General features: G+C 45.3%; 3 protein-coding genes across 5 annotated transcripts; 1 reads left to right on the forward strand and 2 right to left on the reverse strand.

Annotated features, from left to right (window-relative positions):
* Positions 1-6,873: 6,873 nt before the first annotated feature.
* LOC132589118 (intermediate filament protein ON3-like) lies at positions 6,874-30,818 on the reverse strand. Of its 2 annotated transcripts, none has more exons than XM_060261764.1 (9): positions 30,350-30,818; positions 25,034-25,242; positions 21,966-22,026; positions 16,802-16,897; positions 16,380-16,544; positions 12,640-12,765; positions 11,490-11,710; positions 9,563-9,612; positions 6,874-7,109 (listed from the first exon to the last, which is right to left on the reverse strand). In XM_060261764.1, the coding sequence occupies exons 1-9, from the start codon at positions 30,635-30,637 to the stop codon at positions 7,102-7,104; spliced, it is 1,224 nt and encodes a 407-aa protein (XP_060117747.1). In that variant the 5' UTR covers positions 30,638-30,818; the 3' UTR covers positions 6,874-7,101. The 2 variants fall into 2 exon arrangements, with proteins under 2 accessions (XP_060117747.1, XP_060117746.1); XM_060261763.1 differs by having other exon boundaries at positions 6,874-7,080; positions 30,350-30,715.
* Positions 30,819-32,694: 1,876 nt separating this feature from the next.
* LOC132589120 (keratin, type I cytoskeletal 18-like) lies at positions 32,695-56,848 on the forward strand. 2 transcript variants are annotated; one of them, XM_060261765.1, is made up of 8 exons: positions 32,695-33,099; positions 45,431-45,513; positions 48,261-48,417; positions 50,176-50,340; positions 50,440-50,565; positions 52,588-52,808; positions 54,567-54,595; positions 56,673-56,848. In XM_060261765.1, the coding sequence occupies exons 1-8, from the start codon at positions 32,710-32,712 to the stop codon at positions 56,768-56,770; spliced, it is 1,269 nt and encodes a 422-aa protein (XP_060117748.1). In that variant the 5' UTR covers positions 32,695-32,709; the 3' UTR covers positions 56,771-56,848. The 2 variants fall into 2 exon arrangements, with proteins under 2 accessions (XP_060117748.1, XP_060117749.1); XM_060261766.1 differs by lacking the exon at positions 54,567-54,595.
* Positions 56,849-57,947: 1,099 nt separating this feature from the next.
* Positions 57,948-110,915, reverse strand: ARPC2 (actin related protein 2/3 complex subunit 2). Its single transcript, XM_060261213.1, has 10 exons — positions 110,652-110,915; positions 87,001-87,035; positions 81,328-81,440; positions 73,436-73,481; positions 72,670-72,856; positions 71,551-71,644; positions 66,264-66,390; positions 63,515-63,615; positions 62,347-62,447; positions 57,948-58,397 (listed from the first exon to the last, which is right to left on the reverse strand). Exons 1-10 carry the CDS (start codon positions 110,723-110,725, stop codon positions 58,373-58,375), a joined length of 903 nt encoding a protein of 300 aa, XP_060117196.1. The 5' UTR covers positions 110,726-110,915; the 3' UTR covers positions 57,948-58,372.
* Between the last annotated feature and the right edge of the window lie 32,863 nt (positions 110,916-143,778).

Consider the following 143,778-nt stretch of genomic DNA (forward strand, 5'->3'; position numbering starts at 1 on the left):
CCTACATGCCGCTGGAGCAGCCGCCCACTGGCCCCAAAGGGCTGCAGCCGCCCAACACCGAGCCTTCTCCTGCCGCTGCTCTACTGGCGGGGGGCCCCGCGCGTCCTTCCAGAGCTGCCCCGGCGACCCCGGGCCACAGCAGGCAGCCACGGGCTCGGGCAGCTGCGCGGCAGCATGGGACGCTCGGGCGAAGCGGGTCAAGGGCCGAGCGGCTGGGCGCCGCCCCCAGCGGGGCTTTCACCTCGGCGCCTACTGCTCTCCGCTCTAGAGCAGCAGCAGCAGCCCGGCGCCTCCTTGCCCACCTACCTGCCGCTGGAGCAGCCGGTCTGGAATCTCAGGTAGGAAGGGCAGGGCAGGGGAGAACGGGCGATTTTCTGCTGGATTTCAGGAACCCAGCGATTCGGGTTGCCAACTCTGGGTCCCGAGATACTTGGAGATTTGAGAGTGGAACCTGAGCACACACACTCACTGGGGGGAGAAGCTTGAAAGGGCTTATGCTCGCCTCTCTTCTACCGGAGAGTGGGAGGAGGGAAAAGAGCAGAAGGGTTGTGGTTTTGTTGTTTTTTAAACGCAAAGAAATGCTTTGCAGTTTGCAGAGTATCGAAGGGCTGGGAAGCAGCTTCAAAAGTTGGCGCCGGCGCTTTTCGTCCCGCCTCCCACACTTCCTACAAGCGGGGGGGGGGGGCAGGGGAGAAGAAAGGAGAAGCAGCCGGGAGGGGGAGGCTTAATGCCTTCCTGCCCCCCTTTTCCACTTGGGCAACAGCAACGCTGGAGAGCAAGGTGGACGCAGGGGGTGAGCTGCCGGAAGAACTGGATCTTTGAGATCTGGGGGGGGGGGGGGAGGAAAGGCTTGCAGGATCTGCGATCTGGAATCTTGGGCTCTCTCTGTGATTCCTCCGGGGATCTCTCGGACAGGAAGCGTTCAATTATTTTAATTGCTTCGGCTTTGTTTGGTGGATGCTTGCTTGGGGGGAGAAGCATGAAAGGGCTTGTGCTCGCCTCTCTTCTACCGGAGAGTGGGAGGAGGGAAAAGAGCAGGAGGGTTATGGCTTTGTTTTTGTTTTTTAAATGCAAAGAAATGCTTTGCAGTTTGCAGAGTATCGAAGGGCTGGGAAGCGGCTTCAAAAGTTGGCGCCGGCGCTTTTCGTCCCGCCTCCCACACTTCCTACAAGCGGGGGGGGGGGGGCGGGAGAGGAAAGGAGAAGCAGCCGGGAGGGGGAGGCTTAATGCCTTCCTGCCCCCCTTTTCCACTTGGGCAACAGCAACGCTGGAGAGCAAAGTGGACGCAGGGGGTGAGCCGGAAGAACTGGATCTTTGAGATCTTGGGGGGGGGGGGGAAGGCTTGCAGGATCTGCGATCTGGAATCTTGGGAAGTGTTCAATTATTTTAATTGCTTCGGCTTTGTTTGGTGGACGCCTGCGTGGGGGCCGGGGGGAGAAGCTTGAAAGGGCTTGTGCTCCCCTCTCTTCTACCGGAGACGCGAAGAAATGCTTTGCAGTTTGCAGAGTATCGATCGATCCGCCAGCAAAGCACTTCAGAACTTCCTTAGGGTGATGTAACCATGCCATTTCTTGTTGCACAATGTCACGTGACCAAGAGAAAGATCTTGGGGTCCTGGTAGAGATCTCACTGAACTGTCTGGGGCAGTGATGCTCTGTATTCTTGGTGCTTGGGGAGCACAGTGGGAGGCCTTCTAGTGTCCTGGCCCCACTGGTGGTCATCCTGATGGCACCTGGATTTTTTTGGCCATTGTGTGACACAGAGTGTTGGACTGGATGGCCCATTGGCCTGATCCAGCAGGGCTTCTTTTATTTTCTTATGTATCTCCTATTATGTTCTACTGTTTTTGTTGTTTTGAAGTGTTTTATATGGCCATTGGTTTGTGAGCTGCCCTGAATCTGCTTCGGTGCGGAGGTGGGATCCAGGTCGAATAAAATAAATAAATGACCAGTTGCTTTGGGTGGGGCAGCAAAGCAGCAACAGCAAAGGCAGCCTTAAAAAGCTGCCCTCCACCTTGATACTCAAGACCCCCTGGCCTTGCAGGTGTGTGTGGAAGAACAAAGCCCAATAGAAAATCACTTCCACCCTAACTGCTGCTTCTCCTTCAAACTGCTACCCCAGTCTGGTGTAGTGGTGAAGTGCGTGGACTCTTCTCTGGGAGAACCGGGTTTGATTCCCTACTCCTCCACTTGCACCTGCTGGAATGGCCTTGGGTCAGCCAGTGCTCTCGCAGAGTTGCCCGACCCACCTCATAGGGTGTCTGTTGTGGGGGAGGAAGGTAACGGAGATTGTAAACCACTTTGGGTCTCTAAGATTCAGAGTGGAGGGCAGGATACAAATCCAATATCATCTTCTTAGGAGAGCCAGTTTGGTGTAGTGGTTAAGTGCATGGACTCTTCTCTGGTGTAGTGGTGAAGTCTGGTGTAGTGGTGAAGTGTGTGGACTCTTCTCTGGGAGAACTGGGTTTGATTCCCCACTCCTCCACTTGCAGCTGCTGAAATAGCCTTGGGTCAGCCAGAGCTCTCACAGGAGTTGTCCTTGAAAGGGCAGCTTCTGTCAGAGCTCTCTCAGCCCCACCCCCCCTCACAGGGTGTCTATTGTGGGGGGAGAAAATATAGGAGATTGTGAGAAAAATGGGGCTATCGAGTGTTCTTGATGGGCAGCTGGTATGAAGCTGTTTTTTGTTGTTGTTGTTCAGTCGCACAGTCTATTCCCACTCTTTGCGACCCCATGGACAAAGTCACGCCAGGCCCTCCTGTCTTCCACCATCCTCCGAAGTCTGCTCAAATTCGTGTTTGTGACATCAGTAATGCTGTCCAGCCATCTCCTCTTCTGCCGCCCCCTTCTTTTGCCTTCTGCCTTTCCCATCAGTAGGGTCTTCTGGGTGGTAGCTGGATTCGACCCCCTTAGGAGGATTAATTCCTCTCTAGGTCCCTCCCTGCTCAGGACATGCAACTATTATAGCTCAGTCCCTGGGGAAAACAAATGGCTGCAGCCTCTGCCATCTGCCTGGCTGCCCAAATGAGTGGGATAGAGCAAGACTTTCAGTAGATATTTTCCTGGCATATTGTGCCCAGTATTACATGGCCATGATTTTCTCAGAATTGTTTCAGGCAGTGGAAGTACACTATAGTGAAACTGATATGGTCCCCCCCCCCCCATGGACATGATAATAGTAAGATTACACCATTTGAGCACCAGCCATAGCTAATGTTTATTTTTGCTGTGTCTTCTCTCCCAGGATATGGCCCACTGTCTCATAAAAGTAAGTTAATATCCATTTCTTTCCCATTTTTCCTGCCCACTCATCCATTTCAATGCATTTTGCATGCAAGACTGCAACCTTACACTCTGATTCGGAATGCCTGTCTACCAATCCAGCAATTCTGATCCAGGCAAGTCCTGCTGAATTAAGCTGATATGACATTCAATTTGTGTTGTTAGTTTCATGAGTCTTCTAAGAGATTGCTTTGGGATTTTTACGAAATGCAGTCACTCAAGCTGTACCTTAAAGGTAAAGACTATCAAGGAGGAGAGAAGGGCTTGCCTTATTTTACCACAGATCATACCCCTCCCAAGCACTTTTGGCTTCCCCAAGGAAAACTTATAGGTACCCATGAAAATCTGAAACTTGATAGTGGTTGTCAACAAGAAAGCTGAGCAAGGGGAAAGAGTTAAGAAGATCCTTCCCCTCTGCCAGTTTCTTCCTACAAACTGCAGTTCTGTAAAATTTGTGTTCTGTAAAAGACAAATAAGTGTCTATGAAATGAATCACAGGGCTACACACAATGCACAGTTCCTCCTTAGGCCCCACTGAAACCAATGGAACAAATCACAGAACATTTAAATCCCATTCAGTAGGCCTTAGGGCCAAACTAGACCCATGACCACTGTCACCATTTTAGAGAAGAGTTTGGTAGTTTAAAATGCCATGAGGGCAAGATCCTAGTTGAGCCACAGCACAGAGGAACTCCTCACCTGTGCCTTTTCAAGTCTGGAAATAGCTGTCGAGGACTGTTTCAGCACTTGGAAAGGTGTGTTGGGGGGGAGGGGGGCAAGATTGCAGCGGCCCACCGAAGCAGCCTGTCACTAATAACAGGTCGAGATGCAGGACAGGAACCCGGAAGTGACCGACAGGCTGCTTCAGCAGGCCGCTGCGCCGGCCCCCTGGGTCCCACAATGATGGGACCGAAGCCACAGGGACGGGCTCGAAACACTCTATAACCGCAGTCTAGCTCGCCTCCCCCGAGCCCTGCCGCCATAAGCCTCAAGGGGGCTCATTTTGCGGCATCTCCCGGCGGGAGGGTGGCACCCGCACGGGACACATATCAAATGAAAGAGGGGGCGCAGGGCTATCAGAAACAGCCGGCGGAGGGAGTCGGGAGACCACCCCACTGGGGGATCCACACCCCGAAAGTGATGAAGGTGGCGCAGATAGAGCCAACAGAGCAAACAGGACAAAATAAATAGGCTGCATTATGCAGCACAGTCTCACTGGAATCTGACTGGCTTCTCAGCGTGGAACCCGTTCTCTCTAGTCTTCTCACTTTGAAAAAAGTAAAAAAAAGAGTTTTATTTAACTTTATTTCCCCCTTTCCCTCTCTATAAATAATCTTGGTGTTTCCGGCGGTGATATTTGGGGGATTTTTGGGGACATCACAGGAAGTGCTGTGAAGTCACTTCCTGTTTCCGGCAGTGGCATTTGGGGGAAATGATGTCATTTTGGGGAAATGATGTCACAGGAAGTGATGTCACTTCCTGCTTCCGGCAGGTGGCACGGGGGAAATGATGTCACAGGAAGTGATGTCACTTCCTGTTTCCGGCAGGTGGCGCGGGGGAATGATGTCACAGGAAGTGACGTCACTTCCTGTTTCCGGCGGTGGCATGACATCACCGGAAGTGACGTCACCGGAAGTGACATCACTTCCTGTTTCCGGCGGCGCGCGCGCTTCGCGCGCGCACACCCCTACCTTCCCCCATCCAAAGGTGTCCCTGGCTGGCCTTCAGACATTATGGCCACCCTAACGCCAGCAGCAGCCACACCAGGCAAGAGAAGCTCAGACCATTGTTCTCTCCCACCCCAGATGACTCAAGCAAGTGAACAAAGTCCCACATTACAGGGACAGCAAAACTACCAGGGTTAGTAGATCCAGTTTTTTTTAGAAAAAAAAAATACTGGGCCCAGTTTCAAAAGATGTATGGGACCTTAAAACAGAAAGTACAAAGTGCTGAGAGTCATGATTCCTGAGACAATTGCTTTGGGAAGAGAATGGGATTGAGAGAGTCAGGGCTGAGAAACAGGACTCAGGTACTCTAAGAATTGGATGTTCCCCGCCTGAGGTTTTAAACTGTAGTTGAAGAGGGACCCCTGAATAATTAATGAATACCCCTATAATAATAAAAAATGAAAATATGTTTTTTTGCCTTCAGAAGAGAATGTCTGATGCAATGTTTGAAGCAACTGTCCATTAGAGGCCAGATAGTCTCAGTGGGTGTGAATTCAAGGTTGTAAAAAGTAGATAAAAGAGGCCCCTCTGAGCAGCTTCTTGTTAAAACTGATAATGCAGAGGGACAAGGAATGGAAAAATACTGGAAGGAAAGCAAGGAGGTGGGGCATGTTAAGGCTGGAGGCTTGGCTGCTTGTTTGGGGGTTGAATAAAAACGGCTTGTATGAAAATAACTTTAACTTAGTCATTTTGAAGGCTTATGCCTTGCTAAGTTCTGCTTTGGTGCCAGAGTAAAATTGTTTAACACCAGAAGTGTGCGGCCCCATTATTTTCCTGCTACATAGTCCTTAACAGAAAGTTCAATTGGATTAGGACAAATGATGGGAAGCACACCTCAGTCCCACCCTTAATCCTTTTTTTAAAGTTGAGTTTTACAAGTTTAGAGATCAGGGCCTCTAGGTTGTAGCCTTGCTCAAGTTCCTTCTGTTCCCTTTTCTTCCCCCATTTCCAATGCAGTGCTGTATGACCAAAATAACATTTCAAAGTCGGGCTAGTTCCTTCCCAGCAAGGTACTGCACTGGGAGAGGGAGCAGCTAGCAATGCCAGATGTCTGGACAAGATAGGAATTCAGCCTTGTCCAGGGTCCAAGAACATTTTAAACCAGTCTGCAAAATGTCCAAGGCCAAAATAGTATATAATGCAGATTCTCAATTTCCATCTCCTATCCTCTTCACTCTCCCTACGTTTAAGAATGTGTGTGTTTGGCAGAATTCTGTTTATATGCATTATCTAGGAGGTCAAAACCTCTGGTGTCATTGTAAATTAAGAATAATCCTATGACGCAAATTCTGAAAGGAAAACAGCATCTAGAAAAACAGGGACTAAGCACATGGAGTTTCTGTGACACCTTAAGGAGGAAACTGGGGAAGATTTCCTCAGCCGCCCTGAGCCCTGCCCTTGGCGGGGAGGGCGGGATATAAATAAAAATTATTATTATTATTATACATACATTTCCTTACATTCTGCTATGAATGTTACAGGGATGTCTTTCCCACACTTGCTTAGCAGCAGTAGTGTCTAGGTCTGGAGACAGGAGACCACTGCTTGGGCAGTAAAGGAAATGTGTGAGCAAGATCATGAATGGCTTTGCCCTGACCTGGATAGCTCAGGGAAACCCAACCTTGTCAATTTGGAAGCTAAGCAGGATTGACTCTGGCAAGTACTTGGATGGGAGCCCACCTTGGAATACCAGGAGTTGGGAGACAGGGGCAAACTTTATTCAGCCACCTCCCTGAATATTCTCCAGGCCCCCAGTAAGGGTCAGTCACCAGAGGTTGCTGTGACTTCCAGGTGCACACACTCGCACACACACACATACACATATAAATACAAAAATACCAAGGAAAGAAGAAAAATGAAAAATGAATTAGAAGCTTTATAATAATTATTTATTTTGAACACTCCAGTCAACTGCCCCTTTGCTGGCTCTGCTACTTCTCCGAGAAGTGACTGGCCTCTGAAAGGATCTTCCCATTCTTGGTCTCAATAGTTTTGATCAGCAAGGGTCTCTTCAGTGAAGTGTTGTTGGTATTCCCAGTGACCTTGCTGTAGGAAGGTTGTGTCAGGAGCCCAGCTGCATAAGTAATGGATGAGTTTAGAAATCTGGGTCAAGAGATCAGAAAAGGGTGGCTTTAAGGAAGAGACTCTTGATTGATTACCCCAAGTGATTTGAGAAAAACCCACAGGATTTGAAGCTAGGATTCCATAAAAGCAAGGAGACAGAAAGCCTGTCAGTTGTACTGTACAATTTATGTAAATTTCCTTAGAGATAGAAAAAGCAGCCCATATACAGAAACTCAACATTTTCTGTTTGATAGGAAGATGTTTTTAATAAACATAGAGTAAGTCATGAGACAAGGATACTAGTAGGAAGAGTTTGATATGTTCAAATAGTCTCATATGTGTATTTCTCTTCTTTCATCTCTATTGGACTCAGAGCTTTTTTGGTAGAAAAAGTCCAGCAGGGACTTATTTGCATATTAGGCCACACCCCCTGACACCAAGCCAGCTGATTGGACTGTACTAGGAAGTGACCACTAGCACAATGAGAGAGAAACAGAGAGAGGGAGGTGAAGGAGAAAAGATGGATTCATATGAATCCCTGCCACTAACACTTTTCTTTTTGCAGTCACAGAGAATCATGCTGAATGCATCATGTGAATGAGTTCAATATACTTCTGTCTATCCTGTAAGTAAACCCTATAGAGTAATTTCTTGTACAAATGAAGGGAAGGCAAAGAGCACTAGCAAGAGGGGCCCTGACCTTCACCTGAAGCTCTTTCTCCTGAAAATACAGACCTCAGTGGCATGCAGACATATGTGCCTACCTGGACACATGTACAGAAGCAAGACTAGAACCAAATGTTCATAGTTCAGCTCTACAAATTTTGAACAAAACATCTATGTTAGGGATAGGTACAAACCAGCTCATAAACGAAAGTTGATTACTAATTTTGGCTGGTTCATGGTTCGTGAACTGAAGTTCTTTGACAGGCCAACTGGCACAAACATTCCATGAACTTTCGAGCAGTTTGTAGAAGTTTGTAGCAGTTCATGAATGGATACATTTCCAGACAGACTGTCTCTGCTCAAAATGTTTACGAAACTTCAAGCAATTGGGGGGGGGGGGAGAGGAGAGAGCAGAATTCTCCAGCCCTGAAAACACTCTTGGCAGTTTCAAACTACTCTTGTCAGTTTCAAGAGGATCCCCCCCTTGCCTACATTCCTTTATGTTTCCTTCCCATTTTCTTGCACAGAACTTGCAAAATATCCCCTTGCTTGGATATATTGTAATTCTGTGCTTCGAGATTAGTCCTTTTAAGCTTGCATTGCCACAGTGACATTGGGTTCTGCTGGGCATTTTGTTCACTGAAATGGTTGTGCTGGGCTTGTAAACCATCCCCACTGGCTTGCACCATGATTCTGTACTTCACACAAGTCCTGTTGAGCTGGCATTGCTACAACGGCACTGGATTTTGCTGGGCACTTTTTCATTGCACTCATGCTTGCCAAAATGCCACCCACCTTCAGTTTCTACTGCAGATTCTCTGGGACTTTGATTCTGTTCTGCTGGGCTTCTACTGCCCCCCCCCCTTTGCTGTTTTTGCCCTTCCATTGAAAACAATGGAAGATGGGGCACTTTCTTTGGGGGGCTGCACCTGGACCCCATAAATCCAATCCTCTTCAAAGCTGGGAGGGTGAGTAGAGGAGAGTCAGCCAGAGATACCCTGTGAGTTTGGTATCTCTAGCATGCTAGCTATTCTACTGCATCACAAACTTCATGAACTGACCCAATTTGTTTAGCTCCTAAAAGTTTGTGATGGTCCATGGTTTGCAAATCAGGCACAATATGAACCAAGAACTGAACCGTATTTTCCCAGTTCATGCCCATCCCTAATCCACACTTGCATGTCGAAGTCTTTGACATTTTTACATAACAGTTATCTGATGATTAACCGAGCTTCCTAAGCAGAACTACTTAGAATCCTATTCAATTCTACTCAATGACACTTACTTTCAGGAGCTGCACTGAAAATGTACCTTGCCTTTTAAATAGTGACCATTCTTGGGTATTGAGATGGGGATATGAATAATTCTGATTTTTAAAAAATCTATTTTCTAAAAAAAATCAGTATTTGCATGTATTAGACTTGTTGGCATCTCTTGATAGTTGATATCCTTTACTATATTTGGAGCTGGCCAAAATCAAAACCAAAATTAAATGTTATTAAATATCAAATACCATGGTCAGCCATTCAGCAGATATTTCAGAATACAGATACACTGGCCATCAGAATTAGTGAAGGGAAATTCTGGAAAGAATTTGTTTCCATTCCATTCAGAAGGCATGCTCAGACGCAAGGCTAAGGAGACCCAGGAAACTGAGAAAGGACTCGAAGACAACTTGTCTGGGAAGAGAGATACTGCTACCGTGTCAGGAATCTCCATAGGAAGACAGACAGCAGAAGAGGATGGTTGATGGGAGTTATGGAAACACTCGTGTTACCATTTTGCTTCAGGCCTGGCCAATCAGAGTATTCAGTGTACTCACTCACCTAGCTTGTCAATAGCACTGAGTTGAAGACTCGGAGTCTGGCTAACCATCCTAAGAGAGAAGAGAAGCAGGTTACAGATATCAGGCAAGGGAAGGGAAATAAAGTCTGTACACCATTATTTTGTCATTGCAAGCATCTACCCAGTTCCCCACATCATTGCCCCAAATTTTGCTACTCTGCTCCCTTCTAAGGCCTCTTTCCCCCCCCCACCACCCACATATCATGTTCTGGTGTTTCCTCACCACTGTATGATGGCCACGTTCCAAAGATTTTCTCTTCGGTATTTTGATACAAGCTAATATCCAAAAAGTAATTTTTCTATCACACACACACACACATCACTGTCATGGTAACACCTGTGTCCTACTCACAGCTCTTAAAGGGTCAGCTGAATGTGTTGTTGTTTTTGAACCATCATACTCTTCCAGTGCTAACAAGCAGCAACTAGAACTTTTTAGAGCAGCAGACACCATAGTGTAATCTGAAAAGTGGTTTTGCTAAATCTCCCATTAAGGATCCAGTGTCCTTGTGAGCTTTTCGCACTCCGATTGTCTACAATATTTTTAACCTCTGAACAAAGATCAGTCCAGTTCCTTGGTCCATTTTTGCCTATCTTGTAATTATCTATTCTGTTCTTATACATTCATCCTCACGAATGATACCATGCAATCTGTCAACCAGTGGGAACTGAGGGGGGCAGGGACATGGGGGGGGCACTGTTGGTAGGATGATATTATGTCACTTGCAGGGCAAACCTGGAAGTGATGCCACGGCTCTCTAGGAATCTCAAGAAATATTATAAAGGTTACCACAGAGTTTCCAGCAATTCATAGGGAGGCATGATGTCATGGTGAGCAACAGGAGCTGAGTGCGGAAGATCTCCCAGCAGGTACCTAGTAACCCTAGTGCAATCCTATGCAGAACGAATCCAGTTTAAACCTACTGGAATAAATGGGTTTGGGCTGGAGTCACACTGTGTAAGACTGCACTGATGGCATAGGTAGATCACAGAGCTGCTGCTGCTCCCTTCAAGTTTCCCAATTTTTCCAAGATCAAATGGGCACAAAGTTGCCAAGCTGTGTTGGTGGGAGCTTCAGGGCCATTTTTATTTATTTTTATTTGATTTGATTTATATCCCGCCCTACCCCACCGAGGCGGGCTCAGGGCGGCTCACAATACAGAAATTCTAACATAGAATTCAAATTTTAAATATAATAACAATTTACATAGTTAAGAAATTAAAACATTAAAAAACATTAAAAACAGTGCATCCGTCCAACAACATGCAATCTATACACTTCCTTCAGTTTTTTGGTACTTTGGTGGTTTGGTGCCGGTCAGTTATAGGCCAACTGGAAGAGGACTGTCTTACAGGCCCTGCGGAATTGTCCAATATCCCGCAGGGCCCTGACCTCTTCCGGTGACTGGTTCCACCAGCAAGGGGCTGTTATTGAGAAGGCCCTATCCCTGGTTGACTTCAACCGGGCCTCTTTGGCCCGGGGATTACGAGCAGATTTTGGGAGCCAGATCGCAGTACTCTCTGGGGAACATATGGGAAGAGACGGTCCCTAAGGTAGGCAGGTCCTAGACCATATAGGGCTTTAAAGGTAATAACCAGCACCTTGTACTGGACTCGGTATATTATTGGCAGCCAGTGCAGTCCTCGAAGGCCCGGCTGAATGTGCTCCCGTCTAGGGAGCCCTAATAGCAGCCGGGCAGCGGCGTTCTGCACTAGCTGCAACTTCCGGGTTCGGCACAGGGGCAGCCCCATGTAGAGGGCCAAGGACGTGGGAGGGCACAATGCCCTTTATGCCGCTATGTAACCATTTCTAGTGATTCCTAGAGCTACCTAAGAGGGCACCTAATTTTTAAACACGCAACACCCGCAAACAAGGAGTTCAACCAAGGTTTGGATGTGTATTCTCACCGGTTCTCCTCTCCTTCCAGCAATTTTCTGTAGGTGGCAATTTCAATATCAAGGGCCAGCTTGATGTTCATCAGCTCTTGGTATTCTCTCGCTTTGCAGGCCATGTCTTGCTTGGCACGTTTCAGTGCCTCCTCCAGGTCTTGGATAGTGCCCTTAGCACTCTGCAGAGCTTGCTCCCCTTGCTCTTCAGCCTGTGTCACAGCATTCTCCAGACTAGTTCGCTGGGTAAAAGGAGACAGTTGCTGTGAGCTGGAACCTTCATCTCCATTGTGATGGTGGGAAGCAGGCCCATAGCTGGGACGGGGGCCCGCCCCAATTTCCCATCAAGGCACCCTAATTCAACATCCCATTGAGGACCCTGCCAGCCCCACCTCTCTTCTCCTTTCTTCTCAGCTGAGTAGGAGGGGAGAGCAAAAGATGGCAGAGTCTCTGTGCTTCACAGGAAGATGTAGCCTGCTGGCCCCACCTCTCTCTCTCCTCCTGCTCAGCCAAGCAAGACAGGAGAGCAAGAGGCATGGGCCTCTCAGGAGCATAAGCCAGGATTTTTTAGGTTGGTTGGTTACTTCAAGTGCCCCTTGACCTAAAAAATCCTGGCTATGCCCCTGTTGGAAGCCATATGCAAAACTCACAGTGCTAATAGAAGGCAACTGGGCACACATGCAGACTTAAAACACAACAGGGAAATCCTGCCTGCTAATGCTGGGACACAAGTTCTTTTATCTCCTCCAATTCAGACTACTGCCCAAACCACTTTCAAGAGACGTCAGTGCTCTGATGAAAGATCTATGCTAAAAGCCAAAGGTCTTTTTCTGGCCTACAGGTTTCATCCAATGGTGTACTTTTTTTTTGCAGAGGATGTTAACAAAGGAGACAATTTTAAAATTGCAACTTTATTAACATCTGTCGTCCAAAGATAAATTACCCCTTTATTTGCGTCTTGCAACTGCTATGCATCTTTATTCAAAATGAGGACATCTGAAGCCTGATAAGTCAATAATGTTTTCTTAAACTATGGCCAAAGATATATTGGAAGAACACATTCGATATGATAATGGATTTGGAGGGGGGGGCAATCTGGCTTTGTAATGATCTCCCATGCATTGTACTCGCCTCAATATTTTGGCTCATTTTGTGTCCAGACGTAGCTCACCTGGTTCTTCAAGGCTTCAATTTCCCCATTAACACGTTGGGCATAGCGAGTTAGTTCAGCAATCTCCCCCTTGATGCCTTTCAGCTCATCATAGTGCTTCTGAGACCGACGAGCCATGTCATCAATCTGAGAAGTGAGGAGAAGATTCAGGAGGGTTCAGTCAACTGTAACAGTAGGTCAGCATACATAAAGATGAAAGGTACAGACACCATCTTAAAGGATTCCAGAGCTTTTCCACTGTCATGCTGACAAATGTAGGAATGTTGGGGAGGAACGGTGGCTCAGTGGTAGAGCATCTGCTTGGGAAGCAGAAGGTCCCAGGTTCAATCCCTGGCATCTCCAAAAAAGGGTCCAGGCAAATAGGTGTGAAAAAGCCTCAGCTTGAGACCCTGGAGAGCCGCTGCCAATCTGAGAAGACAATACTGACTTTGATGGACCAAGGGTCTGATTCGGTATAAGGCAGCTTCATATGTTCATGTTCAATCACCAATTGGAGTCTCAGGGGCCAAATCTAAGTAGCATACCCTAGCCAGACTATCCAGGGTGGCATCTGTCTGTCCATCAACAGATACAGCTGGGTGTCGTCAGCATACTAGTGACAACCCATCCTGAACCCTTAGATTAACTGGATGAAGGAATACATGTAGATGTTAGATAACATTGGGAAGAAGATTGCCCCTTGAGGGACACCACATGCCATCAGGTAATGTGGTGAAACCCTCTCCCCAAAGGCCACCCTTTGTCCCCAACTGTGGAGAAAGGAAGGTAGTCACGGTAAGGCAGTTCCCTGTATCCCCACATTGGCAAGGCAGTGGCAGTGGGTCAGAAGATCGTAACTGACAGTGTTGAATACTGCTGTGAGGTCAAGTAACAACAGCAGTGCCAACCTGCCTTCATCCAGATGTCTCTGGAAGTTGTCCCTGAGGGACACCAGTGCAGTCTCTGTCCCATGGGCAGGGCACAAGGCAGTGGAGGGCGGGATATAAATCCAATATCTTCTTCTTCTTCTTAAAATACCTTCCTTGTCCTCCATGGCAGCTTTTAATTTTTTTTAAAGTCAGGCTATACTGCCACAGATCTACATCACATCTGTTTTGGCATTCAGCAGTAGAAAAATATCAGGTCTCCTTTTTCTTGTCTATCCAGATTGCAAATGTCCAGTTTAGTTGGAACCAAAGTACAACTTCTTATTTCAGTTTTGTTCCACCTGATACTAAAATATTGTGCATGTTGGCTTGAATCCAATGGAACATTTCCATTGACAAAACTATTTATGTCCATGGACAGTGACTTCCCTGCCTTCTCTTCCTACTGCAGGCCCATAGCCACGGAGAGGAGGCAGGGGGGGGCACGGCTCCTCCACCCAACCCTCTCACCCACCTGTGTGGCCCCTCTTTTCCCCACCGCTCTCCCTGTGGCCCCGTTTTCGTCACTGCCGCCGCTCTCCCTGGGCTCTTCCCACCCTGTTCCTGTCTCCTCTGGTCTCCCCACAGCACCATTTTCACCACAGCAGCTCTCCCCGGGCTCTCCCCTGCCTCCCTGGTCTCCCCGCAGCCCCGTTTTCACTGCAGCACCTCTCCCCGGGCTCTCCCCTGCCTCCCCCAGTCTCCACGCAGCTCCGCTTTCGCTGTTGCTCCCCCAGTCTCCCCGCAGACCCGTTTTCCCCGGCGCCACTCTCCCCGGGCTCTTCCCTGCCTCCCCCGCTCTCCCTGCAGCCCCATTTTTGCTGCTGCTCTCCCTGGGCTCTTCCCACCCCCAAAAGCGTGTGAGAGAGAGGGACCCGGGGGCCTGGCGGCTGGCATCCCCAAATACCCCTCAGTACTGTTCCTGAGGGTTCCCTGTCCCACAAGAGCAGCAGTGAGCAGAAGTGTGCTATTGCCTGCAGTGGGAAAGGGGAGAAAGTTGTGTTCCGCAGGTGAAACCCCTTCTATTCACAGTAACGCTCAAATCCAAACGTGCTCGGTTTCCTTTTTCCTGTTTAGCCAGAGTCAGAGTGATCAGTTAAACTGCTTATTTTACTTTATCTTCAATGTTAGAATTCTTCACATGCATGCACAGATCAATATATCTAATTCCACACATGGCCAGATCTGTAGATATTTAATAATAATAATAATAATAATAATAATAATAATAATAATAATAATAATAATTTTATTCTTATATCCCGCCCTCCCCCGCCAAAGCGGGCTCAGAGCGGCTTACATGACATGAAATCTTGAGCCTGAATCTATAACCAAACATGAGTGTTCTTGAGTCTGAAGCCATGAACAGAAAAAAGCCTCAGGTTTGCAAAAAAAAATCTGAAATCTTGAAAGGATGTGTAGGGTGTGTGCGTGGGCTTTAACCCCTTCAAGTAATAGAAGCAGTGCCTTTAGCTTTAAGAAATGAATGCCCTCAGTGGCCATTGCTAGGCGACCACAAGAGTATCACTTGTGTCCAAACCTTTGTTTCTATTAATTAAAGGCAGGGGAAGGGGCTAGGGTCTTTTCCAGGATGGTTTTTGTCTTTAACGGAATTGGGGCTGGGCCTGCCAGCAACTACTGGGATACTTGCTACTATAAGGCTTGCTACTGTTCAATAGGAGCCACCCCGCAAAACCCAGTGTGGTGTAGCAGTTAGAAAAGGGGTGGCTAAACTTGCTTAATATAAGAGCCACATAGAATAAGCGTCAGATGTCTGAGAGCCGCAAGTTGGAGGGAGGGAGGGAAGGAAGATAAATGGGGGAGAGAGAGGTGGAAAGAAAGCAACTTTAAATGCATTCTCCAAGCTGCTGGCTGGCTTGGCTTGGAGAAGTGTTTTAAAGTAAGAAATGCCTTCTCCAAGCCAGCTGATGGGGTGGTGGTGGCCTCAAGAGTCACACAATATGTGTGAAACAGCCCCAGGTGGCTCCCGAGCCATAGTTTGGCCATCGCTGAGTTAGAATTTCAGACATGGATCTTGGAGACCCAGGTTCAAAATGCCACTGTACCCTGAGACTCACTAGGTGATCCCTGGGCAGTCACACACAGATTCAATCTGACTTACTCACAGGGTTGTTGGCAGGAAAAAATGGAGGATAGGGCAATTATGTAAGCTGCTTTAGGTCCCCATTGTGGAAAAAGACAGAGAATAAACCAAATAAATAAATACATCTGAAGGTAAGGAACAGATAAAAGGCTGGCTGGCAGGTGGGTGGGTGGGTGGGTGGGTGAGGAAAAGAAAAGAACACGGGGAAGGTTGAGGATATGGAATCTGCCAGGAGGAGAGAAAGAGGAAATAGTGTGTGGAAGGGGAGAAAGGAGGTGCCCTCTGCAAGTCCTTGTGGATTCGTCATCATGCAATTGGACCTGGTCATTGGTTCCATACAATTGGGCTGTAGTTTTCCAGGGTAGAGGCTGATGAAGGAGGGAAAGAGGAAAATTGGGGTATAGGAAGACAGGGGTATAGATACATTTTGGCTGGCTGTTGAGTGGGAAAGAAAGAAGGGAACAGGAAAAGACCATGATGGCTTTCTACGAAGGGAAAGAGGAAATAGTGGGGGAGGGGAAAATAAGATGTCCCCTTGCAGATCCCTCATTTGGTATTATATAATACATACTTACTCATACACATTTAGAATGTTCAGTCCGAGGGAGGGAGAGAGTACAAAATAGAGTATCAGAGTCTGTTTACATGTCCTCTGTATATGCATGCACTTGACCACATATCCAGTGCGACAGCACAGTATGAAAGGTAGGTGAGGTAAATGTGTCACTCACCTTGTTTTTGTACCATTGCTCAGCCTCATCCCGGCTTTTGGCAGCCATGACCTGGTATTGTGCCTTCACCTCATCAATTACATGCTTCATCTCCAACTCCCGGTTGTTATCCATCTCCACAGTTACCATTGTGTTTTGTATCTGAGACTGTAACCCCTGGATTTCCTGGAAGGAAGGGAATAGTTATTTTATACTTTGAATCTGGGATTAAAGCCTAGCTGTAATGGCAAAGCTGATAAAAGAGCAGAACTCAGGTTATTCCAAATGACTCAGCTTGTTCTCCCCTCAATGGTCTTCGTGAGTTGGACCACCTACTCAGTGATGGAAGGAAGGACAAAAATCCCTCTCTATTCCTCCTTCCTCACTGACTTTCACCATCAATAGTAAACCCACTGAACACAGTTCCCCAATTTGGCACTCACCTCATTAAACAGCTGCTTAAGGTACTTAATTTCATTGGAGATGCTCTCAAGCTTGGACTCTATGTCCACTTTCTGCAAGTAGATATCATCCAGGTCCTGATAATGCAAGAGAGAATTAGTCAGCAAACCTTAAGCTGTAGCCAGAACCAGATTTCTGTCAGTGACAGCCAAGTATCTTGGATTTTAGACTATTTATGTAATTTAATTAATGTATGAATAGTTATATATTGTTATTGTTTTGATTTTATTGTTGTTGTATCATGGTATGTACCATGTCCTGTAAGCCACCCTGAGCCTGCCTCGGTGGGGAGGGCGGGATATAAATAAAAAAATATTATTATTATTATTATTAAATGTTAAAATTAAACCATTGAGATTTCCAGTTCATTGATTTGATGCTTCTAGTTTCCAAAACCCAAATGACAGGTGTACCTGGCCTGTGATGATTCTCCAATAACCTGTGCTGCAGCCTCGGGGGAGTGGTATTGTGGGGTCACTATAGTAACTACAATCCACACAAAGGGAGAACATGCAAACTATGCCACACAGCTTTTTTTTTTTTTAAGGTGGGGGTTTTCATCCAGTTTTGTTTGTGTGCTTCCCTAACAGTACTATTCTATCCACAACGATATGGGGAAATGCAGTCGTGAGGTCCTGGAGGAAAAATTTAGGCTGCTAGGCAGGAGACAAGGCCAGGACCTCCAAGGTAGCCTTCTCAGAAGTGCTACCTGTTCCACGTTCAGGGCTGGAGAGACAGGCACAAATTAGAAGTCTCAATGTATGGATGAGACGATGGTGTAGGGAGTTAGGGTTTAAGTTTGTTAGGCACTGGGATGCTTTCTGGGACAAGTGGGAGCTGTACAAAAGAGACGGTCTCCACTTGTCCCCAGATGGAACCAAGCTGCTGGTGCTTAAAATCAAAAAGGTGGCAGAGCAGTTTTTAAACTAAATCTTGGGGGAAAGCCGACAGGAGATTAAATGTCTCCGGTTCGGGAGGACTCATCTCAAAGAGATGAAGGGTTAGCTGTTACTTTTCTACCAGGTAATGGATCAGAATTGTCCACTGAGATGGTGACAAACAGTATGGAGTGTCTGCCAAAGTCTCGAGGCAGGAGGAAGGTTATGGGCCTAACTTGCCTGGGAAATTATAGATGTTTGTACACAAATGCTAGAAGTGTTCGAAGTAAAATTGGTGAGTTGGAATGTTTAGTGTTGGGGGAAAACATAGACATTGTAGGAATTTCAGAAACTTGGTGGAATGAGGAGAATCAGTGGGACACGTGATTCCTGGATATAAGTTATATCGGAAGGATAGGGAGGGAAGGGTTGGAGGTGGGGTGGCTCTGTATTTCAGAGAAGGTATACAGTCCAGTAAGACTGAGGTCAACAAATTAGATTCCCTTCTAGAAATGCTTGGGTTGAAATAGAGAGCCCAAAAGGAAATTTAACTATGGGAGTTTGTTATCACCCACCAAATCAAAAGATAGAGGATGATTATAATATGATGGAAGGATTAAAGATAGCGGCTAAACGTAAAAACAGTGTCGTAGTAGGTGATTTTAACTACCTGCAAATTGATTGGGTCTATGTGTTCAGGCTGAGAGAAAGAGATTGAGTTTCTAGATGCTCTCAATGACTGTGCTATGGAGCAGAAAATCACAGAACCTACCAGGGGTGGGGCAATCCTGGATTTTGGTCCTAAGTAATGCCCAAGACTTGGTGATAGATGTAAAAGTGATTGCACTGCTTGGGAGCAGTGACCATAATGTTATTGATATCACCATTTGTATAAATAGGGAGCTGCCCCCAAAAGACCAGCACAACCACGTTTAACTTTAAAAGGGGTAAATTCTCTGAGATAAGGAGGCATGTGAAGAGGAAACTGAAAGGAGAGGTAAATACAGTCAAACCCTTGGGGAAGCTTGGAGGCTATTTAAAACTACAATCCTAGAAGCTCAGATAAAATATATACCACAAGTTAGGAAAAGCACAAAGAGGTATAAGAAAATACCTGCATAGTTAACAAACAAAGTAACAGAAGCTGTAAAAGGTAAGAAGGACTCCTTTAAGTGGTGGAAAGCTAGTCCAAGTGAGATTAATAAAAGGGAACACAGACTGTGGCAAATCCAATGCAAGACTGTGATCAGGTAGGCAAAAAGGGACGATGAGGAGCATATTACAAAAAACATAAAGACCAACAATAAAAATTTCTTCAAATATATTAGAAGCAGGAAACCAACCAGGGAGGCAGTGGGGCCCTTTAATGACCAAGGGGTAAAAGGATTACTGAAGAAGGATAGGGAAATGGCTGAGAAGCTGAATGCATTTTTTGCCTCAGTCTTCACTGTGGAAGATGAGAAGTGTTTGCCTGCTCCAGAACCACTAATTTTGGAAGGGGTGTTGAAAGACCCAAGTTAAATTGAGATGACAAGAGAGAAGGTCCTACAACTGATTGACGAATTAAAAACTAATAAGTCACCAGTTCCGGATGGCATACTTCCAAGAGTTCTGAAAGAACTCAAAGTTGAACTCGTGGATCTCCTGACAAAAATATGTAATCTTTCATTAAAATCTGCCTCCATTCCTGAGGACTGGACAGTAGCAAATGTCACCCTCATCTTTAAAAAGGGTTCCAGAGGAGATCCAGGAAATTACAGGCTAGTCAGTCTGACTTCAATATCGGGAAAGTTGGTAGAAAGCATTATCAAGGACAGAATGAGTAGGCACATTGATGAACACAAGGAAGACTCAGCATGGGTTCTGTAAGGGAAGATCTTGCCTCACTAACCTGTTACAGTTCTTTGAGGGGGTGAACAAACGTGTGGACAAAGGGGACCCAATAGATGTTGTTTACCTTGACCTCCAGAAAGCTTTTGATAACGTTCCTCATCGAAGGCTCCTTAGTAAGCTCGAGAGTCATGGAGGAAAAGGGCAGGTCCTCTTGTGGATCAAAAACTGGCTAATTAATAGGAATCAGAGAGTAAGTATAAATAGGCAGTCTTCACAGTGGAGGACGGTAAGCAGTGGGGTGCCGCAGGGCTCAGTACTGGGTCCCATGCTCTTTAACTAGCTCATTAATGATCTGGAGTTGGGAGTAAGCAGTGAAGTGGCCAAGTTTGCAGATGACACTAAATTGTTCAGGGTGGTGAGAACCAGAGAGGATTGTGAGGAACACCAAAGGGATCTGTTGAGGCTGGGTGAGTGGGCGTCAATGTGGCAGATGAGGTTCAATGTGGCCAAGTGCAAAGTAATGCACATTGGGACCAAGAATCCCAGCTACAAATACAAGTTGATGGGGTGTGAACTGGCAGAGACTGACCAAGAGAGAGATCTTGGGGTCGCGGTAGATAACTCACTGAAAATGTCAAGACAGTGTGCAATTGCAATAAAAAAGGCCAACGCCATGCTGGGAATTATTAGGAAGGGAATTGAAAACAAATCAGACAGTATTATAATGCCCCTGTATAAATCGATGGTGTGGTCTCATTTGGAATACTGTGTGCAATTCTGGTCACCACACCTCAAAAAGGATATTATAGCATTGGAAAAAGTGCAGAAAAGGACAACTAGAATGATTAAAGGTTTGGAACACTTTCCCTATGAAGAAAGGTTGAAACGCTTGGAGAAACGTCGACTGCGGGGAGACATGATAGAGGTTTACAAGATTATGCATGGGATGGAGAAAGTAGAGAAAGAAGTACTTTTCTCTCTTTCTCACCATACAAGAACTCGTGGGCATTCAATGAAATTGCTGAGCAGTCGGGTTAAAACTGATAAAAAGAAGTCCTTCTTCACCCAAAGGGTGATTAACATGTGGAATTCACTGCCACAGGCAGTGGTGGCGGCTACAAGCATACCCAGCTTTAAGATGGGATTGGATAAAAATATGGAGCAGAGGTCCATCAGTGGCTATTAGCCACAGTGTGTGTGTGTGTATGTATGTATATGTATTTATGTGTGTGTGTGTGTATATATATATATATATATATATATATATATACACATATATACACATATATACATATATACACACACACATATTGGCCACTGTGTCACACAGAGTGTTGGACTGCAGGGGCCATTGGCCTGATCCAACATGGCTTTTCTTATGTTCTTATGTGACACACAGTGTTGGACTGGATGGGCTATTGGCCTGATCCAACATGGCTTCTCTTATGTTCTTATGTTCAATTACTCACTGGGTTCAGACTGGATTAACTCTGTTTAGGATTACACTCTAAAAATTCCAATTAATACGCCATATGCCCCTCCCAGAGTGCACAGATCATCTCTGTGCCACAAACAAGCAATGTAATACATTTATAATAATAAACCTCTTCAGTCCTGCAAAAGCATGCCCATCTGTATTCCCTCTGGGGAGTGGGAGCAGAAAAGCAAAACTGATGCAAACACCACTCACCTTAACTAAACTAACCCCGACCTTAGCCCAGGCTGTATGTATTATGCATCTTTTCTTTTCAGAGAAGGGGCCATACATAGACTTGAGACAAGAACATTGAGCAGCCTGCAGCAGATCTCCCCTCTGTTTCAAAGAGGAGTAGGAAATAATTCAGGGGACTTCTGCCTGACCATCAGATGTGGACAGGCATAGAAGCAGGCCCGTAGCCAGAAAATTTTAGGTGGGGGGGCCCAGGGAATAAAGTTTTAGGTGGAGGGGACCAAGGGCCCAAAATGACATCACACACTTAAAAAACAAATTAAAAAGGAGCATGGTGGTGGCAACAAGAGCAGCGGGGAGAGCAGGGGCTGTGAGAGCAGCAATGGCAAGGAGAGCGGGGGCAGCAAGAACAGGGCAGCAAGAGTATGGGGAGAACAGGGATGGGCAGTGTGTGGCAGCGGTGGCGAGAGTGGCAGGGAAAGGAGGAGCCATACAGGTGGAAGGGCAGTTTTGGTGCAGCAGCCTGGGCCCCCTGTAGCTACAGGCCTGCGTAGAAGAGGGAGAAAGTACGTGTGAGTATCTGAGGATGGTAACGCAAGGGAAGGCTGGGAAGCCGTTTCAGCCTTGACAACAGTTAACATGCTCTTTGAACAAAGTGCTTTGTGGGTTTTGCAGCAGTAATAGCATTGGTTTGGTAACTGAAGAACTCTGCCCTACCAAATATTTTAGGAGTCAGCTGCTGCTCTGTTCTCTTTAGGGACCCACCTTCTTGGTCACCACGAATTCATTTTCCAGTTGGTTCCGCCGGTTGATCTCATCTTCATACCTATAGGTCAGAGCGGAGATACTGACTATGATGTGCAAGTGGGAAAATCACACAAATATCCTAATTAGCAAATTGGGTAATTAAGGCTAAAGTCACTGTACTATTTTATCAGTGCCTTCCTCTCCAATTTCTCCTTCCAGCCCCCATAAATGTCCTTTAAACATTTGCCTGTCACATCTCAACTTGTGATTTCTACGCAGCCAAGTAATGCTGGTCAGAGGAGGCCGTTCCAGACTGTGCTACTTTCCTGTCTTTGAGATAGGCGTAGCAACTACCACATCTTGATGACAGTCACAGATATGGCTATATCATAGGGTTGCCACGTCCAATTCAAGAAATATCTGGGGACTTTGGGGGTGGAGCCAGGAGACATTGGGGGTGGAGCCATAAACAAAGTTGTGACAAGCACAAATGAACGCCAAAGGGAGTTCTGGCCATCACATTGAAAGGAACCGCACACCTTTTAAATGCCTTCCCTTCATTAGAAATAACGAAGGATAGGGGCACCTTCATTGGGGGCTCATAGAAGTGGACCCCCTGGTCCAATCTTTTTGAAACTCGGAGAGCGTTTTGAGGAGCATCATCAGCTGCTATGCTGAAAATTTGGTGCCTCTACCTCAACAAACAGCCCCTCCAGAGCCCCAGATACCCCCATATCAATTCTCCATTATACCCTATGGGAATCTATCTCCATAGGGAATAATGAAGTGCCCAGCAGACGTTTCCTCCCCCCACCCCGTTTCTGATGACTCTGAAGCGGGGGAGGGCCTGCTCCCACCTGGGGATTGGCTTCTCTACTCACGAGTTGCTGAACTTCCAACTTCTTCAAAGTAACACAGAGCAACCAAAGGCTCAAGTTTACCTTTCCTATGCAAACAACCTCTGAAAAGATTCTGCAATCAACAGAGCTTTCACAGCCACTGGGAGCAGCCACGTTGTTCTACCTGCTCCCCCTACCCCCATTCAGCCTTAAAGGCACAGAAACACCATCCCAAGAGGAAGCCTTTCCAAATGGTCTGAAGCCTCCTGAGGGGGAAAGGCACATGTTGGCTGTGGGGGTGGAGTTTCTCCCCGCTAGCCAGCTGATTGGGAGCAGGAAGGAGCCTGGGAAAACGGGAGAACCCCCGCTGGGACCTGGGGATACTCCCAACAGATGGTCTCAAACTGATGTTTTTTGTGCTTGGTGTTTCCATTGGAGGAAAACATACCAAATAAATAAGCAAATTGCACTCATCATTGCAACATGATTCCCCACAAGTTGCTCCGCGGGTGCCTCTTACGTCGCGGCTACTTCCTATTACTGTTGCAGTAACAGGGTGCTGTTTTTTTGGAGAGACCTGGGCTTTGTGCCCACAGCGACAGGCAGCTGTTTCAAGGAATTAAAGAGAGGCAAATCTTTATTTGTACCTAGATGATGAAGAAGAAGATATTGGATTTATATCCCGCCCTCCGCTCCGAAGAGTCTCAGAGCGGCTCACAATCTCCTTTATCTCCCTCCCCAACAACAGACACCCTGTGAGGTGGGTGGGGCTGGAGAGGGCTCTCACAGCAGCTGCCCTTTCAAGGACAGAGGCTCAGAACGGCCTACAACCTCCTTTACCTTCCTCCCCCACAACAGACACCCTGTGAGGTGGGTGGGGCTGGAGAGGGCTCTCACAGCAGCTGCCCTTTCAAGGACAGAGGCTCAGAGCGGCCTACAACCTCCTTTCCCTTCCTCCCCCACAACAGACACCCTGTGAGGTGGGTGGGGCTGGAGAGGGCTCTCCCAGCAGCTGCCCTTTCAAGGACAACCTCTGCCAGAGCTATGGCTGACCCAAGGCCATTCCAGCAGGTGCAAGTGGAGGAGTGGGGAATCAAACCTGGTTCTCCCAGATAAGAGTCCGCACACTTAACCACTACACCAAACTGGCTCTTCTGGCAGGCAATCAGGGCTGTGTAGACTGGGGAGTAGAGTCAGGAGTTCAGACCCCTTAAATAGACAGTTTGGGGAGGGAGAGGTTGAGGCAGAACTAAGGCTCCCCCCCGCACAAGGTTAAGCACACAAACACCAAACTAAACTAGACAAGCGAGGAAGGATCAGATGGTCATCTCAACATAAGAAAGGCTGATAGACCTCTCAAGATCCCTTCATATCTTGGATTCCATGTAAAAGCTGTCATGCATTTTCCACAAAATAAATCGCACATACATCCCATCGAAACTTTCATACCATAAGGAAGAAAAAGGCAATCTCCCAGTCACGGGTGAAGAAGGAAATGGAAGGAATCAAGCTAGAGCACACAGGCAAAGGGAGATTAATCTCTGCCATTTGCTCATGGTCTTGCTCTGATATCTAAAGACAGCAGAGTTGGAAGAAAACTGTTGAAATCAGCTGACCGTAGGCAAGGTACAATGGAGGGGAGAGGATTTAGCTTCTTGTATGCACACTCTTTCTGTTTTTAAAAAAATAGGTTCTCCCCTCCAGTCTCTGCTGGATGATGTTAGGAGACGATGAGGAACTCACACCAGCATTGTAATGCCTGTCCATGCCTGCTCTGTAGTTCCAAAAGAATTGTCTTCCAGAGTCACTTTGTCCTATCAGCCTGAAGGTTGGCAGGCAGGATCTCATGTGTGAACGGGTCCAGTAATACATTCCTGGACAATTTCAATTCTACACAACTTGGCAGAACACAGAAAAATTACAGTTTGTTTCCCATTCAAGGACATGGCAAAAAGAATCCAAACAGATGCCACAGCTATAATAAAGAAAACGAAGACAAAAAGTTAAACTGAAATCTAACGGAGTAAAATATATGTGCTTATCCCTATTGAACCTGCGCAGGATATCTGTCCCTTGTGGCTGAACTGGAGGCTGCAAAAGTGCCTCACTTGGTAAGATGTATCTTCTCAGGAGACACACAAAATGCTTCATTCTGCCAGGAAGGAGATTTTGCCACTCCCTTTCCCCATGCTCTTGGACTCAGTCTCCTCCTGCACCCTTACAGCCCATGCACACGCAGAAGCCCACCTGCTCTTCAGTTCCTCCAGATAAGCCTGTGTGTGCTCTAGCTCATTTTGCAGCTTCATCTTGTCCTGATTCAGTGCATCGATCTGCTGCTTCAGGGGTTGGCTGTGGGCTGCCATGATGCGCCCCACGTTAGATTTGTACTGGTCTCTGCCCTTCAGGAGCTTCAGCTGTGTCTCCAGCACTTTGTTTTGCTGCTCTAGTTTACGCACCTAAGAGGATAGCAGAGAACAAACATACAAATAAAATGGGCACGAAGAAAGAGATGAATCCATGCGCCGAGAAGCTCACTGCTGAGTCTGATGAAAAGCAAACAACCACATGCAATTTTCATATAGGAATTTAAAATGCAGGAAGTGACATACACAGCTGTGAGCTCTTTTGGGGCAAGGTGAAATGAAAATGTGATGGATAAAGATTCTGCATAATTTTTCTAGGGATGGCTATAGTTGGTACTTTCTCTGTCCAGTCTTGGTGTGTATGTGTGTGTGTGTGTGTGTGTGTGTGTGTGAATTATCTCTCACTGTCTCCACTCCTTGCTGCTTCACCCTGATCTGGAGCTCATTTTCTAATGACACAAACAAACAGAGATGTGAAAGGACAAAGTGGTACCCCTTTTGGATTCTACCATCTTCAGATACTTCAAATATTATTGTATGTTGCTTCATGGGGTCTTGGGGCACCATATATCAATTCCTTTTTATTTATAAAACCACCCATGTTACATCTCCAGTTCAGAATGTCTCCATTATCATACACTTGTAGCTTTAAAAAAAAACATGGGAATGGATTTCTATATTTACCGCCTCATTAACTCTGGGAGAAATCTGGGATCAGAAGTACAAAACTATGCCTCCCTTTGCAGTTTCTCCTATCTTACCTCCCAGAAGCATCTTGCTTTGAAACAGAAAACTCTGATCAGGACACTGTACAATATGGGTAGATCTCTGTGCATCCCTTTTTTACTCAGCAAAGATTTTTGAAGGAGGAGAGAGTGTGGAGAGTTCTTCACCTTCAGTGAAGCCAAAGTCTTTTTTGCATTTGCCATTGGTCTCCGCCAGGGGGCCTCTAACCTCCTTAAAAAGGTAAAGGCAGTCCCCTGTGCAAGCACCAGTCATTTCCGACTCTGAGGTGATGTTGCTTTCACAACGTTTTCACAGCAGACTTTTTACGGGGTGGTTTGCCATTGCCTTCTCCAGTCATCTGGATGAAAGGCTGAGTCAACCTCGAGCTGGCTACCTGAACCCAGCTTTCACCGGGATCGAACACTGGATCGTGAGCGGAGCTTAGGACTGCAGTACTGCAGCTTTACCACTCTGCACCACAGGGCATAATACTGAAAAATCCGTTCTGCTCAGATTTCAACCACCTCTACTCTAGGCATTTTAAAGGGGAAAATTTTTTAGGGATATGGGGTTTTTTTGTCTGTAAAAGATAGGGGGTTAATTTTAAATAGTGTAACTGAAGTGGTGAAATCACTCCACTTAAATTTTTGGTCTGTAAAAGATAGGGGGTTAATTTTAAATAGTGTAACTGAGAAGAAGTTAAGTGGTGAAATCACTCCACTTAAATTTTTTGTCTGTAAAAGATAGGGGGTTAATTTTAAATAGTGTAAGTGGGAAGAAGTTAAGTGGTTTAAATCACTCCACTGTTACCTGTATGGCCCTGCAAGAACCTGCAATGTGTATTTTATGGACAGGCAGAGAGATGTGAAATTAGTTCCCTCTGCCTGAGCCTTTTACATGCTGCTGAAACCTGCCAGATCGGGACAGGTCCCCACTAACTTGACAGAAATAAGTCTGAGCTGCCATCTGCCATAGTCGAAGACTCCAAACACCCAGGAGTTGACACATGAAATCATGTATCACAGGATAGAACATGCACATAAATGCATAGTCCTTGATGGTGTGGCTAACGTTATTGGGTCGTCCTGTGATGGTGTCACTTAAGTAGGCTGGATGACAGATCGGGCATCACGCTTTGTTGCAGGGGCCAATTCTTTCAATTGCATTTCATTGCTACTGGGGAGTAGCTTTACTTTTACTCTGTATACCAGTATTTACCGAGTGCCAGATTAAACCCTGTGGAGGCTCCTAGGCCATTGAAATCTTGGGGGGGGGGGGGTCCCTTGCAAATTATCTCGGAGTCCAAGCGCCCACCCTACTGCCGATAGCCCTCGCTGCAGACTGCAGTCGCCTTCTCAAAAGCCCCTTTGACAAAGCTGCAGAGGAGAGGCGGGGGAGAGGCAGAGGGAGGCAAACTTGGCAACAATGCCAGGCAGGTTGGGCAAAGAGCAGCTCAGTTGCTGGCTGCACATGCAGTCTGGGAGAGCTGCAAGCAGGAGGAAAACCAGGGGGGGAAAGCTAGCCTGGGGCCCCTAAAGCATGGGGCCCATAGGCCAGTGCCTACTAGGCCTAATTGTTAATCTGGCCCTGTGTATACCCTCAAGACCTATGAAAGAAAAGAAACATCTATCTACATATAACATTAGCCAAAGTGATGTATGCAAGAGAATAAACAGATAGGAATCAGACATTTAAACTGCGACAATTTAAAAACCAGTTATTAAAAATCAGACAAAACTGTTTCCAGTACCTTTAAGTCTCTGCTGAAGTACCTTTAAGTCTCTTAGTGAGTGCTGTTTTTTTTCCCCAAGCACTCACTAAGAGACTTAAAGGTACTTCGGCAGAAAAGTTTCAAAGGGAGACTCCAGCAAGAAACTCCCGAGTTGGAATTCATATGCAGATTTGTTACTGTCAGATGTTGACCGAGTAGGGACTGGGGATGGTAACACATCACCACAGGTAATCGTTCCTCTTTTCAGATTTATGCACATTATTCAGACTCATCTCATTTTGCCAGTGGCGTCCACGTGCACTCTGAGTGGCTTCCTTTTCATTTTCACCTACGGTCTGCAACATAACACACCTCGTCCTGCGTAACTGGATCTTCTGGACTCTTTATAATCCTCCCCTCCCTTCTCTCTGTAGACCCTGTAAGCTAAATCACTCAGCCAACTTAATGTAATACAGTTTTGTTTAAAGTTCCACAGTTCTTATGTTATTTTAGTACCAGGCAACCTCCTCTGATCTCTATCTTGCATTTGGTGCTCCTTTAGTGGGCTTCTAAGTACACTAAGTAAGAAAGAAAAACCTCTGAAATCAGCCAGATTTCCTTCCAAATGTGTTTGGCACTCCGAGCGAAAGGGGCTAGTTCTGTGTTCTGTACTTCACCAGGCGCTGTTAAATCAGGATTAATCTGCAACATGGCTCCTGATACCTGAATACTTAACAGAACAAGATGGAACTCCAAGGGAAGTGGACAAACTGCATTTGTGAACATATGAAGCTGCCTTCTACTGAATCAGACCCTTGGTCCATCAAAGTCAGTATTGTCTTCTCAGACTGGCAGCGGCTCTCCAGGGTCTCAAGCTGAGGTTTTTCATGCCTACTTGCCTGGACCCTTTTTGGAGACGCCAGGGATTGAACCTGGGACCTTCTGCTTCCCAAGCAGATGCTCTGCCACTGAGCCACCATCCCTCCCCTGCTCTCCAGGGTCTCAAGCTGAGGCTTTTCACACCTATTTGCCTGGACCCTTTTTTGGAGATGCCAGGGGTTGAACCTAGGACCTTCTGCTTCCCAAGCAGATGCTCTACCACTGAGCCACCGTCCCTCCCCAATCAACGTTCCAATCAATATTCTGTTTAATGCTTGCACGAAGTAATAATTTTTCATGACTTCGGGCTCTTCCATTCTTATTTGTGTAAATTGCGATTTTTGCAAATGCTACTTTATCTTGGCTTTTGCATACCGTATTTTATTGGCATCCAATGAAATGTTTCTAAAACAACAACAAAAAAAACTGCACCTCACACAGTTTTGAGACCTGAAAGTAGTGCAAGTTTTGTTAAGACGCCTTCGCAACCGCATCACCCGCAGACACCTTGCCACAACCTCAGCTCAACACACCAATTGCAAAGCCCTAGAAGACTAGAAGAAGATATTGGATTTCTATCCCGCCCTCCACTCCGAAGAGTCTCAGAGCGGCTCACAATCTCCTTTCCCTTCCTCCCCCACAACAGACACCCTGTGAGGTGGGTGGGGCTGGAGAGGGCTCTCACAGCAGCTGCCCTTTCAAGGAAAGAGGCTCAGAGCGGCTCACAATCTCCTTTACCTTCCTTCCCCACAACAGACACCCTGTGAGGTAGATGAAGATATTGGATTTATATCTTGCCCTCCACTCCGAAGAGTCTCAGAGCGGCTCACAATCTCCTTGACCTTCCTCCCCCAAAACAGACACCCTGTGCGGTGGGTGGGGCTGGAGAGGGCTCTCACAGCAGCTGCCCTTTCAAGGACAGAGGCTCAGAGCGGCTCACAATCTCCTTTACCTTCCTTCCCCACAACAGACACCCTGTGAGGTAGATGAAGATATTGGATTTATATCCCGCCCTCCACTCCGAAGAGTCTCAGAGCGGCTCACAATCTCCTTTCCCTTCCTCCCCCACAACAGACACCCTGTGAGGTGGGTGGGGCTGGAGAGGGCTCTCACAGCAGCTGCCCTTTCAAGGAAAGAGGCTCAGAGCGGCTCACAATCTCCTTTACCTTCCTTCCCCACAACAGACACCCTGTGAGGTAGATGAAGATATTGGATTTATATCTTGCCCTCCACTCCGAAGAGTCTCAGAGCGGCTCACAATCTCCTTGACCTTCCTCCCCCAAAACAGACACCCTGTGCGGTGGGTGGGGCTGGAGAGGGCTCTCACAGCAGCTGCCCTTTCAAGGACAGAGGCTCAGAGCGGCTCACAATCTCCTTTACCTTCCTTCCCCACAACAGACACCCTGTGAGGTAGATGAAGATATTGGATTTATATCTTGCCCTCCACTCCGAAGAGTCTCAGAGCGGCTCACAATCTCCTTTCCCTTCCTCCCCCAAAACAGACACCCTGTGAGGTGGGTGGGGCTGGAGAGGGCTCTCACAGCAGCTGCCCTTTCAAGGACAGAGGCTCAGAGCGGCCTACAATCTCCTTTCCCTTCCTCCCCCACAACAGACACCCTGTGAGGTGGGTGGGGCTGGAGAGGGCTCTCCCAGCAGCTGCCCTTTCAAGGACAACCTCTGCCAGAGCTCTGGCTGACCCAAGGCCATGCCAGCAGGTGCAAGCGGAGGAGTGGGGAATCAAACCCGGTTCTCCCAGATAAGAGTCCGCACACTTAACCACTACACCAAACTGGCTCTCAAACTGGCTCTCCTTAGCCTGCTCATCGCCTCTACAACGACACACCTAAACGACGGCGCTGCCTCTGCGCCTGCAAGAAGTTGTACCTTGTCGATGAAAGAAGCGAACTGGTTGTTGAGCCCTTTGATCTGTTCCTTCTCCTCCGTTCGGATCTGGTGGACTTTGGGGTCGATCTCTAGGCTGGGCAGCGAGGAGAGAAGGAAAGAGGGCGAAGCGGAAAGGGGGGAGCCAGGAAAGACCCCGGAGGACGCCCGGAGGAAACCCGGTTGGAAGCCTCCCGGACTGGCCCGGTACAAAGAGCTCCGATTGGAAAGAGAGCCCTGCGAGCGGCTGCTGAAGCTCAGGCTCCCGGGGCGGTGGTAACCGAGGCTCATGGTGGCTTAGCCGGCAGCTCTTGATCCGCAAAGCGCAGAAGAAAGCGAAGGTGCAGGTGCGCAGCGCCCCAGCTTAATAACTGGAGAGATTCTCTTGCAGCCCCACCCCTTGCATACCTGGCCACCTTATTGGCACATACACGCCCCTCGCCTTACCTGAAGGGCGTCGGCGGGGTGAGCTGGGGGGGGGAAGAGACACTTGTCGTATCGAATAACGTACGCGGATGCAACCCTGGGTTAGCCTTGTTGGCCAAGAACTGCCCCTCGACTTAGGCGCGCTGCTGCCGCCCGAGCCTGCTCAGCGCAGCCCGCTCGCCCCCTGCCTGGGATTTGCATGGCGTGCGCCTATGGAGGGGCTTGGGCTAAGCGGCAGAGAAGTGGAGCCCGCTCCGAGTGAGTTTGGCTGACGAGTGATTGCATCTCGCGCGCAAATAAAGGAGGGTCGGGCTCGTGCAAATAAGACTGCTGTCTCGTTGGCTGGAGCCAGTTTGGTGTAGTGGGGAAGTGTGCGGACTCTCATCCGGGAGAACCGGGTTTGATTCCCCACTCCTCCGCTTGCACCTGCTGGAATGGCCTTGGGTTAGCCGTAGCTCTCATAGACCTTCTTCCGCTGTAGTGGTTAAGTGTGCGGACTCTTATCTGGGAGAACCAGGTTTGATTCCCCACTCCTCCGCTTGCACCTGCTGGAATGGCCTTGGGTCAGCCATAGCTCTCATAGACCTTCTTCCCCTGGAGTGGTGAAGTGTGCGGACTCTTATCTGGGAGAACCGGGTTTGATTCCCCACTCTTCCACTTGCACCTGCTGGAATGGCCTTGGGTCAGCCATAGCTCTCATAGACCTTCTTCCCCTGGAGTGGTTAAGTGTGCAGACTCTTATCTGGGAGAACCAGGTTTGATTCCCCACTCTTCCACTTGCACCTGCTGGAATGGCCTTGGGTTAGCCATAGCTCTCATAGACCTTCTTCCCCTGGAGTGGTTAAGTGTGCAGACTCTTATCTGGGAGAACCAGGTTTGGTTCCCCACTCTTCCACTTGCACCTGTTGGAATGGCCTTGGGTCAGCCATAGCTCTCATAGACCTTCTTCCCCTGGAGTGGTTAAGTGCGCGGACTCTTATCTGGGAGAACCGGGTTTGATTCCCCACTCCTCCACTTGCACCTGCTGGCATGGCCTTGGGTCAGCCATAGCTCTCATAGACCTTCTTCCGCTGTAGTGGTTAAGTGTGCAGACTCTTATCTGGGAGAACCAGGTTTGATTCCCCACTCCTCCACTTGCACGTGCTAGCATGGCCTTGGGTCAGCCATAGCTCTGGCAGAGGTTGTCCTTGAAAGGGCAGCTGCTGTGAGAGCCCTCTCAGCGCCACCCACCTCACAGGGTGTCTGTTGTGGGGGAGGAAGAGACCCAGTTTGGTGTAGTGGTTAAGTGTGTGGACTCTTATCTGGGAGAACCAGGTTTGATTCCCCACTCTTCCACTTGCACCTGCTGGAATGGCCTTGGGCCAGCCATAGCTCTCATAGACCTTCTTCCCCTGGAGTGGTTAAGTGTGCAGACTCTTATCTGGGAGAACCGGGTTTGATTCCCCACTCCTCCACTTGCACCTGCTGGCATGGCCTTGGGTCAGCCATAGCTCTGGCAGAGGTTGTCCTTGAAAGGGCAGCTGCTGTGAGAGCCCTCTCCAGCCCCACCCACCTCACAGGGTGTCTGTTGTGGGGGAGGAAGGTAAAGGAGATTGTAGGCCGCTCTGAGCCTCTGTCCTTGAAAGGGCAGCTGCTGTGAGAGCCCTCTGCAGCCCCACCCTCCTCCCAGGCGGTCTGTTGTGGGGGAGGAAGGGAAAGGAGATTGTGAGCCGCTCTGAGCCTCTCGGGAGTGGAGGGCGGGATATAAACCCAACATCTTCTTCATCGTCTTCTTCTCTTTCTGCGTCCATGCAAACACGGGAATTCTCGGTGGCCGCCCCGCCAATGCGCAGCCCAGACTCTCTCCCATTGGTCGGCAGTTACCTGGCCATGCAAATGAGGCCGCAGGTGTGGCTATAAGAGGGCACCGGGGCGGCTGCAGCGGGCCAAGCAGCGCCATGGCTTCGTCCTTCTCTCGGCCGCGCAGCGGCTCCCTGTCGGCGGGCTCGCTGCGCCTCCTGCCGGCCTCTTCCGCCGGCTCGGCCCGCGGCAACTCCAGCGGCTCCGACTCGTGGTTCTCCTTGTCGCGGCTCCACGCGGCGCTGCCTGCGGCTCGAGCCGGTCTCGACCCAGCGGCTCCCGTTCTGTTGGGTCCCGGGCGGCAGCAGGAAGCTCTGCAGAGCTTGAACGAGCGCCTGGCCGGCTACTTGCAGCGGGTGCGGGGCCTGGAGGCGGCCAACCGAGCCCTGGAGGAGGAGATCGCCGCGATCCGGGCGCGCAGGGCTGGGGGAGCCGGTCACAAAGACTGGGAAGCTTGCGAGAGGCCCCTGAGCGAGCTGCGGAAGCAGGTGAGGGGCTTGGCCGCTGGGGGGGGGGGGGGGGGACGGCAGAAAGGGCTCCGTCGAGCGGGACATATGAACATATGAAGCTGCCTTCTGCTGAATCAGACCCTCGGGTCCATCAAAGTCAGTATTGTCTTCTCAGACTGGCAGCGGCTCTCCAGGGTCTCAAGCTGAGGTTTTTCACACCTTTTTGCCTGGACCCTTTTTTGGAGATGCCGGGGATTGAACATGGGACCTTTTGCTTCCCAAGCAGATGCTCTACCACTGAGCCACCGTCCCTCCCCTGCTCTCCACGTTCTCAAGCTGAGGTTTTTCACACCTTTTTGCCTGGACCCTTTTTTGGAGATGCCGGGGATTGAACCTGGGACCTTCTGCTTCCCAAGCAGATGCTCTACCACTGAGCCACCGTCCCTCCCCTGCTCTCCAGGGTCTCAAGCTGAGGTTTTTTCACACCTATTTGCCTGGACCCTTTTATAGTTGGAGATGCCAGGGATTGAACCTGGGACCTTCTGCTTCCCAAGCAGATGCTCTGCCACTGAGCCACCGTCCCTACCACTGAGCCACCCGTCCCTCTAGGCCGAGTCTGAGGAGTAGAATTGCCAATCCCCAGGTGGGGGCGGGGAATCCCTCGGATTGGAGGCCCTCCCCCTGCTTCAGGGTCATCAGAAAGCGGGGGGGGGGGGGGAGAGGAGGGAAATGTCTGCTGGGAACTTTGTTATTCCCTATGGAGACTTATTACCATAGGGAATAATGGAGAATTGATCTGCGGGTATCTGGGGCTCTGAAGGGGCTGTATTTTGCCGTAGAGGCACCGAAATTGCGGCATAGCATCTAGTGCCTCTCCCCAAAATACCCCCCAAGTTTCAAGAAGATTGGACCAGGGGGTCCAATTCTATGAGCCCCAAAAGAAGCTGCCCCTATCTTTCATGATTTCCTATGGAAGGAAGGGATTGAAAAGGTGTGCCGTCCCTTTAAATGTGACAGCCAGAACTCCCTTTGGAGTTCAATGATGCTTGTCACAGCCTTGATCTTGGCTCCACCCCTAATGTCTCCTGGCTCCACCCCCAAAGTCTCCAGATATTTCTTGAATTGGACTTGGCAACCCTACTGGGGAGGGCGCCCAAACTAGTAGAAAAGGGGACAAGTGAAAGAATCCCAGATGGGAGATACTGCACGGGAGGTGGGTGGTGAGTTCAGGAAGAGGAGCTCTCAGGAGGTGCCTACAGGTAGCTCACAGTGCTGGATTCAACCCTGTGGAGGCCCCTAGGCAGTCAATTTCTTGGGGGGTCCCTCGCAAATTATCTCAGGATTGGAGTGCACTCCCGGGGGGAGCCCCTGCTGCAGCCACCTTCTCAAAAGACCCTTTAACAAAGCTATGGGGGAGAAGTAGAGAGAGGCAAACTTGGAGATGACGGCAGCAGCCACACCTGGCAAGTTGGGCAAAGAGCGGCTCAGTTGTTGGCTGTGCCCGCAGGCTGGGGGGGAACGGGGGGGGGAGAGATGGCCTGGGGCCCCTAAAGGTGTGGGAGCCCATTGGGGAGGGACGGTGTCTCAGTGGTAGAGCATCTGCTTGGGAAGCAGAAGGTCCCAGGTTCAATCCTTGGCATCTCCAATGAAAGGGTCCTGGCAAATAGGTGTGAAAAACCTCAGCTTGAGACCCTGGAGAGCAGGGGAGGGACGGTGGCTCAGTGGCAGAGCATCTGCTTGGGAAGCAGAAGGTCCCAGGTTCAATCCCCGGCATCTCCAAAAAAGGGTCCAGGCAAAGAGGTGTGAAAAACCTCAGCTCGAGACCCTGAAGAGCAGGGGAGGGACGGTGGCTCAGTGGCAGAGCATCTGCTTGGGAAGCAGAAGGTCCCAGGTTCAATCCCTGGCATCTCCAAAAAAGGGTCCAGGCAAATAGGTGTGAAAAACCTCAGCTTGAGACCCTGGAGAGCCGCTTCCAGTCTGAGAAGACAAGACTGACTTTGATGGACCGAGGGTCTGATTCGGTATAAGGCAGCTTCATATGTCAGTGCCTGATTTGCCTAATTGTTAATCCAGCCCTGGTAGCCCAGGAAGACCATGTACAGATTGCTCTCCACAGATCGATCCCTGCTTTCAGGGCCAGAGTGAGTGCGGCAAAAGAGCACAGGAGCACACAAAACTACACCTGCTGAAGCTGTAATCCGGGCAACGGGGCCAGCTGAGTTTAGTAAGGCATTATAGGCTGGGGCTACAGAGGGGTCAGCAGCAGTACAGATAGCTCCAGATGATTTGAGCAGACAGAGCCAAACTGTAAGTGTCGAGGAAATGGAAATAAGCAGGTATGAGTAGAGCAGGGAAGGTGGAAAAGGAACAAAGAGCCAGATGACTTGAATCCATTGGCGAGGGAATGCATTGCAGGAATTTGCAGGTGCGTCTTGTGCAAACGAGGCTTGATGAAATGAAGATGTGGAGCTAATATAGCAGAGCAGAGACTGTAAAACTCAGACAGTCCTCAGCTCAAATTTTTCCTGTTCCATGAACTTACACAATTTAGCATTAGTCAGACTCTTCTCTCAATCTATCTTCTGCCACACGGAGGTAGTAATGTCTACCTTATAGGGATGTTGTAGGGACTCTGACAAAACAACCTATGCTTAACAGTCTGAGTGCTCTAAGAATATTATAAACGCAAAGCATTATCATTATTAGTAGGAGAAGAGAATATATAGCAAAAAAATATATATATCCAAAAAGACTATCTAAACATATAGGAATTGGGCTGGTAGTGAAGAGGATATCCCAGACAAATCAAACAGATTGACAAGGTAAGTCCAAACATGTATGAGAAAATAATAGATGGGATAGGATGATGGAAAATATAAATTGCCTAAACCCATGCAGGATAAGGACTGGGAGATCTCTAGATTAGAAACCTAGAGGAGAAACTGTACGGGCAAGCCCAGCAAGGTGGGATGGTTCCACATATTACTAAACAAATCCTTAAGAAATCAAAGCATGGTCCTTGGAGGAGAGGGGGGAACAGAACACTCACTGTGGTTCCAGTACGTACTACAGCAGACATGGCACATTTCAGCAGGAGTTGTCATTGCATTTATCCCATTGACATAAATGGGATTTAAGTCAGAAAATGACTGGATTTTGATAAAAACCCTATTGCTGGATTTTGCCCACAAAACAAGAGCAAGGAACTGTGAGGTAAATTGGAGGGAGCCGTGGATCAAAATGCACCCATGCAGCAACTGGTGGGGAATTGGTTGCTTGAGCTGAGAAAAGCAGAAGTCTGCGGGTGGAGCAACTGCTAGTGAGGAATCAGTCACAGAGACAAGGAGGGCACTATTGCCTTACCACGCCCACATCCACAATGGATCCCCAGCCATTGGGGCCAGCCCTAGACTCTCTGGCACCCTAGGCCACCCCACCCGCACTGATAAGGTAACTGAATCACATGGGGGTTCTCAATTCGGTGCCCCCAGAAGGCCTGCGCTCTAGACAGGTGCCTAGTTTGCCTAGTGGTAGGGCCAACCCTGCCAGTCATTATGTGCTTAACATATGAACATATGAAGCTGCCTTCTACTGAATCAGACCCTTGGTCCATCAAAGTCAGTATTGTCTTCTCAGACTGGCAGCGGCTCTCCAGGGTCTCAAGCTGAGGTTTTCCACACCTATTTGCCTGGACCCTTTTTTGGAGATGCCAGGGATTGAACCTGGGACCTTCTGCTTCCCAAGCAGATGCTCTACCACTGAGCCACCATCACTCCCCTAAAATTTTGCTTAAATTTTACTTACAAATTCAGATGCCAACATGCCGTAATTACTTTTATTCCACGTGCTATTTATCTGGTACGGCTGAATACATTTTGAGAAGTGCTGAGAATTTTCACAGTTTCTAAGTCCAGTGTGTATAAATCCGCAGTCAGTTTTTTTAAATTATGTTGATGCATCTTTGAAAATCTTGCATCTAGGTGAGCTTTAAAGGCTGAGTGAATGTACTATTTCTAAAGTAGATTTTGGGTTTGGGCAAGCATTTGTTCAACCATCAGATACCAGAGACCCAGATTTTGAGCTTCAGCACCTGAAAAGTTTCAAAACGTTGAGATCACCCCTTTCTGCTCGCAAATACTATAAACTTACAAGAAAACAGCCTGTGAGCTTTTCATCCATATAAAGACGGGGAATAGGTAGGTTTACAGAGTGACCAGCTGCCTAGCCAACTGTGCCATATAATCACAAAATATATTTGGGGAATGAAATTCTTCACGGGGCTTTTGTATTTCAAATGATATAAACTTAGTCAAATCAAGGGGTTGGGGAAGGGCGGAAGAAGGCACTGTGTCTCCGGCTCCTGAGCAATTGGACTCCACTATTTTAAATACCAACTATGGTGAGGTATGATCTGTATAAAGTCCATGCAGTGCATTTTGCTACTAGTAGGGAACAAATAAATTTTATGTATATGGGCACACTCTTGCCTCCTTTCTTTTTAGATCTGTCTCTTTTTGCTTCTCTAATAATAAAAAAACCCCTCCCAGAACTCTTTTTAAAGAGTCAGGACTGTGACTGTTCAATAGGATTACTTGGGATTCCTATTTTCAGATACTTTGAATGGCAGGGGAGTCCTTGGACTAAAAAATGAGAAACAACTGAGCTGGGTAATGATTAGACACTGCCTTTGGAGAAGTACTATTTCAGACTGTTTCAGTCCACCCAGTATTAGTGGAAAGAGCAGGTATATCTTCCACATGGGCCTAGAGAGTTGTCTCAAGGCACCTTGATGTAGCTGAAGCCAAGTACATCTGGACGGGAGACTGATCTAGGAAAGCCATGAACACTGCCTTGAGTTCTGAGAGATGACAGGTGGGATATAAATAATCTGTACAGAGCTTTGAGATCTGAAAGAATTTCTGTCTTCAGCATGGCCGGTCTTTCCCGTCACCTGTGCTGCTAATGAAGAGGAATGGATTTACTTCCTTGAACTCTGGTTTTACCTGGTTGGGTTGCCTGACTAACTTAAAAAATTATTTCCTAGCATTTCTGCTTGTATCTAATGTTGCTGCATTTGTTGTCTTTTGATGAGAACCTACAAAGATGGGTTCTGATGGCAGCAACCATAAATGTGATAGGGAGAAGTTCCGCCCATCACTATGAAGAAGCCACAGCTGCCTCAATGCAGTGGGTGATAGCTAATGATAAACATGAGATCAAATGTCTTTCCTGCTCCCCTTGGAAAGCAAACAAGCCGCTTGCAACATACCTCTGCCTCCCCCCTGAGATCAAACAACTTCTTGTTTCTTTGTCTGTCCAAACAATGAACAAGAAGGATTTAGACACTCCCTAAATGTAGAGCTACCTTGAAAGATCACATAATCCTGCTTTCTCCAGCGTACTCGCTTTTCCTAAAATAAAATTAAAGACTCCACATGGTTCATTTTCAGGCTCATGATTTCCTTGTTCTATATCTGAGAAACCGGATGTGGAAATCAAGCCCTTGGCATTGTGACTCTGTGCTTTTCTAAATCTAGTCATAGTACTTCGCTCCAGCAACAGTGTAAGGTACTGATCTACCAATTATTCCCAGTTCTGGGAAATGCTTCAAATTCTAACCAGTTAGATTGGGTGTCTAGTTCACAATCAGCAATGGTTACTGCACTTTTCTTCATTATTATATCCTAGTAGTATGAGAGAGGGAATAATGCAAACAAGTAATTGCTTCAGCTGCAAAGAGAAAAGTAGTAGTTAAGGTCTCTTTCATGACCACTAGGAATGAATATGATAATTATCAATCTATTCATGAATGCTGTGGCTACTAAAAGTAACTGAGTAGTAAAACAAGAAAACTATAAGCGGAAGTAGAACTTTTCTGAATTGGGCTTACTTCTGAATACAAATAGTAAGATCTTATAAATGGAGACAAACATTAAAGGCCATTTTTCATTGTGGCTTTAGCTGAATGTCAAAAACGGAATAACTGAGGACTACAGAGGATTCTTAGTAATGTACCAGTCTTACATATATTTCTTTCTTGCAGTAACTGTGTTTAAAAAATCCCCAAATTTATTTCTCTTAAGTAATAGAGCATAGCTTTTTCTCCCGTTGGTAGTAGGGCTGCCATCAGCCCTGGAGAAAAGTGTCCTGCCCCTTTTATAGAGGTTTAATGTGTGGGAAAGGGCAGAGGAAGCTTTTGTATGGAATGGTGGTAAATAGCATCCAATTTTCTATTTAGGGGACTAGACCTTTTTTTCTCAGTGCAGTTGGCAGCGCTAGTTGATAAACATAAATGGTAATGGCCTTGATCACTTGTTCTTCCACCTGGTGGTATATTCCTGAGATCCAAACAAGCTGAGATGTGCGAGAGCTAGCAGATATACTGTACCCCGTGCACTTGCCTTCATATGGCACTTTCCAAAAGCAATTACCAGCAACTCATGAGCATCTTCTTACTAATCTTATTGGAACCTTTTTTTGCACTGTGTGCTGGACTGGCTATTGCTATTGTTGCCAGCTTCCAAGTGGAGGCTGAAGATCTCATAAAATTTCTATTTCCATATGGAAGTAATCAGTTTCCCCTGGAGAAAATGGCTGCTTTGGAGGGTACACCTCATGGCGTGTAATCCTTCTGAGGTCCTTCCTCAGGTTCTGCTCCCAAAATCTTCAGGAATTTTCAGACCCACAATTGGTGACTCTAGCTATTGCTAAGCAGTATTTGAACCACACATGGCGTCTTAAAAACTGCAGTGACAGTTTTGTTTCTTGAGAGGGTAAATGAACAAGCAGGATGGTTGCCTGTGATTCTGCGTCCAAACCATGCCACTTCTGTGCAAAAGAGGCATGATCTGCAGGCTTCCTTCCAGCTTGGCCCTATCACAGCCCTGAACAAAACAGAAGCCTCCTATCAAAACCTAAGTTAGTTGGTTCACATTAAAATGTAAAAGTTATCCCCACTGGCTCCTGCTTCTTAAGCATTTAGGTGACCAGTCACAAAACTGCAGTGACGAGGGTTGCCAAGTCCAATTCAAGAAATATCTGGGGACTTTGGGGGTGGAGCCGGAAGACTTTGGGGGTGGAGCCAGGAGACATTGGGGGTGGAGCCAGGATGCGACGAGCATAATTGAACTCCAAGGGCAGTTCTGGCCATCACATATAAAAGGGACTGCACACCTTTTAAATGCCTTCCTTCCATTGGAAATAATGAAGGATAGGGGCACCTTCTTTTGGGGCTCATAGAATTGGACCCCCTGGTCCAATCTTCTTGAAACTTGGGGGGGGGTATTTTGGGGAGAGGCACTGGATGCTATGCTGCAATTTTGGTGCCTCTACCGCAAAATACAGCCCCTTCAGAGCCTCAGATACCCGCAGATCAATTCTTCTTTATTCCCTATGGTAATAAGTCTCCATAGGGAATAACTAAGTTCCCAGCAGACATTTTCCTCCCCTCCCCCCGCTTTCTGATGACCCTGAAGCGGGGGGGGGGAGGGCCTCCAATTCGGGGGATCCCCTGCCCCCACCTGGGGATTGGCAACCCTAGCAGCGACAGAGGAAGGCACATTTAGCAGAATTTCTCCGTCAGAGGCTTCTAGATTCTAACCATAACCCCGGCCACTTCCTTCCTGAAAATAGTGCACAGTAGAGGTGCTCACAATCTCTTTTTACATTTTCAGTTAGATTTTAAACAGAACATTGTCATTTTTCATTACCACTCCATCCCCTTCCAATGCAAGCCAGGCTGTTTGGTGGGCCACTTTTTCCTGTATTTGGTCAAGCAGGGGATTGGGGCAGGCCAAGAATCCATCTTTCTCTCCTTCTCCCAGCCTCCCTGATGCTCTTCCTCGTGCATCCATCTTGGGACTACGTTTTCCCAGGGTACACCAAGGTGCCAAGGGAGATGGAAGAAGATTCTTGGCCTGCAGTGGATCCCAGCCAGGCTGGGCTAGCAGAGGCCCCCGCTTGCGCTGTAAGACATATTGCATGCCAGTCCCCTCTTCTGTGATTCGTAAGCCATGCGCCATAACGATCAGATCTGGGTTTTAATAGGTGTTATTAACTTTAGAAAATTCGTTATACCGAAGATAAGGTTTTGTTTTCATTTTATTTGATTACGGTACCTGAATGCGGGTCCCTGGTGCACATTTCCTCTTCTCTCTCAGTCTAATATGTTCTGTCAGTCTAATACCTTGGCTTCCTTAACTTCTTTCTTCAACTCTCTGCTTTTCTGGCGACTGTATCCCAATTTATTTATTGAGCACTCTCAACCTGCAACAGGCTTTTGATCAGCTTTCTGAGCACTTCTCCCTCTCTCTTCCACATGGTAAACCCTTCCCAATATTGAGCACTATGGTTTTTTTACAACTCCCCAGGAGGCTGAAGTAGGGTTGCCAATCCCCAGGTGGGGGCAGGGGATCCCCCGGTTTGGAGGCCCTCCCCCCGCTTCAGGGTCATCAGAAAGCGGGGGGAGGGGAGGGAAATGTCTGCTGGGAACTCATATTATTCCCTATGGAGATTTATTCCCATAGAAAATAATGGAGAATTTATCTGCGGGTATCTGGGGCTCTGGGGAAGCTGTGTTTTGAGGTAGAGGCACCAAATTTTCCATACAGCATCTAGTGCCTCCCCCCAAAATATCCCCCAAGTTTCAAAACGATTGGACCAGGGGGTCCAATTCTATGAGCCCCAAAAGAAGGTGCCCCTATCTTTCATTATTTCCTATGGAAGGAAGGCATTGAAAAGGTGTGCCGTCCCTTTCAATGTGATGGCCAAAACTCCCTTTGGAGTTCAATTATGCTTGTCACAGCCTTGATCTTGGCTCCACCCCTAATGTCTCCTGGCTCCACCCCTAAAGTCCCCAGATATTTCTTAAATTGGACTTGGCAACCCTAGGCTGAAGTCGGCTCCAAGTTCCTTCTGTTGGCAGAGTAATTAACACAGCAACAGTACTGTAATGTACTGGGTTTGGAGACGTTCAACAGCAAACACACTTTATTGTACAGCACATCACAAAGACAACATGGTGGGGCCAGGTCCCCGCTTATATGCTTTCACCTGAAACAACCCACTTCCTTGCCCGGTCCAATCCTGCCTAGTTAAAGTTCGCGCCACAGATCTTAATTGGCAGTCATCCATAGTCCCTTACAGACAGGTGACCCACGGTTTCCCTTGACTCACCTCAGCACGCGTAGTTGTGCTGTGTTGGAAATTCAGGGACAGAAGTGCAAGACACAACCTGATTAGAGAGGTAGGTACACAACCTGATTAGGTACACAACCTGATTAGAGAGTGGATAAAGGTTTATTTAGGAATTAATATACTTGATAGGAAAGAGGAGAGATGGAGATAGGTTCCTAACTACATTTCTAGCTGAGAGAGAGGGTAAGATTGAGTGTGGTGCTCCAAGATTTAGAGGACTGTGCCCTCTGAGAGGAAACATGCTGTTTCCTGGTCCAAAGTCCACTTTTCATGGCAGCTGCTCCAAAGTAGGGTGCCCCTAGGACAACTGCACAGGCAGACACCCCAAACAATCTTTTGATCACCCCCAAATGACACATCCCCATAGTCTAGAGATTATAAAGATACTCTTTTAACCCTAAAACACAATATTTTAGATCTGGATCTTCCTCCACATTCTACTCACTAGGCAACTGCTCCTTGGGGCTTTCAAGGCTCACCTCCAAGAAAAGCCCCTGCACTCCCCAGGTGTGAAGAACCAGAATGGGTGCATTCACACTACACTAATCCATTTTACATCCGGATTTTTACTGTATAAGAATAGCAAAAATCCAGATGTAAAACGCATTAGTTAGTGCAGTGTGAATGCACCCAATGTGTCCCAGCCTGAGCTGGCTGTGGCATACCTTGGCGATAACAACAGAAAATCTACTGCTACAATAGACGCCACCACCAGACCAGGCATTGTCCAAGGAGGAGGACAAACATCAGTGTTAGAAGATGATGAAGATGATGATATTGGATTTATATCCCGCCCTCCACTCCGAAGAGTCTCAGAGCGGCTCACAATCTCCTTTACCTTCCTCCCCCACAACAGACACCCTGTGAGGTAGATGAAGATATTGGATTTATAACCCGCCCTCCACTCCGAAGAGTCTCAGAGCAGCTCACAATCTCCTTTATCTCCCTCCCCCACAACAGACACCCTGTGAGGTGGGTGGGGCTGGAGAGGGCTCTCACAGCAGCTGCCCTTTCAAGGACAGAGGCTCAGAGCGGCCTACAATCTCCTTTACCTTCCTCCCCCACAACAGACACCCTGTGAGGTGGGTGGGGCTGGAGAGGGCTCTCACAGCAGCTGCCCTTTCAAGGACAACCTCTGCCAGAGCTATGGCTGACCCAAGGCCATGCTAGCAGGTGCAAGTGGAGGAGTGGGGAATCAAACCCGGTTCTCCCAGATAAGAGTCTGCACACTTAACCACTACACCAAACCGGCTCAGTGTTAGATGAACTGACTTTTTATGTTTCATACTATTTTCATTGAAATTTTAGCCACATTGGTGAGGCAGCAGTGTATGTGTGTGTGTGTATTTTAACTGTCCAAGTGGCAGAGGTGTTTTGTACAGAACAATAAATAACTGAGGACAGTGATGGTTCCATTGCAGCCAGCCCCCTCCTCCTTTCTTCTTCTTTTCTCCATCTTTGCTTTGGCCTTCTCCTCACCTGCCTGTGAATTTAGAGTGCAGCCCAGAGCTCAGTAGTGAAGAAATATTTTACACCATCTGAAATAATATAGCTGCTTATTTTGGTTTTAACTTGTTTTTATTAGTTGAGGATTGTTTAGTGCTTTACGTCGTAGGGACTCGGCGATTCATAAATTGGTTACAAATAAATAAAATTATGATTGACAGGTTGGACTTCGTATGCCTAAGGCAAAAGAAACTATGGATCTTGATTGTTGTGCTATGACATTTTCATGCTGTAAACCATACTGGGACCACACACAACTTCATATATATATAGCTGCTCAGGGTACCCCACTTTGGAGAAGTTAACACAAGAACAAGATTTTGGACTAGGAAACAGCATATGTTCTCTCAGAGTCCCTTGAATGTGGTGTGTATGTGTGTGATGGTCCAAACCTTATTTGGGGTGTAGAGCGCATGCAGTCTTGTAAAACAGGCTTTGTAATACAGGCTCGTTGAGGACAAACCAAAGAGATTCTCTTGGTGCCAGAACCAGTGTTTAGACGGCACCACTTCATGTCCTCTTATAGGGGACAGGGTCTGGAATGTGGGGATGTGGGAATGGTCCAAAGATTGTTGTGGGGTGTAACTTGGCCCCAGTGTCTGCCTGCGGGCACCCCACTTTCAAGCAGGTGGCAGAAAACAGCATATGTCCCCTCAAAGGGGAGAATACCCTGAATGCGGTGGTGTTTGAAGTGCAGTGATCCAAACCTTATTTTGGGGTTCAGAGCTTTCAAACTCTCCTCAATGGTTGAATTTATGAATAAGTCACAAATAAGGAACGGGGAACCAATGTCCGCCTCCTCAGCTCCTCTTTGACTAGTTCTGATGGCCTAATTTCCCTCTCTCCTCTGCTTTTTCCAAAACTTTATTCTGCGCTAAGCTTGCAGCCTGAAGACCTCCAAAATAAGGAACATAGTGTAAAGCCTTCAGAAAATGATGTAATATGTATGTTAGGTCACTACGACTTCTTTATTAGAATATGCCATCTTCCTCGTAACGTTAAATGATGTATTAACACTGAAAAGGAAGTCTTCTTGATGCCAAATAAGAACAGCTCCTTGAAATAAGGAGCAGGTGGCACATCTGCTCTCTGCCTGCCCTTTCTTTAGTTTCCTTGCTCCTGTTTACCTTCTCTGTACCCCCAGGGATCTCTTCCTAGTCCTCAGCCAGTCTTCCATGGTGTTTTTAATGCCAGCCAAACCAGCAGGGTTTTTTTTCCCTGAAGAGAGCAAACATTCCAAGCGATCATACCAGTCCAGCAAATCACTGCCTCAATACAGACTATATTGGCCTGCAGCCTCACTTTTGTTGCCAGCGGTTTAGACATTAACGGCTGTGTGTTGCGTAATTTTGAGGGGACCGCACATTTACACTGTTATACCAGCTGTAGACTCACTGCTTTACATTGTAGCCAAGTGTCATTTCTTCAGTGTTGTCACATGAATAGATAAATATTTTCAAAATGTGAGGGGGTGTACTCACTTCTGTGTCATAGCGTATGTAAGGCTTGAGGAAATCTGTTTCAACGTATCTGAAGAAGTGTGCATGTACAAGAAAGCTAATACCCAGAATTAAACTTCGTTGGTCTTAAAGGTGCCACTGGAATCAAACTTTGCAGTCCTTTCAGTTCTTGCTCATTATAAATATAAAAATGCCTCTTTCCATGACAGGTTGAAGATCTAAACATGGAGAATGTCAAACTGCTTCTGCAAATAGATAATGCCAGGCTGGCAACTGATGACTTCAAGCATAAGTACGTTATTTTGCTTACAATTATGTCAGAGAGCACAGTGTACAATTGTGTAGGATGCAGGCAAGATGCATTATGTGCAGTCCTCAGAATGGGAGAGAAAATTTGGGAGAAAATAACGTTTTATATGCAAAGCAAAATTAAAAAAAAAATCAGGATTCCTTTATGTGATCCTTTCTTTTAATTAGACTTCAAATGAAATAAGAGCCCCGTGGCGTAGAGTGGTAAAGCTGCAGTACTGCAGTCGGAGCCCTCTGCTCATGACCTGAGTTCGATTCCAGCGGAAGCTGGTTCAGGTAGCCGGCTCCAGGTTGACTCAGCCTTCCATCCTTCCGAGGTCGGTAAAATGAGTACACAGCTTGCTGGGGGGAAAGTGTAACGACTGGGGAAGGCAATGGCAAACCACCCCGTAAAAAGGACTGCCGTGAAAACGTTGTGAAAGCAGCATCACCCCAGAGTTGGAAACGACTGGTGCTTGCACTTTCCTTTTTCCAAATGAAATAGTCTCACTTTCTCTGCCATTAATACTGAGGGTTACCAGCCTCAGTTGGCTATCATGTTTTTCAAGTATGCTGCTGTTTCTGGGAGGATCCCCCCCCCCCACAAACCAAGCTTGATCTCTGAGATTCCATGTTGAATTTACCATTTGACTCAGATCTGTATTCTGAAAGTGGAACTTGTGTGCCCTTGGTGGTTTCCTTTCTGTTCTTCATGATCTCCATAGTTTTAATTCCTATCACTTGTCTCAAATGTGCCTGAGGGCTGTCTCTCACTTCACTTTTTATATTCTGGTATGTATCCTTCTCAGAGTCTAACTGGACTTACATGTATAGAGCTCCCAGCATTTTATAAAGAATTCACTTACCAAGCCAAGCACACTAGTTTTCCCAAGGGAGGCGGGAGCAGTTTTCCTAGCATTTTTTTTTTTAAATTAGGCAAATATTGTGGGGGTGGTGGAGCATCCCTCACAGCATGGTCCCACTCTGAATCAAGGCCCACATGCCCTCTAAGCGCTGGGAGTTCCATACTCAGTCAGGATGTCATCTGGTTAGACCTTGCATTCTCAATGAAGTGGCAAATGTGTGTTTGGGCTGTAAAGCAGCAGTACTGCAGTACTGTGGTCTGAACTCTCTGCTCATGACCTGAGTTCGATTCCGGCGGAAGCTGGATTCAGGTAGCCGGCCCAAGGTCGACTCAGCCTTCCATCCTTCTGAGGTCGGTAAAATGAGTACCCAGCTTGCTGGGGGAAAGTGTAAAAGACTGGGGAAGGCAATGGCAAACCACCCCGTAAAAAAAAGTCTGCTGTGAAAACGTTGTGAAAGCAACATCACCCCAGAGTCGGAAACGACTGGTGCTTGCACAGGGGACCTTTCCTTTCCTGTATCACTTCAAACTACAGGTGGGGACCAATGTGATGGACAGACCTTCCATATAAAAATTCTCATGCATGAAAAATCAAACAAATTAGAAAAGTTAGGGAAGAATTCTAGAGAAACTTTATCCTGAGCATGCTAACTTCCTAAGACATATGAGCTCCACCACAATCTGCAGTACTGCAGCAAAGATAGTTTTGCTTCCTCAGGGTGAATAAGGCTTCAGGGTAGGGTTGCCAATCCCCAGGTGGGGGCAGGGGATCCCCCGGTTTGGAGGCCCTCCCCCCCCTTCAGGGTCATCAGAAAGCGGGGGGAGGGGAAGGAAATGTTTGCTGGGAACTCTGTTATTCCCTATGGAGATTTATTCCCATAGAAAATAATGGAGAATTAATCCGCGGGTACCTGGAGGTCTGGGGAGGCTGTTTTTTGGGGGTCGAGGCACCAAATTTTCAATATAGCATCTAATGCCTCTCCCCAAAATACCCCTTAAGTTTCAAAAAGATTGGACCAGGGGGTCCAATTCTATGAGCCCCAAAAGAAGGTGCCCCTATCCTTCATTATTTCCTATGGAAGGAAGGAATTGAAAAGGTGTGCCGTCCCTTTAAATGTGATGGCCAGAACTCCCTTTGGAGTTCAATTATGCTTGTCACAGCCTTGATCTTGGCTCCACCCCTAATGTCTCCTGGCTCCACCCCCAAAGTCCCCAGATATTTCTTGAATTGGACTTGGCAACCCTGCTTCAGGGTGTGTTGTGATCTCATATGCTGTGATCATTAGAGAAGGTTCTGCTTTCAAATTACTTCACAAATTGAGGTCAAACTTGTAGCCATTATGGGCAGGGTATTCTCTGTGTGGTGGACGCCCCTGCAAGAGAGGCCTGCAAAGGCTTGAGTTGTTGAGACCATTTCCATTTGACTTTTGGGGATTATTGAATTAAATGCTGTTTAAATAACAGGTGGCAATTTTGGTGTTTTTTTTTTCTGGATTGTCTTTTCTTTATAATGCTACAATAACATGAAGAATTATGCTAATCGGTTTTGTAAATAGATTTGAGGTCTTTTTGAACCAAATGGCAGGTATTTTTAAAAAAGGAAATAACAGAGACATCTGAGACTTGTTATATACAACAGGAGCTCATGCTTCTTTAGAAAGCTTGGAAGTAACCATTAGGTCAGGCAACCCCTTCTGCATTTTTAAGAGAGAAAGATTTAACTCTGAATGCGTGTACTCATCGCATTTCATGCACTGTGTGCATATTGTATAATCATGCACGTACCCCTGAGTATAAAAAGTAATGAGGATCGGTCGAGCTCTCCTTGCTTGTCGTGTATCCCTGCATTGTGGCATTTAAACTCCTGCCCTTTTCTCTTTTTCCAGGCTGGAAGCTGAGCAAGCTATGTGTGACAGTGTGCAAAAGGATACCCATGGTCTGCGCAAAATGATAGATGACACTAACTTCCTACGCATGAAGCTGGAAGGGGAGTTGGAGTCTCTCAGAGAGGAACTGGCTCACTTACGCAAAAGCCACAAAGAGGTAACAGGCACAACGGGTGCAAGGGACACACTTGCATCAACGCTTGTATACTTCTTGTTTCTTATCTGAGTGTACAAATCTGGTATTTGGTTCTAGTTTTGGAATCTTGAGAGTCTTGAATGCCTTCTTCAGGAAACATTTGCTTGGATCTGGCAGACTCAGAACTGCAGGGAAATGTGTGGACATGGTCATTTGAAGATTCATAAGCTGGTGAAGGAAGGACATTAATTTCTCAAATAGCTTTCTACTCGCACCTTGACTTCTGCTCCACACTATTCTGCTCCTACAGCTCCTGCTTCCACCGTCAGTCTTTGCCAGAAATGGGAAACGTTTTTGAAATTTAAAACACAATAAACTATGCTAAATGCACTAAAACATGCAAAACTTCAATAGTGCCCAAAAAGAATTTTAAAGATGAAGAAGTTTGTTTTTAATTTGTCGGGCAACCCTCCAAAGGAGTGGAGATGTCCTTTGGTGGTTGAATGGACAGAAGGATCAGGAATAGTTACATGCAGCTGCTCTCCGTCTGACTGCTAAGCAGCTGTGGTTCTATCTGCACAAAGGATTTGAAATCTATTCGCCCAACATTTTCTTACCAATAAACCAACCAATGATTATAGCATAGACTCTTCCCTCTCATAAGTGTTTCGTTTATGAAACATAGCAGCATTAAAGTTTGATCACTTCGAAAATATTTTTGTAATCAGTTTGAAACAGATAAATTATCTGCAATATGAATGGGGCTCGCAGTGTTTAAAATGGCTGCCAGAAGCTCCCTTGCAGTTCCCGTCCTTTTCCCTACGAAGGTTTCAACCAGAGACATGACTGGCTAGGGATGGTGTCCCCCCTAAGTTCATTTTGGCTAACTGAAGAGCAGCAATGGCCAGAGCAGCCTATTGGAGGTTGCAGGAAACCCAGAAAAGTTCTAGAGTGGTTGTCCTTAAATAAACAATGACATAAGGTTAACACAACAGCCAGCGTTAAATCTCTGTTATGACTAAATTAAAAGCAAACTTGTTTGCACTTTCTTTTTTTATGTCTAACCATTAAAAATCTTTCCCCTTCCACTTCCTTGTTGTATTTCCTCGTGTAACTTGCTAGGCTACTGGGAGAGTTGGAGTATGGATGTGGGATCGTCCAAATCAGCACCTATCCAGCCTTGTGCCTTCTTGCACTTAATTTAGCTGGATTGCAGACTTTAAGCTTCTTGGCTACACGGTTTGGATGAAAGAAAGGATACTGAAACAAAGGGTTGGACTGAACATTTCTGCTCCTTTAGTGTCAAAGCCTTCTGTTGAATGTTCTGGCAGTGGAACATGTCTCTCCTAATAGCAAAAAACTCCTTGTATTAGAGTCTCCACCAATAGTAAAATGGAAATGTTGCCTCTAGTTACTGGCTGACCTACACAGATGGTTTCTGAGTTTCAGCAGACATTTATGATTTATTGTTCATTCCTGTAAAGACTTCTTTCATCTTTAAACTTTAGTAGAAGACTTCAGATAATTTGCTATACTGCATCTTTGTGGCAACACAAGATTTTTAGTTTTCTTGCGCAAATGTTTTCATGGTCACTGCCTGAAATGGGGCTCTGGGATCTGTGGAACTTTTATTCTAAACCATCTAATAGACTTTGGCATACACAGCTCAGGGTAGTGATCTTGCACCTGTATTAATTAGTGGAAGCCTAGCCAAGGAATTCAGACTGTTTTTTTTTACCTTGCATAAATGTATGCAATCTCTTTCTTTTCTATTGGCAGGAAGTAGAGGATCTCAATGCCCTGATTGCCAACTCTGATGTAACAGTGCAGGTGGATAATCCACAGAAACAAGACCTGAGTGAACGCATTGCTGAGATCCGCAGCCAGTATGAGCAAGTGGCTGAGCAGAACCGTGCTGAAGCTGAGAACTGGTACAAGAACAAGGTGAGGAGAGAGCCAGTCATGAAAGTGCTGAGGAATGCTCCAAATTTCTTTGCCTCTTGATTCCCCTCTTCCTGCTTTTGCCGTCACTTATCCCTGCAGTTTGATTCCATGTCCCAAGAGGCTGACGTGAACACCCAAGCACTGGAAGAAGCCAAAAGCGAGCTGACAGAGCTTCGTCGCCAGCTACAGGGTCTGGAGATTGAACACCAGACTCTTCAGAAAATGGTATGGTGACCAGTCTCTTTCCTTCCTAATACAGCCTCTGGGCACCATTTCTGTGCAGCTCTCTAGAACAGGGAAGCGGGGCCTTCTGCATCCCGGAATATTAGAAGCACAAATTATCTAGTTTGTCTTTGAGGCAGCGATGAGTCATCTTATGTGTAAATGACCCCACGTATTCTGGAGCTAAAGACAGCCAATGTATAGAACATGCTATAATTAGTTCTGCTTATGTTTCATATTGCACCTTCCTTGATTGAATTTAATGTTTATCCTGGTCTGCTCATCTTTTGCTTAGGAGAGAGAAACGTTGTATTCTACCCACTTTTCCTGTTTAGGAATCAGGAGTGATGTGGGAGTTGGCCTTGGCTTTGGCCATAGGGTGTATACTCAGCATACAAATGGTTCCAGGGCCAAGCTCTAGTTTCCCCCAGTTAAACAGAAATCTAGAGGCACCTTAATGACTAAAATTTATTCCAGAAGTGTTCCTGTGTCAGGCTTCACTTCATCAGTTGCATGGAGTGCACCAACAAGTTACAAAGGTGGGAGGAAATGGAGTTGAAGCAGAAAGAGACCTGTTACAAATCATGAAGATGTGTGTCCCTGTGAAAAGCATTGGAATGGATGTAGTTGTTCTAGGTACTGAATGAGAAAAGACACCTGAAGTTCCATTTTCTCTCATGGGGTGGTGTTAACGTAATATACAGTAAATCCATTCAGAGGCGGTAAAGACCACTCCTAACTGTAGAGAATAAGAGTGCAGAATAACTCTAATCAAGGAAGGTGCAATGTGAAACATGACAAGTAGAACTAATTAACATTTGTAAAGAGTAGGTCATTCTGAGCTATAGTGAGTGAAGAAATCAAAGTCTTTGCTCAAGCCTAGGAGAAAAATGGTATTCGCTGGATGAATCCTAATTCAGTTCTTTCATGTTGAATTCTCCCTTTGAATTTATGGAATGGGCTGCCAAAGTTCAGACCGCACCATCACTTTTTGTTTTCTTTTATAAAGTTTGTAAAGTGACTCTGCTCAAAGCAACTTTTAATTCAAAGTAAGCAGTTAATAGATTGCTCTTAGCTGTCAGACTGCTGGCTGAAGGTTTAAAGGAAAAAGGAAAGGAAAGGTCCCCTGTGCAAGTACCAGTCGTTTCCGACTCTGGGGTGACGTTGCTTTCACAACGTTTTCATGGCAGACTTTTTACAGGGTGGTTTGCCATTGCCTTCCCCAGTCATCTACACTTTCCCCCCCAGCAAGCTGGGTACTCATTTTACCGACCTCGGAAGGATGGGAGGTTGAGTCAACCTCGAGCCAGCTACCTGAAAACCCAGCTACGATGGGGATCGAACTCAGGTCGTGAACAGAGCTTAGGACTACAGTACTGCAGCTTTAACACTCTGCGTCACGGGGCTCTTTGAAGGTTTAAAGACAAGGCTTTAAAATTGGCTGTATTGTTAAAAACTGACTTGGATTGTCTAGGTACAAAGAAAAGCAGTAAGTATTCCAGAAAATTTAAGAAACTGTAGAAAGGAGAATTCACTGTTCAAGAAAAAAACAAGTTCAAAGTATTAAGGTTTGTAGAATCTTTCGGGCTCAAGTGCCGTGTTCTACTGGAGAAAGTTTTCCTTCCAGACATTTCGTTCTCAGCTGCGGAGAACATCCTCAGTGGCGTTGCAGCCGGAGCAGGCGCTCTGACTGCAACGCCACTGAGGATGTTCTCCGCAGCTGAGAACGAAACGTCTGGAAGGAAAACTTTCTCCAGTAGAACACGGCACTTGAGCCCGAAAGATTCTACAAACCCTAATGATGTTACGAGCCGTGAAAACCTGAAATCTTTGATAAGTTCAAAGTATCTTTAGTTTCCACAGTTTACTGGATGCTGGTCAATGTTCTGTATATATTGTATCTCTTGTGCTATATAAAAGAAACCCAGCATCCAGTGTACCATCTAAAATGCAGACATGCCCCCCCCCCAAGAAATCAAGGGGATGCCAATCTTCTTTCAAATATTACTACTACTTCCGATGCAGGTGGATACCCTGGAGAACACCTTGAAAAATACAGAAAACCACTATCACAATGACTTGGGCAATCTTAACCGTGTTATTATCAAGCTGCAAGATGACCTGGCAGCCTGCCGAGCTGATCTGGAACGGCAGGCCCGAGACTATGAAGCCCTTCTGGACCTCAAGACCAAGTTGGAGAATGAGATAGAGCACTACCGCAGTCTGATTGAGGGTGCAACAGACAGGTAATAAGGGGCTATACTTCCTTGTTTTGTGTTCATACTTCTCAGCCACGAGCCTCTTTTGGAGAATTTCATGTCATCCCATACATTCCATAGCTGTTTTTCTGCAGTGCAGAATTCCTTCCTGTAATTTTATTCTGTTAAAGAAAAACGCTCAGGAAATTATATGGCTTCCCTGTTGCAAAGATATATGGGCAGGAGTGACCTTCATGTTAAATATTAATTTTGGTCTTAACTAGGCATTGTGCTTTGCTTTTCTTCCCTGCATCAGATCTTCATTGCCGGACAATAGAAAGTTTCCTCCAGCCTCACCAGACAATTCCTGGGGGTATATTGGGGGGGGGGGCACGGAAAGATCAAAACACGTGGGCTAGGGGGCTGAACTGGGGAGGGATGGTGGCTCAGTGGTAGAGCATCTGCTTGGGAAGCAGAAGGTCCCAGGTTCAATCCCTGGCATCTCCAAAAAGGGTCCAGGCAAATAAATGTGAAAAACCTCATCTTGAGACCCTGGAGAGCCGCTGCCAGTCTGAGAAGACAATACTGACTTTGATGGACCAAGGGTCTGATTCAGTATAAGGCAGCTTCATATGTTCATATGTTCAACTGGGTAACGTCACCTCTCTGCCACTTTCTGGAGGAAGGACAAGGTGGCAATTTCACTCAAGTCACTGACTCACAGGACTTTTGTCCATGAAGCCCCACAGAGCCTGGTATCGCCTGGGGGAAATGGGAAGTGGAGAAAACCTATGCACACCGTTTTCGCACACAGCTAACTTCGCAGTCACAATCCTGTTCCCTCCGCAGCGTCTGGTCGGATTTCGCACCATCTGCGCCGGAGTTACAGGAAGTGCCCGGCTTTTGCGTAGCAAATGTAAACCGCTAAAACCCAGTTTACGTTTGCTACACAGAAGCTGCGGCACTTCCTGTAACTCCGGCGCAGATGGTGGGAAATCCAACCGGACGCTGCGGAGGGAACTAGATTGTGACTGCGAGGTAAGCTGTGTACGAAAACGGTGACTGACTATCTAAAATGCAGCTTAGAGCATAATTTCTGGTAACAACTCAACCCATCTTGTGTATTTTGAAAGCTGTTATCGGTATACAGTTGAGCCAGTAGTCTTTGGCCAGCTAGCTCAGTGGATAGTCAAGTTAACCTTCTTTCAGTGTGGGCCACTGATTAGGCATTTGTAGTTTAGACAAGAGGTTTTTGGGGGAGGCTGTTGTATCTTGAGGAACAGCAGATGGAAAATTCCACCAGGCGTTATATCCTCCGTCATTAAAGCAGTCTGATGAGCTAAGTGCTGCCTATACTGAAACGTTGCTTTAAAAACAATTCTAGTCCTCATAGGACAGGGGTAGCCAAACTGTGGCTCAGGAGCCAAGTGTGGGTCTTTCATAAACATTGTGTGGCTCCTGAAGCCCCCCCCCCAGCCCTGTTGGCCAGCTTGGAGAATTCCTTTAAAAGCTGCTTTCTTCCCACTTCTCCACCTATTTGCCTTTCTTCCTTCTCTCAAACATCTGATGTTTATTCTATGCGGCTCTTGTGTTAAGTTTGGCCACCCCAGTCATAGGATGTGGCCTGGAGAGAAGGGGCTGTTACACAGCATTCAAAGTTCCTTGAATTACAGGCACAAAGTAACAGGTGGGACTGCGTAGCTGTGCTGCTGCAGGTGTAAACAAATCTGTAGCAGGAAATTATCCTGGTAAGCAAATCTTCATAGGGCACAACACCCAAACATCTGGCATGTTTTGTATTTTCAGAGGGGAGCTTCAGAACTCAGGCAAAGCAGGTAAGCGACCAGCTGTGGTGTAGCAGTAGAGACTAAGTACAGAGCTACCTGCTTCCCATCCGTGTGTCCGGCTATAAACTGCTTGCCCGTTCCTTGTGTGGCATTTGAAACAGATCCTCCCTCAGACTTTGTGGCTTGGCTGCTCCTTTCCCATCAACATGCTTCAGCGGGATGCGGTGTGGCTTGGAAACTGCCACCTTGTGTAATTACTAAATCCACAGAGACTCAAAAGTGCACATTGTATCAAGCCAAGATCCTACTATCTTCAGGAAGTCAGTGCTCTGCACAAGAACTATGTGCACATAGAACCTGAAACCACTGCATGTTGTACATGCCCTACTCTTGTTTCTTATACACAGGTAACATTAGCAGCCTCCTTGGGAGGTGGCATGATTGCCAGATACTGCCTGTATTTCTTGATTGATGTCAAGAACGAGACATTTTAAAATATGCAGTTCTGAGATGACTGAAATATTGAAAGCGTCTGTCTGTTCCTATCCCATGTTTTCTGTAGAAAACTCAAGCTATTGTACATAGGCTTGTAGTTTCCCATTCAGGCACTGACCAAACCAACACCTCCTTTGCTGCATCAGGCGCATTCAGCCCATTTGCCGTACTAGGAGAAAAGGCACTTTCTACCCCTGCTCTACTTAGTTTACTGTTTCTTTTGTAAGGAGAGCTGCTTCTCTCCAATTAACATGTGATTCAGCTCACTGCTTTCAGTGAGGACCAACTAAGTTTTATTCAGAATGTAAGCTTTCTTATGCTCTTAAGCAGACTTCATCAGACATATGGGAATGGGCGCAGCAATTCTTAATATAAGTTTGTCGTGTGGAATCATGGGAATGTTTTTAGCAGATAAAAAGAATCACAAATAGGATCTGTGTTTGTTAGTGTAGGACAAAACGGCTGAAAAAACACTAGGTGATAAAAAGCAGACTGCTGTTGTAGGAGTGTCATAAATCTAGGTAACATTCTGACTTCGTTAGTTTAAATACAGAGCATGTTTACTCAAGAGATTGTAACTTCCATACAGTTTGCCATAGGATGGGTTGGTAGATGCAATAAGACAAACAACCAATGACCCCCATTTGAGTATGTCAGTACAAAAAAACAAAAATTCTGATACCCTACTCTAAAAGAGAAATAATATGTTAGCCCTTAGAAAAACAGGGTGCATTAAAGTATAGTAGAAGGTGGGTTAGTATAGGTAATGAGACAAACAGCCCACATCCCTCATTTGAGCATATCAACACAAAAAAAACCATTCTGATACACTGTTCTAAAAGAGAAATACATTAGAACACTGTGGATGCACAGCTATACTCAGAGAGCTGATTTAATATATGCAATGAGATAAAAAACCGATATCCCTGTTCAGTCCTGGGGAGGTATTTGTTCCAAGTTCCATGCACCCTGTTTTTCTAAGGGCTAACTTATATTATTTCTCTTTTAGAACAGTGTATCAGTATTTTTGTTTTTTTGTACTGACATACTCAAATGGGGGACATTGGCTCTTTGTCTTATTGCATATACCAACCCATTCTATGGCAAACTGTATGGAAGTTACAATCTCTTGAGTAAACATGCTCTCTATTTAAACTAACAAAGCCAGAATGTTACCTAGATTTATGGCACTCCTAAAACAGCAGTCTGCTTTTTATCACCTAGTGTTTTTTCAGCCGTTTTGTCCTACACTAACAAACACAGATCCTATTTGTGATTCTTTTTATCTGCTAAAAATATTCCCATGATTCCACACTACAAACATATTAAGAATTGTTGCGCCCATTCCCATATATCTGATGAAGTCTGCTTAAGAGCATACGAAAGCTTACTTGGTCTTTAAGGCGCACTTGTCTGGTGCTCTGTTCTATTGCTTCAGACCAACACGGCTGCCTATTGGGATCTATCTGCTTTCAGTGAGGGAACAGCTCATTTGGGGGCTATTTTGTGACATTTAAAAAACTGCTCGAAGCATTTCTCTCTCAAGATAGTTTGGGAAGGAACAGCTTCATTTTAGAGGATTCCCTGCTCTTGTTTCCTTCTAAACCACTATTTAATTCCTCTTTTTCAGACCCCAGGAGACAAACAATTAAGAAGGTAGTGGTTATGACGCAAGAGATTGTGGATGGGCAAGTGGTAGCGCAGACATCTGAGGAGGTGATTCAGTAGGTTCATCTAATTTGTCACTGCACTGCTAATTCCTGTACCGCAAGTTTCCGCTACTGAATAAAGTCATATTTAAACAAATCCAGATGTCTTGTCCTGACATTTGTTTACATAGTTCACTGTGTTCAGAGTTCATATTAAAATGCTAAACTGAGTCCAGAGATTGAATGTAGATGCAGTGATCTGTATGTATCCCTTGGAAGTCTGGGTCCCAATCCTTCCCTGTATGGTTTTTTCAAAGAAGTCTTCAACAATTACAGTATTCTATATTATAGAATGGTATTGCTACAGTCTTTGGTTGCTCAGGAGGACAAAAACTTCCATCTTATCAGATGTCCACTGTCTTCTCACATACAAACACGGTATTTTAAGTGGAGAAGCTCAGTTTGTTAAAATGTATCACATATCTTTCAACATTCGCTTATGGCACATCACAGCTACTTCCATTACTTTACTAAAAGGCTCCATCACCAATACAGATTTCAGTCTTGGAAGCCATGGTGTCAGAAATAGAACAAAAGACTGCAAGGAGGCAAAAGAATTAACTGCAATATCTTAATTTTCCATTCAAAAGTTTAAGATGAGGCATAGAATAAATTCCGTATCTTTTCCACTATTTTCCTTCATCAGAAAATTAGCTTAAAAAAATCCGTGAACACTTTAAAGTCATTTCAACACAGCTAAAAGTGAACACTAATAACCTTCTCTATTCTTAATTCAATGCCAGCGTGCTAGTGCTATGTATAACAACTGAGACCCTAGCAAAAGTAGTTACAATCCAGAAGAAAGCATTCTTTGTCTAAAATGTGCCTGGTTAAAAGTGACAAACTGATTTTGTTTCAAAGTTCTAAAAGGTTCTTTGAGACATGAACCTGTGGAACTTAAAACTAGAAAAATGTTAATTGTTGAAAAGACCATGTAGAAGTGTCTGGGTTTTGTTTTTGTTTTTTCTAACTTAGGGTTGGCTCCCATTCAGCTAATGACAGCACATTTTCCTGGTGCAAGGAAGCCAGAGCTTCATATGAGAGGGAAAGTGTTCCTAGTTTGAGCAGAGTGGATCTGTGAGATTCAACCCATATATAACTTCACCGCTTAACAGCCTTCATTTTTTTGCTCTTTCCCATATACCTTGTTCTGATTTAATAATGCAGATCTATTAATGACTACTCATAAACCATGATTAAGATAGAAAGATCTCCTTTATTAATGAATCCCAACAATATTTCTTCAGATACAAGAGTTGTGAACTCAGATACTCAGAAGAAAAAAAAAACAAGTTAATATTGCATTATTCTCATAAGAAATACTGCAACTCATTACCGGTAAACGTAACTGCAAAGCAAAACAGCTTGAAAAAAGGGGGAAAAGGAAAGAAAGTAAAAGTTGATCAAAATGGAATTAAGGTTTGTTTTTTTGTTTGAACTATTAAGTCCTTGCAAGCACAGCTCGATTTTGCAGATCATTTCCCAAACTTGTGTAGAAAACAGAACCCAGTTGGATTTATTTCCTTAAGAGCCCGGAGGTGCAATGTTTAAAAGCTACGATTATCAGGTAGCAAGTGCTCCAGCCTTCTGCCAGATGTCTGACTCCACCTCTTTACAGCTGTTAGCGAGATGCAAAGGTCTTCCCCCTGGGAATAATTCAAAAGGTGTTCAGTAAAAAGGTTCTTTCTACTTTCTTGCTCATTTAGCACAGTGGCACCAAGTATTTCATCTTGCATTCACCTGTACCACCCTTCTCCCCCACCTCCCACATTTACAAATCCAAAGAATTCAAAGTGCAACTATTCATGCAAATAGGCCTCCATTACATGGACTCATTCTCTTGGAGAGCCGGTTTGGTGTAGTGGTGAAGTGTGCGGACTCTTATCTGGGAGAACCGGGTTTGATTCCCCACTCCTCCACTGGCTCCTGCTGGCATGGCCTTGGGTCAGCCATAGCTCTGGCAGAGGTTGTCCTTGGAAGGGCAGCTGCTGTGAGAGCCCTCTCCAGCCCCACCCACCTCACAGGGTGTCTGTTGTGGGGGAGGAAGGTAAAGGAGATTGTGAGCCGCTCTGAGACTCTTCGGAGTGGAGGGCGGGATATAAATCCAATATCATCATCATCTTCTTCTTCTTCTCTATCATGAGATTTAGTCTTCTGACTGCAGATTTCTAGGTGTACTTCCTGCCCACTTTCTCCAATCATATTTGCCTAGGAAAGTTCCATTTAATTCAGGATGCTTGCAGAAATCCATACCTTCCTCCTCAGCTAGTCTCTCCCTTGAGTCTTGGTCTACACAAGCAGCAAAATTAAGTGACAGAACGGATAGGGCTGCACCAGGTGGAAGGGGACACATTTTTAAACATTGCCTATGTAAAATCTCCCTCTGGGTGGGGGTGGGGGAAGCATATGCAGAGTGGTTTCACACTCTGCATACTGTGCTTGTTCTACACTTACAGGAAATCATTGCTGCGGGGGAATTTTGAGAAGTGTCATTCCCTACTTGTAATCAACCTTTCTGCTGCCCCTTCCTGCCGCATATGGTAGACCAGGCCTAAGTCTAGAACTTGCTCGTTTGCAAAACAAATACTGCAAGGTTGTGAGATGCTAGAACTAGGCAGAGAAACAAGCAGGTCTATCTTTGCTGAAAAGAGGTGTAACCATCCAAATTCATCCAATCCCTGCTCCCTAGCACAAGTAATCCCAAGGGTCCTCTTCCATCTCTGAAAATACACTTCCCCACTACACTAGATCAGAAACAATTTTCTCTACAACCCTGAAAGCATTTTTGTGTGTGAAGCAGGATTTCTTCCACACTTAGAGAGGTCCTCTCCAAAATGTACACATAAACACGCCAAGGAACTGGAGCCACTATCTTCCAACACTTGCTCAATCTACCACAAGAATCATGAACTCTCCACAGATTCACCAGCCATCTGTTAATGATCAGAACTCCCAAATCAGCCTTTTCCTTCCACCATCTATGAGATTCATCCACACCAATCCACTCTCCTCTAAATCTCAAGTCTGCTCCCACTGACCACTCCTTCCATGCACATCAGCCCCACTTAAGAGACCTGATCTTCCACATAGATACACAGACACCTCATGGTGCTGAGTAGGGATGGGCACGAACCAGGAAAATGGAGGTTCGTGGGGGTCTCACAAACCATGGTTTGTGAACTTCCACGATTTTTTCCGTTTCCGAAACTGGTTCAGGTTTATGGACAGGGGGCATTTTTAAATACCTCCCCTTCCATCCCGTCATTTGCCTTTCCTTCATTTGTGGAGGAGTGCTGCCAAGGTGGCATGACTCCAGAGAGGAAATGGGGGCATTTTAAAATGCCTCCCCTCCCCTAGTCATGCCGCCGCAGCTGTGGCATGCTTCCAGGAGTGAAGGGAAGGCAATTTTGCTTTCCCTCCATTTGTGAAGGCATGCTGAGACAGTGCAACTCCAGAGATGGCCACAAACCAAATAAACCAGCACAAAAACAATAATGGCTCACGGGTGGCTCATGAACTGGCCCGGTTTGTGATGAAGCCTGGTTCATAATTCAGTTCAAGTCCATCCCTAGTGCTGCGATTCGAACATGAGGACTAACTGGGAGACACAGGTTCAGAAGTCCCATTCTGCCATGGAAGCTGCTGAGTGACTTTAGGCCAGTCACTCTCACAGCCTAACATATCCTGCACAGTTGTTGAGAGAACAAAAACAGACTAGAGAATGATACTCATAAATTGCTCTGGATCCCCACATGGGAAGAAAAGCAAGGTACAGATGCCTAGAAAATAAAAATGATGCAACAAAATTCCATCATCTTTAAGGTGGCTCAAGACTTCTGTTAGTCTCCCAACTCTTGTGTGCCACCCCCTCTCCAAACAAAACACTCAATATCTATCCTCACCCCAACAGCTATATTCTTCCTCCTCTTCCATGGCTTCCCAATCACATTTCCCACCATGCACCCCGTTGCATGCACTTCAGCTCTTCCCTTCTGTGCTCCCTCCCCTCCAGTCCTTTATTCACTCTGATATCCCCACTGCTACACTCCCCATTTCCATCAGCATCTCCCCATCTCCGCACATAATGACTTCCTCCCTCCCTCCCCGCAAAGGACCACTTCTCCAGCATCATAATGGAGAAAGAGCAAGAGAAGCGGGCAGAGAAGGTGATAATGACAGTGGCTGGAGCAAAGGGGAGGGGGGAGGCCCAGCATAAATGTGTACTGACAAGGAGTTGGCAACTCCCCCTCTGATAGGAGGAGAGAGGGCAGCCTGGTCCAACTGAGAGAGGAAGGGGGGACTTTCCAGTGGTTATTTTCACTGCTCCTGCTGCCACCCCCCCTCCTTTTCCTTGTCTGCAGACTGGATAATAGACCTAGATGGGCTGGTTCTGTTCCCCGCTTGATACCCCAGGAATAAATCATACTAGACCTAAAGGCTGCCTAAGACAGACCTTGAGCTACTTTGAGAAAATAAACAGCCCTTTAAGAAATGACATTTCTGTTGAATTCTGGGCAAAGGTCAACCATTCCTCCATGCAAATCAGAAGCAATCTAAAAATTGGGATTTATTTTTTTTTAGCCTTTGGGACTAATTACACCAGCCTGTTGGGCTCACAACCACTCCTCACCACCCTCCCCAAAACCAGAAACGGAAGACTTTCCCACCTTATTGTATGTATTTCAGCAGCTCAGACTGTCTTCCAGGTCACCAGAGTAAGAACAGTCAGTCTGTTCTTACTCAGACATATAACATCCCAGCCAGAGAGTGGGTCTTGTGCCACACAAACTAGCAGCATTGGAAGTATGAAGTGGCCCATTAGAGGCTGCACTAACTCAAGTCACTGGAGGACTGACTTTACTAAGGCTTTGGAGTAAGACACAGACTCATGAGGTGCCTGATGCGTGGTTAAAGGCACCAGAGCTTTACTACCTCAAATTCCAGGCCACCATTTATTCCAAGTAAAGGACTTTTTTGAAGTATAGAAGTAAAGGTAGTCCCCTGGGCAAGCACTGAGTTGCTACCAACCCAGGGGGATGACATCACATCGTGATGTTTTCTTGGCAGACTTTTTACAGGGTTGTTTGCCATGGCCGTCCCCGGTCATCTACACTTCCCCCCCTCCCCCCAGTAAGCGGGGTACTCAGTAAACCGATCTTGGAAGGATGGGAGACTGAGTCAACCTGAACCCAGCTTCCGCCATGATCGAACTCAGGTCGTGAGCACAGCTTGGACTGCAAGTACTGCAGCTTTACCACTTTGCATCACAGAGCTCTAAAGGTAAGTCCCCTGTGCAAGCACCAGTTGTTTCCGACTCTGGGGTGATGTTGCTTTCACAACGTTTTTGTGGCAGACTTTTTAACGGGGTGGTTTGCCATTGCCTTCCCCAGACACCTACACTTTCCCCCCAGCAAGCTGGGCACTCATTTTACCGACCTCGGAAGGATCAACCCTGTTATCAGTTGTCACTAGTTTTGACAGCAATACTTAATTCTCCAGTGTATTCTGTCCTTCCAAGTCTACACTATAACAAGTGCAGAAAAGAACTGAAAAGCCACAAAGCAAAAGGAAGAAAGCTGTCCCTTTGATACTCACGTGATTGTTTTCATTTCCTTCTTTTCTGCATCTGGCCGGGCACGGTTCAGCACTTTGAGGAAGTCTGAGGTTTTTGCTCTCATGCGCGTGTGAATGTAAGCCTGTGTTTTATTTTTAGAAAGAGAAAAAATGCAGCTGAAAGCTCTCAGAACTCTGAAGCTCTTATTTTATCTAGCCACTCTAAAATCACAACCAATACCAAAGATCTGCACAACAGCCGGCAGAGAGTCAATGCACAGAAGTAAGAAACACTGGCAGTCCTTTACAATCCAAGTGCACCTTTTGGCCTAATCCATCACACTATTTACATTCCGCCAAACTAGAAAGGGAAACACAGAAACGAAAGGTGCAAGATGCTATGGCAAGGGACATACTCTATAACTCCTGGTCTTCTTATCAGCGGGATAGTAAAACTGGAAACAGGAATCACAGAGCGTTTTCGCACTGACATTACTCGGGAGCGACGTCCCTCTTCACCGTGCAGCGTCTGCGCGGATTTCGCACTAATTGCTCCGCAGAACCCGGAAGAGCCGCAAAGTCCCGCGGCTTTTGCGTTGCAAATGTAAACTGGTTTTTGGCCAGTTTACATTTGCGACACAAAAGCCGCGGGACTTTGCGGCTCTTCCGGGTTCTGCGGAGCAATTAGTGCGAAATCCACGCAGACGCTGCGCGGTGAAGAGGGACGTCGCTCCCGAGTAAGGTCAGTGCGAAAACGCCCATAGTTAAACTTATTCTCTCTTCCTGGTGGGTTGAAAGTTGCATGGCATTGTTTTGCACAAAGTTTTCTGCACTGCATCCCATAATTTACCACTGCTGATGCACCACTTACGGGCATCTGTTCAAAAGCCTCTGGCTCACTGAAGATGTACAATTGTTTGAGTTAAAGGACAAAAGCCACTTGCCACCAGTTTCCCCAGCCAAATATTTTTTTGGGGGGGAAGACCAAGGTGTGGGAGCGGCAGGAGAAAATTCCCCCGATGTAAGCTTCGTGGACACAAGGGCAAGAATACGGCAGGTCAATGTTACGAAGCCGTTTTATGCATATGAAGGAAGGAAGAAGTTCTAAATGTCAAACCCCTTGAAATAGCATCTTCTTCCCCCAAACGTTACTGGATTCCTCAACTCCACTAGGAATCAACAGGGCCCTTTATTTATGCCCTCCGTGTACCTTGGAGCATTTGATGTGATAGTGCAGGTAGTCCCGGAATGTGTGAATCAGATTGATGGTGTTGTCTCTGGCAGCGGCATTGGTGTGGCGGGGGAACAGCACTGCAAAGAAGACAAAAAGAATACTCATTCCACACCAATCGCCACAAGGCTATGTGAGACAAAGGTCCGCCCCCCCCCCCCTCCAAACAGCAGCAAAACAGAATTGATGTGAGGTCTGCGATAATCTTAAGTCTCCCTGCAATGCTAGCGCATAGACTGACTCTGCCTCAGAGCGATGATGGCACAGCTTTTCTATTCATTCCCTGAACGTCATCCGATAAAATATTACTCTTATCTGGATCCTCCGTGAAGAATTTTCTTTTAACATACCTTGGAAGAACTTCTTGGTAGCCGTCATGCTAGTGCTATACAAAAATATCAAAAATATTGTGCAAGACACACAATAGAAGCCGCCAATTAAGATACTGAAATGGGCGTTTGAGAGAGGACTTGGCTGGAATTTTCAGCTGGCTTACGAGGAAGCTGCAGGAACAGCGGAACGCAATCAAAGCCGGAGTTTGCGTGAAGGCAAGAATTTTTCCTTCAGAAGCCAACAAGCAACGGAGGGACTCGTGTGGAACTTTATTGTTGAGTCTTAGTACTCTGTTTGGAAAATTAAGAGACTGTGAGGGGTCCTCCCTGAAACACTGTATTTGAGACTCTTGTTTGGCTTTAATTTCTGTTTGTATGAATGTACGCCTACTTTTGTAGGCTGTTCATTATATGACACAATACAATTTACTTAATTTTGTATAAACTATTCAAGAGTGTGTGTCTTGCACAATATCTTTGTATTCCATATATTGTGCTGCCATTGTTCTTTTGCATTGTCATTCCAGCGCTGTCAGACAACTAGAGAAAGCAAAACGTGTAGCCGCGCTGGCACAAAGTCTCCTGAACAAAGAAGAGGTATTACGCTGCCTCTTAATCAACTATGGCGTGAATGTCATTCTCGCTAACTCAACGCCAGGAAGTGGTCCTCACGAGGATCTAGTTATGTCAATGGTATCGCTCCCTAGCTGCTATGTGTTGAAGTTCCTCTTGGCGAGCAGACACTGCCTCCGGGGTTCATCCCAAGAACGTGTAGCAATGATGCCTGAACAATGAGATCTACAATCATGGAGCAGCTGGGAAAAGATAACAGGATGGAGTTTCTCATCCTCTTCTCGTTGCAGAAAAGCTCTCAGGGGAAGGCATGTCTCATGAGCACTCCACAGCTGAGCGATAGTTCTTACATAACCAGGAGCCTGTTTCAGCAGAGCTTCCTTTATTCCACTGTTTCAAGGCTGGAATCCTTTGGCTGAACAGCTGTGCATATGGAGCATCTGTGGTTATTAGCCACAAGGTATAGAGGGAACACTATGTCTGGCACAGTGATGCTCTGTACTCTTGGTGCTTAGGGGGCAGCAGTGGAAGGGCTCCTAGAGTTCTGGCCCTGCTGGTGGACCTCCTGGTGGCACTTGGGTTTTGGTCATTGTGCGACACTGAGTGTCGGGCTGGATGGGCCACTGGTCTGATCCAACGTGGCTTCTCTTATGTTTAGTAGTTAGATGAGGTTGCCTGTGATTCAAAATACTTTACTGTGGTTGGGGAACAGCAATAGGTTTACACCTTTCAATTCCTTGCTTTAGAACAAATGTTGCTTTTTCCAAGGGCCTGTTTCACAGCAGAACTAGGAGGTCTGAGCTCACATCTGGCCACTGGGAAAATAACACAGGGGTAGCACGCCAAGTTCTAGGTGTATCCTTCAGCAAAATCTCAGAACAATCTGAACCACACATGAGGGTAATTCAGCTCAGCATCCAGAATGGTTTACACCCATGTGTATATATACTTGGAGAAATTTAACTACAAGGATCTTGATCACAATGAATTCAAATATTGGCAATTAATGGAAAAAGGTAGAGCAGGCAGCAGCCACAGCCGCCAATGCTTCCTAAGGGTTACCTTGTGTCCCTATATAAGCAACGTTTCAGAATCTGCATGTTTTCAGAAGAGGACAAAAGTGATGATTTAATGTACTTCCCAATACCTCCTTCAGGACCAAGACAGTCGTTCCTTGAACAGCAGTTTGTTGAGCATTAAAAGGCACACTGCAACCATCCCATGACACAGGGTCACAGCTTATTTGTATATGTTAGTGACACCCTGAATCAGCTTTTAAAATAATTAAGCTAGCAATCACAAGCAATGAACTGGAAACTTCATGACTTCTGGATGCTGCGATTTTAGCACATATACGGCTACCATATCTGTCTTCACCAGCTACTCCAGATTAACACATTTTCCCCCATTTCCTCATAAATCAACCATGACTTTCCAGATAGAGTTCTTCAAAAGCAGTCTGGAGAATGCACATCACCTATCACGGCTCTAAGCAATTTTATTCTATTTTTTTTTTGGGGGGGGGGGGCCCTCCTTTGGCAAATGGGTCTCTGGCAGTTTTAACTTCTACTGTTCTGTATTAACTATTCATTCTTTGGTATATTTAATATGCTGTCAAACTGATTTAAGCAACCCCGTTTAATGAAAATTGCGGCTTACCATTTTTTATAAATAAACTGAGAGCCATTTTCACTGCTCTGCTGGGCTCTTGAAATACTGAAACTAGATTTGCAAAGAAGTCGTCTCATGCATTTCAGAACCAGGATTTTGAGGAGGGAAACAGCTATCAAAGCTTTGCCAAGCTGAGCGCATTACCCACTCACCGAAGGTGATGTATCCGATGTTGTCTCCTACTGCTGCATCGGTATCTTTGAGTTCCAAGGGAGGCTCCCTGTGGCTGAAGAGAACCTGGGGGGCTGTGTGGCTAGCACGACGACCCTCCTTAAACTCCTGGGAAATGGCAAAACAAAACTATCATTAGCCAGAAACCAAAATGAACAGGCACTCCTTTCTGAAGAGGGGTAAGATCAGCCTCCTTTCAGGAAATGCAAACACCTCATATCAAGGAATTCTGATCTCCACACACTACGGCTGTAATTTCTACAGAGAGACAGGAGAGACAGTTTGGTGTAGTGGTTAAGTGTGCGGACTCTTATCTGGGAGAACCGGGTTTGATTCCCCACTCCTCCACTTGCACCTGCTGGCATGGCCTTGGGTCAGCCATAGCCCTGGCAGAGGTTGTCCTTGAAAGGGCAGCTGCTGTGAGAGCCCTCTCCAGCCCCACCCACCTCACAGGGTGTCTTTTGTGGGGGAGGAAGGTAAAGGAGATTGTGAGCCGCTCTGAGACTCTTCAGAGTGGAGGGCGGGATATAAATCCAATATCATCATCATCTTCTTCTTCTTCTTCTAGGCTTCCATCATATTTATTTTTTTCTGGTTTTAGCAAGTTTTATTAAGTTTAAATGAGGGAGGGGGAGAGAATAGAGGGAAAATGCAGCGGAAAAAAACCAAATCAGCTTACAATTATTTCTACTATAAAAGAAAATACAGAGTTCATTATACCTGAAAGCATCCCAATTTTACCTAATTACCATTAAATTCTACAAACATTTTGTGACCTTTTATGATTTTATATAAAACTACTACTTTGCAAAAATACCTACTAATAACTTCTCAATTAGTATCTATCATGTTACAAATCAGATTCATATATTCTTAATACCTACAATGAGAGAAAAAAGAAAAAAAAAGAAAGGTGAAGGAGGGAAACAAACAGGAAATCTTAGTCTACCAGACAACCTTATTTACTACCGAAAGAAAAACAAGCCTACACTATAACACAGCCTCAGCTAAATTCCTTTGTCTACGTTGATGGAAGGAAGTTTCAAGATTAGGGATGAAAGCAGATCTTTCAAGTTATAAAGTTCATGTATTCTCTAAGCTGTTATGAACTAAAAGAAATAAGATATATGCGTAAAAAGTAATACAAATTGTTTAAAAATTATTAGAAACAGTATATACCTAAATATCTTGTTATATAGAAAAGAGGGAGTATGAACTAGGAATCTTAGTCTGCCAGGCAAGCTTATTTATTGCCAAAAAGAAAACAACACATCATTATAACACAGCCTCAACTAAATTACTTGTCTAAGTTGATGGAAGGGAGTTTCAAAGTTAGGAATAGAAAACAAATAATCCAAATTACAAAATTCATATATACTCTAAGTTATTATAGGTTGATAAAAATAAGAGATGTATTTTAAAAATTGTTTTAAGAACACTTATTAAATGTTTCCTGGAACTTTAAAATCACCAATTTCTAAACCCAAGCAGATTTGGCATTCAATTTAAGCAATAACAATCCACGTAAAAATAAAAATCCAGTTTTAAATTTACAATCCACATAATAAAAAAATTCTGTTTTAAATTTCAGCTTTTGTTTATAATAAAAATAAAGTCCTAAAAATCAAAATTCCCATTCCAAAGTATTACGCCAGCTCCACCATATTATACCGATATTAGCTCAATAAAAACAAAGTCTTCTTAAAAGCCTTCCAGATTTTAATTCTCTTTGATCTTACCAGTTCCATTGTATTATATCGATGTTAACCAAATAAAAAATTAAAATTTACAGTCCCTTCTTCTTAAAAGTCTTCCAAGTTTTGATTCTCTTGAAGTTTGCCATGGACCTGTAGATTTTTATTGAATCCGCAAACTTTCCCCTTGGATAACTCATGAGTTCTACAGGAAATGTTAGAGCCAAATCAAAGTCACTCCCCCTTTTGTTATTCTTAGCAGATTGTAGTTTCCGTTTCTCCTGCGAAAGTGCGTATGCCGCCTTCGTCTTGAATTCACAGGACATTTTCAGGCACTTGTCTATTCACTTTTCCAGACTCATTAGAGGAATCTTGAACACCTTGATATAGCTGCTCCTGTATATTTTCAGCTTCATTACATTTCTCAAAAAGCTTCGGCACCCGGTCTGTTATCAACTTTGCTAAAAGACCAATTCCCTGCTGTATAGAAGATATGGTACCCAAAAAATCCTTTTGATCCTGTTTCCGCTTGGTGCGCCATCTTCTCCACAATATAGTTCAGTCCAGTAGTAAAAACTGGGGAATAACTCAAAATCCCTATTAACAAATCCTCCAGATCTCCATTTGAAAAAAATTATTTTTCTCTTAAATTCCAATTAAAATCCCAATAAAGTCCCAATAAAACATCAGATAAGTCTCTCTGATTTAAAGTCACATTCAGCCTTTGAGTTGTAACATAGCATGTTAACAGTCCAATTAATACTTGTTTAATTTTAAACCAGATTCATCCAAAAATATATATTCAGTCCAACTCATGCTGTTTGAGACAATAACAATTGTTATGTTTGTTCTTTTTTGTTTAGAAGCTGCTCTCGTGAGGGGAGGGTCTTAACCTCTTCCCCTCCTTCTGAACAGTCAAGTTGGGTTTTATAGTAGGAATTTAGCTAATCAGTAACGTTCCAAAATAAACTTATGTGCAAGGCATAAACTTATGTGCAAGGCATAGTTTCGTTAGTTAAAACAGAAAAAAGACACATCGTGAAATCACTAGGATAGGAGAGTGGGTGGGCATTCACCTCTTGGTGCCATCAAAACGATGATCGTTATGGTGGAGTATTGGAGCGACAGGCGGCTCAGGAACCGGCCGCTGCTGATTTTCCAAGCCCCTGTTGAATTCCCTGCTGTCAGGGAACCCTTGCCTGGGACCTCCACAAATGGGGAACCCCTCCTATCACGCAATTTGGGGGAGGGGGGTGCTGGAGACGAGCTCTGCGAACCGCCGCCAATGACGAGGCACCAAAACCCAAAAGTCCAAAAATGCCGCTTCCATCTTATTTCATAGTGACAACCAAAACCATCTGGTATTGTCTACTTCAGGAACTCTTCCTCAGAAAAATAAATAATATTTCTACCGTACTGGAGGATTTGAGTCATGTACTGCCCTGAATGTGGATCAAGATATGTACTGCCTCCCAACTCCCAACTTAGATTTTATGACTAACATACAGCCACCCCCACTCCCAATTTGGACAGAGACTGCAGTGTCTTTCATCCCTTTTCTCCTGGATCATTTTCATAACAGAAAGGAAACCTGATATACACAAACACTGCTTATTATCACTTCAAATTTAAAAAAAAAAAGATACACTGGAAGTTCTGTTCATGGATCTCCCATGTTATATATTTCAGTCTCCAATGTTAAGATTCCCTTTATATCAAGGGGAGATCAAAGCATGCATTTAGCTGTGTCCCACAATGCTCTAGAAATGTCTGCCAGATCTTGGAACAAAAGAAACTCAGCCTATTGACAGTCTGGTTCCGCAGAAGTACTCACTTCACCCTCAGGCTTCTACTTTCCCCAGCTCAACTGATCAATTCCTCACCAGTTGCCGCACGGCTGTATTTTGACCTGCAGCTCCCTCCAATTCCCCCATGGCTTCTTGATCTTGTTTTTTAGATATCAGGAAGCCGTGGGGGACATTGGAAGGAGCTGCTAGTCAAAATGCAGCCACACAGCAACTGGCGGAGAATCGATCAGTTGAGCTGCGGAAAGCAGAAGCCTGAGGGCAGAGTGACTGCTCCTGGAGAATCAGTCTCATCAAATTTGTGCTTGTGGTATTACTTAACACCTAAAAATGAAACAAGGCAGAATAATTTAAGTTATTTGACTGGTTAGTCAACTGCAGTTTTTGCCATGAGCAGAGCAGTTCAGGAAGTTAATGTTAACCTCGACATGTTTAATAGAGCAAGCTGATGTGACTCAGAATGGTAACACCTGTGGCTTGGAGGAAAAAGTTCTTTTAGCACATATTTCAGAAGGCAGCGTTATGTATCAAAGTTTTTGGCTCGTTCTTAACATTTCTTTTATTAATTGTCTCCCCACTTTCACCTTTTCATTCAGCTTTAAATGCTGCTTCTGGTCTAACAGTATTTGCTTTCTCTCCATTGCGGTCTCCTTTTCCACCTTAAAGTTCTTGCCCTTGAATTGATGCCATTTGTCTCTTCTGTCTTGCTATGCTCCCACCTGTTCCTTTTGATGCTAATTTTTCAGCATCATTTCATTTCAAGAAATGAGGTTCTCGTCAATCTGGAAACCCCACCCTCTGATCTGGAAGCCTTTTCTTCAACACCTACTGTGTGAGAACTCTGCGGATACACTCTGCATCTTTCAACGGCCCTTTCATCAGTTCTTACGGGCTGTGTCCCAATGCTGAAAGCAGATGCTGAATGTGAGCTTTTACAAAAATTTTACAATGGCTTTTATAAAAGTACAACATGGCTTTTACAAAATTAAAATGTACTTTTAAGTTAAGCCTAGTCTTCTTTCCTTTGCTGGTTCCTATATGTAAAACACCTTCCTAAAGGTCAACAGGCTATAAGATAACCTATATAATCTAGTATGGTAAAACCTACTAAGTGTTTTATAAGATTCTTTGTATAACACTTAGTGACTGTAGGTGCTTAATATAATCTCTCTCTCTCGGCTTGACTTCGCGAACGAAGATTTAAGAAGGGTGCAGTAGTCCACGTCTGCTGCAGGCTCGCTGGTGGCTGACAAGACCAATGCGGGACAGGCAGATCCGGCCACAGTGGCTGCAGGGAAAAGTCTGATTTGGGGTTGGTGCTGTAGCAGTGCGATTCTTCCTCAATCTCCTTTTGTCCTCAAGACCAGCTATGCGTGCGTTCTCAAAGGAAGAGACAGCCTGGTGGATGGTGTGCCTCCATGCTTTGCGATCTGAGGCTAGGTCAGACCACTGGTGATGGTTGATGCGACAGGTGCCAAGGGATTTCTTCAAGGAGTCCTTGTACCTCTTCTTTGGTGCCCCTCTATTTCGATGGCCAGTGGAAAGTTCGCCATACAGAGCAATCTTGGGAAGGCGGTGGTTTTCCATCCTAGAAATATGCCCTGCCCAGCTTAATATAATATTCTTACCAGAAACACAAATGCCTCAAAGCATCAGCAGATCTCAATACCTATTTGTGGAATTACTTCACTTCAAAGGTACACTGGTACTCCCGGAACAAAAATTCCTGTTATAATCACTAAAACTATATGGAGTATTAACTGTCATACCTGCATGAACACCTTTCCAATCACTACGTCATCATCATCCTTAAATACCGTGCTGAAAACAACTGTGACACGGTCTTTCTTTGATTCAACATACCTAGAAAGAAGGAAGAAAGGAGGACACCGTAAGAGTTCCAAATCTTCATTGCAGGGAATCTAAAAGGATACTGGATTTTAAAGGTTTGCTATGCATCAACTAGATAAAAAAAACCCCAAACCCCATGACTCTGTTCCTTACCATTTCAATTCTCAACCCACAAAAGCTTGTGGTAATAGAGATCCCCCCAGTCCACAAGATCAGCTGCTGTACTCAGCATACCATTCAAAGTTGCCTCCACGTGACAGCTACTGTATGCGCATAGGCCTCATACCTCTTTCTGGGAGAAGCAAAGTCTTAACTATAATTTACACCTTTAGCATAAAAAGTGGATCACAGTTTGAACCTGCAGTCTTATACCCACAAGGATTGTTTCGATAAGTCTTATGAGTGGTCTAAATGATGGGATGCCTGCATGTTTACAAAATAGACTTCAAGTGTAGTAAGCCATGGGTCATAGCAGTTAACAGAGTTGAACTACATCCAGGGACACCTGGGCTGAAATGCCAACTTTGATGTGAAGCTCCTCGGTGGCCTTGGGCCAGTCATCCTCTTCAAGGGCAAGCTATCTTACAGCGTTGTTGGAATCATAAAATGCAAGAAGGGTTGCCTTGGCTACTTTGGAGGAAACAGGAAAAGTGCCAAAACCTGTCTATAGCGATTGATCACTGGTGTGCTGTAGTGTGTGTGATACAATGGTTAGACTAGGATGTTGATGATCCAGGTTCAAATCCCCACTCCTCTGTCGAAGCGCACTGGGTGGCTTTGGGTTTGTCACACACTCTTCCTAACATACCTCGCAGAATTGCTGTGAGGATGCAACAGGACAGAGGAGAATGATATAAGCCTCTTTTCATACCCACCAGGGGGAAAAATCAGCATATACTTGCAGTAAATACATATATTAAAGAACTTGTCGCCAACAAACAGCAATATATGTAGCTACTGTTTTGGACATATTGTAATAAGGCTGTAATCAAAACCGATGCTGGGACGAAGCAGATGAAAGACCAATTATTTCTTACATTGTCTCATCATCCCGGTAATGGATAACTGCTCTCTTCTCCCCATCTTTTCCTTCTTCCTGGAATTTGAAATACTTCTCAAAGACCGAGGCAAAGCAGTTCCGTTTCAGCATGCCCGCTTGGTGCACAATAGAGTCTTTGGCAGCAGGAAGGTTCTCCAAGTCATATAGCAAAGATACATTATAACCTAGGAGGAGGAAATAACATAGTCCTTGCAACTTTCCCCTCTCTCTGACCGGTCACCACTTCTGGAGACCAAAATATCCCATGAGATCAGTCAACCATAATTTTTTCCCATATTCCTAGTGGCCAGACATTCATATCAACTGCTTGAAATCAACATGTTCCCCCTATACAATTTCTGTTCCTTTCCCCAATATGGAGTGCAAGTTCCTACTCTTATTTTGTAACTGAGTGGGAAGCAGCACTGTCACAGGTAACCATGGTTTTCTGGGCTTCTGAGTGCCTGTCAGTCTCTTTACACAGAACAAAGAATCCCTGACTAGAAGAGCGGGGGCTTGCTTGGGGGCGGATCCAGAATCATAGTTTGTGCTGCTGAGAAATACAGCTCTGATGTTCTCAGCTCTCTGTGCAGAACACTGGAAGGGGGGATGCTTTTATGCAGCACTGTGACAAGGCGATCCCAACTGCTAGCTGGCTTGAAAATGTAAAGGGTAATTTTTCTTTTTTGAAAAGCAGGGGGATAATTACATTGGAACGGCAAAAAAGAACAAGTAGCAGAGCACAAATTGTAACAGAGGCTTACCAGACTCTGGAGTTACCAAGTAGTTTCCATACACTCTCTTCAACAACTGGGAAAAAAAGAAAAGAATTGCTGAACTTAATTATTCTTCCCATCTGCTTTCCTCGGCCCCTTCCGACCCTTCCCTTATGGCATTGCCTTGAACAGCCTTAAACCTTGTCTAGTTACTGCAAACGTGCAAGATGGTTTTCGGAGACCCAAAACCTTTTCTGGCACCTCAAGTTGCAATTGCAGAAATGAAGGTACTGTGCAACACTGACAAAAAAAGACTACAGTGAAACCTGACGGCGTTGTTCACTACCATCAAATCCTATTTCAGCAGTGCTTCGCTGGGGTACCAGTTTCAGTATTACTCAGTTCAAGGTAGCAAAGCTATTCAATATTCCGTAGCTGCGACCCTCACTTGGGCAGAAGGCAAGCTGAATACAGTTGGGCTGTTTTCAGTGCCTGGTAACATTTTTGACTGCTCGAAAAGATAAAAAGCAGATGAACCAAGGGTGAGTGAAACAGTTTCCTTCCCCCATGTCAACCCCCCCCCCCAATAGCCTATGGAGTTAAAGAGGAAGCAGGCTTGTGAGCAGTTAATATACCGTAACTGGATTTACAATGGATCAGTATGATCTGCCTCATTTCTTCGGTGACACATTATTAACATGAGTTCCAAGAAAGTAGTAGAGCCTCCTGCATTATATAACTGGGTATCAAAGATGTAACGGACTCTCTAATCCTTTCCACAGTCAAAGATCTTGGCCCTTAAACTTGACCATCTCCATCCTTGTTGATGAACTCTAGATTTAAATATCCTCAAACAAAAAAATAAATTCCCAGTACTTCAGCCTCTCATATCTATGCTGGAGTCATCTGCAAGTTATGTATTTTCCCTATGAGACTATGTATTTCACATAGTCAATACACTTCCTGTGGTTATTATAGTGTAATTTGGAAAGAAAGAGCAAAGCTGCCCAGGTCTTGCCAAAATTTATGAATTCACCTTGTATCACTCGTTCACCTTAGTAAAACTGTCGATGGCATGTTGTCTTTGGATAAATGGCCTGTATGCCCAGATTTTCAGAATGTCTTAAAAGAAGGTAGCACTGTAATTCCCGGTTGGATTTCAGTGAAACAGTTATCAGGCTATCAAAGATTTCAGGTTTTCACGGCTGGTAACATCATTAGGGTTTGTAGAACCTTTCGGGCTCAAGTGCCGTGTTCTCCTGGAGAAAGTTTTCCTTCCAGACGTTTCGTTCTCACCTGCGGAGAACATCCTCAGTGGCGTTGCAGCCGGAGCAGGCGCTCTGACCTTCTTGGCTGCTGTGCATTGAGTGGGTAAGGAGAACGAAGCTTACGTTCTGAATAAAACTAAGTTGGTCTTAAAGGTGCAATCGACTCCTATTTTGTTCTACTACTTCAGACCAACACGGCTGCCTATTTGGATCTATTTGTCTGGTGCCTTTACATTGTGGAACCCAGGCTGCATGGTTTTTTGCCTCCTAAAGCTGAGAACGAAACGTCTGGAAGGAAAACTTTCTCCAGTAGAACACGGCACTTGAGCCCGAAAGATTCTACAAACCCTAATGATAGTTATCAGGCTCATTGGAACTTTGAAGTCTTCCTTTGGCCAAAGTTTGAATACTGAAGCTGCTTTAGTGTAAAAGGAAAACACACAACTGGGTAATTATTTGTTTCATCATTACAAACAAGGGTTGGGCTCTTATGAGTGCCATGCGTCAGAATGATTGTAACATGGCTCCTTTCTCCCCCCCTTGTCCTTCCTCCAGCAGTCCCAAGGCCCAAACCCTGATGCTGGAAATCATGTAGCCTGTTGGGAAGCGATCATACAAAACAGTCATCCTGTTCCAGTAGTGTCCCCCTCACATTTTGTGATGCCTGTCTGGTTCCTTCCGGGGAATTTCTGGGAAAGACATGCCTTCTTTTTGACCCAGGTTTATTAGCAATAGAATAATTAACAGGCATTCTCACATGTCACGGTTTTATGGTTTCCCACGCTAATGCAACCCAGATCGAAGGTTTTCTGAATTTGTTAATTTTACTATTCTGCTATTGGTTTTTAACTTTGTACCACTTGGCATTCCAAACCCCACCAGCTATATGGGGCTCTGCTTACTGTACCTCATTCCTCGTCTGAAGAAGTGTGCATGCACACGAAAACTTACGTTCTGAATAAAACTAAGTTGGTCTTAAAGGTGCAATCGGCTCCTATTTTGTTCTACTACTTCAGACCAACACGGTTGCCTATTTGGATCTATCTGTCTGGTTCCTTTACATTGTGGAACCCAGGCTGCATGGTTTTCTGCCTCCTAAAGTCCTGCTACCTCCAGCATCAGGTCTGAGATGTCTCCGGGGCTGCTGGAGGAAAGCAGGAAAGAACTTCATGATTAACTTGCAGGCTTTTACAGAAACTAAACCCTCAGGATGCATAAAACGCGGATTCTGATGTCTCTACACTAATGCACAGAGTATGGGAAACAAACAGGAGGAACTGGAAGTCCTAATAAAGGAAGGAGACTATGACATAATAGGCCTTACTGAAACTTGGTGGGATGACACTCACAACTGGAATATTAGGATTCAGCAGTACAACTTATTTAAAAGGGACAGGCAAATGAGAAAGGGCGGAGGTGTAGCAGTATATGTGAAGGAGGCATATACTTGTGAGGAAATATGTGAATCTGAGCATGGCAGCTCAGTTGAGAGTCTCTGGGTAAAAATAAAAGGAGTAAGAAATAACAGTGATATTATTGTGGGGGTCTGCTATATACCACCAAGCCAGGCAGAGGACTTGGATGAGATACTTCTACAGCAGATTGCAAAGTTCTCCAAGAGAAGGGATACAGTGATCATGGGAGATTTCAATTACCCGGACATCTGTTGGAAGTCCAACTCTGCTAAAAATGAAAAGTCAAACAGATTCCTGACTTGTCTTGCTGACAACTTCCTTTTCCAGAAAGTGAAGAAGGAAACAAGGGGATCTGCTATCTTGGATTTGATTCTCACCAACAAGAAAGAACTGATTGAAGAAGTGGAAATAGTGGGCACCCTGGGCAGTAGTGACCATGTGATTTGGAATTTACAGTCTTAGGGAAGGGAAAAACTATACGTAGTCAGACTTATAGGTTGGACTTCAGAAAGGCAAACTTTGATAAACTTAGAACTATGTTTGGTAAAATCCCATGGTCAGAAATACTTAGGAGGAAGGGGGTTCAGGAGGGGTGGGAGTTTCTTAAAAGCGAAATACTGAAAGTGCAATTGCAGACGATTCCTATGAGAAGAAAAAATGGAAAAAGCCTAAAGAAGCCGAAGTGGCTCCATAAAGCTCTCTAAAGACTTGAGAAATAAAAGACTCCTTTAGGAATTGGAAGGAGGGCCTTATAAGGATGAATATAAACAAATCACAAGAGCTTGTAGAGAAAAAGTTAGGAAAGCTAAAGCTCAGTATGAGCTTAGGCTGGCCAAAGATGCTAAAAACAACAAAAAAGGGTTCTTTTCTTATGTTCAGAATAAGAAAAAGACCAAGGACATGGTAGGCCCATTGCGAGGGCAAGAAAGTGAAATTGTAACAGCTAATGAAGAGAGGGCGGAACTGGTGAATTCCTACTTTTCCTCAGTCTTCTCTTCTGAGGGAAACGGTGCTCAACATGGCAAAAACAGAACATATAAGGAGGGTATGAAGTTCCAACCTAGGATCAGCATAGGGGTAGTACATAAACACCTAGTTTCTTTAAATTAAACTAAGTCCTCAGGGCCAAATGAATTGCATCCAAGGGTTCTAAAAGAGCTTGCAGATGTAATTTCTGAGCCTCTGGCTATTATTTTTGAGAATTCTTGGAGAACAGGAGAGGTGCCGGAAGATTGGAGGCAGGCAAATGTTGTCCCCATCTTCAAGAAGGGGAAAAAAGGCGATCCGGGTAACTACCGACCCATCAGCTTGACATCTATACCTGGAAAAGTTTTAGAACAAATCATCAAACAGTCGGTCCTGGAACATTTAGAAACAGTGGATGTGATTACTAAGAGCAAGCATGGCTATCTCAAGAACAAGTCATGTCAGACTAACCTGATCTCTTTTTTTCAGAAAGTGACTACCTTGCTAGATCAGGGGAATGCTGTAGACATCGTTTATCTTGATTTCAGTAAGGCTTTTGATAAAGTTCCACATACTATCCTTGTTGACAAGTTGGTAAAATGTGGTTTGGATCCTGTTACCGTTAAGTGGATCTGTAACTGGTTGACAGATCGCACCCAAAGAGTGCTTGTGAATGGTTCCTCATCCTCTTGGAGAGGAGTGACAAGTGGAGTGCCTCAAGGATCTGTCCTGGGACCTGTTTTGTTCAACATCTTTATCAATTATTTGGATGAAGGAATAGAGGGAATGCTTATTAAATTTGCAGATGATAGTAAATTGGAAGGGGTTGCAAACACAGAAGACGACAGAAACAGGATACAGGATGACCTTGACAGGCTGGAAAACTGGGCTAAAACCAATACAATGATTTTTAACAGGGATAAATGTAAAGTTCTGCATTTAGGTAGGAAAAATCCAATGCATGGTTATAGGATGGGGGAGACTTGTCTTAGCAGTAGTATGTGTGAAAAGGATCTAGGGGTCTTAGTGGATCATACGCTGAACATGAGTCAACAGTGTGATGCCGTGGCTAAAAAGGCAAATGCAACTTTGGACTGTATCAACAGAAGTATAGTGTCCAGATCACGTGATGTGATGGTATCGCTTTACTCTGCTCTGGTAAGACCTCATCTGGAGTATTGTGTTCAGTTTTGGGCACCACATTTTAAGAAGGATATAGACAAGCTAGAACAGGTCCAGAGGAGAACGACGAAGATGGTGAGGGGTCTGGAGACCAAGTCCCATGAGGAAAGGTTGAAGGAGCTGGGGATGTTTAGCCTGGAGAGGAGGCGGCTGAGAGGTGATATGATCACCATCTTCAAGTACTTGAAAGGCTGTCATATAGACGATGGTGTGGAATTGTTTTCCGTGGCCCGGAAGGTAGGACCAGAACCAATGGGTTGAAATTAAACCAAAAGAGTTTCCAGCTCAACATTAGGAAGAACTTCCTGACTGTTAGAGCGATTCCTCAGTGGAACAGGCTTCCTCAGGAGGTGGTGGGCTCTCCTTCTTTGGAGGTTTTTAAACAGAGGCTAGATGGCCATCTGACAGCAATGAAGATCCTGCAAATTTAGGGGGAAGTGTTTGTGAGTTTCCTGCATTGTTGGACTATATGACCCTAGAGGTCCCTTCCAACTCTATGATTCTATGATTGTGTATGCTTGGCAGGGATGCTCCATAGGATCCAAAGCAAGGAAAATATGCAATCGTGTAACAGAATAACAGCTGGAATTTCTCTTTTCAAAACTTGTGATTACCTCTGAATAGCTGCAGCTGTATCACTCAGTCTCACAAAGCATAAACAAAGTCTCTCGGTGGTGTACCCGAGTGGTCAGGCCACTGGTACATGTGCAGCTACACCAAGAAGATGCAGACTGCCCACACGCTAACAGCACTAGGAAAAGGACTATAAAAGCCCTTCCACTACAGCTTGCAATGGCTTTAAAAGAAAAAGATTTAATCACAAAATACCCAGAGAGAGCTCAATATAGACTTCATTCACCCTCTCTGCTAATGGCACAGGCAGAGGCCATGGAGAGGGAGCTCCTATCACTAGTGCTGTGTTTGAACAGGAAGCCATAGAATTCTGCATCTTATTCCTTGGATTAATTATCACCTACAAGACAAAAGGGCAAATCCTTGATATACTGCATCACTTAGTGCCAACGCCACACAAGACCAGAAGACATCGTTACAGTTCCAGATTTGACCCAGTCGTGATACTTGAATCCCACCCATTCCCAATCAGTCTTCAGAAATAACTGGGGTCCCTAAAAGAATCAGAAACCTCTCAATAAAATAGAGTAGCATTCGTGAGTCTTATTGGTCAAGAGCTGTCCCCAGAAAAACAATTCAACAATATTTTAAAAGTTAGTTCACCTGCCGCTTCTATCCTCCACTGGGGCCCTGTACCAACACAATTCATTGCAGATTTACAAAGCCCACTGTTAAAACCTGAGGAAGCACTTTGCTAAGCTGTTCACTGCCAAGTTTGTAACCTAGAACTGGGTTACGAATACCCCACACTCCAATCACTCCTCCAGCAGAACTTCCAATTGCTCCATTCTTCTGCTTATACCCTGCCACTCAGACAACTGTCCTGGTGAAAAAGGCTGGGTTAAATTTCCCACTTGCAATACAATGCTTCTCTATCCTGTTTGTCTCAACAAATACTCTTCTAGCATCTAAGGAGTACAGTGTGTATAGGTGTGCAGGGTGGGTGGGTGGTTAGGGGTTATTCTTCAAACACTAGTTCCACCCATTCCTTCAGAGGCAGGGCACACAGCAACTCCAGTTCCTTTTATCCACCATTTTATTTGCCAGAAAGCAATTTAGAACCGTATGATGGGATTTAAAACTCAATTGCCATTTTATGAAAAGCTGCTCCAAATGAGACGGTTCTGAGCAAAGCAGATCAATTTCCTGTAACACTCTCCTTTAATCTCTTTTCCAAACAGTACCCCTTCACCTACTGGGTTCCAGAACAGTAGACCCATATCTGGAACTCCTGGGGAGGAAGAAAAATCTGGAATAGGCAAATGGCAGGGGTAAGTTTAAATAGTTCTTCTCCTTTGTTCAAAAAGCAGCTACTTCCAACCCTGGTTTCCATAAATGCAAGCAGTGTTATAAATATATTGTGTGGCATCTGCATTAGTCGTTACTACCTAAGTTTTTAAATGAGACAGTTCTTAGATATATCTATAAATGACTCAAAGTAGTTTTATGAACGGTTTTAATATATGCCTGTCACCAATTGCAACATCTCCTCTTGCTAAGTGGAGCAGTAGGAACCCCATTTAGTTATGCAACCTCTGAAAACCGTTTCAGGAACTGAGTCACATTTTCTGCCGAGAGATCCAACCACAAGGCATAGAGAAGACTGCTTTTTCCTGCCATAAATGGTTCTCTGCAACAGACCTGCAGCTCAACACGAACCAAACTCGCCACTTCACACATCAAAGCTTGAAGCTGGATGCAAACTCACTAAGACACACTGGTCTGAAAGGACTGCTCGAATCGAAGTAGCACGGTCTGCTTCCATACTTTCTATCCACCGAAAAGCACTCTTTTTCAGAGATGGAACTCAGACCTCCTAATGGTAATATCCCAGCCAGCCAGCTGAGAAAGAGCTGGTATCGACCACGTTGGTCTACTTACGTTATTGACAGTATACTAGAGTTTCATTAATTATTTACGGAAACAGGATTCAGTTTGTCCTTTAGCACTGCGCTTGCTCTACTGTGCCTAGGACTATGGCCATCATGCACACTTTTCCATTTGCATAGGGGGCAATGTCAAATCGGCAGCCATTAAGGAAGACTGCAGTTTAACCTAGAAAGAAGCTGAGACAGGTAGGCCCCAGACAATTTAAGGCAACATCTGTCAAAAGCTGTAACTTAAACCAGAGTTGTAAGCTTCAGCTCTCATGAATGGAGCCAGTTTCTGAATCAGCAATAGCCACCATTACTAACTTTAAATTAAAGAAGGTAAAACATTATGCTGTACCACGCCACTACCATTTTCTGAGGGTTTTTTTTTAAATAAAGTGTGAGGAAGCAATAAACTTCATGAATGACAGAGTTCTTAAAAAAGACACAAGATAAAGGATGGGATCTATTTTAGTGGACATAAAATGGCAATAATAGGGCTGCAAACATTAGAGGACAAGCAACAGTGCTAAAAAATATGTGAACAATGAAGAAATCTGCTTTACAATTTCAGGAAAAATACTATCGAACACGTCTATTCTTACCTCATCAGCACCGTGTTCCTGGAGCTCTTTGTAGAATTTCAGAGAAATACTGACCATAACTTTTGTTTTATCTCCATTTGGATTGGAAATATGGTAAAGAACTCCATCAAAGTCTAGGAAGGAAGTGTGTGAGAGATTAGGAGTGCCTCTACATAACTTCAGTTTAGTTCTGTGGTAAGTGATGAATTCTTCTAAAATGGGTACAAAGCATAAAAAGTTATTTGGCTCTCAAGCCTACTACTTTTTACTGGAGCCTGTGAACTAGTGGCAAGATAAAGCAAAAACAGCTTCAGAAAAATAACACCCTCCTGAAATTATATTATTAGAAGTTCACAGATGAAGCATGATACTGTTCGGGGGGCGGGAGGGCGGAGGTGGTGGTTATGAGAACCCAGGTATGCATTTTGTTCAATTTGTGATTTATACCCCACCCTATCCCGCTAGGCGGGCTAAGCTACATAAGGAGTTAAAGAACTAAGTGCAGCAAAGAACAGAATTTCAGAGCCATAGGAAGCAGGCACCTTGCCAAGAAAGGGCAGATTTGACAATGGCCCTTACCTATACCTGTAACTATACTGAGACAAAGATTGTAAAACAGGGTGTCAAACATGTGGCCTGTGGGATGGATCAGGCCCCTGGAAGGCTCCTATCAGGCCCGCGAGCAACTCACTGCTCTCTGCTTCCTTCTCCCTCTCTTGCTTTCTTCTGTATCAGGGTGGGGGCTTGTTCAATCAAGCTACAGAGCAAAGCCTCTATTTTCTCCATTGGCTGACCAGCACATGAAGCAATTTATGTACAAAAGCTTGCAGTGCCCAGCCATTTCATATTTTTCTCTGGGTCTTAGGCTCAAAGCATTGATCATGAGATTTCTGTAATGAATGTCAATAAATCAAAAGTAAGTTTGCAGCTTACAGATACACACCTGAACAACACCTGAACAGTTACTCAAGATTGCAACAGCACAGGCATTATTTCCAAATTTTGATGGAATAATTCAGAACAAGAGGCGTCAGTTATCAGAGACTGTTACATAAACAAAATATTGCAAAAGCGCTAATCTTAAGCATGTTTTAAGAGGGTTTTTAAAAAACTTTTATTGTATTTGTCTGTGTCCTTTATAAAGTTTATATCTGCTACCTGGCATTACGTTTTATGACACACACACATGGCCTGGCCCAACAAGGTTCCCATTTAGGTCAGATCCAGCCCTCATAACATGCCATGGTAGTCTTTTAATCACTTTCCAAAACAGCTGGGTTAACTCTAGGGATAGGCACAAACCATAAATCGAGCTGATCCGTAGATCATTTTGAACCAGCTTGTTTGCTCATGCCATGCCCAAACTGGAAAATGAAACACCCTTTTTCCTTGATGATTCAAACATTTAGTTCATTTTTGCAGTACATTTTCTCAGGCAGCCTGGTGTTGATTCAATCAATTCCGAAGCAAAACTGGGAGCGGGCTTCTGGAAGCCCTAGCGGTTCTCCATAGCTTGATTGATGTTGATTCAATCAATTCTGAAGCAAAACTGGCAGTGGACTTCTGGAAGCCCACAGCAGTTGTCCACAGCTTGATTGACAGCTCTGGCAGCCAATCATGGAACTCCCGCTCTACTCTATGGGAGCTGACACCCTGACCCTGCTGCTTTCATTTAGCTGCATAAAGAGAGAAGAGCTAGTTGTTTTGAGGGCTGAAGCTGAGCTTTCCTGGGAACACCTGCTTGGCGGAGGGGGGCTATAACTTGGACATTCCAAATCCAAACTTCGCCAAGCTTGGAAGGGCAAGTGGAGGAGAGCCTGCTAAAGACTCCCAGTGAATTTTATACCTCCACAAACTGGTTTGAGCAACCATATGCATCACAAAAATGAAATGAAGCGCTGGTTTGGGCAATGGAACGAACCAACACAAACCACCACTTCCCCATTCCATGCCCATTTCTAGTGAACACCTTTTTATTTAGAACAATAATTTAACAGCCACCATGAGTTCCTTCCAGGAAACTCAAAAGCTGCTATTTGATTGGTGATATTTTGATTGATTCTACAACAAAAAAGGTTTTACCCTTTTTACTGTAACTGTGGCAGCAACTCAAAAATTCAGTATTAGGGCAGAACTATGATCAGCACAAGGGCAGGACTAGTATCAAGCTTCAAGTGGGCAGCTGTGTTGGTCTGAAGCAGTTGAATAAAGCAGGTGTCAAGTTGCACCTTTAAGACCAACCAAGTTTTATTCAGAACGCAAGTTTTTGTGTGCTCTCTAAGCACACTTCATCAGATACTCCTGCTTTGTTCAACTAGTATCAAGCTCGTAAGACTATAAAAAGAGCCCTGCTGGATCAGAATGATCCAAGTAGTCCAGCATCCCGACTCACATAATGGTCAACCAGTTCCTCTGGATAGCCAACAACAGGGCCTTAAGGCCCAGGTTATGCATATTGTCAAGGTGGCATTTTTACATCTTCGCCAAGCATGGCAACTGGCTCCCTCCCTATCATGTTCTGACCTGGCTACAGTAATCCATGCAGTGGTCACTTCCACATTAGACTACTGTAACTCGTTCTATTCTGGCCTTCACTTGAGAATGACCTGGAAACTCCAGTGGGTCCAGAAAGTGGCAGCACAAGTTCTGATGGAAACATCATGAACAGCACATGTTCAACTGGATTGGCTTCCAGTGGAGTGAACGAGTTAGAGTCAAGGTTTTGGTTTTGACCTTTAAGTGGGACCAATGTATCTGTGGAACTGTCTCCTCCAGTATGTCCCAGGAAGAGCCTTCACTCCATTGGTAACAACACTCTGGTGATCCCTGGCCACAGGGAGGTCCAGCTGTCCTCAACTAGGGACAGGGCCTTCTTGGTCCTGACACTGACCTGGTGGAACTCTCTGCTAGATAACATCAGGGCCCTGTGGGATCTCATGCAATTCTGCAAGGCAGAGATGTTCCACCAGGCTTTTGGTTGAGGGCAGCAACTGTTTGGGTGGCAACCTTCCTTTTTCCTCCCCCCCCCGCCCCCAGACACCTTGAAAGTTTTCCTTCCTCCCCAGCAGGACACCCCGGTAGCCCAGGATGTTGAAAAAAACCTTACTGGGTGCCACTTAAGTTTTATAATTTTAATTAATTAATGTTCTGTATTTACTATGTATATAGTTTAAAATCAGATGCTGTAGATCAGGGGTGGCCAACGGTAGCTCTCCAGATGTTTTTTACCTTTAAAGCCCTATATGGCCGAGGACCTGCCTACCTGAGGGACCGTCTCTCCCCATATGAACCCCAGAGAGTGCTGAAGTCAGCTGGAAAGAACCAGCTGAATATCCCTGGGCCAAGGGAGGCCAAATTGAAGACTGCTCGGGAACGGGCCTTCTCTATTGCAGCTCCACTACTGTGGAACCAGCTCCAGGAGGATGTGCGGGCCCTGCGGTGTTTGGACCAATTCCGCAGGGCCTGCAAGACCTTTCTCTTTAAAATGGCCTTCACTTAATGCTGAGTCAAGATAGATTCGCTGAAGATGGTTTTAGCCACTGAATTTTATAGAAGATTTGAGTTATAGCACCATAATGTTAATTTAATATAAGTTGATTTAAATGATGGTTTTATCTAATTGTAACTACTGTGTATTATGGTTTTACTGTATATTGTATTTATGTGTTGTGAGCCGCCCTGAGCCTGCCTTGGCGGGGAGGGCGGGATATAAATAAAAAGTTATTATTATTATTATTATTACAACTCCCATCAGCCCCAGCCATTGGCCATGCTGGCAGGGGCTGATGGGAGTTGTAGGCAAAAAAAACATCTGGGGAGCTACCGTTGGCCACCCCTGCTGCAGATCACCCAGAGCCTGGATGCAGCAATTAAAAAACAACACCTCCTGGCTCTGGGATTTAGAGGTTTAGCGCCCCTGAATGTGGAGGTTCTCCACAGCCACCATAGCTAATAGCCACTGATAGACTTATCCTCAATGAATCTATCTAATCTCCTTTTAAAGCTGTCTACTCCTGCAGCTATCAAATAGCAAGCCTTTATTGGCATAAAACAGATTTAGCAGTAAAATAGCAACATAAATATAAAATCTTAGATTACAAAGTACATAGGGAGCTAAAATACATAAAATAAGTAAAATATATAGGAGTCGAGTTTAGCCAAATTAAATAATTAAAAGATAAAATGTGGTCATTCCAGAACCATTCTCTGTCGTATTTCCATGGCCTGTTGGAGAAATCTAGCCACCGTTAAAGTTACCTCAGCGTAAGTGTCATTTAAAAGTTTGTGGACTTCCTGCAGCTATCACTACATCCTCTAGCAGCAAACTCTGCATTTTAATCACTCTGTGCGTAAAGTAGTATTTCCTTTTGTCTGTCCTGAACCTATTGCCTATCAGTTTCATTGGATGCCCTCAAGTTTAGTGTTTTGAGAGAGGGACAAAAATTTCTTTGCGTCAACTCTTTCAGCCCCATACATAATGTTATAAACCTCTATCGTGTTCCCCCCTTAGTCATCTCTTTTCTAAACTGAAAAGTCCCAGGCTTTTCAGCCTCTCCTCATAGGGAAGGTGCTCCAGTTCCCTATTAATTGTGGTTACTCTTCTCTGTACTTTTTACAGCTCTGCAATGTCCTTTTTGAGATATAGTGACCAGAACTGTACACATTAATCGAAAAGAGGCTGCACCATAGATCTATACAGGGGCATTACAATATTAGCTCTTTTACTCTTAATCCCTTTTCTAAGAATCCCTAACATAGAGTTTGCTTTTTTCCACCACAGCAGCTCACTGGGTTGACACTTCCACTGAGCTGTGACCTGAAGATCTTTTCCCCTCTCAATTTCAGCAAGTTCAGACTCCATTGGCCTGTAATGGAAGATGGGATTTTTTTTTTTGTCCCAATGTGCATCACTTTACACTTACCAACATTGAACTTCATTTGCCACACTGTCACCTATTCACCCACTTCGTGGAGGCCCCCCTATAGCCCTTCACAGTCAGCCTTGGTTTTCATCATCCTGAATAATTCTGTGGCATCTGCAAACCTGGCCGCTATACTACTCACCCTTAGTTCCAGATCATTTATGAATAAATTTAGCGGTACTGGCCCCAGTACCATTCCTTGTGGGAACCCACTGCTTATTTCCCTCCATTGTGAAAACTGTCCATTTATTCCTACTTTTTGCTCCCTGTCATTTAATCAGTTTTTAACCAATAAGAGAACTCATCCTGTTGCTGATAACACTTTTCAGCATTCCAAGGGCAGCAGAGACCCATGTCATACCACTGCAGTCCATTGCAGGATTATAACCTTCTTACCCAAGGTCAAAAGGTACAAACAAAAGTGAATAGGGATAAGATCCTGTAGCTCCCGAGACAAACAATCTGACCACTGGACTATCTGATAACTTAGGCATGAAATAGGAACACGCTTGCTTGCATATCTACTGTGTTAGAATACCCTACATTGCAACAGCTATGAAAGCACCTAACCAGTTGACACTACCGTCACCAACAGGATAAACACCGGGCATCTCACCACGATCAATTAAAATTCCAGAACAAGGTCTACCATTGGTATAGTTCACATACCTGAGTCAACAGAGAGGGCAAGGTGCTCACTGATTAGTAAAAGTCAGAACAAAATTAAAGGATTAGCATTTTATTTTACTGAATTTAAAATAATGCTCCTTACCTGCAAATGTTACCTCTACAGCTTCAGGCTTGTTTCTGGGGAAAACATAAAATGCAAAAATCAGAACTGGACAATACAATCCTTAACATTTATAAGAACTGATCCAAATAGGCAGCGCTGTTGGTCTGAAGTAGTAGAACAAAATAGGAGTCAGTTGCACCTTTAAGACAACCTTAGTTTTATTCAGAACGTAAGCTTTCGTGTGCATGCACACTTCTTCAGACGAGGAATGAGGTACAGTAAGCAGAGCCACGTATAGCTGGTAAGGTTTGGAATGCCAAGTGGTACAAAATTAAAAACCAATAGCAGAATAGTAAAATTAACAAATCCAGAAAACCTTTGATCTGGGTTGCATTAGCGTGGAAAACCATAAAACAGTAAGATGTCAGAATGTGGATAATGCCTGTTAATTATTCTACTGCTAATAAACCTGGGTCAAAAAGAAGGCATTTCTTTCCCAGAAGATTTTCCTGTCCAACACATTTGCCTTTTAACATGTAACATAAATATACACATCATTCTAGTTTGCCATTAGGAAAAAATACATTAAAATATAGTAGAAGATGGGTTTAACTTATGTCATGAGAAAAACCGCCAATATCCCTCGCTTGAGTATGTCAATACAAAAGCATTATTCTGATACACTATCCTAAAAGAGAAATACATTGGAATACTGTGGATATATCGCCCTAGTTGGTGAAAGTGGGTTTAGCATATGTAATGAGATAAAAAAACAAAACAACATCTCTGTTCAGTCCTGGGGAGGTGTTTGTTCCAAGTTTCATAATAATTTGTAATTCTGTTTTTGAAGTTCCTTTGCAGTAAAACAGCTACTTTGAGGTCACCCATTGAATGCTTTGGAAGGGTAAAGTGTTTGTCGGCAGGTTTCTCAGTTCTGTAATTACTGATGTCAGATGTGTCCATTTATCCTTTGGTGGAGGGTTTGTAGCATCGAGCCTGGCTGTATACAATGGATCGTTTGGTATGTTTGAGATGGTAGCTGGAGGCATGCAGGTATGTTTGTCAGTCAGTAGGTTTCCGGTATAAGGTAGTGTCTATGCATCCATTGTGTATTTTAACGGTGGTGTCCAGAAAATATATTTCTTTTGTAGACTGGTTCATTGTCAGGTTGATGGTGGGGTGGAGGTCATTGAATGCTTGCTGAAATGTATCCAGGGCTTCTTTACCATGTGTCCAGACCATAAAAATGTCATCAATGTAACGCAAGTATAAGGTAGGTAGGAGTGGGTGGGAGTCTAGGAAGCGTTGCTCCAAGTCAGCCATGAAGATGTTAGCATATTGTGGGGCCATGTGGGTGCCCATGGCTGTACCATTGATCTGTAGGAAAAGTTCACTGCCAAACCTGATGTAGTTATGGGTGAGAACAAAATGGCACACCTGTGGTGGCAAAGTCAGCTGTGTTTTTATCAGAGATTATATTACCTACAGCTAGTAATCCATCTTGGTGTGGGATGTTGGTATATAAAAATTCCACATCCATGGTGGCTAAGACAGTGTTCTCTGGAAGCTTGCCCAAAGATTGTATTTTCCTCAAAAAATTTGTAGTATCATGAACATAACTGGGAGTACTGGTGGCATAGGGTCTTAGAATAGAGTCCATATATCCAGATACCCCCTCAATGATAGTGCCTATCCCCGACACAATGGGACATCCCGGGTTGCCTGGTTTGTGTATTTTGGGTAGAAGATAAAAAAGTGCCTGGTCGAGGTTCCTGTGATGTGTCTGGCAGGATCTGTTCCTGAATGCTCAGTGGTAATTCCTTTATAATCTTGTTTAGTTCTTCTTTATATTCCTGTGTGGGGTCTGAGTCCAGTAGTTTGTAAAATGAAGTATTTGAGAGTTGTCTTTGAGCCTCCTTGATGTAGTCTAATGTGTTCCAGGATGACAACAGCTCCTGCTTTGTCTGCCTCTTTGATTGTAATATCCATATTGTTCCTGAGATTGCCTATGGCAGGTGTGGCCAACGGTAGCTCTCCAGATGTTTTTTTGCCCACAACTCCCATCAGCCCCAGCCAGCATGGCCAATGGCTGGGGCTGATGGGAGTTGTAGGCAAAAAAAAACATCTGGAGAGCTACTGTTGGCCACCCCTGGTCTATGATCTTCCTTTCAGCACGGTTGAGATTCTGCTGTGTGCGGTGTTGTTTGTTGATCACATCAGTTTGGACCCAGTTATAAGAACTGTGATTTACGTAACCACAAAGCCCAAACTGATCCATATGCTTTCTAGCGTAGCTATATTAAGAACATGAGTTTCAGAAAAAGCTTACATATAAGACAAACCACTTGCCTCTCCTCTCCAAGTGAACAGAAGACCATGAGTAAGCCATACGCCTGCTATTCTAAAAACTGAAGAAGATATTGAAGAAGATATTGGATTTATATCCCGCCCTCCACTCCGAAGAGTCTCAGAGCGGCTCACAATCTCCTTTACCTTCCTCCCCCACAACAGACACCCTGTGAGGTGGGTGGGGCTGGAGAGGGCTCTCACAGCAGCTGCCCTTTCAAGGACAACCTCTGCCAGAGCTATGGCTGACCCAAGGCCATGCTAGCAGGTGCAAGTGGAGGAGTGGGGAATCAAACCCGGTTCTCCAAGATAAGAGTCCACACACTTAACCACTACACCAAACTGGCTCTCCTACTGAGCAGAGATCTCCAAAACTTTCTTCCTGTCATACATTCTAAGTTGTCAATTTGCAATGGAAACCTTTGGTGGTACTTTCTGCTGTGAGCAACTGTAAGCACGCCTTGAGCAATATGAGACGGTAACACTGTTGTGTTCCGTAAGGCATCTTAACTAATAATGAGTCAACAGCAGTTGCTACCTGAGCCCACTCCCCTGCCCACTTCTTTTTGCTCTGAAGTTAGACTAGACCAGACTCCTTCCTTCCTCATTCCCTCCGCCTCTTGAAACACTATGAGGCAAGCCGTAGACACCCAACAGGGGCTTTTCAAACTTTTGCATCTGCTGAGAAGCTAGGCAATGCTCAGGAGATGCTGATGCCCAATCAGGCATCAGCAGCTTGCCACATTATTCCAAGATGCCTCCTCAGGAGTAAAGGAGTGTTGGCTGCCCTGATTCCAGGCAAGGGGTGGAGGGTGGGGTGTAAATAGAAGCTACTGCCCTCAAAAACCACAGCCTCAGCTTATTATACGGCTGGTTCTACAGCTTCATCTACACATGCAGTGATTCTGATTTTCATCACTATTACCTGGCTAGTGAAAAGCTACACAACTGCAAAGAAATAAGACAACTATTTTTTTTCCTCATCTCAGAAATCACTCTTACTTGGCCCAGATTTGGCTCACAGTGCCTCTTCCCTCACGATGATCACAAACCTACTTTATTCTCCAGCTTGTCCACTTCCTATCTTGACTTTTACAAATATATAATTATAAGGACTACATGATTTGGGAACTCTTCAGGTTAAACACGATCTGTTGTTACCTCTGAATCAAAATTAATTATGGTTAAACTGAATAATTCATAAAGGAGGTCTTCAAACTCACTTCTTCATCTCGTTATACGCAGGATCGTGTGAGCCCAAGGATAAACCAGGCTTATTCTTAATGTGAAACAAAAGTTTGTTCAGTACATCCACATATAGCTTTTTCCTTCTATTTGCCACCAAAACTGCCTTCTGTTTCCGCTGCAACAGACTATCACGGTTCCCCACTGGGTCAATCCCAACAAACGATGAATAGGAATAAAAATCCCAAGCAGAATAGCGTAGCTTCAAACAGAATTCTGCCCAGTGTGTATTTAGCATGAGGCAAAGAACTACTTGTAGCTAAATACAGAACTATTTCTCAACCAATATCATTACTGTAGTATGAATGGGTGACATTCAGACTTCTAACTTTGTTTCCTCGTTAGTAGTTCAAAAATAGCTGCTGAATTTCTTTTGCACCCTGTTCAGAAGGAGCCGAAGTGCATAAACTGTTAATCCTAATGATATCCTGCCATTCTTTCCCTCATTTTGGTATTCTTCCCTTAATCCATGACAGTAATAAAGTAAGTCTAAGCCTCAACATAATTTTTAAGCATAAAGTGCCCAAGATGCGAACAAGAAGGAGGAGACTGGAATATGTCCCACCCTTCACTTGGGAGTCTTAGAGCAGTTTACAATCTCCTTCCATTCCCCTCCTCACAACAGACATCCTGGGAAGTAGGTGGGGCTGAGAGAGCTCTTTCAATAACTGCTCTTAGAGAACTTTGACTGACCCAAGGTCACACCAGCAGGTGCACGTGGAGGAGTGGGGAATCAAATGCAGTTCTCCCAGATTGGAGTCCATATTCCTAACCACTACACCAGGAGTGTCCAACCTCTTGGCTTCCCTGGGTAGCACTGGAAGAAGAAGAATTGTCTTGGGCCGCACATAAAATACACAAACACTAATAGCTGATGATGAGATTTAAAAGGTCTATGAATAATTTTTGTGATATCCGCCACAGCAGAAGGGGAGGAGGGGGGTCAGTAAAAAAAATCATCCCATCCCTCCCAGAAACACAGGGCCTTAATGTCCTTTCTGCTTCCAAGTCCTGCTGGCAGATAGCTCAGAGCTGAAGCAGGAACCATGCCACATAGGCCCCACAAGGCAGACCAGACCACAGAGAAACACAAGGGGAGGGGGGGTCAGTAAAAAAAAAAATCATCCCATGCCTCCCAGAAACACAGGACCTTAATGCCCCTTCTGCTTCCAAGTCCAGCTGCTGCAGATGGCCCGGAGTTGAAACAGGAACCAGGCCAGGCAATGTCAGTCACCCACCCCAACAAGAAAAAAAAAGCATAACATCAGAAAACGTGCCAATATGGGGTCTGCTGGAATCAAACAACCACCAGGCCAGACTGCATGCAGCAAGCCCCACAGTGAAGAGATGGAGGGGGAATGCAACAGAATCCACCCGAGGCAGTGGAGAATCTCCATTTGGGGGACACCGAGCCCAGCTCCACCGCACACACCCCACCTCCAAATGCTGAGAGGGGCCAGCAGCCCCCCCCCCCCGACAGGGAAAACTCCCACCCCACAAGCCTGCCCAGGAGCTTGGGAGACTGGCTCTGCTACTCCCCAGCTTAGTTTATGAGTTTGTGTTGAGGCCGCATTCATAGCCATCCTAGGCCACATGAGGCCCTTGGATCTCAGGCTGGACAACCTTGCACTACACCAAATCGGCTCTACACCACTACATCAAGCAAGCGTGCTCAAGCCCACTTCTTACTTTCCACTTAACTTAATTGCTGATTATTATTATTTTTTTAAAAATAATGACTGTCTACCAACTGGTGTTTGAGAGACTACAGCTATAACATTTCAGAAGTTAGATTCTTATTTTAGCTTTCTGTCCTTGAGAAGGGAATAATTTCCACATGCTTTCAAATTAATCTCTACTTATTGGTTATCAACACGGGCCAAGGGCAAATTCCATTGTACTCATCAAATCAATGTATGGCTTAAGGAAGACTAACATTCTGGGACTGAGGTAGCAACACCATTGTACTTTCCAGAAGCAGAAGGCAGTAAAGAAATGACACCACCCCGACTCATTCTCAGCCACAGAACGACCATTCTATTGTCAACCTCTCACCAAACCCACTTCCAACACAGATCATGTAGCCATGAAAATGCACCTATGCAGGTAGTTCAGGTAACAACACAAGTCATATCCAAGTATTAGGTTAGGAATTCTAGAACTCTTTGATAAAATCAGGAAGGGCAGATTTTAATGACCACAAACACAAAATATAAGGAGCTACTACATCTGCATACAATTTAATCTTATAGATGTCACAGAACATCAGAGAGGAATCAACTTAACTTAGGACTGCTTCTTCCTATATAAACCCATAAACCAATTTAGGACTGCATAACAGTTTTAACAGCATCCTCAATTTGTCAAACTTGCACTAATTTGGCAAGGTACAGTGTCTTTGCCCCCAGATGGCTCAGGCTAGTCCAATGTCATCAGATCTCAAAAACTTATCAGTTTGGTGTAGTGGTTAAGTGTGCGGACTCTTATCTGGGAGAACCGGGTTTGATTCCCCACTCCTCCACTCGCACCTGCTGGCATGGCCTTGGGTCAGCCATAGCTCTGGCAGAGGTTGTCCTTGAAAGGGCAGCTACTGTGAGAGCCCTCTCCAGCCCCACCCACCTCACAGGGTGTCTGTTGTGGGGAGGAAGAACGCCAGTTTGGTGTAGTGGTTAAGTGTGCGGACTCTTATCTGAGAGAACCGGGTTTGATTCCCCACTCCTACCTGCTAGCATGGCCTTGGTTCAGCCATAGCTCTGGCAGAGGTTGTCCTTGAAAGGGCAGCTGCTGTGAGAGCCCTCTCCAGCCCCACCCACCTCACAGGGTGTCTGTTGTGGGGGAGGAAGGTAAAGGAGATTGTGAGTCGCTCTGAGACTCTTTGGAGTGGAGGGCGGGATATAAATCCAATATCTTCTTCTTCTTCTTCTTCTTCTAATCAGTGTCAACCCTGGTTAGTACTTTCATGGGAGACCACCAAAGAAGTCCAGGGTTGCTACACAGAGACAGGCAATGGCACTTCTGTCATCTCTTGCCTTGAAAATTCTACAGGGTCTCCATAAGGCAACTTCAACTTGATGACACTTTCTACCACCACCAGTGCCTTTTCTGTGATGGCGCAATTTCTGGGAAATGGAATACCGGGAAAAGTGCAAAGAGCACCTGCCCACTGGCAGTTGTCTGAGGATCTACAAAACATTTCCTTTTTTGGTGGAGAGATTAATATATTTAACTTTATTGGTAGTTAGTAGAAATGTGACATCCTAGGTGGAAAAACCAGAATATTTCAGGAGAAAAGACAAGAGTCTCTCCTCAACCCCAAAAACTTTCCCCAGTTTTCTAGTAGAACATATGAGTGAGCACTAAAAATACTCTGATGACGTATTTTCTCATTTGGAACAAATGAAATGCTTTTTGGCAGACTTTGACACATTTGAGGACAAGATTTATTCAGAATGAGTAATATAAAGATATTTATGTTAATAACATCCATACTAATGTCTGTGTATATGGTAGACACATACAATGTTTTTTCAAGCATACATTTTGTGTTAGATTTAACTATTTTACTCACAATTAGCATGCTAAACTATACTACTGAAGCATTCAATATAATATTTCAATATAATATTTAATTCAACAATCAAATGCCGATAGCCCTTTGACGACAATAAGGTATTTCCTGGCCGAACTATTACATTAGCTTTTTTAAAAAAAATTCCATTTTTTCCTATTTCTCAGACGGAAAAAACTTAAGATACATATACTAAGGTAGTACAGCATATAACTGTTTGAAACTCTCCTTAACACTGGGTGTATTTGGTGTAGAAAACTAACACATTTATACTTTCAGATTTCATAAATATTCCAAATAGTACATCATATGCTAAACAATAAGTGATTATTTCCATACTGTTTAAGCAGAAAAATAAGTTTAGGCTTAATATAAAAGTATTTACATAAATTTCCGTTTCCCTCAGATATTAATTTCCCCAATATAAAATGTTTTTTTCCTATAGCTTCAAAACATATTTATAATGGGTGGCAAAAATAATTTTAGCATACATCATTAGTATCTGTGGCTTATTAAGATCATATTGTAGATTTTTTGTACATTTAGTACAATTTTGAACAATTGTAGATTTATGATATAAACCAGGGGTGGCCAACGGTAGCTCTCCAGATGTTAAGAACAAAAGAACATAAGAGAAGCCATGTTGGATCAGGCCAACGGCCCATCAAGTCCAACACTCTGTGTCACACAGTGGCAAAAATTTTTATATACACACATACACTGTGGCTAATAGCCACCGATGGACCTGTGCTCCATATTTCTATCTAAATGGCCAATGGCTGGGGCTGATGGGAGTTGTAGGCAAAAAAACATCTGGAGAGCTACCGCTGGCCACCCCTGATATAAACTGCAGGGAGGGCAGATTCAGCTGAGTAGCCCTGTTGGTTTGAAGCAGCAGAACACAGCTTGAGTCTAGTAGCTCCTTTAAGACTAACAAAGTTTAACTATGGGTATAAGCTTTCATCCGCATGCACACTTCTCAGCTATACTTATTGCTCACTTATTTATGCACCTTGACTCTAATTAGTCCTTCCTGGCAACTAACCCCACCCTCGCTGCCTTGATGGCTCAGTGGCAGAGCATTTGCTTGGTAAGCAGAAGATCCCAGGTTCAGTCCCCGGCATCTCCAAAAAAGGGTCCAGGCAAATAGGTGTGAAAAACCTCAGCTGGAGACCCTGGAGAGCCGCTGCCAGTCTGAGAAGACAATACTGACTTTGATGGGCCCAGGATCTGATTCAGTAGAAGGCAGCTTCATGTGTTCATATGAAATGCTTGAAGAGGTCTGTTTTAAAGTATCTGAAGTGTACATCTACACACGCTAAGTCACTCTCCCCCAAATTAAACTTTATTGGTCTTAAAGGGACCACTGGACTCAAACTTTGTTCTCACATCTGTTTGCTAACTCTTTTATTTGTATGCTAATTTGCTGATATTCACAGATCTTACCACCAGCTGTTTTCATCCAATCTTTACTATTGCTCAGTTACTTATGTATCTTGATTCTAACTAGCCCTACCTGGCAACTAACTCCCACACACCTATATGTAAGACTTGAGGAAGTCTGTTTCAAGTAGTGTGCATGCAGAGGAAAGCTTACACCCAGAATTTAAGTTTGCTGTTCTTAAAGGTGCCACTGGACTCAAATTTTGGAGAAAAGGGCAGGTAGGTATTTTAGCAAAGCAAAGCAAAGCAAAGCAAAGCAAATTTTATTTTTATATCCCGCCCTCCCCCGCCAGATTTTTATTTTTAAAATAAAAATCACCATAACTTTCCCAAGTAATTTCTTCAAAATGTTCAAGACAGCAAAATAAAACATATTACAATAATCAAATAATGAAATCACTACTGCACACAACCAAAGTTGAGTAATAGCAAGTCACCAGTTTGGTGTAGTGGTTAAGTGTGCGGACTCTTATCTGAGAGAACCGGGTTTGATTCCCCACTCCTCCACTTGCACCTGCTGGTATGGCCTTGGGTCAGCCATAGCTCTGGCAGAGGTTGTCCTTGAAAGGGCAGCTGCTGTGAGAGCCCTCTCCAGCCCCACCCACCTCACAGGGTGTCTGTTGTGGGGGAGGAAGGTAGAGGAGATTGTAGGCCGCTCGGAGCCTCTGTCCTTGAAAGGGCAGCTGCTGTGAGAGCCCTCTCCAGCCCCACCCACCTCACAGGGGGTCTGTTGTGGGGGAGGAAGGGAAAGGAGATTGTATTTATTATTATTGCGTGGTGCGTGCTTTTGCCCGGGTTACGGGATGGAGACAGTACTGGTCGCCCTGGTAGATGATCTCCAACGGCACCTGGATCGGGGCGGTGTGGCGGTGCTGATGTTGTTGGACCTGTCGGCTGCGTTCGACACGGTCGACCATCGGCTACTGACCCGCCGCCTCGCCGATGTAGGGGTGAGGGGGTCTGCCTTACAATGGCTTGCCTCCTTCCTCGAGGATCGGGGACAAAGGGTGGCAATTGGGGGCGAGCTGTCCCTGAGGCGCACATTGGATTGTGGAGTGCCTCAGGGGGCAGTTCTCTCACCAATGCTATTTAATATCTACATGCGCCCCCTTGCCCAGATTGCCAGGAGACATGGACTTGGGTGCCATCAATATGCAGATGACACCCAACTCTATCTGCTAATGGACGGCCGGCCCGACTGCGTCCCAGAGAATTTAGACCGGGCCCTGCAGGATTTGGCAACCTGGTTGAGGAAGAGCGGGCTGAAACTGAATCCAGCGAAGACAGAGGTCCTTTGTCTGGGTCGGGGCGCTCGGGGAGGGGAAATACCTCTCCCGGTCTTCGACGGGGCGCCGTTGAAAGCGGCGCACCAAGTTAAGAGCCTGGGAGTTTTACTGGAGCCTGCATTATCAATGGAGGCCCAGATTGCAGCCACTGCCAAGTCAGCCTTTTTCCATCTAAGGCGGGCAAAGCAGTTGGCTCCCTTCCTAGAGCGCCAAGATCTGGCAGTGGTGCTTCATGCAACGGTCACCTCGAGACTGGATTACTGTAATGCCCTCTACATGGGGCTGCCTCTGTGCCGAACCCGGAAGCTGCAGCTGGTGCAGAACGCAGCGGCTAGACTGTTGCTGGGACTCCCTAAATGGGAGCACATACAGCCTGGGCTGCGCGAACTGCACTGGCTGCCAGTTACATACCGGGTTCGTTACAAAGTGCTGGTCATTACCTTTAAAGCCCTATATGGTCGAGGACCTGTCTACCTTAGGGACCGTCTCTCCTCATATGAACCCCAGAGAGCACTGAGGTCAGCCGGGAAAAACCTGCTGACTATCCCCGGACCGAGAGAGGTGAAGCTGCAAAGCACCCGTAACCGGGCCTTCTCCTCTATAGCCCCGAGCCTATGGAACCAACTTCCAGAGGAAATGCGGGCCCTGCGGGACCTAGAACAGTTCCGCAGGGCCTGCAAGGCCTTCCTCTTCAGACTGGCCTTCCCTGATGAAAATGGAAATTGCGAAGGAAACCGCCATCAGAAAAAGCAAACATAGCACTAGCACTTTTAAAAATTAACTAATTTAATTTTAAAGCTTAACCAGATTTTAACTAAATGCTGATAATGTTTAATGTAGTTTTATTTACTTGTATAATTTAACTCTGAACCATGTTGTTAGCCGCCCTGAGCCTGCTCCGGCAGGGAGGGCGGGATACAAATAAAATTTGTTGTTGTTGTTGTTGTTGTTGTAGGCCGCTCTGAGCCTCTGTCCTTGAAAGGGCAGCTGCTGTGAGAGCCCTCTCCAACCCCACCCACCTCACAGGGTGTCTGTTGTGGGGGAGGAAGGGAAAGGAGATTGTGAGCCGCTCTGAGACTCTACGGAGTGGAGGGCAGGATATACATCCAATATCTTCTTCATCTTCTTCTTCTTCACCTAAATAACACATGCATAAAAATGCCTTTCCCTGGCATCAAATGCTAATAACAAACGTACCAGGTGAACTAGGTCCCCGTCCCCCGCCAAAAAAAAAAAAACGTTCCAGAAAGGTGGAGCTATATTCAAAAAAGGGCCCAGCGCTGGTCACCATCAGTAAGACTGTGCATGTGCAAGGTGGGGAGTGATTCCGAGAAGGGACTTAGACGATTCTAATGAACTAGTAGGTCCCTTATAGGAAGTCATATAGGTCAAAACCAACAGTTTGACCTACACTCAGATTAAAGACGGAAGGTAATATAGATTCTGCAACATGTTCACTGCAACCGTTCCCTGTTAACGAAATTGCTACAGAATTTTGGGCCATAGGAAATCCAGAAACATAAAAAAGGTGAAACAAGGTGTTATGGCAAGCATTTCCCACTCAGTCAAAAGCAGCTGAAGAGCCATTAAAACCCTCTTGCCTTCCTGTAACACCACACGTGCTTTTTAAGCTTTTCTCTCAGCCAGCCAGCTGCCAGCTAACTAGTCACAATCTTTCTCCCTCTCATTTTCCACCTACCTCTTTCTGTGCCTTTATCTTTCCAAGCAGTTTCTCAAATGAGAAGTACACGAGGAAAGATACACAAGGACAAAGAACATGAATAAAGGAGCTTATTCGATCTTATGTTCCTGTCTTTCTCGTCCTAGGATTCCGACAAGGAGTTCCAAGCAGAACACTGCTGAAAGGACTCTGGTTGAGATCCTAGATCCAGCCAAATTTTCCTTTCTACTTTAAACCCTTACTTCAGCATCTTACAAAGTGTTAGGCCACGGGTGGCCAAACTTGCTTAACGTAAGAGCCACACAGAACAAACATAAGGACATAAGAGAAGCCATGTTGGATCAGGCCAACGGCCCATCAAGTCCAACCCTCTGTGTCACACAGTGGCAAAAAATGTTATATACACACATACACTGTGGCTAATAGCCACTGATGGACCTGTGCTCCATATTTTTATCTAAACCCCTCTTGAAGGTGGCTATACTTGTGGCCGCCACCACCTCCTGTGGCAGCGAATTCCACATGTTAATCACCCTTTGGGTGAAGAAGTACTTCCTTTTATCCGTTTTAACCTGTCTGCTCAGCAACAACATCAGATGTTGGATAGCTGCAAGACATGAATGTCAGGGGTGGAAGGAAACTTTAAATGCATCCTTCAAGCCACCAGCTGGCTTGGCTTGGAGAAGTGATTTAAAGAGACAAATGCCTTCTCCAAGCTGACCAATGGAGGGGGGGGGGGGTTTCAAGAGCCACACAATATGTGTGAAAGAGCCACATGTGGCTCCCGAGCCACCGTTTGGCCACCTCTGTGTTAGACTGTGCAAATTTAGCAGCTGGCATACCAAGTCCAAATTTCTGTGTCCACCTCAAACTCAAAATACCTCACACAATAAAACTGCTTACATGACGGCTGTTTCTCAGGCATCCTTCTTTCAGCCATGGTAACATTCCCATAAAATGTTTTCCATTGATTTTTATCAAGCGATTTTAGCTTGATAAAAGCTAGGAAAAGCATTTTAGCACCTACCTAGTTGAAATTACAGGGTCTTCTGGTAGCCTAAAAATATTCCATGGCTCTCAGTGCATGCAAAATATATATTTTACTATACGCACACATTGTAGGCATGTACCAGATAACATAACCAGGCGAGAAAGAAAAAGGTAGTGCCTTTACCCCGAATAATTTAGGCAATTTAAGAGTATCTGCGCATATTAGCTCGTTTTTGCAAAAACACATTCCACTTCTATTAACTATGGGGAGAAGAGCTACATCGAGCACTTCCTCTCACTGCAGCTTTGTTCTTGTAGCATCTCTAACTTACGTGGGCACCGCCCAGAGTTTCAAGTGCATCTTCACTCTCGTGGCCAAATCTAAAACGTTACATTTTGAGGTGAATACCGATTTCCTCCCTTGTACAGTGTGCAGCTATACAATACACTACCCAAGACTATGAATTATTGAAAACTACTAATCTCCTATGACTGCCCACCAAAGAATGACACTGCACATTTCAGATGGATAGCCACATTGGTTTGAAGCAGCAGAACAAAGTTTGAGCCCAGTGGCACCTTTGAGACTAATGAGGTTTAATTCTGGGTATAACCTTTCCTGGGCATGAACACTTCTTCAGACATTGCACATTTCAGTACTTTTTTTAACGAGCTGAAGTTCATCTGAAAGCTTCAAACACCTTTTTAGTAAATTGTTCCTTTCCAAAGGCAAAGAGTAAATTCTTTGCTCCAACACAAATACTCTGTGTAGTCGGCAATTCACCGGACAGATAATTAGTAAAACTAATCTTCTGCATTATCAGCTCTTAGCTGCTACTGCAAGAAGACAGCATGTCACTTGTAATGATCTAAGAAGTATTTCCCATGATCTAGGCTGAGCAACCATTAACTGGTTCACAAACACAAACATATAGTTCATCCCATAGTGGACCCCTATGTGTTCTAACACCTGTGCAGTAAAAAGCATCACAGGGACTAACAGTTTTAGGCAAACTTGCAGTGCTGTCCACCTGCAACCACCAGCAAGTGCGACACACACACACCTAGAAAGTTTAATGTTAATACAAGATTAGCTTTACGCCGCTGGAAAGATTCCCTTCTCTTCATGACTTCCTTCCCAATAAAAATGACTTCTAGTAGACCAGTGTTTCCCATTTGCAGGGTTGCAACCCACGGAAGCCTCACTACCGGGTCACAAGAAAAGCCAAAGCTAGCCCCGCCTCCAGCAAAGCATGACTTCTGCTCTGCTTCCATCTTTCCCCCATCTCTGTTGTGCAGAGAAAAGCTAGCTTTGAAGATTGACACAGGCTGCAAAGTTTGCGCTCCATTTGGCTTCTTTCCTTCTCCCGTCTCTCTGTTGTGCAGAGAAAAGCTAGCCTTGAAGACTGACGCAGGCTGCAAAGCATGAGCTCCGTTTGGCTTCCTTCCTTTCCCCATTTCTTTGTTGTGCAGAGAAAAGCTAGCCTTGAAGACTGACGCAGGCTGCAAAGCATGAGCTCCGTTTGGCTTCCTTCCTTTCCCCATTTCTCTGTTGTGCAGAGAAAAGCCAGCCTTGAAGACTGACACAGGCTGCAAAGTCTGAGCTCTGTTTGGCTTCCTTCATTCCCCCTTCTCTGTGTTGTGCAGAGAGGAGCTGGGCTGCCTCTCCTTCCTTCTCCCCCGCTCCCAGTGTTTGAGAGAAAAGCTGGCATCCATTGGCACTTTAGACCCATGAAGTGTTCTTCAAAGTATGAGCTTTCCTGTGCCTTGCAGTATGTTCTTTTGGGGAGATTTCCCCAGGAGGCCTGGGCAGCAAAGAAGGGTGTGTGTGTTTTTTTCAGCCGGGAGGGGTGGGGAGTGGGCATTCCAGTAGCTTTTTTTTTTTTTAATCAAATGACCCCTGGGCAGAATTGTTGCTGGCTGAGGTCATCTGATGGTGAGGAAGGTCTTTCTCTTTCTTTCTTTTTTTTTTCTCCCTCTCCCTCTCCCCCTCTCTCTTTCCCTGCAACTGATGCTCTGTCTGTATTCTTAGTGCTGGGAGGGGGGAAGCAACAGTGGGAGGGCTTCTAGTGCCCTGGCCCCACTGGTGCACATTCTGGAAGTGACATCGCTGGAAAAGGTGGAGTTTTGGTTCAGTGTGCCCCAGAAGTGGCATCACTTGCCCCTTGACACCACAGGAAATTACATAATTCCTGTCTCCCGGTTCCACCCCCAAAGTCTCCTGGCTCCGCCCCCCACATTTTAATGCGTCACGAAGGAGAAGTGTAAAAATAACCAGGCCATAAAAAGAAAAGTATGAAAAACCCTGTAGTAGACAAATCACCTAATAGGGCCATTTCACAAAATTTCAAACAAAATCCCATTAGAGATGTAATAAGTTTCTCTTAATCCTCTAGTTCACTTAAAAACTTCTTACACCTGAAAACGCACAAGCATCTGTTTTCACTGCATTCTGTCTTCAGGAGCAAACGAAGAAGCATAAGAAACAAAAATATCACCCAGCAATTCCCTCCTGCCTTAAATTTAAGACCTGTTTTTGACAAGCTCATCAGAACTTTGAAGCTAAAAATGGCAGCTGCTTCCCCCATTAAACATTAACAGACATTCAAATCCTCTTTGTAGTCAACTCCAATGACACATTAACTTACGTTACTATGAGCAAAGGCTCTGGGCAGTCTGATTTTTCCCTACAGTTAGTCCGCTTTAACTCAACCAACAGCGGTTTTATATGATTTTTAGATGAAACCGCTCTACTTTTTCAACTGCCAAGAAGCCACTGTTCCCCCAAAGCTAGAGACAAAAGAGGAAGCTGCATGGGATTTAAGCCAGCAAGACAGGCTTAAAACCAAGTCAAATCCCCGTCTGACAGCCTTTCCTCAAGTTTCAATCAGACACAACCCAAATGTCTCATAGGATCAGTAAATTAATACAAAAAAGAAAGATAAAAATTATTTTGTGTAGAACTTGCTTCTCATTTGCAACATCAGACAGAAGTCAGGGTCTATGCACACACAGGAGGAAACTCAGGGAAAAGGCAGCCTGGTTAGGAGATCACTTGGGTCGCAGTTAATGGCCGGCCTGCATAATAACAGAAATTGAGGATTCCAAGGCTATAATTGAAGGACAATTATTATATATAATCTCCTATAATTGAAGGACAAACATTTAAAAGCTTAAAGCTTGCACTGCAAAGGAGAGCCAGTTTAGTGTACTGGTTAAGTGTGCGGACTCTTATCTGGGAGAACCGGGTTTGATTCTCCACTCCTCCACTTGCACCTGCTAGCATGGCCTTGGGTCAGCCATAGCTCTGGCAGAGGTTGTCCTTGAAAGGGCAGCTGCTGGGAGAGCCCACTCCAGCCCCACCCACCTCACTGGGTGTCTGTTGTGGGGGAGGAAGGGAATGGAGATTGTAGGCCGCTCTGAGCCTCTGTCCTTGAAAGGGCAGCTGCTGTGAGAACCCTCTCCAGCCCCACCCACCTCACAGGGTGTCTGTTGTGGGGGAGGAAGGTAAAGGAGATTGTGAGCCGCTCTGAGACTCTTGAGTGAAGGGCGGGATATAAATCCAGTATCTTCTTCTTCAGGTTATATTCCACAGAGTTTGCACTTCTCTGGGGAACTGCAGGGCAAGATTTACAAATAAATATAGATTGTGGTGGAATCTGGTGACAATAATAAGCCTAATATACATTACAACAGCAAATTATAACACTCAAGTCATCTATGGAAGCTGTTCCATGATCATGTCTTCATAACCACAAACTTCAGGCAAACCCCCAATTTATACATCTTCATATTGTGCCAAACATGGGGTTTGGTATATGCAGAATCATATGCTTCATTCCTAAAAGCTTGGAATACTTGGAATACAGTCACTCTGAAAGCATTTGAATTTGCATCCAAGTAAACATGCTTGTGATCTAAGTGTTTGTGATAAACCTTATGTATACTGATCTGCATCATCAGAAGCAAGGAAAGCACCAAAATGATAAAGTCAGCCTGACAATGAGGGTGTTAGTCTATTTTGCAGCTTTCCACCACTGTGCCACCTCTACTTCAGCTAGTCCAACCATGATCTCATTTGTACACTGGTTCTACTATCCTTTGCAAAGCAATCTGTACATCTCATACTGAAGTCTTGACAGAAACAGTTTCTTTAAGTGAACCAGACAACCACAAGGAATTTATGCTCAAGCTACAACTTCAGAAATACTAACCACCCAGTTTCAAGCAGATACTGTGAACTGCTTTACATGATTTATCTCAGTCTCAAAACAGCAATGGTATACATCAAAGGTAACTGAAGTGTGGTCATGGTAACTTGGGAGGGGAAAAGATAGAAACTTTCACTACATAACCACTACAAACCAGCGCCAAAACAGTTAAAACAAGCTGCTGGGTGCAACTTAGCACAGCATAAGTTGTGTGGGCATAATGCTCACAGATCAAGACACCCACCAACAGGGAGAGCTGGGGATGCTTAACATTTCAGGCTGCACCAAGGAAATCTGTTCTTTCAAAGAACACACATGCCCTGATGTTCCAAAAAGCTCATGAGCAAAACCATGTAAGAGCTTTTACCAACATGGAGGCAAAAGAAACCAGTTTTTAAAAGATGGCCAAAGTTTGGTCCTTCCTAAAAATCACCTATCCTCCTGTCTATATTACACACTAACGTAATACACTCACACCACCTAATCTAACCTGGAAAGAAGTTAAAATCCAGTATGCATGCACATAGCCCTCCACTGGAGCTGTACATTTGTGAAGAAACACACTCCCGAGAGTAGCTCCAGCTACAAAGGCAATCAGACATGTGAATGGGTCTTACACATGTGTATGAAGTTATTTAAAACAGTCAATAACTCTCACCAGATAACCTGTCTTGAAAGGAGAGGGGGCCTCCATTTTCTATTGAACTGCTTATCACTGTGATTTGTAGGATCAGAGACCTAGGGTATTACTTTGATCTTACTACTCTTATTTATCTGTAATTCTTTAATGGCATACACCAGGGTTTCCCAAACTTTTCTTTCCTATGGCCCGGTTATTTTTACACTTCTCCTTCATGGCCCACTAAAATTTGGGGCTGGAGCCAGGAGACTTTGGGGGTGGAGCCGAGAGACAGGATTTATGTCATTTCCTGTGGTGTCAAGGACCAAATGCTGTCACTTCCGGGGCACACTGAACCAAAACTCCACCTTTTCCTGTGATGTCACTTCCAAGTCACTCCCCCAAACCTGCCTCTTCTTTGGAAGTAGATTCATTTTCAGAAAAATCTCTCTGAAACTCATGCTGAGCCAAAATGGGGGTGGAAAGTGGGTGGTCCTCTCTTTTCACCCCCACACCTGCTTGCACCTATCTGTTTGTGTATTCTTCTCCAGCTTGCAAGCACTCCTAACGCCCATGTTCAATTGCCTGCACCACCTATATATCTCTTCCTCAACAGCACTGGCCAGTGTATGCAGTTGGGACTGCTGTTGCCATTGCCATCAGGAAAGCCAGCACTGTGTACCACCCAAACTGGGCCCTGGCAGTTGCTCTACCTCAAAATATGCTGACACATTTAGTAAGCCCTTCCTTCAGCTGCTACTACTGGAACCCTGCCTCAAGTTACAACCAAGCTTGCTTGGTTTCAAGAAAAACTTTTGACAGCTATTTTTCATACTTTTCTTTGGTTAAAACACTGGGAAATTGCTGTGAAAGGTACCAGAGAATTGTACTGCAATTAATGAATTAATTTCAAGTTATATGAAGTTTATACAAGCTTTTCTGCAGTTATCCCAAGAAGGATATTTATGAGGGGCTTGCAGCTTTTTACTGGCTGTGTTTCCCATGCCTTTAAAAGCAACCTGTTGTGCAAATACTCAGCCAGTGAACTACCTTCATCCTTTTTTAATATCTACAGTAGTAGTTTAATTTTGGTGTCAGACAGCTGTTAAAAGCAGGACCAGTTCATAGTGCAACGTCTTCCAGTGCTGTTGAGATATACCGCAGTAATCAATAATCTCTTTCTGCCCCACACCTCTTACTCTCACTCACACAAAAATCTCATAGAAGGCCACCGGGCTACAACTGGGGGTGCCAACTTTTCATTGGCAGAGCTCCTATGTCTGCAACAACAGTATGATGAACAGAAAAGTTTCATCCAGCAAAAATGGAAGGAAAGGAAAAGAAAGAACATAAACATACGAGGAGCCATGTTGGATCAAGCCAGTGGATTATCCAGTCAAAAATTCCCTCATACAATGCCCCAAAAGCACCAGAATGTCCACCAGTGGGGCCAGGGCACTAGAAGCCCTCCCACTGTTGCTTCCCACCTCCAGCACCAAGAATACAGACAGAGCATCACTTGCAGGGAAAGAAAGATAGAAGGGGGGACAAAGAAAAAAAAGCCTTCCTCACCATCAGATGACCCCAGTCCGCAAAAATTCTGCCCAGGGGTCGTTTGGTAAAAAACCCCCAGCTACTGGAATGTCCACTCCCCGCCCACACCCTTCTTTGCCGCCCAGGCCTCCCGGGGAAATCTCCCCAAAAGAACATACTGCAAGGCACAGGAAAGCTCATACCTTGAAGAACACTTCATGGGTCTAAAGTGCCAATAGATGCAAGCTTTTCTCTCAAACACTGGGAGCGGGGGAGAAGGAAGGAGAGGCAGCCCAGCTTCTCTCTGCACAACACAGAGATGGGGCGGAGCTAGCTTTGCTGGGGGCGGGGTTAGCTTTGGCTTTTCTTGCGACCCGGTAGTGAGGCTTCCGTGGCCTGGTACTGGGTCAAGAACCTGCAAATGGGAAACACTGGCATACACTATTTTTTTAAAAGTGACTTAGCGAAGGGACATGGTTCAGTTCAAACAACAACAAAATGATAGAATTGGGAACAGAGTGAAAAACTCCCAAATTCATGCCCTGTAGCTTAACCATTAGACGCCAGTGCTTCTGATGTCAAATCTATCTATCAGTGTGGGACAACTCCATTCGGTTTGTTGTATTCTTGAACTGCCAGTCTGAAATTGCAAGCAATATAATAATAGCTTAAGCAGAGATACAAACCAAGATGGATCTTTAAAAGAGTGATCCATTTTCTGAAGTAGAAGCACTACAACTGACTTTAAAAAAAAAACCCAGTAAATCTGTCTCTATATTATAAAGAGATGACTCAGCTTGAAACAACTACCATGGTATTCATTTCAGATGTTTGGTTGGCTCTGAGCTTGTCTGGACATGGAAATCATCAGCTTAAAAATGCAGAAGCTACAACTTCCTGTCTGTTGATTTACTTAAGGTGCTAAATCTTCTACAGTTCTAGAGAGGCCATTTTATTAGACAGATGCATAAATGGTTCGATGCAAAGTTGGACTAAGATAACTGACTCACTTTTTAAAATGAACACATAAGAACTTAAAAGTGTGGATATAACAATGGCATATTCACAAATGTGCACATGCTACATACACGGTAAGATTGTGTCAGAAAGGCTCATAATAAAATCCTACCTCACAGGGTTAATGGTATACAGTCAAGGCAGAAGCATATGCACTTCCCTCAGTACTTTAGAGCAACAGAAGACTAATAGCACACACTTGTGTACTCTCAACATGGAGCTGCAGTAAACCTGGACTTCTAAAAATGCATAGAAAGTGCTTACAATAGCATCTCATAATTTATACCCATGATGCTGGGACGCGACTGTTAAAATTCTGGGTGATTCATGCAAATATTTACAAAAAGCAACAAAGTTAAAAGTTTACATGTCTACAAATAAGTAGTGTCTCCTGCTAAGGAACACCTGTGAATATTGTATCATGCAGTATCGAATAATGTACAAGTAATGTACAAAGAAGTACTTTTCTCCCTTTCTCACAATACAAGAACTCGTGGGCATTCAATGAAATTGCTGAGCAGACAGGTTAAAACGGATAAAAGGAAGTACTTCTTCACCCAAAGGGTGATTAACATGTGGAATTCACTGCCACAGGAGGTGGTGGCGTCCACAAGCATAGCCATCCTCAAGAAGGGGTTAGATAAAAATATGGAGCAGAGGTCCATCAGTGGCTATTAGCCACAGTGTGTGTGTGTGTGTGTGTGTGTGTGTGTGTGTATATATATATATATATATATATATATATATATATATATATATATATATATTTGGCCGCTGTGTGACACAGAATGTTGGACTGGATGGGCCATTGGCCTGATCTAACATGGCTTCTCTTATGTTCTTATAAGTATGGGGCTTGTGTTGCTACCTTGAAGTACAGAGAACCAGTTAGTATTCCCATTGTCTCCGGAGGATATGCTGTTACAACATGCAAGCAATGCGTGAATAGCAGATCGTATCAAAAGCAGAATATGGCTGAACACTGCACACTCAGCTACATCTACTGCATTAGAGAAGTGACACACACCCTTTAAAGCTCTGACAGGAAATGCTCCTCACTACACTGAAAGCAGCTCGATATGTCCCAAAGATTCAATAGCTCCCAAAAGAAGCAGGACATACTATGCATTTTCAAACCAATTTAGCATACTATTATTACTTTTGGTAAATCTGAGCATTTCTTTTTAGTACAAATATATGTCATACCACACCATGAACAATTACTGCAACAAATGCAGGGGTGGCCAATGGTAGCTCTCCAGATGTTTTTTTGCCAGAACTCCCATCAGCCCCAGCCAGCATGGCCAAAGGAATTGTAGGCAAAAAGCATCTGGCGAGCTACCATTGGCCACCCCTGAAATACAGCATACCAGAATACCACGGGGCGGGGAGAGGGAGGATATTTCCTTCAGGAGCTAAAGAAACTGACACAATAAATACTGTAAGCTTCTACTATATTAGTGGTGGAGAAGAAAGAATGTAGTCCAGTGTCCTGGGGGAGAGCCTAACATGAATTGTTACAGAGAACGCTAATCTAGAGGAACCCTGATGCAACAGTGCAAGATATCTGTGTTCTTAAGCAAGGACTACTTAACAGGGAGTAGTTATACTTTAACATCTGTTAAGAAACTAAACTAAACGACAGCATTAAAACAAACTGAGTCCAGTGGTATGTTTAAGACCAACAAAGTTTAACTCTGGGGCACAGGCTACTTTCAGTCTAAGTTAGTTCAAAAGAGGGCTTCAAGTTAGCCTACATAAACTCTTGCAAAGAATAAGAGCAGGACAGCCATCATATAAAGCAACACATGTCAGAGGCAAAGGAACTACAGAGCTAGGATACACCCACACTCTCCAATAGCTGGGCTGGGTTCACGAACACCATCTGACAGGAACATAATTTATATATATATATTTATATATGTCAGCCAAAAGCAATTCCACAGGCTCATCACCACTCACCTGACTCATTTCAAACACCACCAACTCCCTGTCTACCAGTTTTGCAAAGTAAATGTCTTACTGACTTCCCCTATAGAAACTCTGAAGAATCTTTCACTTCAAATAGCTCTGGAAAATTCATGTAGTAAAACTGCATTGTACATATAAAGCGAGGAACAATATTGTTTTTAAAACATGGATGGTGAAAACTGCCAGTGGAAAATATCACTTCTACAAGCTCCTCCTTCTCCAGGAAGTACCCATTTGTGGCTTGAGCATCCTGGGAACATTTGTATAGCAACCCTGCAGTTATCTAGATGGAAATGAACATATGAAGCTGCCTTATACTGTATCAGACCCCTGGTCCATCAAAGTCAGTATTGTCTTCTCAGACTGGCAGCGGCTCTCCAGGGTCTCAAGCTGAGGTTTTTCACACCTATTTGCCTGGACCCTTTTTTGGAGATGCCAGGGATTGAACCTGGGACCTTCTGCTTCCCAAGCAGATGCTCTACCACTGAGCCACCGTCCCTCCCCTTAAGTAATGCTTACTTAAGAGTCTACCTCTGACTAAAGCCATGCCTCAACAAGCCTCCTTTTGTAGAAACCTCTACCCAGCGTGAGCTAATCAACAGAAACACACCCTACTGCAGAGTACAGATATACTAACAGACCTGAGATGGCGAATGGATACGAAATACCCCTCCCCCTTTCCTCTAAGTCTATGAGAAACGAAAGGTCCTCGAGGTAAGCAAGCACCCTGGCGACACCCCCTTGGGTGAAAAAAGGAAGTGTCTGTTCTCCACCCACAGAGCCAGTCTGCTGTAGGGGTGAAGTGTGCGGACTCTTATCTGGGAGAACCGGGTTGGATTCCCCACTCCTCCACATGCACCTGCTGGAATGGCCTTGGGTCAGCCATAGCTCTGGCAGAGGTTGTCCTTGAAAGGGCAGCTGCTGTGAGAGCCCTCTCCAGCCCCACCCACCTCACAGGGTGTCTGTTGTGGGGGAGGAAGAAAGCCAGTTTGGTGTAGTGGCTAAGTGTGCGGACTCTTATCTGGGAGAACCAGGTTTGATTCCACACTCCTCCACTTGCACCTGCTGGCATGGCCTTGGGTCAGCCTTAGCTCTGGCAGAGGTTGTCCTTGAAAGGGCAGCTTTTGTCAGAGCTCTCTCAGCCCCACCCACCTCACAGGGTGTCTGTTGTGGGGGAGGAAGGGAAAGGAGATTGTGAGCCGCTCTGAGCCTCTGTGCTTGAAAGGGCAGCTGCTGTGAGAGTCCTCTCCAGCCCCACCCACCTCGCAAGGTGTCTGTTGTGAGGGAGGAAGGGAAAGGAGATTGTGAGCCGCTCTGAGCCTCTGTCCTTGAAAGGGCAGCTGTTGTGAGAGCCCTCTCCAGCCCCACCCACCTCACAGGGTGTCTGTTGTGGGGGAGGAAGGGAAAGGAGATTGTGAGCCGCTCTGAGACTCTTCGGAGTGGAGGGCAGGAGATAAATCCAATATCTTCATCTACCTCACAGGGTGTCTGTTGTGGGGGAGGAAGGGAAAGGAGACTGTGAGCGGCTCTGAGACTCTTCGGAGTGGAGGGCGGGATATAAATCCAATATCTTCACACCTGGAAAATGGAGGTTGATCCTCCAGCGGGGCCCTGTCATCATGCAGGTTTCAATAAGGCGGGTAGTGGTTAGAGAGGCCCAGGATCCCCACCCTCTCGCTCCCCATCCTGAGGACGGCAGCCAGCGCGTGCAGCCTGCAGGGCCCAGGACCCCGGGGCTCCTCTTCCCCCCCGTCCCCGCCGCCGCCACTCCCCCTCTCACCCGGCGGCCGCGCCCTCGAACTTGAGCGCGAGCGTATCCTCGATGATGCGGTTGTTGACCTCCAGCAGGATCATGGCGACGGCTCCGGGCGGGACGAGGTGAGGAGGGGTACGGAAGCCGGGCGGGGAGAGGAAAAGGAGGGGCAGGGGAGGGGAAAAAAAAAAAGAATCCACCTAGCCGAGAAGCGCGCCGCACCGGGGACCCGCCCGACTCCAGCCGCTTCCGCCACAGGGGCCCCACCCACCTTCGCCGAGCCGGCACTCTGCGTCATTTCCGGTATCGGGAAGAAGGAGGAAGACAGACCAAGGCGCGCGACCGTTGCGCATGCGCTCCTTAGGTTCCGTCCGCGGCAACAGCACGCTCGAGCTGGTTACGTAGCAACTCGCTCCGGGGGTTCGGGAGCGCGCGCGCGCGCGTTCGTCGGGGAATCCAGGATTTCCTCGACGTCTGTGGGCAGCTCGCTGCACAAGCCAGCAGCTCCACATGTGTTGCCAAGGTGGCCAGATTTTCTTTGCAGAGTCATCTGCCGCGAGTATGTGCGCCTTAGCTTCCTATGTCCAACCTGGCGGCTTTCATGGCTGGGTCAGACGCTCCGATGGCGGTACACTTAGGGTTGCCAATCCCCAGGTGGGGCCAGTTGCAGTGCTAACTCCCAAGGAAGTACTGTTATGGAAACTGTTGGCAAGCTATGATAGGAGTGCCAACTCCAGGTTGAAAAATTAATGGAGATTTGGGAGAGGAGCCTGGGGGGAAGAGGGACCTCAACAGGAGTCCTTCACAATGCCCATGAGAGAGGGAGGCAGGCTCGGCCCAACAATCCCCGAGGGCCAGACCAAGTGATCTCAAGGGCCGTTTGGAGGCCCTCCCCCCGCTTCAGGGTCATCAGAAAGCGGGGGGAGGGGAAGGAAATGTCTGCTGGGAACTTTGTTATTCCCTAGGGAGACTTATTCCCATAGGGAATAATGGAGAATTGATCTGGGGCTCTGAAGGGGCTGTATTTTGCGGGAGAGGCACCAGAATTGCAGCACAGCATCCAGTGTCTCTCCCCAAAATACCCCCCCCCCCAAAGTTTCAAGAAGATTGGACCAGGGGGTCCAATTCTATGAGCCCCACAAAAAAGGTGCCCCTATCCTTCATTATTTCCAATGGAAGGAAGGCATTTAAAAGGTGTGCAGTCCCTTTTATATGTGACGGCCAGAATTCCCTTCGGAGTTCAATTATGCTCATCGCACCCTTGCTCCTGGCTCCACCCCTAAAGTCCCCAGATATTTCTTGAATTGGACTTGGCAACCCTAGGTACACTAAACATCAACACTTCAAACCACGGAAGGTGGGGATCTTATATATAGATACAGCAAACCTCTGAAGTTAAAAATAAACGGGCCCCTTCCCTGAATTGTTAGTTTTGGACTTCCAGTGAGTGTTTTATGTATGTGCATTCTAAAAAAAAAAAAAATGAGGTTCCCCCAATGTCATATGGTTAATCCCATTCCATCCTCTTGACTCTACCACTTCATTAAATGTGTAGACGAAGCTAGAACTACAGTCACATGCTTTCCTGTTCCTGCATGGACAGCATGTTGTATCATACCTAGTTATCAAGAGGGCAGCAGTGTTGAACATAGAACAACTGGATTTGAGTCCTGTAGCACCTGATAAACCACAATCAATGTTCCCTTTATGAGATACAAGTAGAAATGGAAATCCCTGGAGTCCTTATATCCCCTTCCATCTTCAGGCCGGAATATAAGGACAGAGATCTCACTTCTACTTGGCAAAGGAAGCTTTGATTCCCAAAACCTCATGCCTCAAAAAACTTGTTAGTCTATAAGGTGCCACTAGACTTGAATCTAAATGTACAATATTTGTTTTCTCTATAGGTAGTTACATCTACTTGCTTCTTATCTTACTTGACGAGGGCATCATCATCATCATGTCTTGTTGATTAGCCGCTCATGGGTACTCCAGCAATGGAAAGCAACTGGGCTAAAAGCTAAAAGATTCATGGGATGGTGGGAGTGTAGAGTCACCTTTTTTGCTTCCTTAGAAATCATGGCGTTCACGCTTCACAAAAATACAAACACAAGTCTCAAACACAAAAAGTTAGTGTAACTGGAGAGCTGCTGCTGATCATTGGATCCTATTCCATTTATCAGCCGCAGAAATCCACATGTTGCCTATGACAGTCCCTCGTTGATATTCACCTTCATTTGTGATTCATAGAAGTGATCTCGGAACTGTTGGAGGTGCAAATGTTGCTAGCTGATTATTAAGGCTGCTGTTCTGAGCACATATACTAGGGAGTAAACCCCACTGAGCTCAAATTGAGTTTACTTCTAAGTAATTCCAGAGAAATTGGCCTGGTGAATTTTGTATTTATTTATTTACTTCGTTTATATCCTGACTCTCTAATGCAGGGGTGGGGAACATCAGGCCCGAGGGCTGCTTGCGGCCCTTGAGATCACTTGGTCTGGCCCTCGGGGATTGTTGGGCCAAGCCTTCCTCCCTCCCTCTCTCTCTCTCATGGGCATTGTGAAGGACTGCTGCTGGGGTATGTGGATGCCTTTAAAGGTCTGCTGGGAGCAGCTGAAGGGAGGGTGGCAGGGGTGGGAGCCAGCTACCACCAGTTCAGTTTGCACATGATTATCCCAGATGATGTGGCCTAATATGTTAATATTAGGGGATGTGGTCTAATATGCCTGGACCTAGGCATTTGCCTAGGGCGGCAAGCTGGTGTGTGTGTGTGTGTACTGAATTAGGCTCTCCCCATATGACTTCAAATAGAAAAACAGTTATTTGCATTAATTTTGCCGGCCTGAATTGTTCTCCCTCGGCAGAGCATTGTTTTTTAAGCTGATAATTTTGTAAGGCCCGCGAATGATGTTATAAATATCCAAATGGCCCTTGGCAAATGGCCACCCCTGCGCTAATGCAGGACCTAGGCTGCTTGCATGTTCTTCTCCATTTTATCCTCACAACAACCCTGTGAAGTAGGTTAGGCTGAGAGTACGTGACTGACTCAAAGTTACCCAGCAAGCTTCCGTGGCAGAGTGGGGATTCAAACCTGGCTCTTCAGCACTATAACCACTAAATCATGCTGTCTATTAATAGTGCCATAAATACTAACAAATGTATAAGCTTTTATGAGTCAGAACTCCGTTTGTCATGTGCATGAGCTATTCCATTTAGCTGACAGATTTGCATCCAAAGTAATAAACAGTAGAACTGGAAGGATGAGAGGGGAGGTTGTAATGTAATGTCACATACCTTGTCCTGGGAAACTGCACCTTTTGACCTCTCTTTGTAAGAATTCTCATGACCCTTTTTGCTTTTTGGAAATAAATCTGCCAGCTCAACACTACTTACAATGCGATCTCTGACTCGTGAAGGCTTATGCCACACGGGCAGTGCAATCCTAAGGGCTGCCAGTGCTGCAGCAGCTGGCTGCAAGTCTAATCACGGCACCACAAGTTTGCTCTCTAAGGGGCTCTGGCAGAGACCAGGAAGCAGGCAAAAGACTGAGAAGCAGGGTCACAGGGTCACATCATCCCCACCAACCATGGCATTGCATCCCGAACAGGTTGCAAGGTGCAACGGCAGGGCTATGACATACAGGGCAGACAAAACCAATCACAGGGCAGACAAGACCAAGCACAGGGCAGACAAAACCAATCCCACAAGTGGGGACGTAGCCCTGTGCATGTCACAGCTGACGGGCAGGGCTGGGCCACAGATCAGGACATGGCATACCATCCCACCTCCTTAAAGGAACAGAGCTCTACCTGACAGTAACTGGGCAGCTGACAGAATTCTCCCTCCCCAGCATTCTTCCTCCTACAGCGACCCCAAGCAGGTCCACAGCCCATACATACAAAGGTTGCAATCACAAAGTAAGGGGTGCAAGGAGACAACAAAGGAGAGGGTGCCCATTCACAGATATCTGATAGCTCAGCAGCTTGGCCACATTGCCAAGGATGCCCTCACTGCAGATGGGGGGGGGGCAGTGGGGCTGGATCAGTGTGCATGGGCACACAGCACCACTAACAGATCCCCCTGTAGCCTCTCAGTGCATCCCCAGCATCCCATGTTGCAGCATCCCATATCCATTCCCAGCATCCCATGTCACAGCCAGCGGCCTCTGCAGGTGCCATGTCAATCAGCCGCCCCACCACCTATGAGCCCTGTCCTCTTTATGGGGAGTGTGTTTCACAGCACTGAGCTGCTAGCTCAGTGTAGGACGGAAAGTGCCCCCTTGGCAGTGCACCTGGGAAACTTTCCTGGGATTTTTTCCCCATTGCATGATGAGTCAGTACTGGGAGGCCATGGCTCAGCCACCAGCAGGAGGCAGTAGCGCTGGGGAGTACCTGGCCTCAAGCAAGGGAAGCAGGTTTGGGTTCTTGGCCCTTGCTTACCTATCAGTGCATGGTCGCTTCTTTGAAGGCAAGCCTCTGGAAACAGGGTAGCTGTTAGGGTTCTGCGATGAGACCTGTTAGCCACAGTGTATAGATTTTGCTCTCCCCCTTGGGTATTGGCGCAAAGTTTGGGGGTGCTGGGGTAATGTGCCAGTGTAACTCTACCATACACTGGCATATCTCAGAGTTGTCTCCCTTAGTGCTCCCTCTTCCCCCGGGAAGCATCTATAATAAAACCCCTTTCATCTTGGCAGATCCGCGCTCCCTCATTGGTTGGGACTGGGTGAGACTGTGGTGCATCAATGTTTGGTCCATCAAACTATCAGTCAAGAGTACTTGCATGTCATTGATTGACTCTGCTCCTCTCTCCTGCCTGAATGGCTGTGTTGCTAGCCAGCAAAGCTGATTCTGTCAGTAAAAGGCAACCAACCTTAGTTCTAGCAGTTGCTGACTCTCCCTACTCCCCCATTGGCTGAGCTGCCTGTTGCACTGATTGAAGAGGAGAGAAAGAAACCCTTCCCTTGATTGGCTGACGGAGGAGAAGGGAAACAGCCAGAGAAATTGATTGGCTGATGGAGGAGAAGGGAAACAGCCAGAGAAATTGATTGGCTGATGGAGGAGAAGGGAAACAGCCAGCTGAGGACTCCTCCCTATTCTCCTCTAGAAAGGGGGAAAATGGCATCCTGTGGCAACAGACCAGATAAATAGATAGATATGGAGGGAAAGTGAGAGACAGATTGAAGTCCTGTGCTTAAGTCCAACAACGTTATCAGAGACAGACTGTTCTGAAAGGTATCACTAAAGTCCTCCGAGGCAGAACTCATTGGGGCCAGTCCTGACTACGGCCGCCAGTTCCAGGTTGGTGGGAAATTCTTGGAGATTCTGTGGTGGGGAGTTTGAGGAGGGCATAGGAGTTAGGGCTTCAGAGCGGGGTCTGCCAGACACAGGTTTTTGCTGTGGAAGCTGACTGGGTAATTTCAGACCAGTCACAGACTTCCAGCCTAACCTGCCTCACAGGGTTGTTGCTCAGATCAAAGGGGGCAGAAAAGTACAATATAAGCTGCTCCCCCCCCCCTTGGTGGAGAAAGACTGTCCTTTTCCTATGTAGAGGCTTTAGGGTGGGGGAAGGCAATGGAAAGCTGAAGTCAGAGGAGCAGATAAAGGGAAGGAGATAGGGTTGCCAACTCCAAGTTAGGAAATTCCTGGAGATTTAAGGGATGGGGGCTGGAGACGGTGGGGTTTGAGGAGGGATGGGACCTCAGACAGGTCCAATGACATTTCCTCCTGGAGAACCACGGTTGCCAATCTCCAAGTGAGGGCTGGAGATCACTCAGAATCATGACTGCTCTCCAGATGGCAGAGATCAGCTCCCCTTGAGGTGGAGGTGGAGGGAATGCCTTCACTTGGGTGGGTGGAAAGACAGCAAGGTGGGGGGTCACTCACCCAGAGCCTCTTTTTAGAGCCCATTGTATTTTTCTCCACAATGGGGCTTATTCCTAGTCTTAAACATATTTAATCGTTCAATTGGTTCAGAATTCTATGTTATTTTGTTTTTGAACAAACACCCTTAGGACTGCCTTATAGCACTTCAGTTTGGCAGTGATCTGGAGCCAACTTGTAGTACTGGCTTGCTTTGGTTGTTATTTTATAACTAAGCATTAAAATGCAGTTTTGCTCTTGGAAAACATCTGAGAACGGTGTACTTCTCATCTTTGAAAAACCTGATTGTACCAGGAAGAACAAATCTGATTCAGGATGATGCACAGTAGAGTTTAATGCAGAATTATTCAAGTCTAAGCTCATTGATTCCAGTTAGAGTGGAATAATTGCATAGGATTGCGCTGGTAGAAGGGTGGTGGTGCAAAGTGAAGTTATTCCTTTGCCAGCAAACGCACTTGCCTGTAAGTAAACAGGTGTAGGTTCTTTTTCTTTTGTGTTCCAGTAGCTCAGTTTATCCCACAAGAAGAGTATTTTTCTGTTACTGTCATATTAGCTGAAGCCTTACCATACTTGGCAACTTGATAGATTTAACCCACAGATATTTGCATGGAAGAGGATAATAGCTGAGGGTCAGGGTGGGGCAGAGTTGGAGAGATTTTGATATGAATTTTAGTTGCTGGGTCAACAACTCTAGAGATACCACTTTGTCCTCAAAGCAGGAATCAGCAGGGCCTAAACAAATCCATATGGCTTTCTATATTTTATCTGTATTCTGCTTTTCAAGTTGGTAATATTCACCATAGAAAACCTTAAATAATCATCATCATAATACAAGGACCTGGCATTAAATGCCAGTAGCAAAGAAGGTTGGTGAATTGCTTCTGCTCTTACGTTTTGTGGTGCTTGCCTTAGATGGGTCTTGGGTATGCTTCTCAACGTTACACTTTTAATGAGTACATGCTAGGCACTGTGATCTTTAAAGCACACACTCGCACATTTTAAAGCTTGTGTGTACTGTATAAACACACTGCAAGGACCTTGTCTCCTTAGTGCATGTTTCTACTAAGCACATGGAAAAGTTTGTCTCATAGAGGATGGAAGGAGAGCACTGAGTCTGTGCTGCTGACTGGTAATAATAATAATAAGAATTGCAGATTTATACCCCGCCGTTCTCCCTGAATCAGAGACTCAGAGCGGCTTACAATCTCCTATATCTTCTCCCCCCACCCCAACATACACCCTGCGAGGTGGATGGGGCTGAGAGGGCTCTCACAGCAGCTGCCCTTTCAAGGACAACCTCTGCCAGAGCTATGGTTAACCCAAGGCCTTTCCAGCAGGTGCAAGTGGAGGTGTGGGGAATCAAACCCGGTTCTCCCGGATAAGAGTCTGCACAATTAACCACTACACCAAACTGGCTCTACTAATAAGCAAGGTCAATGCAACTGTGTCTCCAGTCATGGCATATTTGACCATATTAACTTGTTATAAACAACAGGGAGAGTATGAAATAGCAAGTTGACTTTTAAAAATACAAATGTCATACTTCTTTAGACGTTATCATGAAAGTGGGTATAAAGATATTAATGTGGCATGGTTATTCTTAAAAAAGGTAGTCCCCTGTGCAAGCACCAGACGTTTCCAACTCTGGGGTGACATTGCATCACAATTTTTTCACAGCAGACTTTTTACAGGGTGGTTTGCCATTGCCTTCCCCAGTCATCTACACTCCCCCCCCCCCCGCAAGTTGGGTCCTCATTTTACCGACCTCGGAAGGATGGAAGACTGAGTCAACCTTGAGTCGGCTACGTAAATCCAGCTTCCGCTGGGATTGAACTCAGGTCGTGAGCAGAGAGCTTGGACTGCAATACCACAGTTTACCACTCTGCGCCATGGCGCTCTTATGCTTATTCTTACTCCTCTTCAAATTTCCTACTCAGCCCTAATGAATTTAACTTCTGTTACCGGATCTTTACTTCCTGGTCATTATTATATTGAAACATGTTCTGTAAAGCTGGATCCAGAAGCCGTCATCACCTTCATTGTATCAAATCCTTGTGTTTAGCAACTCAACCGTGCAAAGATTTGGCTTGAGGATGATGTTTTAAACCGATAATTTAAACAGTTTGCTGATTTCATTTGGCAAGGGTGGTTGGTGGTTTGACCTGCATGGGAAAATACATATAGGTTAGTTATTGGTGCTAAACACTTGTGCTAGGAAAATTATACAGCATATGGAAACATCGTTTGCTGCCACATTAGTACCTTCCACCTTTGCCATTTTAATGACAATGATCCGTAGAAATAAAGCAGTCGCTCTTCCACACAATGTAGTAGCCGCACTGTGATTTCTGAACTGGTGCAGATGGCTCAACTCCAGGCAGTTTTAAAGGGCACTGATTATCTGGACCCATTTCAACCTGGCTTCCAGCTTTTTGAAATTGATTTTGTCATGCAAACTGATCTGTTAGGACAGGGGAGCACACCCCTTGTCAAAACGACTTGGCAGGTTTTAGTACTGTCCGCTATGATATCTTTCTTTACCATCTGCTGGAGGGATTGGGAGACACCAGTTTTGTGATTCCATTCTTTGACAAATTGTTTCCAGGAGACGATGCTGGGTGGGTGACCATTGCTCTTCTCCATGGCACTTATGCTATGGAGTTTTCCAAGGGTTTATTTTATCTCATTGCTTTTAAACATGGACATGCAACCTTTGGGAGGATTCGTCAGTATTACTCCATCTACCAGGTTACAGAATTGTGGATCAGTATGCTTTGTGAATGCCAGCTCCATCTGCTGCATTTAATTTAATATTTTGAATTAGACTGTAGGTAGATTGTATTTAGCTTTTTAAAATCTGTGTTTATTGAGATGATAATTTGTTAATGAAACTGACTCTCTATACAGACTTTAGTTGCACCCAGGTAACAGGCCAATACACCTTGCCTGTACAGTTAGATTGGAGGGGATCACAAGATTATTTAAATATCCTTTAAAAAAAAAAGGAAACCCCAAAAGGAAAGCAATTATGCATTTAATCTCTATAGAGATTGAGGGGATGTGCAAGCCCTCCCCCCTAAAATCATTTTTAAAAGTTACAAGAAAAACTGCAGTAGAGGTAGATTAGATTAAATTCAGGTGCAGCACTTTACGCTGCAAATCTGTGAGGTTTATCGTTGAGTTGGGATACACATGGTGATCAGACACTTCAAGTGATAGTGTTTTCTTTTGCTGCACGTTTTGCCCGTCTTCGGATTGCAGCACTTTAAAACAGCAAAGCACAACAGAAACCAAAACCCCCCCACAATAATCCACTCTTAAAGTTGCCAGCTGCCTGGAGAAAAAAAAAATGTTCAGCTCCTTTAATAGAAGCCGGGCACATTAAGAATTAGATATATTGATACAATTAAAAAAAAAACAAACCCAAGGTATGACATACCACAACAATGCAGAATGTGGATTACAAAGGGGGGAAGTGCAATAAGAAGATACATGCACTCAACACTGCAATAGACGAAAATCCTATTCCCTTCTAAAGTGCCCCCTGAACTGTTCCAGTCTACATTTTTAGTTCCTTTATACAAGTCCCTTCCTGGACATTTCAGTTGTACACTTTCTGTGGAATGATCAAAGTATGGAAGCCTTCCTGACTTTCTCAGGTAGAGTTCAAAAAGGTGGAAGCCACAGCAAAGAATGCACATGTACAGGCAGTTGTAGCTCTTACCCATTTGCAGTGTGGCACCTTAAGAAGGCTTTGCGCAGATGAGTGAAGCTGCCGTGGGGGAGCATAACGGGAGAAGCAGACATGAGGCATGTGTGTTCAAGGCGGTGAAGGACTTTGGAGGTAATAACTAATGCCTTGAGCTAATCCCAGTAAGCCAATGGAGTGACTGAAGAAGCGTACATATACTCTGTGAAGCTCCAGAGAGTAACTGAGCTGCAGCATTCTGTACCATCTGGAGTTTCCAAGTTTACTTTAAAGGTAGACTCATGTAGAGTACATTACAGTAGTCTAGCCTCAAGGTCACTGTTGCATGGATTCACATGGCCGGACTGGGGAGGAACTGTGGCTCAGTGGTAGAGCATCTGCTTGGGAAGCAGAAGGTCCCAGGTTCAGTCCTTGGCATCTCCAAAAAAGGGTCCAGGCAAATAGGTGTAAAAAGTCAGCTTGAGACCCTGGAGAGCCGCTGCCAGTCTGAGTAGACAATACTGACTTTGATGGACCCAGGGTCTGATTCAGTATAAGACAGCTTCATATGTTCATACAAGGTAGGGAATAATTTCCAGGCTAAATGAAGATGGAAGCATTTGGTGCAGCTATGTTAACCTGGACGTATGATATTGCCTTATACTGAATCAGACCATTCATCTATCAAGGTAGCAGCTCTTCAAAATCTCAAAACAGGCTTTTGTCTTCTGCATCGAGTCCAGTGATGGAAGAGAGACAGGATATAAATGGAATAAATAGGTAGCTTAAAATGCCAATTGCAGTGCATATGAAAGAAGCACCCTCTGTATCCACACTTGCTGGATGGTGGTCTGGCTTTCAGTGCTGCCCTGGTATATGTGAGTGGCTAATTCTTACCTGACACCTAATGCAGATGCAGGAATTCTGGACAATTCCATGTATAACCATGCATCCGTTCTTTGTGGGGTTTTTTTTTTTAACCAAATGTCCTCTCGACTGTGAGTTTCAGTCAATCCTGTCTCTGATGAGTGTACTGTGTGATTCAGAAGTCTGTTGCCCTAAAAAACATAGACACGCACAAAAATATATATACTTTGTTAAGAAAGCCTCAGATGTCCAATGTGGAGTTTTGAAAGGATACAAGTTACGTATTTACAGAAATCTGGCTCCTATTCTTGGCTCGTAAACCAGGGAGGAGGGCCCGCAGCTCTCTTTTCCATGATTTTGAGTGATGCTAGTTCTAAAACAGCAAGAGTACATGGCTCAAGCGCATATGGCTCAAGGCTCTTCTACAACTCTTCACTAGCAGTTGCAACTTAGGACAAGCTCAAGAAAGGAGGCTGGTGAGTAGGAACTGACAGAAAGAGGGCAAATGGTAAGCACCTGCGATGGTGGAAGGAAGACCACTTCTGTGTTCCGTGTCATCATCCCCAAACTGGAAAGCCTTTCATCTCAGTGAAACAATAGACCTATAACACAGTCCGAATATTTTCTCAGAAGTAAAGCCCATTGAACTCAACAGGGTTTAGTCACTTGTAAGTGTGCTTAAGCTTGCGGTTTTATTGAACCCATGTGCTAACATACCAATATGTGGTGGTATAGTGCTCCCTGTGGATCAGTTTTTCAAGATAGTCAAGATCATTTTGTTCTGGGCCACTGTCACCCATCACATCATCAGGGGCTCACCTGAAGCTGACTGAATCTTCCTGGTGAGAGGAGCAGAATAAAAATGTTCAAAGCAGGAATACACACCCACTCAGTGTGTGTCTGGTCTGGCTAGATCTCTTTAGGGGAGTGCTTTGCTGGTAGAGATACTTTCATCACAGGATAAATGAACTAACGGATTTGTTCCTTGGACTGTAGCCCAGGACCTTGTGGGAGAGGATCCAGATGATATGATACAGCATAATTGGCCATGTTCCTGAGTTAAGATGGGATGGATCTGCTCTTGCAAACAGAGGCGGATGCTCCTGCTGACCCCAGCCACTCCCACCAGGAGCTACTGAAGAGAATAAATAAGGAGGCTGCTTGGAGACTGGCAGGGGTAAGACAAACAGTACCATCGCAAGCATTGTTATACCCTTCTAGGTCTGCTATCAGCTACAGTGATCCTGGACAAGTATTTAAGCTCCCCCCATTAGCTACTCTGTTAGTGAAGAAATAGAGCTCCCATATCTATCTATCTATCTATCTATCTATCTATCTATCTATCTATCTATCTATCTATCTATCTATCTATCTATCTATCTATCTATCTATCTATCTATCTATCTATCTATGTCTGTCTGTCTGTCTGTCTGTCTGTCATCTATCTATCTATCTATCTATCTATCTATCTATCTATCTATCTATCTATCTATCTATCTATCTATCTATCTATCTATCTATCTATCTATCTATCTATCTATCTATCCTGTTGCTGTTCTCAACCAAAGCCTAGCGGGACATCTCTGCCTGACAGGCCCTGTGGAATTGCATAAGGTCCTGCAGGGTCCTGATGGAATCCGGTAGAAAGTTCCACCAGGTTGGGCCCAGAACCATGACGTCTCTGGCCCAGGTCAAGGACAGCTGGATGTCTTTAGGGCTGGAGACCACCAGCAGATTGCTGTCTAAGGAACATAACACTCTCTGGTGGACATAACAGAGGAGATGGTCCCATAAGTACATTGGTCCTTGACTGCTCAGTGCCTTGTTGGTCAATACCAAAACCTTGAACTTGACTCAGTGCTCCACTGGGAACCAGTGTAGCTGGTGCAGCACAGGTTGTATATGTGCCATCCATGTTAGGACTTGCGTGACCATATTCCGGACCAGTTGGAGCTTCCAGATCAGTCTCAAGGGTAGGCCAGCATAGACCGAGTTACGGTAGTCTAGTCTGGAGGTGACCATTGCATGGATTACTGTGCTTAGGTCAGGGCATGACAGGAAAGGGGTCAATTGCCAGGCTTGGCGCAGTTGAAAGAATGCCAGCCTGGCAATATGAGTGACTTGGGCCGCCATATTCAAACTCTTAACAGACTGTGCCAGTGTCAGCGATGCCCCATCAAGAGTAGGCAACCCATGCCCCAATCCCAGAGCACCCCCGCCATCCAGCCACAGGACCTCTGTCTGGTTGGATTCAGTTTCAACCTACTCTGTTTTAACCATCCAACCACAGCCTTCAGACCCACAGCCAGATTTTGTGGGGTGGTATCTGGGTGGCCATCCAGTAACAGATACAGCTGGGTATCATCAGCATATTGATGGCACCCAAGCTCAGACCTCCACACCAGCTGGGTGAGAGGACACATATATGTTAAACGAGATCTGGGAGAGAAGTGCCCTCTGAGGGACCCCACATATTAAGCGGTGTATTGAGGACACATTCTCTCCTAGTATAACCTGTCCCTGGCCTTGGAGAAAGGAGGCAAGTCATTGAAGGGCCAGCCCCAGAACTCCTATGTCAATGAGGCAGTGCGTCAACAGGTCATAGCTGACCATGCTGAATGCTGCCATAAGGTCTAATAATAACAGCAGGCAACCTGCCTCAATCTAGCTGTATGTGGAGGTTGTCTGTCAAGGCAACCAATGCCAGCTCTGTCCAATGGCCATATGCTGAGCCATTTTGGAAACAGCATAAGCTAGAGTTGCAATACTTCATGGGGGTCTGGAATGTCTCCCAGAATGACAAGTGATCTCCAGACTATGGCATATGAATATGGCCATCTGTAGCGCATGCTGTGCTGTTGGAGTCAAACATATTGGTCAAGGCAATGGCAGGGTTTTATTTTGAAAACCCAGATTAGGGGACTATGTTGCTAATTGTGCTATTGATGCTCCCTTTCTATAGCGACCATTTCAAGGTGCCACCACCCTTGGCAAGGGGAAGAGATGTGTATGTGCATCCATCCCGATGGGGAAGCTGGGGGGGGCTCAGATACCTAATTTTTATGCACATACTCTGGAAGTCTGAATGCTAATCCATATAAATTGTGCTGTGATACTCAACAGTTCGCAGGACAGGAACCTGTGCACTACAGAACTATGGCTACTTTTGACGTCAGGTTGGCCTTTTTCCAGTAGAAGTTCAAGTTCATGGGAATGGAATGCAAAGTGGTCACACCTTTATTTGTTTGGCTTCTTTCATGGGCTGCTTTTTTCTTTTCAGTCACAAAAAGGGGCTGGCTTGGTTCCCATCTGATACTATTCAGCAGGGGGTTTAAATGCTCTCTTTGCATAAATGGCTGTGATTTCACTTCCTTGTGCATTGCAGCAATGCTCATAAAATTTAGCCATACAACTGGGATTTGGGAAGATTTAGTTCATAGCCTTAGATGGAAATGACATTTGCATGATCCTGGGGGACATGTGCATAATCTCAAACTGGATCTCAACATCTCAAAGCTGTTGGTATATCAGACAGATTATATTCCTTTTATATGGGTGACTAATTAAGGTCAGTGATTCTGAGAACAGAATCTTTATTGTCCATCTTAATGAGATTTTATGCATTCCTTCCATTCCAGATAGGAACATTGTTATTTTGTAACCAGCAATATAAATCAAAGTAACTCACACAAAACAAATATTAAAGAAGAATTTTTTTTAAAAAAAATGAACAAAGAAAGAAAACCTGAGGACAATCAAAACAGAGGTAGAATTTTTTTTAACAGAAATCAATTTAACAGAAGTCCTGTTAGAAAACCAAAAGTGTTTTAAATGGGAGTCTTGAGTCTTAACGTTTTTATTTTAGAATAAGGTTTTCAATTGTGATTGTGTGTTTTTTTTTCCCAAGTCCACAAACTCCAGTGAAGTCCCTTAGAGCCTTGCAGTGGGAGAGAGAAAGTGAAAACTTGGAAAATAAGCCAGACACAAACTTGATCTTCTCAAATGTTTTCAGTTGCATTGGACTATACCAAATAGAAGATATTGAAGAAGAAGATATTGGATTTATATCCCGCCCTCCACTCCGAAGAGTCTCAGAGTGGCTCACAATCTCCTTTACCTTCCTCCCCAACAACAGACACCCTGTGAGGTGGGTGGGGCTGGAGAGGGCTCTCACAGCAACTGCCCTTTCAAGGACAACCTCTGCCAGAGCTATGGCTGACCCAAGGCCATTCCAGCAGGTGCAAGTGGAGGAGTCGGGAATCAAACCCGGTTCTCCCAGATAAGAGTCCGCACACTTAACCACTACACCAAACTGGCTCTCCGTGAGATCTGACATTGAGCATAAATGAATAACTTTGCCATCAAAGCAATCACATTACTTTGACCGTTAACTGAGTTTCTTAACAGCATTGTTATTAATAAAGTGCTACAATGCTAACAGTGCATAATTCAAGAATAATATTCAATAATTGTACTGATTCCAAAGAGAAAAACAACAAATGGAACAAATGGACCACTTGCTTGCTTGCTCAGAGCAGTCAGACTGGGAGATTTTCAGTAACAATTTTTGCCCGTTTAGCAGAAGGGAGGAAGAAAAGCAAATGAGAATAAAGCTGACAGATAGAAATACAGGAAGTAGGGTTACTAACTCCAGCTTGAAAAATCCCTGGAGATTTGGGGGGCTGTGCCTGGGGAGGAGAGAGAGCCCAGCAGAGATTTAATGTCACCCTAGACTCTATGTGGTGTAGGCTTCCCAACCACCCCGCTTTGGCGGGAGACTTCTGGTTTTGCACCTTCATCCCCCGGTCTCCAGAAATCGGGAAGCGGGAGGGGGTGGAGGGGGGGGGAGAACATACCTGTAGGGTATTGAGCTCCTGAGCAGTTTGTAAAACGGCTGCCCCTTTAAGGCTGGGCAGGAAGGAGGAAACAGGAAGGGCTTCGGAGAATGGCCCCTCCCTTTCTTTGCTTTTGTTTTCAAAGCAAGAGTTCTCCGGAAGAAGATCTGGTAAGTATTTGTGTGTGTGTGAGAGAGGGAGGGGGCAGGGAGGGGGGGATTCCCTGGTATGGAGGCCCTCCCCCCCTTTAGAAAGCGTGTGTGGGGGGGAGGGAAATGTCTACTAGGCACTCTATTATTCCCTATGGAGAACAATTCCCATAGGGAATAATAAGGAATTGATCCGTGGGTATTGGGGGCTCTGGGGGGGCTATTTTTTGAGGTAGAGGCACCAAATTTTTAGTATAGCATCTAGTGCCTCTCCCCAAAATACCCCCCAAGTTTCAAAACGATTGGACCAGAGGGTCCAATTCTATGAGCCCCAAAAGATGGTGCCCCTATCCTTACTTATTTCCTATGGAAGAAAGGCATTTAAAAAGGTGAGCTGTCCCTTTAAATGTGATGGCCAGAACTCCCTTTGGAGTTCAATTATGCTTGTCACACCCTTGTTCCTGGCTCCACCCCCAGTGTCTCCTGGCTCCACCCCCAAAGTCCCCAGATTTTTCTTTAATTGGACTTGGCAACCCTAATGTGGTGTGTTATAATATCTACCCATGGCCAGCCCTAGCCTGTCTGGCACCCTAGGCAAGGCTAACTTCTGGCGACCCCCCCTGCACTGATAACGTCACTGAGTCACATGGGGACACCCAATTCGATGCCCGTCCCCCAATAGGCCAGTGCCCTAGGCAATTGCCTAGTTTGCCTAGTAGCAGGGCCAGCTCTGTGTCTACCTTCCAAAGCGGCCATTTTCCTAGGGTTTCCAAGTCCAATTTAAGAAATATCTGGGGACTTTGGGGGTGGAGCCAGGAGACATTAGGGGTGGAGCCAAGATCGAGGTTGTGACAAGCATGATTGAACTCCAAAGGGAGTTCTGGCCATCACATTTCAAGGGACGGCACGCCTTTTCAATACCTTCCTTCCATAGGAAATAATGAAGGATAGGGGCACCTTCTATCAGGGCTCATAGAATTGAACCCCCTGGTCCAATCTTTTTGAAACTTGGGGGTATTTTGGGGAGAGGCACTAGATGCTATATTGAAAATTTGGTGCCTCCACCTCAAAACACAGGCCCCCCCACAGCCGCAGATACCCATTATTCTCCATTATTTTCTATGGGAATAAATCTCCATAGGGAATAACAGAGTTCCCAGCAGACATTTCCCTCCCCTCCCCACTCCCGCTTTCTGATGACCCTGAAGCGGGGGGAGGGCCTCCAAACCGGGGGATCCCCTGCCCCCACTTGGGGATTGTCAACCCTACATTTTCCCCAAGGGAACTGATCTTTGAGAATTGGAGATCTGCTGAAATTTGGGGAGTACTCCAACCTCCACCTTGCAATTTGCAGTCCCAACAGGAAGTGACTGATAAGAAGAGAGTTCTCTCCCAGGGTGTTGACCCATTTTAAAACACTTTTTAACATGTAGGCCCCGCCCATAATTGTTAGCCTGATATCAGTCAGGGGGAATTTCCTCCTTATTGGGGTGGGCCATTGATACTTTCCAAAGTCATCTAGAAGGATCTTGCAAAACTGGATGTCTCCCACTTGCTGAATTATCCCTAATTATTTTGCCAATTAATTTCATCATGCTGTTCACCTCCTCTCTGCATTAGTGATACTCCCACTAAAATCTGTCCTGCCTATAGTTGCCAACTTCCAGATGTGGCCTAGAGTTGTCCTAGAATGTCAGTTGATCTCCAGACCACAGAGATCAGTTCCCCTGGAGAAAATGGCAACTTTAGAGGTTGAAGTTGCTGAGCTTCTTCCATTCTCCACCTCTGCCATCCCCAAAATCTCTAGGAATTGCCCAATGTGTTGCTAGATTGCTAGACTGATTTCTGCCTGTTCTTAGAAGCCCTTTGTGGGAAAATGCCCTCCATTTTGGGCTACATCACGCTATGGACAGTTTTGAGGTTGCAAAACTTATTACATACACTCCATGACATTTCTCTTTCAAAAGGACAGGAAGCCAGAGAGAGTCAATTGCTCTTAGCATCCTCCATCTCAAACATCCAGCACTTACAGTCTGGTTATGCAAATACTTCTAACTTACTGCAGAGAACCGTCAAGTGGCCATCTCATACCCTGGCAAGAATGTGACACCAAGGAGGGGACAGATGTGGGGATGCCAAATGCTAGATTGTTTCCCTTTGTGGGAATAAAAGGAAGCGCTAGACTATCCCATGGGGAAATGGGCAAACGGTAGGGTGGCCAGACCGTCCAGGTCTCCCGGGACATTCCCGGTTCTGGCCACCCAATCCCGGCTCCCGGGCTGCCTATACCGGGACCATTAAAGGTCCCGGTTTAGCCAGCCCCGGAGGCGGTGGGCCGCGGGCGCCGGCGGGGAAGGCGGCGAGTGAGGGAGGGAGCGTCCCTGCGCCTGCGCAGGGCCCCTGCGCACGCGCAGGGACGCTCCCTCCCTCACTCGCCGCCTTCCCCGCCCGCGCGCGGGGCCGGCAGCAGTGGCGGAGGCCTCTCCGCGGCCTCCGCTGGTGCTGGAAGCCCTCCAGAGTCTCTGGAGGGCCTCCAGGGACCAGCGGAGGCCGCGGGAAGGCCTTCGCTGGCCGGCGCTGGTCCCGGAAGGCCTTCCAGAGTCTCTGGAGGGCCTCCAGGGACCAGCGGAGGCCACGGGGAAGCCGCGGAGCAGCCGGCGCTGGTCCCTGGAGGCCTCCAGAGGCCAGCGCCGGCAGCTCCCTCCCTCCCTCGCCGCGAGGCCGCCGCCGCAGGACTCGCCGCCGCCCTGGAATCAGGTAAGGGGGCCGAAAGCGGGGGGGGCGGGGGGCGGCCTTCCTTTCTTCCCTCCCTCCTCCCTCCCTCCCTTCCTTCCTTCCTTCCTTCCTTCCCTCACTCCCTTCCCTTCCTTCCTTCCCTCCCTCCTCCCTTCCTTTCTTTCTTCCTTCCTTCCTTCCCTCACTCCCTTCCCTTCCTTCCTTCCTTCCCTCCCTCCTCCCTTCCTTCCTTTCTTCCTTCCTTCCCTCCCTCCCTCCCCCCTTCCTTCCTTCCTTCCTTCCTTCCTTCCTTCCCTCCCTCCCTCCCCCTTCCTTCCTTCCTTCCTTCCTTCCTTCCTTCCTTCCTTCCTTCCTTCCTTCCTTCCTTCCTTCCTTCCTTCCTTCCTTCCTTCCTCCCCTCCCTTCCCTTCCCTTCCCTTCCCTTCCCTTCCCTCCTCCCTTCCCTCCCTCCTCCCTTCCTTCCCTCCTTATGTTCTTATGTGACACAGAGTGTTGGACTGGAGGGGCCACTGGCCTGATCCAACAGGGCTTCTCTTATGTTCTTATGTGACACAGAGTGTTGGACTGGAGGGGCCACTGGCCTGATGCAACAGGGCTTCTCTTATATTTTTATGTGACACAGAGTGTTGGACTGGAGGGGCCACTGGCCTGATCCAACAGGGCTTCTCTTATGTTCTTATGTGACACAGAGTGTTGGACTGGAGGGGCCACTGGCCTGATCTAACAGGGCTTCTCTTATGTTCTTATGTGACCAGAGTGGTGGAGTGGATGAGCCATTGGTCTGATGCAACAGGGCTTCTCTTATATTTTTATGTGGCACAGAGTGTTGGACTGGAGGGGCCACTGGCCTGATCCAACAGGGCTTCTCTTATGTTCTTATGTGACACAGAGTGTTGGACTGGAGGGGCCACTGGCCTGATCTAACAGGGCTTCTCTTATGTTCTTATGTGACCAGAGTGGTGGAGTGGATGAGCCATTGGTCTGATGCAACAGGGCTTCTCTTATATTTTTATGTGGCACAGAGTGTTGGACTGGAGGGGCCACTGGCCTGATCCAACAGGGCTTCTCTTATGTTCTTATGTGACACAGAGTGTTGGACTGGAGGGGCCACTGGCCTGATCTAACAGGGCTTCTCTTATGTTCTTATGTGACCAGAGTGGTGGAGTGGATGAGCCATTGGTCTGATGCAACAGGGCTTCTCTTATATTTTTATGTGGCACAGAGTGTTGGACTGGAGGGGCCATTGGTCTGATGCAACAGGGCTTCTCTTATATTTTTATGTGGCACAGAGTGTTGGACTGGAGGGACCACTGGCCTGATGCAACAGGGCTTCTCTTATATTCTTATGTTACACAGAGTGTTGGACTGGAGGGGCCACTGGCCTGATGCAACAGGGCTTCTCTTATGTTCTTATGTGACGCAGAGTGTTGGACTGGATGGGCCACTGGCCTGATCCAACAGGGCTTCTCTTATGTTCTTATGTGACAATACTGACTTTGGTGGACCCAAGCACTGATTCAGTGTAAGGGAGCTTTGTGTTTGTGACTGGAGTAGATAATACTGACTTTGGTGGACCCAAGCACTGATTCAGTGTAAGGGAGCTTCTGGTGCAATTTTGTTCTCAGATCCTGTATTTACTTCATCAGTATATGGGATAAGGCACTTTCTCAACTGTGCTGCATAATGCAGCCTATTTATTTTGTCCTGTTGGCTCTGTTGGCTCTGTCTGCGCCACCTTCATCACTTTCGGGGTGTGGATCCCCCAGTGGGGTGGTCTCGTGACTCCCTCCGCCGGCTGTTTCTGATAGCCCTGCGCCCCCTCTTTCATTTGATATGTGTCCCGTGCGGGTGCCACCCTCCCGCCGGGAGATGCCGCAAAATGAGCCCCCTTGAGGCTTATGGCGGCAGGGCTCGGGGGAAGCGAGCTAGACTGCTGTTCTTTTGAGGGGTTATAGAGTGTTTCGAGCCCGTCCTTGTGGCACCGGTCCCATCGTTGTGGGGTCCAGGGGGCCGGCGCAGCGGCACGCTGAAGCAGCCTGTCGGTCACTTCCGGGTTCCTGTCCTGCATCTCGACCTGTGTTATTAGTGACAGGCTGCTTCCTTCAGACATTATGGTCACCCTAGCAAACGGAGGAAATAGGTTCCCTTGACGCAAGGGGAACAATGCCCATTTTATCTGGGGATAACTTGCAGGAAGGAACTCTCACATGTTGATGGCTGGTGTTACCATACGGAGCTAATAAAGGGCAGGGAGCTTGGACAAAGACGGGAAGAAATGGAAGAATGATAGAGTGCTGTTAATTTAGGAGTAAATCGCTTTCCCTAGAATAGCATCAAGCAGGATATGCATAGAGGAAGAACATATGCTTCTCTCTCTCTCTCTCTCTCTCTCTCTCGGCTTGGCCTCGCGAACGAAGATTTAGGAAGGGTGCAACAGTCCACGTCTGCTGCAGGCTCGCTGGTGGCTGACAAGACCAATGCGGGACAGGCAGGTCCGGCCACAGCGGCTGCAGGGAAAAGTCTGATTTGGGGTTGGTCCTGTAGCAGTGCGATTCTTCCTCAATCTCCTTTTGTCCTCAAGACCAGCTATGCGTGCGTTCTCAAAGGAAGAGACAGCCTGGTGGATGGTGTGCCTCCATGCTTTGCGATCTGAGGCTAGGTCAGACCACTGGTGATGGTTGATGCGACAGGTGCCAAGGGATTTCTTCAAGGAGTCCTTGTACCTCTTCTTTGGTGCCCCTCTATTTTGATGGCCGGTGGAGAGTTCGCCATGCAGAGCAATCACTTGCTGGGAGGGACCTACCCTGCAGATTAGCCCGTGGCAAGGTCTTACGGTTGCCAGGTCTGATTCAAGAAATATCTGGGGACTTTGGAGGTGGAGCCAGGAGCAAGGGTGTGACAAGCACGACTGAATTCTAAAGGGAGTTCTGGCCATCACATTTAAAGGGATCACACATCTTTTAAATGCCATCCCTCCATTTGGAAATAATGAAAGATAGGGGTACCTTCTTTTGGGGCTCATAGAATTGGACCCCCGGTCCAATCTTTTTGAAACTGGGGGGGGGGGTGTTTTGAGGAGAGGCACCAGATGTTAGGCTTACAATTTGGTGCCTCTACCTAAAAAAAAAGCCCCCCCCCCGAGCCCCAGATACCCACAGATCAATTCTCCATTATACCCTATGGGAATCGGTTTTCATAGGGTGTAATGGTGTTCCCAGCAGACATCCCCCCCCCCCCGCTTTCTGATAACCCTGAAGCAGGAGGGAGGGCCTCCAAACAAGGGGGATCCTCTACCCCCACCTGGGGATTGTGTAACCAAGTGGATAATGGAGCAGGGAAACAGGACAAAAACCTCCGCGGAAACCAGCCTCCAAAAACAATGCTCAACAAAACACTAAAGTGAATATCAAAAAGTCTTTTTGTCAATACAAGTTGAAAGAATAATACACTCAGAATCTACAAACCCACACCCAAAGTCATTCCAGGGCAATTAAATGTCCAAACATTCATAAAGGTGCAGGCAGTAGTTCTATGGGTAGAGTTGTCCACGGAGACCAAAGCTCCAAAAATTCCTTCTGTACAGCAAGGCACAGTGAAGAAAATTTATGGTGCTCGCCAGAAGTAAACACACTATTAGAGGACCTAGAGAAATCAGATTTAACAAGAATATTTTCCAGATTCCTAGTTTTCCTATATCCTATTTTCAGGAACTTTTGGCAGCCTAGTAGATCTTGAACCAGGAACCAAAATTTCTTTAAAATATTTTGAATGGGATAAGACAATGTGGAATACTGGAAGGCGCATGTCAGTTCGCCTGCAAGATCAACTTCATTGATATGCTGTGGAGGAGCTGCATCAATCATGGTAGATCTGAAGACCTTCTCAACACGTGTGCAAGCCATTTGTAATATGGCTGCAGGATATCCACGGTCTCTAAAATGTTCACAGATTTGGTTTTTCTCTTTTTCAAAATCTAAAACTCTAGTTGAATTGCGCTTAGCATGGACCAACTGGTTGTATGGCAAGCTGTTCTTTAAATGGACAGGATGGCAAGAATCAAAATGTAAAGGCAGACTCTTATCCGTTGGCTTTTTATAAGGTTTAACTGCTAAGGTATTAGCACTAGTCCTGAACACCAAAGTGTCCAAAAAGGCTATAGTATGAGTGTCTGCCTTATAACTGAATTTAATTGATGGGTGGACTGAATTCATCCATTCTACCATATATTCCAACATGGTTGCATCGGCAGAACTGCCATTACATCATCAGTGTATCTGCGGAAGCACATGATGGAAGACCAAAATGGATTAATCTCATTATTGCAAAAATATTTCTTCTCCAGGTCGGCCATGAATAGGCAAGCCACATTAGGAGAAAAGGTGGTTACCATAGAGACACCTTTCACCTGAAGATAAAATTGATCCTCAAACCTAAAAAAAAATATTTTCCAAAATGATATCCAGTAATTCCATTAAAATGGGTAGGTGGTGTTTTATTGTCTCTAGAGTACAAATCAAATATCAAAATCATTGACCTGTTTACCACTTAAACAAGCTCAAACTAGTCAGGGAGTGCCCCCAAGTCCAAAAAGAAATTCCCGTCCATTTTAGTTCACTGATTCCCAAGATATCGATGTTCAGTCTTGCCATCTCTTGTTTGACCACATCTAGCTTACCTTGATTCATAGATCTTACATTCCACGTTCCAATGCAGTATTATTCTTTGCAGCATCGGACTGTTCTTTCACCATCAGACACATCCACAGCTGAGCGTCCTTTCGGTTTTGGCACAGCCGCTTCACTCTTTCTGTGGTTACTTGAACGCTCTTCGCCAGTAGCATATTGGGCACCTTCTGACCTGAGGGGCTCGTCTTCCAGCTCGTCTTTTAGCCTTTTGTTTCTGTTCATGGGGTTTTCTTGGCAAGGATACTGGAGTGGTTTGTCATTTCCTTTTCCAGTGGATCACATTTTGTCTGGGTTCTCAGCTGTGGCCTGTCCATCTTGGGTGGCCCTGCATGGCATAGCCCACAGTCTCATTGAACCGCGCAAGCCCTCTCGCCACGACAAGGCAGCAATCCATGAGAGGGGGCCTACTCATAGCAAGGTCTATTTGCTGCATCTGTGATGTTATAGAGAAGCTCATATATTTGTGTGTGTATTAGAAATAAGAACTTATATGCAATAATAAGTATTCACGGAATAGAGTGCATTTCGTTGTGGCTCAAAAATTAATCAGAAGGTGGTTAAGCATTCTATAAATAATTGGGAAATTGAACCGAGATAGCATTGAAAATGTGTTGAACGAAGTCGGGAGCTGCCAGTGCCTACAACAGCTGGATTGTTTAAGAATGCATTGCTCTATAGATAATTCTGACTGAAGAAAGTTCTGTCTCAGATTTATACTGTCGTGAATACTGTTGGAGAAACTGAATAGCTGTGGGATTCTTTTTCACCTGTAATATACTTCTCCTACTTCTAAAACGTTCTGGTTGGAAGCTACCAACATAATGGTACAAATATTAGGATGTCTGCTTACTTATGTCCCACACGTTATCCTTCTGGATCATTTAGATGACAGTTTGTTCAGATACCTACCCTGCTAGGGGGGGGTTGCTGCTGGGTGTTTCTGTCTTGAGATGTGATACCTGCAAGGGTTCTAAGCAGAGTAATGTTGTACATATGCTTTGACACTGCTTCTCTTTCACAGCTGTTGGTGCTACGTGTTCTTGTACTGTGCAAAGAAAGTGCTGTTTCTGTGGAATTGCCATTGATCAAAGTTCTCCTGGGCGTATTCGCAGCGAGCATGACAAGAGCCCAGGCAAATATAGCTGCATGACGTGTAGCTGAGCTGTGGATGTTCTGTTTGGCATCTATACAGTCCTTAGGAGGGTTGTGATTGGCTGCAGACTTAGCTGGTATCCTAAACTGTGTCAGAACGTGGAAGTAGGGCAAGAAGCTAAGTGGATATTTCATTGCCAGGTGTTCTGTGTGAATTTTTGAAGCTATGCCAAGGTTCTTGCTGGCTAAGCCCTGCTCCTTCCCTAGTATGTTCCTGATGCTGCTGCTTCTTGAGTGAGACAATGGGTGCATTCACACACACTAAATAATGTGCTTTGCAACTGGATTTTTACTGTGTAAGAATAGCAAAATCCGCTTGCAAACAGTCACCATGTGAAAGCACCCAGCGATAACACCGGTAGTAGCATATCTTCGGATTCACTGGTATATCTCCCAATTGTACTGATATATCTTCAAGATATCCTAGTATAGGGCTTTAGTCACTATCCTAATACCTTCAGAGATAGTGCTTAAAATTGCGCTGTACCTGTTGGACAGTTTTGGAACATCTGGTATTTGACATTTATGTCCTCTCAAGGCACTTCAGCAGATGAACAGTACACTGAATAAGAGGGACATAGGTTGTTGCAGATTTTTCAGGCTGTTTGGCTGTGGTCTTGGCATTATAGAGAACTCCAGTTTTCTGGGTTACACCTCTGAGGATGCCAGTCACAGTTGCTGGTGAAACGTCAGGTCTTACAATGCCAAGACCACGGCCACACAGCCCGGAAAATCTACAACCACCAATGGACTCCGGTCATGAAAGCCTTCGACAGCGTAAGAGGGACATAGTTAAGGTTGTCAGTCTCCAGGTGAGATCTCAAGATCTCTTGGAGTTACAGTTGATCTCCAGATTATATAAATCAGTTCCCTGGAGAAAATGGCTGCTTTGGAGTGTATGACTTGCCCACCGAGGTTCCTTCCTTCTCCAAATCCTGCCCTCTCCAGGTTTCACCCCAAATCTCCAGGAATATCCCAACCTGGAGTTGGCAAGCCTAGATATAGTATGGTAGTCCTAGAAAACATCCTGTCTTCCTTTTTATTGTTCACAGACTGGTAATTCAGCAATAACTCCCCCTCACACAAAGGCTTGTGTCATCTTAAAGACTACTTAGTGTTTTATTGTTAGTTTTAAATTGTAATTTTAAAACTATTCCAACTTCAGTAACAAGGAAAGGCAGACTGTAAATATTTTTAATAAATAAAATAATCTAGTAATTAAACATTCACCACAAGACTCTCTTTTCTTTCTGTATTGCTGGATATCACAACATGTAACACTCAGATATATGAGAAAATACCATACAAAAGACAACAATAAAACCTGCCAACTTCTCCGAAGGCACCCAAGTGCCCTGTTAACAACAGTTTTGGTATGCAACGTACACATGCTAAGGTAAGAATATTTAACTAGAAATGTTTTAAATAAATAAATATTCATTTTGACATCTATATCGTGTTCTTTCATATATAAGAATCTCCTAGACAAAGCAAGAACTTTTTAACCACCTGTTCAATATGGAGTCAGAACATCTTTGGGAGAAGGCAGGTAGTCTACAACTGTGAATTCCAACTCTGTTAGTGTCAAGCATGCATATTTCTGTGTGTCATGATGGTTCCTTAGACAAAGAGCAGGTCACCAGTCTCTACCACCACCACCACCCCCCTTTACAACCTTTGGGCAAGTAATAAATCCATCTAGTCCAAGGATGTTTTCGCTGCAGCCTGATTAGATGGAAACATTTCTCTGTAGCCCACGATGAGTGGGTCGATAGCTCAAATGTGAGAGTGCCAGAGCTGATTAAAAAATTCTATTCTTCTAAACCCCGGAGAAAGCTTGGGGGGGGGTGTAGTATTTCAAGCATGCATATTTCTGTGTGCCATGATGATTCCTTAGACAAAGAGCAGGTCACCAGTCTCTATCACCCCCCCCTCTCCTTTACAACCTTTGGGCAAGTAATAAATCCATCTAGCCTAAGGATGTTTATGCTGCAGCCTGGCTGGTAAAGCTGTGATGTGCCTCTCCCCCAGATTCACACAGACAGTCCTTATCTGGTCCCAGAGAAATGTGAGAAAGGGAGATGTTTTTAATAGCTTAAATTCCTTAGTAATAAAATAGATACTGTGTAGTAACCTTTGAACCCGTGACTCAAGCTGCATCTGCATGATACCCTTTGAAGTTATCCTATATAGTAACTATGTAACACTGTATACGTCATTACTGCCAAGGATTGTGTCCTTGGTAAAGCTTCTGAGTTCCTACAATAAAGCAACTTTTGATTCAACAACAAATGACTATGTATTGAGAAATATCGATGCGTGACAGTTTATTGTAGCAAAAAACAACAAAATGTTTTGTGGCATTTAGGAGACTAACATATCTGTGATGACACAAGTGTCAGAAGCCAGAACCTACTTCATCACATGCATGAAAAGTAATCCTCAGTTGACACTTAAATATACCATGTACAAAGTTTTTTTAAAAATTCACAAGTAGTGGGGACAAAGGGCCATGAAATGTAAGAGCCATTGGCTCCCTGACATAACATCTGCTTTGGAGCAGGTCCTGAGTTCAGCTCCCAACATTTCCACTTATAAGGATCAGGTACTAGATGAGGTAAGAGACCTCTACCTGAGACCCTTGAGAGCTGCTGCGCCAGTCAGATAGGCCAATAATAGACTCAGTCTCAGGTAGCTTCATGTGTTCAATGCACAGTTTAGTGTGTGTGTGTGTGTGTGTGTATGTGTAGCAAGGAGAGAATCACAGTTGCAATCATTAGTGAGAGTCACATTTGCAGTCATTAATGATAATATTTTCCCCTATGTTAATTTTGTACTCAAAGAGAGGCAATTTCTGTAGTGGGAATGATTATTAAGAATATGGCAGAAACTTCCCTTTGGATCTGTGTATGTTCCACTCAGTGCAAAGAATGGGAGTATTCTGTTTGATGATACAGAGCATTAACATTTCTCATCTCAACCCATTGTATTTTATTTGATATTCTAATATCAATTGGGGCCTTTGTTTGATCCCTGGGAAAATACAGGTTTGTGATCCTGCTTGTCACCCGGACACGTTACATACGGAACACCAACACTCCCAAAAGGAGGGAGACGCCCCAGAGCTAACAGGAGGGGCCAGAACAATATTTGCTCTCTCTTTGTGTGTCCGTGCTTTTAAACAGTCACACAAAGACAAACCAACTTTGATGGGAACAGAGGCCTCCACATATCAGATGTTAATCTGCAAACTAAAGGAGCATTCACTAACTTCTCCACCTCTCCTGAAAACAGAGGAGTGAACTTTGCCACAGAAGAGCTTGAAATCTTGATTTTTGAATAACTGAATGACACGATGCCTTCTGGGAGGCATAACTTTTCCTGTCACATGCTGAAGGGACAGGAAAACAGGACCTGGCACAGTTTAGAAAGCCCATAGCAATCTGAGGCTGTCTGCTCCCCGACATTTTGAAATTGGCCAGCGTTGTTTATAATTTTTTTGCTCCCAGCTATACATGTCTGTTTTAACATTGTCTGAAAAACATAAGTTATTCTGGTTTCTCAGCTGCACTTCCAGTGGCTTTAGCCTTAAATTTTTGATTTGAGCACATTCTCCATCACAACTAAGGCTGGCCCATTCATTAGGCAGCCCTAGGTGGCTGCCTAGGGCATGGCCTTGTAAGGGTGCCAGAAGCTCAGACCCAGAAGGCTGAGCGATGGTGGCTGGTGGTGTGTGCACTCTGAGGCGCAGGAGCTGTGCTGTGCCACCATTGTGGCACTTGCCCTTGTCAGGGGCAAGGGGGAGGAAGGATGCGGGCAGTGGGGCAGGGCCTCGCCTTGGGCGCCAGACACCCTGAAGCCAGCCTCGATCACAACATCATAATTGGTACACTTCCCACACAGACTCCACCTGGAAATAAGTGAGCAAGCCTTCTTTCAGATTTGGCAGTTTCCTGAGGTCCCCTAATTCCATCCCATGCCTGTTCACACAGTGTAACCCTTTCACAATCCTACAAGAGAAGTTGAACCTGGGGTATCAAAGACATCAGAATTCCTAAGATAATTGAAAAGGAGGACATAAATTTAACTAAGTGAAACTCTGCTGCTCCTCTATCTCCCTCTAGTGCTTCCTAAAGACTACAGCATGATCAAAAGTGTTGCCATCAGGTTCTCCTCCAGCTTTAATACTTATCCAACAGGCAGAAATCTAACAGGTGAGAGTACACCCTGTTGTTGAATTTCCCTACTGGAAAAAAAACTGCCTTGGTTGAACTTCTGCCTGTCATGCAGCTGCAAAAAACTCAGGAACCATCTAAAAAAAAAAAAGTCAGCAACTGAAGTGGCTAGTAGTCTCGCACATGAATTAACTACATCCAAAAAGTCAAGTTCAGTTGTTGGCCTTGGATAAACCCAAAGGAATAAGTCACAACCTTTTAACCTCCATTCCATCATCCTTTGTTTAACCCAAGCCGTTCAAGTCTCTGACACAGAGAAGAACATCTGAACTGTGCTACCAGCCCAACCTTCTGCCCAACTCCTCCCCCTTTCTCCCTCTGCTTCTGTAATTTTCTGGATTATATGAGAAAAATTGTTTTCTTCCTTTCCATTGCTTCGGAAGAAGTGACCTCTGACTGACAAAAGTTCATATTGGAATAAATGTCGTTTGTCTTTAAAAAGCCACTGGGTTTTGGTGTAGGAGAGCCAGTTTGGTGTAGTGGTGAAGTGTGCGGACTCTTATCTGGGAGAACCGGGTTTGATTCCCCACTCCTCCATTTGCACCTGCTGGGATGGCCTTGGGTCAGCCATACCTCTGACAGAGGTTGTCCTTGAAAGGGCAGCTGCTGTGAGAGCCCTCTCAGCCCCACCCACCTCACAGGGTGTCTGTTGTGGGGGAGGGAGATAAAGGAGAATGTAGGCCGCTCTGAGCCTCTGTCCTTGAAAGGGCAGCTGCTGTGAGAGCCTTCTCCAGCCCCACCCACCTCACAGGGTGTCTGTTGTGGGCGGGGGGGAGGTAAAGGAGATTGTGAGCCGCTCTGAGACTCTTCGGAGTGGAGGGCGGGATATAAATCCAATATCCTCTTCTTTGTTTCACCCACAACAAAACTTTTATCCCATTTATGTATATCTCCTCCTAGCCCTTGCCAGTTTCATTGTAATATGTTGGATCATTTACGAATCCCATAAAGGAACTTTTGACACTTCCAAGTCATCTCAGTTTTGAAGAAAGCTAATTAAATGCTAACGGTGTCCATCAATTCTCTACAAAGGGCAAACAGGACAAACATTATACCAAAGGATAAATGGACACAAATCTTACATCAGGAATCACAAGACTGAGAAACCTGGAAGAGAACACTTCAGCCTTCCAGGACATTCAGTGGGTGACCTCAAAGTAGCTGTTTTATTACAAAAGAACTTCAGGAACAGACTGGAAAGGGAAATTGCTGAACTACAAATTAGTACAAAACTCGGAACAACCCCCCAGGACTTAACAGGGATATTGGTTTCTTATCTCATTTCATATGCAAAGCTCATTCAGTGTACTTAGGAAGAAGAGCTAAACATCCTCTGTTTATTTTAGTGTATTTCTTTTCTGGAATTGCATAATGGAATAGTGAATGTAATGTAATGCAATGAATATTGGAATATGTTCCTCTGGCATAACACAGCAGCCCACCTCAAAGGAAAGGATGCTGTCTGCTAACTCCATGCAGAAGAACAGAGGAATGGTGCATAGGGTTGCCAGGTCCAATTCAAGAAATATCTGTGGACTTTGGTGGTGGAGCCAGGAGACTTTGGGGGTGGAGCCAAGAGCAAGGTTGTGACAAGCACAATCAAATTCCAAAGGGAGTTCTGGCCATCACATTTAAAGGGACTGCACACCTTTAAATGCCTTCCCTCCATTGGAAATAATGACAGATAGGGGCACCTTCTTTTGGGGCTCATAGAATTGGACGCCCTGGTCCAATCTTTTTGAAACTTGGAAGGTGTTTGGAGGAGAGGAACCAGATGCTATGCTGCAAATGTGGTGCCTCAACCTCAAAAAAACCCAGCTCCCTGAGATTCCCAGATACCCACAGATCAATTCTCCATTATACCCTATGGGAATCAGTCTCCATAGGGAATAATGGAGTTCCCAGCAGATATTCCCCCTCGCTTTCTGATGACCCTGAAGTGAGGGGAGGGCCTCCAAACCAAGGGATACCCTGCCCCCTCTTGGGGATTGACAGCCCTAACGGTGCATAACACCAGAGTCTAAATTACTTCAACAATTAAGAAAGATACTTCTACACATTAACCTCCTACTTTGACATATTTATTGCTCCACTGTTTCCCCCCATAATTAAATCCAAACATGTTGTGACCTATACCATTAGGTTGTTATCGCTATTTAGTTGTTACGTATGTCAAAACATCTTCATTAGGTTGTATGCTAATTTGCTGTTCACCTATGTAGGGGCATCTGCCTATATACGTATATATAAAATATTAGCTTCCATTTCTATATATCTGAAGAAGTGTGTGTGCACACAAAAGCTCATACCTTGAATAAACTTTTGTTGGTCTTAACCCTGGACTCAAAATTTTATCTTACAATAAGTACAGCAAAATCACTTGTCCAAACCATCAAAACAAGATGATCCCCAAACTCCAAGAAAGTAGGTCTTGTAGTACTGAGAAACCTGTTGGATTGTGCCCAGCATAGACAAGAATGTCACTGCGACTTTCAACTGTAAGTATTCCTACTTTAACACTGTTATATACCAGTATCCTTTTAAAAGAGAGAATGCCTCTTGACTGAAATGACCCCACATTGATAGTAGAAAGTTTGTGGATCACCACAGTGACTTCCTAAGCTGGGTAAAGGTAAAAAGTAGTCCCCTGTGCAAGCACCAGTCGTTTCCGACTTTGGGATGACGTTGCTTTCACAATGTTTTTACGGCAGACTTTTTAAATGGAGTGGTTTGCCATTGCCTTCCCCAGTCATCTACACTTTACGCCCAGCAAGCTGGGTACTCATTTTACCGACCTCAGAAGGATGGAAGGTTGAAAACCTTGAACTGGCTATCTGAACCCAGCTTCCACCAGGATCGAACTCAGGTCGTGAGCAGAGCTTGGATTGCAGTAGTGCAGCTTACCACTCTGCACCTTCTAAACTGAAAGAACCCTGAGCATGAAATCTTATGCAAAAAATGGTGAGCTTTTATTCATATGTTCTGCTAGTCTCTAAGGCACTACTGGGCTCCTCTTTGATATGGTTTAGAATGACAATCTAATCATGTATCAGCTCTGTGTAGATAACGGCCCATGGAGAATGTGAACTACAGGGCTAAAATGCTCTGCATGAGAACACCTGAGTAAGTGCCATGTTCTTTCTCTCTTGGGCCAACATGACAATTCTGCATACAGAAAGTAAATCGTAATAACCCAGGGAAATATACTATTGTTTTGACATTCAAAATAAGCTAATGTGAAGTAATTAAAATGGAAGATCTCACAAGGGAGTTATACAATAGTAAATTTAACGTTAAGTTTAGAAGAGGGATTCAATACATTTGCCAGGACTATTATGATAAAGCACAATGAATTCCATGTGTAGATTAAATGAATTAGCTGCAAGTTACTGGTACCTCAGGCCAAATTCCATCACTAGATTCCAATTTGGGCTGAAGCGAAGCAGAAAGAGACTCTTCAGATGTCACTTTAGATACTTTTTAATCTCAAATACACAAAAGAAAAGATGCCAATTACCCATGATTAACTATTCCAGATTAATTCTATTAGATCACTTTTTACTGCCCTAACATACCTTTAAAAAGTGATGGTCTTGAGCAATTAAAAATTATTATAGGTCACTTTAAATGAGAGACTAAAAGATAATCTAAGATGGAGGTCAAAAATCTGTCACCTTGTGGTTTTTACACCCCTTTTCTTTTCCTACCAGAGTGTTCCAATGCTATACTAAGTTCAGAATTTGGACTACAGATATCTGAGTTTGGTCCTTGCTAAGTCATGTGCTCCCTGGACAACCTTAGACAGATCTGAGGATATGAAAAACACTGCCAGCCTCAGTTCTCCATCGGTAAAATAAGACTGAAGAATGCTGTTTCCTACTGAGCCCTTAAGTAAGATGTGGGCTACAATCTAAGAGCCGGAATGGGCAACAAGCAAATTAGAATATTTTTAGCAGAATCTTATCCAATTTTAATGAAGTAATTTACTCACAGTTTAAGTCACAAGGAAAAAACAAATACTGGATCAAACTGACAATATTTCATCAGCAAACTGTAATTTTCTTGCCACCCTCCTCCCACTTCAGCTCACTAATCTCCATAAAAATACTGTTCCGGGGGGGGGGGGGGCGGGGGACAAGGAACCTGCAGAACAACTAGAGGTGGGTCTCAGTGGAAATTGCCTATTAAGTCTGGATCCAGCCCATTGTTAAATCTAGTTCTCAAAAATATATGTAATTCTTCACTTTAGCATGCTTTTTCTTAACTCCCCCCGTCCCCCCCCCCCCCGGTTTATAGTCTCTTGCCCTCTGGCATCAGGTGATGTTCCACATCCAATCAGGACACATGTTCATAGAATTCTTTGGAAGATTACAATATGGCTTCTGTTCCCTCTTCCCATCCTATGGACCACAGGTTTTCAGGAAGAGCTAATTACTGCATTGTTGATTCTGACCTTCAAAGAAATAAGAATAGTATAGGCAAAGAGGCACAATTACAGACACCTGCAAATCTGGGGTAGGTTCACTAATGTTCACATTAACCCTCGGGAGGAAATAGTGCTTCGCCTCACAGGATCAATTTGTGCTGCAAAACACACCTTAAGCTTCACAGTCACTGCCTGGATACACCCCAGATTCTGGAAGAGTAATGAGGGTATTTGCATGGCGTGTGCAAATGGGCTAATATTTTTAAAGCAACATCCCTTTGTTCTTGTTTTCAGTAATCCCTGTGCTCAAAAATAAACTGGAAAATAGGCCAGCATCGCTACTAATTTGATTTTTACTGCTTGCTATAGTTACACTTCATGTAACTATATATGTAGCTAAATGCCTTTATTTTTGTCCAGTGAGCCTCAACTGGATTCTTCACTCTTACATTAAGTCAAAAATTCCCCCAGATCAGACTACCGTTGACTCTCCAGATGTAGC

This window comes from Heteronotia binoei, chromosome 21 (genome assembly GCF_032191835.1).
Source record: "Heteronotia binoei isolate CCM8104 ecotype False Entrance Well chromosome 21, APGP_CSIRO_Hbin_v1, whole genome shotgun sequence".
NCBI lineage: Eukaryota > Metazoa > Chordata > Lepidosauria > Squamata > Gekkonidae > Heteronotia > Heteronotia binoei.

Excerpts from the sequence above, each read along its gene's own strand:
- LOC132589118 (XM_060261763.1), bottom strand. The coding sequence starts at position 30,637 with ATGAGCCTCGGTTACCACCGCCCCGGGAGCCTGAGCTTCAGCAGCCGC. Across the intron at positions 22,027-25,033 it reads CTGGAGGAACTGAAGAGCAG|GTATGAAGATGAGATCAACC; the intron begins GTGGGCTTCTGC and ends TCTGACCTATAG. Across the intron at positions 9,613-11,489 it reads CTGGAAGGAGAGGAGAACCG|GATGGTTAGCCAGACTCCGA; the intron begins GTGAGAATACAC and ends CTTCTCTCTTAG.
- LOC132589120 (XM_060261765.1), top strand. The coding sequence starts at position 32,710 with ATGGCTTCGTCCTTCTCTCGGCCGCGCAGCGGCTCCCTGTCGGCGGGC. Across the intron at positions 33,100-45,430 it reads TGAGCGAGCTGCGGAAGCAG|GTTGAAGATCTAAACATGGA; the intron begins GTGAGGGGCTTG and ends TTTCCATGACAG. Across the intron at positions 52,809-54,566 it reads ATTGAGGGTGCAACAGACAG|AGGGGAGCTTCAGAACTCAG; the intron begins GTAATAAGGGGC and ends TTGTATTTTCAG.
- ARPC2 (XM_060261213.1), bottom strand. The coding sequence starts at position 110,725 with ATGATCCTGCTGGAGGTCAACAACCGCATCATCGAGGATACGCTCGCG. Across the intron at positions 81,441-87,000 it reads TGTAGAGGTAACATTTGCAG|ACTTTGATGGAGTTCTTTAC; the intron begins GTAAGGAGCATT and ends CTTCCTTCCTAG. Across the intron at positions 71,645-72,669 it reads TACCGGGATGATGAGACAAT|GTATGTTGAATCAAAGAAAG; the intron begins GTAAGAAATAAT and ends CCTTCTTTCTAG.